Source organism: Malus sylvestris, chromosome 5 (assembly GCF_916048215.2).
Source record: "Malus sylvestris chromosome 5, drMalSylv7.2, whole genome shotgun sequence".
Classification (NCBI taxonomy): domain Eukaryota; kingdom Viridiplantae; phylum Streptophyta; class Magnoliopsida; order Rosales; family Rosaceae; genus Malus; species Malus sylvestris.
Genome location: NC_062264.1, coordinates 1,931,411 through 2,072,646, shown reverse-complemented (window position 1 = coordinate 2,072,646; position 141,236 = coordinate 1,931,411). Strand labels below are relative to the sequence as shown.

General features: G+C 36.8%; 14 protein-coding genes, 3 long non-coding RNA genes and 1 pseudogene across 64 annotated transcripts in view; 9 read left to right on the top strand and 9 right to left on the bottom strand.

Annotated features, from left to right (window-relative positions):
* LOC126621597 (uncharacterized) overlaps positions 1–1,264 on the bottom strand; it is a 1,416-nt gene extending 152 nt beyond the window's left edge. Inside the window, exons 1-3 of the mRNA XM_050290136.1 lie at positions 1,146–1,264; positions 406–1,030; positions 1–198 (exon numbers count right to left, since the gene is read on the bottom strand). The exon at positions 1–198 is cut by the window's left edge and continues 152 nt beyond it. Coding sequence (XP_050146093.1) covers positions 1–198; positions 406–1,030; positions 1,146–1,264 — 942 coding nt within the window. The remainder of the gene's footprint in view (positions 199–405; positions 1,031–1,145) is intronic.
* Positions 1,265–4,717: 3,453 nt separating this feature from the next.
* Positions 4,718–7,474, bottom strand: LOC126621276 (2-oxoglutarate-dependent dioxygenase 19-like). The gene is made up of 4 exons (XM_050289671.1): positions 7,174–7,474; positions 6,474–6,706; positions 5,788–6,115; positions 4,718–5,122 (listed from the first exon to the last, which is right to left on the bottom strand). The coding sequence occupies exons 1-4, from the start codon at positions 7,408–7,410 to the stop codon at positions 4,880–4,882; spliced, it is 1,041 nt and encodes a 346-aa protein (XP_050145628.1). The 5' UTR covers positions 7,411–7,474; the 3' UTR covers positions 4,718–4,879.
* A 3,493-nt stretch (positions 7,475–10,967) lies between these two features.
* LOC126620933 (TOM1-like protein 3) lies at positions 10,968–17,765 on the bottom strand. 6 transcript variants are annotated; one of them, XM_050289256.1, is made up of 11 exons: positions 17,563–17,764; positions 17,225–17,279; positions 16,908–17,067; positions 16,075–16,153; positions 15,692–15,790; positions 15,447–15,560; positions 14,128–14,273; positions 13,215–13,296; positions 12,378–12,463; positions 12,112–12,300; positions 10,968–11,932 (listed from the first exon to the last, which is right to left on the bottom strand). In XM_050289256.1, the coding sequence occupies exons 3-11, from the start codon at positions 17,015–17,017 to the stop codon at positions 11,266–11,268; spliced, it is 1,572 nt and encodes a 523-aa protein (XP_050145213.1). In that variant the 5' UTR covers positions 17,018–17,067; positions 17,225–17,279; positions 17,563–17,764; the 3' UTR covers positions 10,968–11,265. The 6 variants fall into 6 exon arrangements, with proteins under 6 accessions (XP_050145213.1, XP_050145214.1, XP_050145216.1 ...); XM_050289257.1 differs by having other exon boundaries at positions 17,229–17,279; XM_050289259.1 differs by lacking the exon at positions 16,075–16,153 and having other exon boundaries at positions 17,563–17,765.
* Positions 17,766–24,359: 6,594 nt separating this feature from the next.
* Positions 24,360–26,942, bottom strand: LOC126620934 (magnesium dechelatase SGRL, chloroplastic). The gene is made up of 5 exons (XM_050289262.1): positions 26,538–26,942; positions 25,749–25,922; positions 25,513–25,668; positions 24,967–25,113; positions 24,360–24,753 (listed from the first exon to the last, which is right to left on the bottom strand). Exons 1-5 carry the CDS (start codon positions 26,691–26,693, stop codon positions 24,637–24,639), a joined length of 750 nt encoding a protein of 249 aa, XP_050145219.1. The 5' UTR covers positions 26,694–26,942; the 3' UTR covers positions 24,360–24,636.
* Positions 26,943–40,113: 13,171 nt separating this feature from the next.
* Positions 40,114–50,561, top strand: LOC126620932 (probable methyltransferase PMT24). 3 transcript variants are annotated; one of them, XM_050289253.1, is made up of 9 exons: positions 40,114–40,429; positions 40,975–42,032; positions 42,115–42,264; positions 47,776–48,046; positions 48,167–48,277; positions 48,380–48,554; positions 49,100–49,369; positions 49,719–49,913; positions 50,035–50,561. In XM_050289253.1, exons 2-9 carry the CDS (start codon positions 41,016–41,018, stop codon positions 50,261–50,263), a joined length of 2,418 nt encoding a protein of 805 aa, XP_050145210.1. In that variant the 5' UTR covers positions 40,114–40,429; positions 40,975–41,015; the 3' UTR covers positions 50,264–50,561. The 3 variants fall into 3 exon arrangements, with proteins under 3 accessions (XP_050145210.1, XP_050145209.1, XP_050145211.1); XM_050289252.1 differs by lacking the exon at positions 40,114–40,429 and adding an exon at positions 40,519–40,626; XM_050289254.1 differs by lacking the exon at positions 40,114–40,429 and adding an exon at positions 40,565–40,585.
* On the top strand, positions 42,271–47,098 carry LOC126620935 (uncharacterized). Of its 4 annotated transcripts, XR_007622737.1 has the most exons (3): positions 42,271–44,111; positions 44,243–44,306; positions 44,403–47,098. XR_007622737.1 is itself a non-coding variant. In XM_050289263.1 (2 exons), the coding sequence occupies exon 2, from the start codon at positions 46,294–46,296 to the stop codon at positions 46,966–46,968; it is 675 nt and encodes a 224-aa protein (XP_050145220.1). In that variant the 5' UTR covers positions 42,271–44,111; positions 44,243–46,293; the 3' UTR covers positions 46,969–47,098. The 4 variants fall into 4 exon arrangements, 3 of the variants coding, with proteins under 3 accessions (XP_050145220.1, XP_050145221.1, XP_050145223.1); XM_050289263.1 differs by having other exon boundaries at positions 44,243–47,098; XM_050289264.1 differs by having other exon boundaries at positions 42,271–44,306.
* A 1,872-nt stretch (positions 50,562–52,433) lies between the features above and the next one.
* Positions 52,434–53,159, top strand: LOC126621233 (UDP-galactose/UDP-glucose transporter 5B-like). Its single transcript, XM_050289636.1, has 2 exons — positions 52,434–52,558; positions 52,651–53,159. Exons 1-2 carry the CDS (start codon positions 52,448–52,450, stop codon positions 52,801–52,803), a joined length of 264 nt encoding a protein of 87 aa, XP_050145593.1. The 5' UTR covers positions 52,434–52,447; the 3' UTR covers positions 52,804–53,159.
* A 10,404-nt stretch (positions 53,160–63,563) lies between these two features.
* Positions 63,564–66,430, bottom strand: LOC126621506 (disease resistance protein RPM1-like; annotated as a pseudogene).
* A 2,104-nt stretch (positions 66,431–68,534) lies between these two features.
* Positions 68,535–78,513, top strand: LOC126621525 (uncharacterized). Of its 30 annotated transcripts, none has more exons than XR_007623010.1 (11): positions 68,535–68,848; positions 68,940–69,468; positions 71,734–71,852; positions 73,175–73,211; positions 74,129–74,225; positions 74,323–74,450; positions 74,680–74,726; positions 75,150–75,238; positions 75,681–75,804; positions 77,202–77,309; positions 77,453–77,761. XR_007623010.1 is itself a non-coding variant. In XM_050290048.1 (10 exons), exons 3-9 carry the CDS (start codon positions 71,791–71,793, stop codon positions 75,797–75,799), a joined length of 633 nt encoding a protein of 210 aa, XP_050146005.1. In that variant the 5' UTR covers positions 68,535–68,848; positions 68,940–69,468; positions 71,734–71,790; the 3' UTR covers positions 75,800–75,804; positions 78,128–78,513. The 30 variants fall into 30 exon arrangements, 8 of the variants coding, with proteins under 8 accessions (XP_050146005.1, XP_050146003.1, XP_050146004.1 ...); XR_007623001.1 differs by having other exon boundaries at positions 74,064–74,225; positions 75,164–75,238; XR_007623003.1 differs by having other exon boundaries at positions 74,061–74,225; positions 75,164–75,238; positions 75,685–75,804.
* A 310-nt stretch (positions 78,514–78,823) lies between these two features.
* On the top strand, positions 78,824–82,166 carry LOC126621537 (uncharacterized). 6 transcript variants are annotated; one of them, XR_007623073.1, is made up of 4 exons: positions 78,824–78,968; positions 79,065–79,207; positions 79,779–79,847; positions 79,935–80,789. It is a non-coding gene; the product is annotated as an uncharacterized LOC126621537 (long non-coding RNA). The 6 variants fall into 6 exon arrangements; XR_007623069.1 differs by adding an exon at positions 79,321–79,568 and having other exon boundaries at positions 79,779–80,789; XR_007623071.1 differs by having other exon boundaries at positions 79,779–80,789.
* A 9,105-nt stretch (positions 82,167–91,271) lies between these two features.
* LOC126621513 (loganic acid O-methyltransferase-like) lies at positions 91,272–94,216 on the top strand. Its single transcript, XM_050290030.1, has 3 exons — positions 91,272–91,418; positions 92,953–93,606; positions 93,748–94,216. Exons 1-3 carry the CDS (start codon positions 91,323–91,325, stop codon positions 94,087–94,089), a joined length of 1,092 nt encoding a protein of 363 aa, XP_050145987.1. The 5' UTR covers positions 91,272–91,322; the 3' UTR covers positions 94,090–94,216.
* LOC126621544 (uncharacterized) lies at positions 94,098–95,688 on the bottom strand. The gene is made up of 3 exons (XR_007623083.1): positions 95,486–95,688; positions 94,632–94,702; positions 94,098–94,171 (listed from the first exon to the last, which is right to left on the bottom strand). It is a non-coding gene; the product is annotated as an uncharacterized LOC126621544 (long non-coding RNA).
* A 12,448-nt stretch (positions 95,689–108,136) lies between these two features.
* LOC126621530 (dolichyl-diphosphooligosaccharide--protein glycosyltransferase subunit DAD1) lies at positions 108,137–109,811 on the top strand. The gene is made up of 5 exons (XM_050290061.1): positions 108,137–108,307; positions 108,406–108,453; positions 109,206–109,293; positions 109,387–109,430; positions 109,625–109,811. The coding sequence occupies exons 1-5, from the start codon at positions 108,212–108,214 to the stop codon at positions 109,706–109,708; spliced, it is 360 nt and encodes a 119-aa protein (XP_050146018.1). The 5' UTR covers positions 108,137–108,211; the 3' UTR covers positions 109,709–109,811.
* Positions 109,812–109,957: 146 nt separating this feature from the next.
* On the top strand, positions 109,958–111,540 carry LOC126621527 (uncharacterized). Its single transcript, XM_050290054.1, has 2 exons — positions 109,958–110,372; positions 110,909–111,540. The coding sequence occupies exons 1-2, from the start codon at positions 110,237–110,239 to the stop codon at positions 111,355–111,357; spliced, it is 585 nt and encodes a 194-aa protein (XP_050146011.1). The 5' UTR covers positions 109,958–110,236; the 3' UTR covers positions 111,358–111,540.
* A 1,947-nt stretch (positions 111,541–113,487) lies between these two features.
* LOC126621536 (uncharacterized) lies at positions 113,488–116,456 on the bottom strand. 3 transcript variants are annotated; one of them, XR_007623067.1, is made up of 4 exons: positions 116,246–116,456; positions 115,923–116,161; positions 115,757–115,820; positions 113,488–113,755 (listed from the first exon to the last, which is right to left on the bottom strand). It is a non-coding gene; the product is annotated as an uncharacterized LOC126621536 (long non-coding RNA). The 3 variants fall into 3 exon arrangements; XR_007623064.1 differs by having other exon boundaries at positions 115,923–116,147; positions 116,246–116,455; XR_007623065.1 differs by having other exon boundaries at positions 115,923–116,120; positions 116,246–116,452.
* Positions 116,457–118,660: 2,204 nt separating this feature from the next.
* Positions 118,661–120,680, bottom strand: LOC126621511 (uncharacterized). 2 transcript variants are annotated; one of them, XM_050290027.1, is made up of 3 exons: positions 120,472–120,680; positions 120,305–120,380; positions 118,661–120,221 (listed from the first exon to the last, which is right to left on the bottom strand). In XM_050290027.1, the coding sequence occupies exons 2-3, from the start codon at positions 120,312–120,314 to the stop codon at positions 119,047–119,049; spliced, it is 1,185 nt and encodes a 394-aa protein (XP_050145984.1). In that variant the 5' UTR covers positions 120,315–120,380; positions 120,472–120,680; the 3' UTR covers positions 118,661–119,046. The 2 variants fall into 2 exon arrangements, with proteins under 2 accessions (XP_050145984.1, XP_050145985.1); XM_050290028.1 differs by lacking the exon at positions 120,472–120,680 and having other exon boundaries at positions 120,305–120,454.
* A 6,091-nt stretch (positions 120,681–126,771) lies between these two features.
* Positions 126,772–131,994, bottom strand: LOC126621579 (uncharacterized). Its single transcript, XM_050290119.1, has 5 exons — positions 131,651–131,994; positions 129,095–129,189; positions 128,295–128,724; positions 128,005–128,209; positions 126,772–126,946 (listed from the first exon to the last, which is right to left on the bottom strand). Exons 3-5 carry the CDS (start codon positions 128,464–128,466, stop codon positions 126,772–126,774), a joined length of 552 nt encoding a protein of 183 aa, XP_050146076.1. The 5' UTR covers positions 128,467–128,724; positions 129,095–129,189; positions 131,651–131,994.
* Positions 131,995–132,229: 235 nt separating this feature from the next.
* LOC126621520 (uncharacterized) lies at positions 132,230–134,911 on the top strand. Its single transcript, XM_050290039.1, has 3 exons — positions 132,230–132,467; positions 133,059–133,181; positions 134,204–134,911. Exons 1-3 carry the CDS (start codon positions 132,308–132,310, stop codon positions 134,644–134,646), a joined length of 726 nt encoding a protein of 241 aa, XP_050145996.1. The 5' UTR covers positions 132,230–132,307; the 3' UTR covers positions 134,647–134,911.
* The last annotated feature ends 6,325 nt before the right edge of the window (positions 134,912–141,236 follow it).

The following is a 141,236-nucleotide window of genomic DNA, read 5'->3' as shown; positions in this document are numbered from 1 at the left end:
TGATTTGGCATCCTCATCTTTAACATTGACCACCACCTGCGAATATACTACACTTATGTGCAAGGTGTTCATACTTGTCACTGCTCTGAAAAGAGAGACCACTGCAGGAACTATGTCATCATTCAAGCTCCTAAGATGCAAGCCCAAATTACAAATATCATGCAATGGTTCCGTCACAGAACCTTTCCCGAACAAAGCCTGCAATTTTTCGTAGGAAAGTTAAATAGATAGAGGTCAATAAACCGAACACTATAAGGAAAAGGAAAAACAAAATGTAGTAATAGATTTCAACTAAAGCAGTCTCCACTCTTCAGAAAATTGTATGTAACCTACAAAAAGATTTTAGTAATTCAAATATATCGTTTTAGCAAAAGAGAATGTGTTTAGAGGATAGTGTATCGTTACCTTAGTGGCCTGGTCGTTTAGAATAACAGTTTTAGCATTGCATACACTGCGAAGAACCTCAAAAATATTGCCGCACTCATTTGCCTTGGGCCACAATAAGATCTCGGCTTTCTCTAAGGTCGTATGCTTCCAAAACTTTAGCCTGTTCGTCAAATGACCCTCCAGTTTCAACTTTTTAAGATTTGGAGCAGATATCATCAAAGATGTGCTACTTGGTGATGAAGAAACGTTTTTCCAAGCTATATGTATCTCTTCGAGTTTCTCACCAGAGATGTTAAGATGGAAGAGGTCTCCATTATTTCCAGAAACCAGCTTGAATGATTCTAAAGACGAGCTTTCAATGCTGATATTTTGCATCCCTTTAACTTGAATAAGCTGTAATTCCTTAATGCTTCTGCAAGAGCTTGAGAGCCAGGTGCAAAACCTTCCATCTACAAATGTAACATCTCTCAACGTCAATTGACGGAGATTGCAGGAGAAATATAAGGAAGGAACTTGAAGAGTTGTCCCGCGCAAGTTCAGGGATAGAGACCCCAACGATGGACAGAGAAGTATGCATGACAAAAACGCAAAAATGGTCATACCAAACACAGTGAAATCAAGGTCAAGCTCTTCAACTTTACACCTTATTGCATTGTGAATCCAGGTGATCACTCGATAATGGTCATCAATTAACTCCCTCGGAGATTCAAAATCAACAAACAACCAACGAATGCGAAAACACTAAATCCTATTATCACCGCGATTGATCAAGAACGTGTCCAAAGAATTGTACAGCTCTCCTCGCCTCCAGTTGCAACTTGGTATAGAAATTGCGTCGAAACTCACTGTCGGATTTGATAGGTACAGTTGTCTGCATCTTTTGGACACAGCGCTCGCTCGAGTGAGGTCTTTGAAGGATAGGAAGGAAAGAATGTGATGAGCAACTTGGATCGGAAGATTACTAAATCTGTCTAGCGTACTACTCTCAGTACAAGCTCTAAGCATTACACAATTTTCAGTTCGTTGTAACTTATTGTGCCCCATGATTTTGTTTCTGTTTGTGACAGTAAGAGCACCCTTAATTATGAAATGTTCAGATAAGCTACAAGGATTATTCTCCTAAAATGTCAAGAAAAATAGAATGAGATTCTCATCATATTTCACAACTTAGGGCTGGTTTGGTATTGTTATGATTTGAAAAAAAACTACTTCTGTTGTGCTATGAGAATAAGCTCATTCTTGCTGCTTCACGTTTTCAGCTTTTTTTATCCAAAACTGTGAAAATAAGTTGTTTTTAAGTGTTTACCAATCATCTTTTTAAGCTCACCTTTCTTTTATACCCATTTTTTTATAAAAACACATTAGTATCAAACCAGTACATAGAGTTATCCAGTTAAGTGCTAGTATCTAAATTAATCAAACACGTAAACACACAAATATATATGTGTAAATAATAAGTAAATAAACCCAGATTTTTTGAATTGATAAAAAAAAAAAGCCCAGATGCAGAGAGAGAGGATGAAAGCATAACAGAAACCCTAAAACCAATAATATCTCATATTTCTTTTTAACTGGCGTGAAGTAAATAATTAACTAAAAGCCAAAGGCAGAGATATAAAATAAAAATACAAACAGAAAATTAAGGCAGAGGCAAAAACCAGGGAAAAGTACCTGATTTCAGTTTCAAAGTAGGAGAGCGGTAGAGACCTGAGAAGAAAGCAACCCAAAACGCAGTCTGTAATCATACAGAGAAATCAAATTTGGGAATTTGTAGAAAGAAGAAATGAGAAAAAAGGTAGCGTTTTGGGGCAGATGGGATTGTAGGATAACAAAGAGAAAAGAAGGCGGGAGTTTTTGGTGGGTTTTCGTTTTGGCGGTACACAAATCTCAACGGAAGAGGGAGAAGAAATCACAAACTGGACGCTAGATGACTATCTGACATATTATGTTTTTTTTTACACGAAAAATATCGATATTAAATTGTGAGAATTCAGGTTAAGAATTCCTTAGCATTTCTTATAAGAAAATTCAAAAAATTATTTTCTCTATTTCCTAATAATTTTTGTGCCATTAGCCCATGGTGTTTGTGAAACTTATAATTTTGTCTCAAACGTTTCAATTTAATCAATGTGGTTGTTCTTTTCGTTTTTCTTCTCACATCAATTTGATCTTATATATCATTCAAATTCATTAAAATCCTTGTTAGTGTGCTGACGATGATAAGATGATGGTGATGATGATAGTGAGGTCGGTGGCAGTAACGATGGTGGTGGGCATGTAAGAGTGTTGGTGATGATGGTCTAAATTTGGAATTTAAACTTTTTATTTATTATGGTTCTAGTATATGTCATTTAGTCATTTATGGAAATGACATCGATTTAGATGAAGTTTAGTATTGGAATTTGTGACATGCATCATTCTTTTTTAATTTACCCTATTATTATTAAATATACATCACCTAATGAATACAACCTACATTTACTTTTTCAAATAAAATTTATCTTAGTACACCTTACATACTTTTCCTGCTACCCTCACACTCCACACTTTCTACATACACCTCACACTCTCCACAGGCACTCCACCTCAACTTGCTTATTCTGTATTCATTTGTTAAAAAAGAAGCAGAGGAAGATGTTGTAAAATTTCAAAAAAGTAATTAATCAAATAATTCTTTGTGGCTAATTGGAAATGGTCATAACCCTTCAAACAGAACATGCATATTAGTGTTGGTTTGTAACTGGAATAAGGGAAAGGTTATCATCTTTCATTTTGAATGCATAATGGTTGTTTGTAAATCACACACTGGAATGATCGTATTGTTAGAGATATGCCCTGAAAGTCAATCTTGAGAAGAAACCTTTCAAGATAATGTCGAAATATTTGGTGATGACTAATGAAATACACAAGTAAAGCCCTATTTAGGACTATGTCAATTAAACAATATGTGTTCAAGTAGTGAATCCATGGACAATGGATTAATCGAAGAAGTAATGTTAAGAGGTTTGACTAATGAGGCATTTCCATAATCATAATCCTAAAAGGTTCTCTGTCCTTCTGACAATCCAAATCCAGATATATTAGTACATACTATATCTACTTCAATAGGAGGATGGCCCGTCTGAAACCACTCGTGTAGGGACACTAAGACTAGTATGTAGGTGCTTGTTAAGGGAATGAGCTCATTGAATACAATAAAAAAAAGTACTCACATGAAATTCCACATACATGTTAAGCAAGCAACCCAACAAGTTGGAATAATGCAAGTAATCCTTTGACCAAAGACATCATAGTTGTCATGAGGATACCTTGCTAATCAATGACAATGAGACATGACCAAATCTCATATTGGATATGTTCTATGCATTGTTGTGGTCACTAACTTATTCTCAGATAGATTTGAATGTTCAACAAGGAATTTCTAATCCTCAGTATGAGAAGAAGAATAATCTATGATATGATTCAGGAATCTTTGGCTGAAGTATCGAGCATAATAAAGGAAGACATTCCTATATGTCTCAATAGAATCATATAAGTTAGAATGATTCCAATAGTGATTTGACATAAAATTAACCGTACCCTAATAACATGATTGAGAGTAATAAATTAGAGAATGATTGGGTAGCCATGACACATGGCTAGATGCCATTTTTGGCTTGTGTGGTTCCTCTTGATGATTCATCACATAATTGTCGATGTAAGGGAGAACTAAAAGTAAGTTTTAATTCACTAAGTGATTATAAAAGTTCTAACCAATTGTATTGATACCAATCACCTTATTACCTCGCTAATTAGAACCTAAAACGATGAGATAAGTAAGGGATGATGGAATTAATTGATTATATTAATTAAGTAATCAGAAAGTATTAAATTAACACATAGAATCGATGAAACTTCTCCTTTGGGCTTAAAGGCAGTTTAGGTCCTTAGTTAATTGGGTAACAGACACAAAAGATTAAAGTCTCTTAGTTAGTGTTGAGTTACATTATTTAATATTAAGTGAAAAAAAAAACTAAAAAGGAAATTATTTAATATCAAAATGCACAAACCCGAGTTGTTAAACACCAAAACCAAATGATTAGGAACGAAATAATAATCACACATCAGCAATGGGAGAGGGCTTTTTCAATACACTTTATTACAAGCGATATCACTGTTCTAATATACACTAAAAGAGGGTAAGAATTTGAATCTGAAATGCAGTGAGTTCAAAAGAAATACCCTATCCACCAGTACGACTACTAAGGTACAACAACACGAAACAAACGTGATTTATGATGGCGTAGCTATTACTAGTAAAATTGCGACACACAAGCCAAAGTGTGGCAACTTCTGCAATACCTTATTCATTATTAATTAGCACCATAACAAAATATTGTTTTTAGGATCAATTACATTGATTACTTCATAAAAGAAACACACACATTATTTAAATATTTTAGCACACGACATCTCTGTGCCAGCTTTAAGCTTAAATACCTAGCTGCTTAATTCATATCCGAAGTTGTTGTAGGCATGATTTTCCATCAATCTCATGGTAACCATTGGCTTCCAAGGAGTCCTTGTATATCATCCCTCGGTATTTTGGCGGGTGAGACTCGTCCACAAACTCTGGAACTGGTTTCACGAATGTGTTGTGTGATGGTCCGTGTACTGTGGCCACAGAGACTCTTGTAACCTTGTTGTTTAGGATCACACGATGCATAGGACTCTTGTACTTCCCATTAGTTAAAACCTATTATAATACAAGCAATATTTGAATCAAAATTAGCTTAGTTATACATTAACAAACTTGGATACTTATCTTCTTTACTTTATTCTAAGTTTTGTACTAAAAATGTAATTGCACTTCAATTGTCCGGGTTATTGAGTAGTACGGAAAATGAACCGTCATAATTGCATTGAGGAAATACTATATGGAACCCCATATGTTCATACCTCTAGTAAGTCGAATCCATTAGTTCATAGGTTCGATCTTTGTGAAAGATAAGACTAATATAGTATGTGAGCAATAAATATGGCACATATAAGGTTTCCCTTCATACGGCGTGAGTCATTATCAATACAAAAATGCTAATCTTATCATATTTTTCATATCACATTTGTACTGCCTCTCTAATAAAGATGAGACCTATATGTGTAGGTGACCATACCTCTATTAGAGAGATGGTACAAGTATGATATAGAAAATACGGTAGCCTAGCACTACTCTTCTCAATGTCCAAGAGACATTATTTCCTTGTTTGTTGGGTTGGTTCGCGTATGCAAACGAGCACCGGCGGCCTCATCTCTATAAGATATGGGTCAGCAATGTAATTAACATGGTTGATTATGTTACCATATTATCGCATGTCCAAAAAGAAATTATGGGCTTAAGGTATACAACTAATGCATATTTACCTCAAGATGATCCCCAATATTAACAAAAATCGAATTAGAAGGCATTTGAACATTGATCCACTTTTGCTTATAGTGTAATTGGAGACCGCCGTTGACGTTTTGTACAAGGGAAACTAGGTAGCCAGGATCGTGATGCGCCGGCAGACCGATTGGAGTGTTTGATTTAAACCAGGGGGGATACACGTTCATTGCAGAAACATCGGCGCCAATTTCCAACCCTAGTTCCTTTTCTAAGTAATTTTCTTCGAATCCCAATGTTTTTGATACTGCCTTTGCCAAGTTTATCATCACCTCTCGGTCCCTTTGGTAATAATCTTCCAAAGACTTGCTGTAACACATAAAAGAAAATTTTGAAAGGCCAGTAGTTACGAAGCTAATTAGAATATACATCATAAAAGTGAATTTATATGCTTTACCCTCAAAATTTTCAACCCAAAGTTGCATTATATTGAATATAAGAACGAAAGTAATCATAAAAAAAAACACAATTATAGAATCTATGTGGACGATGTAAAAACACTATGAGGTTGCTCGCAGAACAAGTAAGGTCTTGTTTTTGCTTTTGTAGAATCTTTATAGAAAGGAAATAACTTTGGAAATTCTTGATTTTTTTTGTGCATTGGAAATTCTAGCAATGAAGCAGCGACGAATTTCTTATAAACTCAAACACAACTATTTTCTTATACCTGAAACCTGCTGGTTTGTCAGGCCCTTGAAACTTTGGATGTGGGAGAACTTTGAGATACTCCCGCTTGACAGCTTCATGATCCCCAGGTGAGAAACCTAGCCCCCATCTGATCCTATCTGCTGAATCCTTCTTCTCATACTCCAACTTTTCCTCCTCCGTCAGATTAAAGAATTCGGAAACTCCCTTCAGTGCTTTGTCAAGTACGCTATCCGGCAAACCATGATTTATCAGCTGGCAAATTGTTTAGTACATCCTCAGAAAACCTACTTTTTTATACAAAATAAAATAAAAACCTAGGACGGAATAAGGAAAACTTTATTGACATGAAAAAAAAAAAGAAATAGAAATAGAAACATGCATTTCTTTGTGCACAAGACAAAAAATGTCATAGAATAAAACGCAACACGTACCCTTCTTTGTTATATTCTCGTGGGTTTATAAAAACTGATCTGCTTAGTTCCATAATTAATTATAATTTTATTTTCTTTTAGTAAACTATGGGATATTTCCACCATGGCATCCCCGTGCCATAGAAGTTTTGGTAGAGTGGGTAATCAGTATCTCGTCTCTGTGAACATCTGAAACACACTTGAAGCTCTATGTGTGTGTTATATAATACACGTGTTTAAGAAACTTTAGTCGGTTAAATTAAATTGTGCATACAGGTGTAATGTGTGTAGATGAGAGGAATTCCATACATAAAAAAAGCCGTACTCCTCACAAACATAGGCAAGATATTGGAGGGCCTTGAGTCGTTGATCGACATCACCAGAGAAGATCATGCTGTAATCAATGGTGGGGATTTCATCATCAGTAGCTGAAATGGAGTGCATTTGGCAGTTGATGCTAGAGGAATCAGTTGAATGATTAAAGGAGGTGGCCCTTTGGGTATCAGAAATGTTTTGGGTCAAAACTACTGGAGCTGTTTTAGCCATTGAAAAACAAAGAGCTAGCAACGTACAACTGAACAAATTAGATTAAATGAGGAGAGAACGTTTTACTTGGATTGAACTTCGACCATTGCCTGTTTTTATAGTGCTATGAAAAGTTAAAAACATTGTATTTGGAGCAGTTCAGATGTGGACTTCCCAGAACTCCATCTACGTAATTTCTAAGAACATTTTGTCAAATTTTATTAGCCCTCTCCAATATTTTTTTTTTCTTGTTGAATATCTGTTTGTTCCTCATTTAGATAATATATAACATTACGATGGATATCCGCTCATAGAACTCAATTATTTTTGCAAGGGGCTTGTAGATCAGTTGGTTAAGAGTATTCACCTTTATAACTCCTCAGGTCTCAAAAGTCTATTCCTTCACTAGCGTTTGTATTAAGAACAAAATAAATTTCTCCATGCTGTCGAGGTTTAAAAAGAAGAACAAAACAAAATAAAAAAGCTCAATTATTTTTCTAAATCGATTGGGGTGTGTAATCTAGCATAATAGCACGTATTTTACATGTTCCTAGTGCCTAGTTACAGTTAAGTTCACTATACATATTGAGCCATTGCACAACTTTGTAACAAGATTCTCAAATCAGTAAGAAATCGAGATTTTTTTCTCCGCATCTCTTTCACTCATGTTAACAATGTTTGCAGAAATTCTAAAATAACTATATTGTTTATCAAATGAAATTAAGGGATGTAAACTCAAAATAAGTCTCAAATGTAATGGTTAATATTATTGACAAGGTTGTATTTGTGAGTCTACTAGTTTTGTGAAATACATATTTTTTTTTTGCCAAATTAATTTCCACACTATAAAAGGTAGATTTGAGAGCGAGACATGTCAGAGAATAAAAGGAACACATTCAAATCTTAAATCATTAATTCACATCCAAACTTATAAGACTAAAAAAAGGACTCCAAAACCAAATGAACTTATACCTAATAACAAGAAGGCATTTATTGACGAAAATACTAAAATCAAAAAACAAATCTGCGTCAAAATCCATGAGAAACATGAAGGCTATGAGAATGGACCACCTTCCCCAAGACGGAACAAGGCTGTGGCCAATGAATTTTGGAAAATATTTTTAATCGGAACATGTGCCTAAACCATAAAATATGTAATTCATTGAGCATATAAAAATAATAATAAATGAAAACTTTTCTAGAAGTTGATCAACTACTAGGGAGATTGATTATTAGAAACTTTTGGACTGACTATTAGAAAAATAAATTTTCTCCTAATGAGTCCAAAAATGGAAATTGCTTATTAGAATAGTTTATAATCTTTTTATTTTTGTACTCTTTGAATTGACTATAAACAGTTATACAATGTAGCCAGTCCAAAATAATTATTTGCCCTTAATTTCTTAGAAGAAGAGATAATCCTTTTATTTTTCTAACGCTTGGTAAATTCCATTTCATTTTGTTATCAATTGACCATCCTTAGCAAAAACATCTATTTTAGAGGTCAAAAGTAGATTATCCTCTTGCTTTTAAAATAGAATAATTATTTGCCCTTAATTTCCTAGAAGAGATAATCCTTTTTATTTTTCAACGCTTGGTAAATTCCATTTCATTTCATTATCAATTTATCAATTTATCAATTGACCATCCTCAGCAAAAACATCTGTTTTAGAGGTCAAAAGTAGATTATCCTCTCGCTTTTAAAATAGAATAATTATTTGCCCTTAATTTCCTAGAAGAAGAGATAATCCTTTTATTTTTCAACGCTTGGTAAATTCCATTTCATTTTTTTATCAATTGACCATCCTTAGCAAAAACATATGTTTTAGAGGTCAAAAATAGATTATCCTCTCGTTTTTAAAATAGAATATTTGCATAAAAATTAACTAAATAAAATGATAAAATGTAAAGTTCTTCAACAGCAGTAGGTGGCAATAAATATAAAAGGTGCCTATGGCAAAATACTTGGCAGTCCAAACTCATTTGTTGACCGGGAACCATTATCCAAATTATATTAAATAAAAATCATAACAAGTGGTCCAATGATAAAAGTGTGAAGTGCGGCTCCTCAATAAATAAAAAATATGAAAGGTTTCGTATTCGATATTCCGAGCCAATGAGTCTACATGACTGAGGATAAAATAAAATTCCACATGGGCAAAAATAATTAATTTATTAATAAATTTGAAAAAAAATAAATAAGATCCTCCCTGTTTTTCTTGTGCACAGTACAAGTAAAAGTCAACTTGGAATTTGGGACTCTGAACATAAGGACAACTTGGACTTTAGCATCTGCTCTGCACACACGGCTACTTTTCTAGCCGTAGAAATAATTAATAAGTTTAGGATAATGCTATGGAAATCAAAATTTTAAACTAAATTTGTAAATTAAGTCATGTGTCACTAATAGCAATTAAACATATTAATCAACACTTAAATGATAATCCAATCATTAACAACTACATCATTTGGTTTACAAAATTTTGTTTAAAATTTTGATTTTCCTAGCATTATCTATAGCTGCAACGTTTTCTTTATCGGAATTTAAATTTTCTTAGATTAAAATGTTCATAAAATTAATTTACGATAGTCTACATATTTATTTAAAAAAATTAATTTAACAAACAAAATAGCCTAAGTTCATTCTTTAATAATGCTAAAATTTTAGGCTAGAACGGTTGGAGCAGAAAAACTGTTTCTAGGCTAAAAGTTAAATTTTACAGACTAAAATATTTGGCTTTTAGCCCAACCATTGGAGATGGTCTAAAATGGAAAATTTACTATAAAGTCTCGGCCAACTGCTTCTTTCCATCTGATGGTCGAAACGTGTTCCCTGCCTAAATAGGGGGTTTGAGTTTTTGTTTTTGGTATTCTATTTCCTTGCTCTTGGAACGTTAAGGTCATTTCACTAGTACTTCACAAAAGTCTCTGAAGTTTTGGACGTTGCACTAATACACCGTAACATTTCAAGTTTAAACACAAAAGAGCTTAGGGAAGAGGCGTGATTTCCTAAAATCCCTTCAAATCAATCAAAATTCTTCACGTTTTAAAGTACTTAAAAATCAAATCATAATTGAATACATGTGAAGTTTTATGGACTACTTTATTTGGAATGAGTTCACTCAAATTTATATGTAGTATTATAAACTCTTGAAATATCGATGATCCAAACCGATCATTTTGAAGCACTAACTTACTTTCTAGGTACTCGTTTGAGCACATTTAACAAGATTCTTGATGATCCAAACCAATCATTTTGAAGGGCACCGTTGAATAATGATTACTCTTGCAAAATCTCATTCAAATCGAAAAATCATTTAGTTATCCAACTACAACACCATGAACAAAAGAACTTGGTGACGTCAATAAACAATAAAATGTCACTACGAAAATCAAAGGGCTCAATCATGTCTAATTTAAGTAATCATCAAAGTCCACGGGAGGCCGAACAAGAAATCAAAGCAGCAGGCCGAACAAAGGACCACGGCGGCAGCCAGTACACACGTCTAATTATTAACAGAAGCCATCCGCCAACGATTTTTGGCAGGCAACTGGGCAAGAAGTCAAACCTACCAATATTAAATTTCAATCTCTTCCTACACACATACATACATACATACATACAAACAAACAAACAATTTGGCCGAGTGTTAAAAACAAGCTGAGATCAAAGAAATCAAACAATAAGGTACATCAATTATATGTAATGCGTGCTGGACATCTCGGAAACATACCAACTAAACATCATAGACAAACCAAAACCGAAAAAGTTCCTACCAATGTTTATTTAGCAACACGTAATCCCATGATCTCATGTATGTAAAGACGAGGAACAAGGTCCAGAGCCGGACTGACTGATACGCTGATGGGCACAATTCAAAATGACCTATTCGAGTTCGAAGGCGAGGATGACTTGGCTTTTGCAAAATCAACCAGGTCCTTGAAAAGAGCATCTTCCTTTTTCACTTGTTTTGTTGGGGTAGACGAATTAAGGGAGAGATTCTGAGTCTGTCCCACTAAGTTGTCATAAGATGCACCAGATGAACCAGATCCGCTGCCTGGAACGTTTTGTTGCTCAAAAAACTGTTGTCTCTGGTTATACCTGGAAGGTGGAGGAGGAAGGCTGACAGGAGAGTGATCATTGCCAGGAGACCGAGGATTCCCCAAAGACTGAGTATCCCAAGGAGCAGGAGGTAGCCCATCAATAGATTTGCTTCTAGGAGCCGGTTCATCATATACAGGCTTTCCCGTGAATATAGGTGATGGAGTTGTGTTTTGGGAAGAAGGGGGTGAGGGTGATAGTGGAGCCAATCGTGAGGTGGAGCTGGAATGAACTGGAACTGCAAAGGATGTGGATTCTGATGCTGCAGAGGATCCTTCAGATTTGTAGGCTTCGCCACTGAGGTAATCAATCAGGCCAGGACCTAGAGTGATTGGCCTTTGCGAAGACGGTGGAGGAGGAAGAAGTGGGCTGACTCGCACAGGTTCAGCCTTGGCATTGGCTGATCTCTGGCCCTGTCCTTGTGAATTATCTCTTGATGACCTGCAATGAATTTCACCGAATTTTTAAGAGGAACAAGAATATTAAAAATAGAAGATTAACGGAACTTACAATCTTCATATTCTTAATCGCACACATATAAGCAAAATTAGTAGAAACAAAAACAGGCAAAAATGAAACAATAATACAACAAAACTCAGAAGTGCTCCTCTAACAATCACCTATGCGCTAGTTGGGAAAATTCATCCTCAGACTCATCATCCTCATGGTTCACATTCACAAGTGGCACAACTGAAGATTCTGCTCCTCGTACTACAGTTGTAGTTCCTTTCACAATATCGTCATGCCGGGAAATTACACGCTGCAGATCATCGTTCAGTGCCAATCCCTGACATAGAAGATCCTCATCTCTGAAAGGAGAGCAGCACAACTGTCACTATTGCATCAAATCTATAAGTCAAACTCAACATTTCATTAAATCACTTACGCAGTCTCATTCACAAGAAGCATGACACGCTTTTGGTATGAACGGCACTGATCAACAAGGTCAACAATCACTTCTTCCTTCAAACCCTGCCACATTTTGATCATTTATGACCGTTCAATTTGCATATATTAAAAGCCCGTTGGTAATACTTAAGAATTTGGTTCATTTTTTATTATTTAGCAAAAGCCAAAGTGGAATTGTAGGGGGAAAAGAAGGAGAAAGAAAGGGCTCAGATGGGTGAGCTTTACAATGAATATGGAATGGTACTTATTATTTAAACAAAAACCAAAAACCGAAAACAATCTCAACTATTTTTCTCCTTCAAGTTTTTATTTCACCCATTCTCCTTCAATCGTCCAACCCTTCAACAAGCACAAGAAAAATGCAACCCTTAAAGGTAGTAAGTTCAAAGTACTTAACCGCCTAATTCCGACTTTGCTAAAAGTCCCAATTTCAAATTTTACAATCACAGTAATTGATACCCAATTACTAGCCTCCTTCACCTCTGGATAACTAGCCTTATAAATAAAGTTCTGTTATCAATATTTCTCTTTAAATAATTTAGATACAGTGCACATGTAAAGAAAAGTATCACAATGGGCCATAAATATGCTCCAATATTAACCATATACTATTTTCAGAATTTTTTAACTGTGGTAACAGTCGCATATGAAACTTTCACCACTAGATTGCTCCACACACAAAAACGACAAAATAGAATCATTGTCCTCTCAACAAAAATATTTCTAGAAAAACATAAATGAGAAACTATCTTCTAATAATACCTTTTTGGAAAGAAATTAATCAGAACTCAAAAATAGGTAGAAAATATATTACCTCAGGATGCTTAGGATCCAACACATTAAGCATTTCCATCAACACATCTGCAATTCCTCGAGCATTCTGAATCTCTGGCAAGCTGATTAAAGACAATTTCAATCAGGGATTCGGGATGGATCTATCATAGCTTCAATAATAATTCAAACAAGTCATAACAAAATAAAAAACAATCCCAAAGAATAAAAAAAGATAGCATCTGTTACAATATCACGCATTTATGTTTTAATTATGCGAATGATGGAATAACTATACAAAGGAAAGAAATGCTTTGAAGTCTATCGTTCAATTATCTTATTAGCACAAAATTCAACCAAGCAAAGATGAATTCTGTCATAAATTACAGTTATGGACATTCAACAAGCAGCAGCTGAAATAGTTGCATAAAAAATCGAAGCTGTCAGACATCTTTTATAAAAGATTTAAGACCTAGAACTAATGGGATTTATAATAATAAGGATGTAAGAGACATCCTCATGTCAAGGGGAGAATTTGATAAATACTTGACAAGGTTAAGGCCTTTCAGATATATGGTCAAATTTGTCTGCACTATTAAAGCACGCACAACACATTCAAAATTGATGATGAGAAAGGTATAAATTTTGTTTACAGAAAATGTGATTCTATTTATAAGAAAAAGAAAAGAATGTGAACAAGAAACAATCGAATCACCAGTTTATGCAAAACTGTACAATATATGTATAACATGTCATACTGAGGGGTTTAATCCTGGGACATTTTCCAATTGCCTACATCTATTTTTAACCTCTTTCATGCAACCAACTCGCAAGTTTATCATTATGATCAACATGCATGTAAAGGAAACAATAATTGTTTGAAAAGGGAATAAATATCATAATGAAAAGGCCCAAAAAATGTATGTTTCCTAGGAAACGATATTCTCAGCTAGTACCTAAGGCCAGATGCATCCGACTGGAGAGAAGCCTGAATGGCAGCATCATCATATGATGTAACAGGGGAAACGACTGGCTGGGTCTGGGGTGGAGTAAATATTGGTACACTGTTCTCTTCTCTTGGTGGAAATTCAACTCCAGCAGCCTGTCAGTTATCAAAGAAAAGAGTTAGGGGGAAGAAGAAGCTAAATAAAAAGAAAATAATTAAAATCCATAGTTTGTACCAATATTGAATAGCAAGTTTATATCTAATTAGTGCTGACCAAAATGATGGAAATGTTATTTTGGACCTATTAAACGTCATTAAAAGGTGTGAAGGTAATTGCTTTGAAATCCAATAGTGTGAAAGCTGAGGCATAGAGGCATTGTGTTTTTTTTTTTTTTTGTCAGACAAGGCGAGGGGTAAGCCTCTCGGACATGAAATCTTATAGGAAGTATATAAATAATGCAATACTAATAAGTTGAAGTACTAGTGAGTTATTAAAGTATAATAATCAATCCCTAAATGACCACATATAAGTAATAATAGTCATTCAAGTATAATAACCAATCCCAAAAATAAAAAACTCAATTGGTCATAAAATATTCAAACCCCAAAAGATAAACTCAGTTCACCCCAATACTCGTGGTGAATAGAACTCATACCAACATCACTATCATATTGGTCTAACCGATTAATGAGAGTATGGCAGTGGCTTGCACTAGAGGAGGGTTTGCAAGATCACTATTACTTCCATCATTCACAACATTTACTATCATTTGTCAAAACTGAAGGCAGTTGGGCTGAACATGTTTACCCTTTAATCTTAATTTGATTAGGTAATATAATTAAACAGAAATGTTTGAAAACATGGCCTATTAAGCAACTCAAAAGAAAAATAAAAGTGTAGAATGTCACTTATTGGACCAGCGGGCCAAGCAGGGTCAGACTGGTGATATCATAAAGATATAACAACATGAATCTATTCTCTATATACCCATTCTTAGCCAGATGAAAGAAATATCCTATAAGGCAGTTTTAAAAGGAAATACTTTTCAAAAAATGGGCTACTTTGATCAGTTTACCCAAAATTATTTAGATAGTTCCATGGGGACAGCTCAAGTACACATGCAATATACATAATACAGATTGAATTTTATAATGGCTTGAGTTTTAACCTTATAAAACTTACACGACTTCTACAAGATACTGACCGCATAAGTTAAACTTCATACAAACCATAAATGCTAATATCTCAAGGAAAGATAACCCTAGTTGTTTGCAGATCACAAACAAAGCTTAACATGAGTATAACACAGATGTGATAAAAACAATTACCCTCAATTCATTATATGCTGCATGGTACTGGGGAAATCTTCCCCTTGGTCCCCCAAAAGCTTCTTGCCATGTATCTATCAGAATTAGTATCTTTTCCCTAACATTCAAGTCCGGCTGCATAATGGAATTAGAATAACAAAGCAGAAAGAAACTTAGTATCCTATTCATGCACATACTGGAAAGGGAAAATGAAACAAGAAGTCAGTAACAACAGAAAACAAAAGGTTGGGAGAGAAATTCAGCACCTTCTTCTTTACTATTTTGACCATTTCATGCAAGATATCACGCTCAACGATCTGCTGAAAAACATTCTCACCACAGTTCTTGCTCACAGTCTCCAATGCCTGCATCGAATAATATATTAGGAAAAGGAAAAAGACATCATTGCTCAGAAATAGCTTGTTTTGTGCTGATGATAGGGTATAGCAAGGCAACCACGGAACCATGACTGGTCCATCATAAATCACAAATTTATTGACATTTTCACAGGTAAACATATTTTGGGATGGAAAGAGTACCAGAAACTTCACATCATGAATTTCAAATTTTAAAAGAAAGAGGCAAAATTTATGACAAGGAATAACACAAACAATATTGAAAGTCTCAAAAGAAAAGGAATAGTGCTAACAAAAAGAGCCAGGAGTTGTATTTTTGGATTTTTGCTGCCCAGGCGCTTCTTGAGTATCTTCAAGGCATCTTTTGCTTGCCTGAAATTTCAATCCAATTCATTGGCAAAATAAATTTACTTGCATTCTGAATATTTAAATTGGGAAAGAGGTTCTATCAAAAATAATAATAATAATCTACAACAATAGAAGATAAAAGAGGATAGTCTTCTGCGGAGTTTAAGAGCTAATAGATGTTCAAGATATCAAAAGAGCTGGATACACCAAGATGCTCATAGAATCTAGTGAAAAATAAACGACTACTTTTACAAAGTTTCCGGTTCATCCCAAATCAATGTCACGAAAACTTTCTACTACCCTGTCAATTTTTCAAGTGTTACTATTCAAGAGGACAGGAGTTCCTTATGAGATAGCCACATATTCATATCAGGAGGAGATCACCTCTTCTATCAGGAGCCAAGTAGTAACCTTCGTGTGTGCATGCATGTGTATATTTGAATACATGAATACACACACACATATAAAAAGAGAGAGAGAGAGAGAGGAACAGAGAACATAATTGGCAAATTTTATTCGACATCAGATGCTTTTACCATATCCTAGAATCCATTAGAAAATGTTTCCCTTGTTGGACATTAGGATGAATCTATCCATGCATTACCACGTAATAAACTATGAGCACTTTCAAGTTTAAACCAAGACTGCGCCATCAATATTTCAGAAAGATTCAACGTACTCTGCAATTTAAGTAATGTGACCTCTATATGGGTGGTTATACCTATACATTAAATTCAAATCTAACAAACAAAACTGAGGGAAAACAAAGTATTCATACCCAGGCTCCACATTGATGATATCGCATAATTCGATATTTATTGCCCAGTCTGGACCAATCAACATATCACTTGTTGCCCTCTCAGCACAAGCTGCAGCATTACCAGCCATGTTGAATGTCCTAATTCCCCTTTACTTAAGTCCTTTATCCTTAAAATTTCCTGAGAAAATAAGCCATAAGCAAGTTCAATTACGTACAGTCCCGTTAGTTGTGAATGTAAAAGAACTCAATAAACGCAAGAAAAGGAAGCTCATACACCTATCACTAATTAGCTGGATGTCAGTAATCTTGTTCAATTCCAAAAGTTATTTTCTTACCCACCAAGACAAAACTTATGAGAATCCCAATTCAACTATTCGCTCATCCCAATCACTACAAATCCCAAATCAAAAGAACAAACAGTCAGATCGTCAATAAAGTACAATTAACACCAATCAAAATTCAACGTCAACTCCGTACCCACAAAAATTTGAACGCAAAAAACATAGGGAAGCAAAACCCAATTGGATATTCGTATTAAATTGAAAATCAACAATCGAATTAGCAAGAAAATGGCCCCGCGCTTAAACCCAGTTGACAAAAAAGATCAGAGAATAAGACAAGGGAATGAGAAGATTTGAGTATTTTGGGTCAGGATCTCAGGGAAAAAGCGTACCTGTGAAAACCCAGTATCAAATAGAATCAGAACCCACCGAAATGCCAAGATTTGAGAATTTGAGAAGAGGAATTGGGATAATCACGGGAGTGGGTTTTCCTTCGCTTTTCCTTTTCTCTGGGTTGGGGGATTGTTTTTGCTTGTTTGGTGGTAGTTTCTTCTCGTCAGCTTTTGCTGTTTAGAAATTAGAACCAAAACTTGGGACTTACAACTTTTTCTACAAAATGAAAAAAATATAAAATAAAAGTCCCTTTGTTTTTTTGTTTTTTTTTAACAAATTTGATACTAATGTATCGCTCGTCATTTGATTTTTTGAGTGTTGTTTTATAGGAGGTATTGTATTGGCATATTATTTGTTCATAGTTAGACAAATTAAAGATGAAAGTTCAAATTATAAAACAACGTAATAGAATGGATTCAAGTGAGTAGTTATCGTTAATATCAAGTAGAAAACTTAGCTGAGGTTAATTTAATAAATTGACAAAACTAAAACATTAGGAAAAATACTTTCGACTTAAAACTTACAAACCAAAATGTACTTATCTAAAGATCATTACGGTTAATGTTCACTAGTCCTCATCAATTTATAAATATGGATTGCAAATATGTATTTAGTCAAGTTAGCTAGAGCTAACTGTTGTGTTTCACCCTTTGTATCCAAGTTCGAACATTTTCCCCTTTATTTAGATCAGGCTAGTGTAACTATCATGTCATTTGTGATGAAAAAGCTGAGGATGATAGTTGACAAATGTGCTAGCGATGGGGATGATTACGGGCGGTGGAAGTGGTGGCAGTAGTATTGGTGGAAGAGTAGTGGACCAACGATGATGGTGAGAGTGGTATGGAAATGGGGTAGTAAAAGTGGTGGTGATAGGAGTGTGGTGGCAGAGTGTTGGTGAAAGGGTGGTGAACCAAACAACGATGGTGAGAGTGGTACAGAAATGGGGCAGTAAAAGCGGTGGTGATAGGTGTGGGGGTGCTAGTAGTGGTGCTTATTGTGGTGATGGCCACTGGAAACAGGGTCGGTCTTGCGAATTTGGGGGTCCTAGAGTTCTCTGACTCACGACGTTTTGTATATTGACATGTGTAAAAAAAATTCATTAAATACATGAAAAATATATTTCTACATTAAATATCATTAAAAATTAATATTAAAAAAAGGATATACAAACATTACTCAAATTTTAATCATCTCGCGTTTTGAGATGCAAATGCATTTATTAAGTTTACATAATCTAATTTTTTCAACCAATTCAAACTGAAAGAGGAAGTCTGTACCCAATACGCCAAATTCCAATCATTTTTCTATTGTTACAATGCTACTTATTACATTCAATAAATGAAGGAATGGTTGGATTACACAACATCTTACAGCTAGGGAAAATACTAGAGTGAAGAGGATAGTAATTTTCGCATACGCGCCTAGGCGGACAAGGCGGATTTGAATAATTTATTATATATATTATATAAACTAATTAATTCGAACATTAAATAATGTCATTTTTCAAAAAGTGAGAGTTTTAACCTTTTAGGTATATAATAAAGATACATGTGATCTTAAAATAGGGTAATAAAAACTCATAAAATAAACATAACGGTGGTATTTAAGACAGAAGCAAAAAAGTAAAAATAAGATGGTGGGGACTATTTAAAAGGGAGAAGACATGCATCTATAAAAAACAGATGGTAGGACCATCTTAGTTAAGATCGTGCAATTAAAATGATGTTGGGAATATAATTGTCTTCTTCCTCGCACGAGGCCGACCCTGCAACAAAAGATTTCCATATTCCGGTGTTTACATATAAGCCCGCATAGCACCCGCCCATCTCCGTCTAGACCTGCCTAGCTCCACCTAAAAATTGGGGGCCCTTTCGAAGTGGGGGCCCTAGGCGGGCGCCTATTCCGACTACCCTCAAGGTTGGCTCTAACTGAAAAGTGGTAGTGGTAACGTTTTAATTGTCATATTTATGGTGGTTACTGTGATGCTCATGGGAAAGTGAAGTTGTAGCGGGCATGGTGATGGTAGTGAGTAGCGCCGGCAGTTGCAGTGGTAGCAATGTTGGTAGAGTGCTAGGGTGACAACAATAGCAGTGTTCATGATAAAAGCAAGGTGGTGATGGAGTTGTGGTAGCGATGAGGGTGGTCTTGATGATGTGTGATAACCGTGATAAATTTATGATTTTCAAATTCTAAATTTTCTCCAAGCGAAAATTTTGAAATCTTATACTATAACGATGAATTGATATGTTAGTCTAAAAGTTATAATTTTTGATGAATTAATTTTCTCAACCAAATGCTTTAAACATCTTACCATGGTCTTCAATTGAATATTCTCTTTAATCTTTCCTTCGTATGGAAATTGGAAGTTCTAATTTTCTGAGAGCTTCCTCTTTGACTTTTTTTTTATTGCGAAATGATCCGGACCGTGAACGCCTTTTAGAAGTGGCGACTGGGCCCACATGAATGTGGAATGGGAACGGCTGAGTCGGCATCTGCGTTGAATATTTTCATTTATGTTCTGTTTGGAAAACACGGTTTGGTAAACCAAATGTCATAATATAATTATTTGAATTTTTTTTAAGTTTCTCACAATTATATTACTATATCTTGTATAACATTTTGTATTTCTGACACGCTAAAAAATCTCTTCTTATCATAAAATAAAAGTCAAATGAACTATTTTCAACATACTCTTGCCGTGAAATTAAAGTCAAATGAACCCAAAATAGTACCACGGTTGACTGGGTCAGCGGTCAGCCTCACCCTCCAAGTTCATTTGTCTCTCACTTTGTTCACAAATAAGTTTATTTTTAGTTACGTTTCATAAAAAATTAACAAATTTAAGGTAATGTGAAATGAATTTTGAATTTTATGGAAATGATTTTCAAGTTTCAAGAAACAAAATAAAATCAAAATCGAGTTCAAGGAGCGTAGCTAAAAATAAGTCTCACAAATATTTAGTATCCTCATCAATACAAATATTTAATTGATTGATATACATCTTCATTTATAAGTAGTACATTTTAAGTTTGGGTCTTATCGATGACGATATTAATAAATTTAGTAACAAATTATTATGGTTGGTAAGTATATAGTTGTACCAAAATACTTACTTTAATTAATATATACGTGATACATGAGAAAGAAGTGTTGAAAGTAAATCTCCTGTGTTTTCATGCTTTAAAATAACTCGAGATTTGCCTAGAACTCAGAAATTGAGCGTTGAAATTGCATTTCCCTTGTTCGGCAACTAGAGGTTTATTTATTTATTTATTTATTTATTGTTAAAAGAAAGATTTTATTAAACTTGAATATAAACGTTTACATCTAAAGTTAAAGTGTTGAACAATCACTCTAGCTCAAACAAATCCCATGTATGAAATCCTCCCATACATAAGACAAAAGACGCCACTACATGTGTTGCCTGATTACAAACTCGAGGAGCAAAAATAAAATTTACTGACTTCAATTGCATTTGTATACACTTAATATCAAATAGAAACCTTCAATCGCAACGTTTGGTTAAGTAATTTCGCTGATCATATCCACAAGTTCCTTTGAATCCAATTTCACCTAGACAACATCAAACCCTTTATCCACGCATGCCACCAATCCTGCCCATATTGCCTTCGCCTCTGTTATAAGACTGGACTCACAAAAAATGTTACCCACACCTCCTGCCGCCTTGAAAAGTCCAGCAAAATCCCGTGACACCCAACCATATCCTCCTCGTCCCGTTTCTCTAACCCAAGCTCCATGACAATTAATTTTAATTGTACGAAACGAAGGCTGCTGCTGACATGAGGGCAATACACACGGAAAAACATGAAATATGGGAAAGCGAATTACCGACCTCAATTTCCACCAAATTAGTCGTCATTTCACAATTTCAATGACAGAAGCTTTGTTTCATATTGTCATTTCACGATGGCAATACACACGGTCATATCATGATTGCATTAAATACATATATTCACATGAATTATACCCAATTGCCAAATAATTATTGCATTAAATATGTAAATAGTGTAACCAATCTCAAATTTTACTACTACGAATCAAATATCATAACAAGTGGACAAATGACGTCATTTTTTTCTTTTCTAATTGAACTTTTAAAGTATTTTCATATAAAATTTATAGTTGGAGTATTTTTATTGTAAACACAAGTGGCGATCATGCAAAACTCAAGGCATAAGAATAACAAATGAAAAATATCAATAGCCAAAAGAGCCAAAGTGAAAATCTTAAACGTATAGTGGTAGCAAGGAACATTGTAGAAACGCTATCCAAGTCCCTTACTTGTGACCCTACTTTTGTATTTGGATGAGGAATTATCAAGTACCAAATTTCAGTTTAGTCTGCACTAGTAAGAAATGCATATACATGAATCTGGTGCAAAATAAAGGGAGCCTTGGTACTTGAAATATTAATAAGCATATACATATGAATCTAGTTTCATTTCTTACTAGTGCAGACTAAACGCACGAGAAAGATTTATAAGCATATACATGATAGTTTTAATACAAGCATTTGTATCTAATTAAACAAGGACCTTGAAGGCTTGAACCTTATTTTAATTAATTAGCACGAGAACTAAACCATGTGCCATACGGTTGGTCCAAGTTCACAGTATCAGTAATTAGTAAGAACGTGAATGTTGGGTTGCAAGCTTCAATGTCTTTAATACAAGGGCAAAAATCTTGCGCTTGATTCTCCCTCTAACTGGAGGCACGAGGCAGTATCCCTTGCTGCTCCTTCCTAATCCGACGACTCTCTCAACATTGCTTCCAACTCGACGGTCATAGCCTTGATGACCGTCTTCCTTCCCATCTCCGTGAGTAGGACTGCACACATTCGCGTGCCTAGGTATGTACATGTGTGCGTCTGTTTGTGTGTGAGAGAGAGAGAGTGAGAGAGGAATAAGAGAAAGTTGCATATGAGAAGTATAAATAGTCGAGCGGGAGCAGATATCTGTTTTAGAGGAGAGTAGGAGGGAGAGGAGGAACCTTCGTCCCGAATTCATGCACTTTCGTGCATGCCTGCCTTGCATGTTTTGTTGTGTGGAGGCACGACTGATAACTGTTTTGTTTTCTAGTTTTTACTTTTTATTTACTCTCATTAGACGTAGAGGGAAATTATATTGAGGAAAAGAGTGAGGAGGAAGGTTGTGAAAGATGAGAGAGAAATGAAAGAGAATGTAGGAAATGTATACAAACTTAAGAGTTTTAAATTTTTGGTTTTTATTTTTTAGCTTGTACATAATTAAGATGTAAATTAGGTACCTTTACATGAGTCATACCTTACTGTGGAACGAATTGGATGAGGCCAAGTTAGGAAGAAATGGATTACAAAATGTTAGATACAAGGATTGTAAATGCATTTAATAAGCATTTCAAAAGCTTTCGTGATAGATTATAAATATTAAAAGATTATTGGTGTTACTTTTTTTTCCTTTCTTATGTCATGTGCTCGGTTGGCATAATTAAGGGTTGGATTTTTTATTTTTTTTTATTTTTTTTCGGGGAAACCTTGATGGTAAGAGAGAAATTTTATATAAAGGGTTGGATTTAATATAGATAACCTTCTAAATGCAAGGCCTATTGAAGGTAGATTAAAATGAGTTTTCATTTTAAGGGGATTAGAAGAGGATTGTGCATGAAGAAAACTTCTCATTTCTCGTCCTCCCATTTTGGTAAGGATTGAAATGAATAAGTTTTCTTCTTAAGTAATCTGGCTACTACCTAAGTTAGTAATAAATTATTTAATTTTTTTCAACATATCTTACAAATAGTGCATTATCCATATTTCAATCTGATCTTGTATACCAACGAGGCTTGTGTAACTTAGAGACGGTTCAAGAATAGTCTCTGTTACTGTTTAGAGACCCTATTAAAAAGGAGAACTTTAACGAAAAGCACCCGGTACTGTTCACTTTAACGAAAAACCATATTTTTACACTAAAAAGTCAATCCTGGTACTATTCACTTTACCCTTTATTTTGTCCTTATCATTAAAACTCAAAGTTTTCAAACCCTTTTCATTAGTTTTCCTATTAAAAAGTGAGCCTCCAATATAAAACCACAATAGGAGGAACATAGAGATTTGTGATAACAGGATGATTCCCACTGAATACTTGGCGTGCAAGCAAACATACGCATAATTACAATAAGAGTGCGGTTTTTTCTGTTGAACCCACAATTTGATTAAACCACCCCACCATCCAATCCTACCCTTTTCTTTATGTTGAATTCACTCCCTCTAGGAATCAAATTCAAAAAGGCAAATTGCTAAATGATTCATTTTCACATTTGGTTGCTGAAATAATCGAAATCAAATATAGACAGCATTCGGCCAATATATCAAACGACATAACAATGATATAACTATAACATGATAAAACGGATCTTTTAAGCAACCAAGTGTCAAAAGTGAATCGTTTTAGCCGAAGATCAACAAAAAACCCTACAGCCACCCATTCCCATTACTATTAAACATAAACAACGAAGTGGATTCATAATCGGTGTTCGATAGTGGGGCGGTTACATCAAATTGTGGGATGCCAATAAAACCACCATTACAGTAATTACCATAGTAAATCAAGCAGAAGAAGTTTCGTGTTCTATTACTGTTTGGATCGCAGGATTGAACCCTGACATCATTCTTGAATTATCGATATATATCGTGGTCAGGGCAAAGCTTTCTTTTTAAATGTCGGACAGCTCTCAACAGTAATTAGTAGAAAAAAAAAAAGTAAAAATTAAATGGAATGCAAATACAGAAGAAGCAAAAGACATGTCAAGGAACAAAGACATTTGCCATTGAATTAACGCATGAACAAATTGGTCTTAGTCGCAGAAATTATTTTGAATCAGTTACATGTCCCCCCAAACAATCTGTGCGTTATAGCAACATGAGCATTTGGCCTTATGAGACTTCACAAACAATTCTTTGAACTTTACACACGAAAACCGAGTCCTTCTCTTCCTCTGGCATTGGCTGTTGAAGTCGCAGAGCCTTAAAGGTATTAAAACTTTCAAGGTTATGTTTTGTACGCAATTGACTTCAAAGAATCAAAGAAGGAATGCAAATAGAACTTGAAATATGGATTTTGGCGTTCCCCACTTGTCCCGAGGATGGGAAGAATCTGTACGTGCAGCTATTCGTTTGGTGTGATCCCCTTGTCTTCCCTGAAATATTGATTCACAAACGAAGAATAAAACCTCTACTTCAAATGCAAATTAAGACATATTGTATGCTCGATATATGTACTTAAATTATATTTTTAGGAACAGCCGATCGAAACAACTGAAGTTTATCATAACTGGTCTTTCACATAGTAAGCTATGGTGACATGACAATCGAAACGCATTCTTAAAAGAAGGGAACATGTGGAATTTTACCTCTACAGCATCCTTGAGAGGGCCCCAGCATTCAATTCTGTTGTACTTCTTCAAACTAGAATGAAAGTAAACCCGAACCAAAGCATTCGGTAGTTCGGGATGCTCTCTGAAAAGTAGCGAGTCTCCATGTAACACAGCTTTGAGTACCTGGTTTGAATGCAAACAAAAAGAAAGGAAACTTCATTCGTTTAACAATCAGAATATCCTTTAGCGTTTCAAACAAAAAAGTACGTGCAAAGAGAGGCGAAGTATGCATTTTGAAAACAATAATGATGATGAGGAGTTGCAGTACATATCAGAATGAAGGTAAGAAGACTCATAAAACTTGCTAAACTAAGATGATCAGTATGAAGTAAAACATTTTTCACCGGGTCTCAGGTATGCCAATGGCCCTCTATAGTGTGGTATTGTCCTTTTAAGTTAAATTTGGTATTGTCCTTTACATTAAATTTGGTATGAGAAGCGAAGCATTGTATCTGATATTAGGACTAAATTTAGGGAAGATTTCATAGCACGTCAGAGTAGTGTCTTAGGAGAGACGCTTACCAAAGGCATTTCTTTGGAAAAGATGTGATATCTGAACTCGGCAGCCAGGTTAAGCATATTGGGACCGCTCACATAGCAATGGATATGCAGGCACATTTCACCATTCACCTTTTTCCATTCTGCAACGACGTCATCCTTGCTGTACCATCCTTTTAGCTGCAATAAGGATCCAATAAAAAAATTTCTCTCATAACAAATTTTAGGAGCCTTGAGAAGAAATAAAGTATAAAGCATACCTGATCGAGGTTGATGACATTGGAGATCTTTAAGGTCAGGTTAGCTGTGAAGTCACAGTGAGATAGGATATATGTTCTCGGGGTGATTCCAACATAATTATTCATCTCTTCTCCCATAAATTCAACTTTTAGTTTGGAGGCTTCGAATCTCGCTGGACCCAAAAGACTAGCGGCCTACAAGCAAGAACATAATGTTTTCATTCGGCACTCCATGAACCCAACTTTAACAATCACATTGCAGAAAACAATTTGAGCTGCTTAAACCAGCAAGAGAACATCAACGATGCACTAAAAAAGTAATGAAACTAAAGGCTATAAAGGTTTCGTTTCCATCATCTCTGCAACAGAGAGGCATATTTTACAAATTGCAACCCAACGGAAAGGGGCATTCGAACTTGGGTGCACAGGGGGAAACACACTGCTGAAACCAATTTGGCTGTGCCGAGTCTTAAACCACATCATATCTTTTTGTAATGAAAACCAAGGAACAAATATGGACTTCTCATGGGGATGAATATATTGACAAATTAAAACATTATCCATTGGACATAATTAAGCATAAAAAATAACAAAATGTTGAACAATCCCATTAGCAAGCAATACTGGGAGGAAAGTTTGAACGCATGACCTCGCCTGCAAGGTAAACGCTCTTGACTATATGGGCTACAAGTCTCTAACTACAAATAGTCAAATACAAATTAAATGTTGCAATGCCTGTATGAATAAACAGTAGAAATTGCATAAAAAAAAAGATATTGAGAAAAAAGAGGAGAAAATGGATATATGTACCTCAGAAACAAAGGCATTGTAGGAGTCTGTGTTGTTGCTGATGGAAGAAAGCAAAACAGACTTATTGGGTTTTTTTGGGGAGACAAAAGTTGTGGTTTTGTTCAAGGTCCTCAGTGGCGATGGTGGAAATACATAATAAGCACAATGAGTGGCCATGGAAGATGCATAACCCTGTTTTGGTCATCTTCTTTCACCTGCAACCATTGTTTCTTCCCTTCTCTGAATTTGGTTGCTGAGTTAGAGAGAGAGAGAGAGAGAGAGAGAGATGAGAAATTAGAGAGAGAAAAGGAAAGAGGAAGGAAGAAGAATTTGTGGAGGATTGTAGTTCATAGCTGTGGTCGTGTGGTGGACTGCGAGGCACCTCCTTTGCACCAAAACTCCAAAATCTATGTTTTATGCCCCTTCACCACACATTTTTTTTCTCTTTATTTATTTATTTATTTCTTTCTTTCTGAGAAATGGTTTGATTTAAATTTTAAAGTGAGAGATTCAGTGTATGGTGATTGGTCCTGAAATCCAACTTTCTGACACGTCATCAGCAGCTTGATTTTTTGATAAACCAGTGTGGATAATATGATTACGTGGACTCAGATGGGTGCCACATGATGCATCCACACCTACTTTTTTACACTAGTCAAGCATTACATGGCCCATTAAGCTCACGAACCGAATGCGGAATGGGTGGCAGTCGCCTCACACAGCCCAAAACAAATATGATTCGTGAGTAATAATTGACACTGACCTATGGAGGCATTTGGACCATAATACAATGTCATGCAGAGAGAAAAGACTTACATAGCGGTGGTGTACTTATTAACACTTACTTAAGGAGATGTTATTTGTTTAGGATGTCACGATGACATTCCGAAAGGTAAATAGGTCCTTTAGTGAATCAAATGTGTATTTTATAAAAGAATTGGTGCAATTTTATCACAAGTTTTAGGGCTTGCATAACAGATGACCTTATAAGAACTTGTTTGTAAAACAAAAACAAGAAAAATTTTGCATTGTTATGTTTAGCGATGCATCTAATAGTTTAGTACGAGAATAATCTTTTGAAAACGAGCACATTGGAAGTGTGTTTGGTAAAAGTATCTAAAATGAAAAAATAAATAAATATGAAGTCATGTTTGGTAGTGAAGTCCTGTAATATAAATTATAAAGTGGTAGTGGTGGTGGCGGTTGCAATGATGTTGGTGATAGTGAAAATGGTAGCGCTAGTAGTGGATCTAGTAGTGGGTATGGGTGGTGGCAGGGGCAAATGTGGTGGGAATGATGGCTTAGTAGATGGTGATTTTAGTTATGATAGAGATATGGTATAGACGCTCAAGTTCGAAGATGCGACTACGGGACAGAGGTCCAGGGAGGAAGGGGTAGAGGAAGACCTAGGAAAACTTTGGAAGAGACTCTAAGAAAAGACTTAGAGTACTTGGATTTAACGAAGGATATGACACAAAACCGAGCGCAATGGCGTTCTAGGATTCATATAGTCGATCCCACTTAGTGGGAAAAGGCTTTGTTGTTGTTGTTGTTGTAGAGGTATGGTATAGACGGAGCTAGTGGCAGAAGCTGGTTGTGGTAAAAATGTTGATGAGGGTTGGTGGTGGTAGTGGTTGCGTGAAGATGGTGAAAATGGTGCTGGCTATGGTCGTGGGAGTGATTGCGGTGGAGGTAACATGGGTGACAACAATGATTTTAGGTGTGTTGGTGGTTGCATTGGTGATGGCAGTGGCAAAGATGAGTAGGGTGGTGGTGGCAACAATGATAGATGAGTGTCAGTTGTGATGATTATAGTAAAGTGGTGGTGACATATATAACTTTTTTCTTTCTTAAAAGTCTTTCTTTTATTTTTATTTGTATAAAATTTAGACTAAATATTATTATTTTTTTCCTACAAGAAAACTGTTCCACTAAAAACAGGTGGCTTTTTGCCAAATTTCACACATAATATCCTTACACACAAAGTAGAAAGAACGATTAAGTAGAGAAACGAAATATACTACCACAAAGTAGAAATAAGCAGAATATCGCGTAAGTCCAAGTACAACACAACTTGAATTCCAAGGGATCAACACTGCATCCAGTCATAGTTTCATGCATAAAGATCCTCCTCCAAACCACATGGCTCAAGCAGGTACTTACGCTCCAGTACTTCATTGGACATGCGAACCAACATCTTTAGTGGCATCTTCCCAAGAAGGATTTCTCTGTGAAGATCTTTGATCGAAGGGATCCACAAGAATTTGCATATTGCTCGATGCGGTAGACTCACTGGACGAGCACCCAGGTTCTCAAACAGCACAGACTCCACTTTAGCAGCAACTTCAACAGAGTCAAATTTCTTGACAGAATCCCTGCAACATTCATCAACTGTTAAAGGAAATAAAATAGTCAACAATCTGATATGATTTGGAGTGATTGTAGGATACAATAATCCATATTAGAGTGATTGTAGGATATAATAATCCATATTGGAGTGATTGTAGGAGAGGATTGTAATAGCATAGAATTAGTTTCAGTTTACCTAGAATAACTTCACAATTCTTGTATAAATTCATACCTTTGTACAGCTTAAGTTACGCAATACAAAATACATTCACATAACAATTCTATATGGCATCAAAGCACCGATCTTGGTGACTCTATAAGCCCATTCCACTTCCGCTACAAATGCAACCCAAATTCCTTCCATTAAACACAACCAACATGAGCGACGAAAAACCAACAGAGGTGATGCCATACGCATCCAATCCTCTCATCTTACATCACTCAAATTCACCAAGTCTTGTTTTTGGTCTCGCAGCTTCTTAACGAACACAACTATGGACAGTGGAGCCGCTTTATGCGTATTGCTCTCAATGCCAAGAACAAACTTGGGTTTATTGATGGATCAATCAAGAGCCTTGCAATCACTGATACCAACTATTCAATTTGGCAGAGATGTAACAACATGATCTTGTCATGGATTTGGCAGTCCATGCAAGGCAACATTGCTCACAGTATACTCTACTGCAAATTTGCATTTGTAGCATGGAAGGATCTTGAGGATCAATTCTCATAAGGAAACGATTTAAGGATCTATCAAATTCGACAAGAAATTGTCGAACATCGACAAGGACATCTATCTATTTTAGATTATTACACAAAGTTGAAGGCTCTTTGGGATGAATTGGCATCATACCATGAGCCAATTGCTTGTGAATGTGAGGGATCCAAGATACGTGCAAAACGGGAGGAAAAAGTGAAGGTCATGCAATTTTTAATGGGGTTGAACGAGAGTTACTCAACCATACGAGGCTCCAACTTGATGATGAGTCCACTCCCAGATACACGACGAGTCTATAGGCTGGTTCTACAACACAAACACCAAATAGATGTGGCAAATCGTCGTGAACCTGCTACTCACGCCATGCAAACAAGTTGTTCTACAATGCCAAAATGAGGCTCTGGTGCTAGCAGCTCTAATTCACGTAAGACATTCAAATGCAACTACTGTGAAGGAGGACATCCAGTAAAACGTTGCTTTTTCCTTATTGGATTTCCCGAAGGTCACATGTGGCATGGCAAGAATGTGTAGCCCAGGAATAAACGTACAAATCCAGCATCCCACAATGTTGAAGCATCTCAGTCACAAGCCACCAACATTGACATAACCAAGGCATCAACCTCCAACAACCCAACGTTCACAATCGAGGAGTACAATCAACTCATGGCTCTACTTCGCAATAAGAACAGTAAAGATTAGCCATTCGCACATGCAACATGTATATATACACCCACATGCAATATTGCACAACATGAACCACATTCAACATTATATTCGATTATGGATAGCAGGGCAATGGATCACATTTCTCATCTATCATTCAATCATAATAAAAATAAAACACAAAATGATTTTGTTGGTTTACCAAATGGAGGACAAGCTGTGATTGTTGTCTGTGAGTAAATTATCACCAAAGATATCTCTTGATGGAGTTTTACATGTACCAAAATTTTGTGTGAACTTGTTGTCTGTGAGTAAATTAACTCGAGCGTTAAGATGTGTTGTGATATTTTATCCGGATTTTTGTGTTGTGCAGGACATGGATACGAAGAGGACGATTAGCCTAGGCAAGTATTTTAATGGGCTCTACTACCTCACACCAAGCCAAAACCTTCACCTAGCTAATTATGTTAACCGCACCTTGGGACTTTGGCACCAACGTCTTCGACACCCATCATCATCCCTTCTTCATTCTTTATCCCAGACCATCCCAAAAATCATATTTGATTCTAAGCATGTTTGTATGTTTGTCCTTTAGCAAAGCAAACTTGCTTATCTTTTGTTTCAAGTTCAATAAAATCGGTTGCACCTTTTGATTTGATTCATTGTGATATTTGGGGACCACATAAAATTCATACACACTCTGGAGCACGTTACTTCCTAACTATTTTAGATGATTTTACTCACTTAACATGGGTTCATCTCATGCGTTTTAAATCCGATACACAAGCCTTGTTGAAATCAATTTTTTTTTGGGTCAAAACACAATTTAATCATGAAATTAAAGCTCTACGTGTCGACAATGGGGTTGAATTTGCATCTATGCATGCGTTTTTAAATGCTCATGGAACCATTTTCCAACATACTTGTGCTCACACTCCTCAACAAAACAGGGTGGTTGAGCGCAAACATCGGCATCTTTTGAATGTTGGTTGTGCATTACGTTTTCAAGCCAATTTACCTTTAAAGTTCTGGGGGGAAAGTATCCAAACTGCTTGTTATCTCATAAATCGCCTTCCTACACCCTTACTTTCACATAAATCTCCCTATGAACTATTGCACGCCACATCACCCGAATATTCTCATCTTTGGGTGTTTATGTTATGCCACCAATCTTACTCCCTCGCACAAGTTTGCCACACGTGCACGTCGCTGTTTTTTTCTTCTTCTGGGATATCCTCTTAGCCAAAAGGGCTATCGTGTCTATGACCTTGATGGCAAGCAAATCTTCACATCTCATGACGTCATTTTTCACGAGCACATTTTTCCTCTTGCTACCTCACCACCAGAAAATCAATTAGATTCTCCCGTATTATCCATTCATCATGATGACACAAATTCTCCTTTAGTCTCAGACCAAACACCTACACCATCAAAACCAAGCCCACATACAAACCCCATAAATTCAAACTCTAATACAGGCACCTCATCATTATCATCTTCCCATTCCTCATCCATAGACCCCACAAGTTCAAACTATCCCACAGACAACACAGAGAACCTTTCACCACCCGCACCAGACACCTCGTTGCCACCACCAGAACCCGCTCCTCCACCTAACCAGACACCTAGCGCCGCCTTTTCTTCCATGTCCAGTACGCGATATCTGCTTTAACGGTACGTCTCCTACTCTCGTTTATCTCATGCTCACTAATCATTTGCACACAACATATCTTACCTGGTTGAACCAGCTTATTATAAGCAAGCCTGTCATGACCCCAAATGGATTGCAGCCATAAATTCTGAGATTCAAGCTTTTGAAGACAACCACACCTGTACTATGGTTCCTTTGCCTCCTAGCCAACGACCCATTAGATGTAAATGGGTCTTCAAGATCAAGTACCATTATGACGGTACCATCGAACGGTACAAAGCCTGCCTTGTCATAAAGGGGTTCACTCAACGTAAGGGCATCGATTACAAAGAAACATTCACTTCGGTTGCTAAACTAATTATTGTCCATTGTCTCTTAACTGTTGCAGCTGTTCAGAATTGGCCTTTGCACCAGATGGATGTGCAAAATGCATTTTTTCATGGTGCACTACATGAGGAAGTATATATGATACCGCCTCCTGGTTATCATCGACAGGGGGAGACCATGGTTTATCGACTCCACAAGTCCTTATACGGACTCAAACATGCCTCACGCAGCTGGTTCCAACGATTCTCATTTGCCATTCAAGAAATTGGTTTCCAACAGTCACGTGTTGATTACTCGTTGTTTACTCGGGTTTGTGAAAATTCTATTACTATGGTGTTGCTTTACGTTGATGACATGATCATTGCAGGAAATGATGAGGAAGCAATTAGTAACCTCAAAAAGTTTCTTAGTGGTTGTTTCCAAATTAAAGATCTCGGACCATTAAAATACTTCCTCTGTGTAGAAGTTGCACGTTCCAAAGCTGGGATTTCCATTTGTTAACGTAAATATACTCTAGATATATTGGAGGAAGCCAGTTTACTTGGAGTAAAACCTGCCAAAGTACCTATGGAACCTAATTTGGTATTGATAATAACAGGAAGTGATGCTCTTAAGGACTCAACTCGATATCGACGTTTAATTGGGAAATTTATCTATCTTACAATCACAAGGCCAGAGATTATGTATGCAGTGAACACTTTCAGTTAGTTCATGCAAGAACCCAAGCTTCATCATCTTAAGGCAGCACACCGTCTTCTCCAATACTTGAATGAAGCACTAGGACAAAGTCTATTGTTTTCTTTAGGAAACCAACTCAATTTGATTGGCTATTGTGATGCGGATTGGGCTAGATGTCCGATCACATGCCGATCGGTGACAGACTTTTGCATTTTTCTTGGTAAGTCACTTGTATCATGGAAAAGTAAAAAGCAAGTCACGGTCGCAAGATCTTCGGCAGAAGCTGAATATCGCTCCATGGCTGCAACCACTTGTGAGCTTACTTGGCTAATGTACTTATTAAAAGATTTGTGTGTACATCACCCTGAGCCAGCAAGATTGTTTTGTAACAATCAAGCTGCCCTACATATTGCAGCAAATCCCGTGTATCATGAGCGGACCAAACACATAGAATTGGACTGTCACATGGTCCGTGAAAGGATTCAAATGGGAGAAGTCAAGACCATTCATGTGCAAACAGGGAATCAGATAGTTGACATATTTACGAAGCCGCTAAGATCATTTGTCTTCCACTCGCATCTTAGCAAGTTGGGTGTCATTGACATCCATACTCCAACTTGAGGGGGAATGTTAAAGGAAATAAAATAGTCAACTATCTGATATGATTTAGAGTGATAGTAGGATATAATATTCCATCTTTGAGTGATTGTAGGAGAGGATTGCAATAACATAGAATTAGTTTCAGTTTACCTAGAATAGCTTCTCAATTCTTGTATAAATTCATACCTCTGTACAGCTTCAGTTATGTAATACAAAATACACTCAGATGACAATTTTATATCAACTTCCTCGGACACCCAGGAGAAAGCTTCCAAGAACAGTTCCCTTTCAAGAGCCCGTTCTTTTTCTACATCAAAGGGACGCGTTTTCACTCTATGAGAATTGTCAATCTCTGGTTGTGGCAGTGGCCTCTGGCATTTGAGGGGGTATTCACGAGAATTGTCGATCTCGTGCCATGGCAGTGGCCTCAGGCGATCGCTGTGGAATTTGCATGCCTACTTCTATATATCCAGTGGTGGAAGCGTCGAGGCAGGTCTACGAAGGAAAGGATCAAATGGAGTCATGCACTTAGGCACGTCCTCGCTAGGACGGATGTAGCCGCTTGGAGGTACATAGAGAGGAAACTTCTTGCCTGGAACGTAGTAGGGAGTGCCTAAATGTGAGCGATCGAAGCCTGAATCTGAGCCTGATGCCATGGATCTCTGTCTCAATCGATTTCGATTGGGAATTTTAGGGTTAGGGTTTGAAGAGCTACATATTGTTAGGGAAATTTTATTTGAATCCATGTAACTTCTTTCTATACCCAATTTAAATTTAAATTGTTAATTGTCTATTTTACCCTATTGCATAATTACTATTAAGTACAAAATAAAATTAATAATAAAACTCAAATTTATTAATAAACCCTACCATCACTTTTGGTTTATCCTACGTTCATTTTGGTTAAAACCCTAATAGATCTTGTAGAGAAAAACAAGTTTTTTTTTTTATTATTGATAGATGGTGATTTTGAAGTTTTGAACCCTCCAACTAAGGTATGACTCAATTTATGAATATTTTGTTTGTTTGATTTCTATTGATGCACAAAACCAGAGGGTCTTGGAACAACGTAAATCCGACCGTGAATCTGCAAGAAAGTAAAGAACACAAGATGTATTGTGGTTCACCCCAATGTTTGGGCTACATCCACACTGATGTTGATATTGTTTCACTTTGAATGGTGAATATACAAAAAGGCTAGAGGCAGTGTGCTCTCTAACCTATTTTCTCTCTTCCCATGGCCTAAGCCTTCCCCCCCTCAATGAGGAGAGTGAGGAGTCCTTTTATAGAATTAGGGCTCCTCACTTATTACATATTTGCCCCTTCATTTATTACATAATTACATTTGAGTCCCCTGAGTATTTATACGAGGTCTAAATACGGAGGCCCTAAGTATGGTACAAACAATTTCAATTTTTTTAAAGTTTAGAAGAAAAGTATTTGGGTTTCAATTTTTTTCATCAATCCTGAATGGTTTGTTAAACTTTCTGCAATTGGAAAATTCCAAGGAAAATTTTCTTACTAATGTTCTTAGATTATAAACTTCCTTACTTGTTGATAAATATAAGGGGATGAATTGTTTGATTTGTTGCTAATGCACATTAGTAGAAAGAAAAAAGGCAAATGTCTGGGTTTGGTAGCAGAAAGAAAAAAAGTAGCCGTGGAAATGCTAGTGGAAAGAGGGGGTGGGGATTTTAGGTATTTTGGATTTAAAGAGAGATTAATTCTTTAATAAAAAAAATATGGATGAAGAGAGTAAGTTGGGCGTAGAAAGAATTACATGGGTTCAAATAAAATTTCCCATATTGTTATTATACTTTTTATTTTATGAGTTTGTTTTCAAGGAGTATTCTACCATATATCAAAACTGAAACTCAATCTCAGCTGTTGGTGGGCACAAGGCTGTGTCAGTCAGGCTTGTCACTGTTTTTAAACCGTTGAGATTGCATCAGGGTGAATTTCTATACGGTTGGAATAAGGTGGGGCCAAGGCCCACGTTCCCATCAATTGATCCATTGCCAAAAGTGACTTCCGTAATGACCCTCAATCCCTTGTTGCTTCTTTACCAAAAAAAGAAAAAGAAAAAGAAGAGGGATGTTTACGCGTTCGTTTGTCGATGCTACAGTGACTAAATGATGTTTGTACTTTTTTATACTATTAGAAGCGTTTTTAGTTATTTTAAATGTTTTCAAATAGATTTTTTTTTATTATATTAGAAGAACTTTTAGTTAGTGTAGATAATATCGTTTGGTCAAAATAAATAAATAAATTCATGTTATTAAATTATTTTTGATATTTAAGGATAGTAAATAATTGTAAATTACCGATCAAATTTTTTTTCCTATTTTTCTTCTTTCTTTTTACATCATGTGTAACATAATCTTTAAATATTGTGAAGATTCATGTGTCGATTGAGTAATTAATACAACATCAACAAAGTCTTTTCCTATTAAGTGGGGTGTTGTATAATATGAATCCTAGAACGTCATTGTGCTTGGTTCTGTGTCATGTCTTCTGTTAGATCCAAGTACTCCAAGTCTTTTCTTAGAGTCTCTTCCAAAGTCTTTATAGGTCTTCCTCTACCCCTTCGGCCCTAACCCTCTGTCTTGTAATCGCATCTTCTAACCGGAGCGTCTGTAGGCATTTGTTTCACATGCCCAAACCACCGTAACCAATTTTCTCTCATCTGTCCTTCAATTTCGGCTACTCCTACTTTACCTCAGATATCCTCATTCCTAATCTTATCATTTCTCGTGTGCCCACACATCCAATAAAGCATTCTCATCTCCACTACACTTATTTTATGCATGTGTTGATACCTCACCGTCCAACATTTTGTGCCATAACGCATTGCTGGCCTTATTGCCGTCTATAAAAACTTTCCTTGAGCTTTAGTGACATACGACGTTCACACAACACACCCGATGCACTCTTTCACTTCATCCATCCAGCTTATATTCTATGATTGAGGTTTCCATCCAACTCTCCGTTCTTTTGCAAGATAGATCCTAGGTAGGGAAAGCGGTCACTTTTTGGTACTTCCTGATCTCTAATTCTCACCCTTAACTCATTTGAGCCTCCATTCACACTAAAATTGCACTCCATATACTCTGTCTTTGACTGACTTAGGCGAAGACTTTTAGATTCCAACACTTCTATCAAAATGTTAAGCTTCGAATTTACTCATTTATGAGTTTCATCTATGAACACTATATTGTCTGCAAAAAGCATACACCAAAGAATATTATCTTGAATATGTCCCGTTAGCTCATCCATTACCAATGCAAGATGTAACCCTACAGTTATGGGGAAACTTTCAATTTGTCTTTCATGAGTTCTTACATCAGTCTTTGTTCCATCATACACATCCTTTATAGTTTGGATATATGCTACTCGTACTCCTTTCTTCTCTAAAATCCTCCAAAGAATGTCTCTTGGGACTCTATCATACGTTTTTTCCAAATCTATAAAGACCATGTGCAAATAATTTTTCATATCTTTATACCTTTGATTGAGTAATTAATATAAGAGACAATTATAGTAATTGTCCCTCAACTTTAACCCAATTCGAGCAATAGTCCCTCAATTAAAAATCCTTGACTATTGATCCTTTAACTCATCAAAAAGTGTAACTATGGTCTCTTTTGTCAATTTTGTCAGAATTTCATCAAAATAAGCCATGTTGTTTCATTGCTACAATTAGGTTAAAGTTGAGAGACCATCGCTCCAATTGAGTTAAATTAGACGGATTGAGGAATCATTGCTACAATTTACTCTTAGTATAAAGATAAGTATGAACTAAAAATATGGTAATGTCTACATGGCTCACTTTCCAAATTGGTTGGAATAAATGAAAACCATATAAGACTTATCAAAACCTAATGCCGCACATAGATATATGCCCACTGTATGTTCAAAACCATCGTTCAGTCCCTCACTCTTTACCAATAAATAGAATCTTAGACTTCTAACGTTCGTGCACAATTATAAACTTGATTTGAATTTCTTTAGATTTTGATTAATGTAGAGTGTTGATGCACAAAATCAGCGAGGACTTTGGTACAACAGAAAGTGTTAAGTTTGTGACCTTCGCTAAATTGATCCAGTCACTAGTGTGGATAAGTAAGTAAATGGATAGGGACAGGGAAGCAAACACAAGATGTACGTGGTTCACCCAGATTGACTACGTCCACGGAGTAAAGGAGTTCTCATTCATTGTGAAGGGTTTACACAAGTACATAGGTTCAAGCTCTCATTTAGTGAGTACTAGTGAATGATTTAGTACAAATGACATTAGGCAATATTGTGAGAGAATGATCTATATTTATAGAAGAGAGTTTCTAGTTTCATTATGACATTGACATGTGTCGTGTTGTGATTGGCTTCTGATGTTGACACGTGTCGCGCTATGATTGGCTTCTGATGTCGACACGTGTCGCGCTGTGATTGGCCTTCTCATTGGAGGGAAACTCTTTTGGGTCCTTGATGGTATAACGTTGACCGGTGCTCAGTAGTTTCGAGATTGGTCAAGTATGGTACAAACATAGAGAAATGATGCAAGGTACTGAGGCCTCTGAAAACTAAGATGAGGCGGAATATGAATCTATCTCTAAAGGGTTTGACGTGTGCATGATTCTCCAACATCGCATCCATGATTTACCAGAGGCATATCTTAATTATAATTTTATTTACAACATTGTGTGTGACTTTCTACTATTATTAGGTGAGGGGAAGAGTTCGAAACTAATACAATAATTTAGAGGAGGGAGGAGTTTCGAACCTAGGACGCATGTATAGAAACTCAACACCCTATCCACTAGATATTGTGCAATTAAATTTAGTGTTTTTTCTTTTTGAGAAAAAAAGTTTAGGGAAGGGTAAGTTACCCATCCCAAGGCCATGCCTTAGCCCATTTTTTGGTTTAGTCAAGAGAGATTGCTGGTACGGGACTCGAACCTTGGCCTTTGTCTTGCAAAGAGAATGATCCTTCCTAACTTAAACAATTTTTTTTTCTTTTTTAATACCCTTTTTCCTTCTCTAAATAAAAGAAAAGGAAGGGTGAATTGAACTTTTCCCTCTTATTTTTTTGGTGTTTCTAACAATATGGTTATCTTTTTTTGATCAAAAAAAAAAAAAAAACAATTTGGTTATCTTTTAAAATTGATTGAAGACAAGTTATACATGCATTCAGTTGTTCATTTATTTAATTTAATTTAATTCTTATTTTTGTTTCAAGGTAACGTTATTGGCACTCCATTTATGGGGTGAATAACTCAAGAGCCATGCATGCAAATGAGCCATCCATCTATAAGTTCCGCCTGAGAGGTCATGGCTCCTGATACTTCCTCTCTTGCGTGGCCAAAGTCAACCACCAACTTAGCGAGGCGCTAGTCCTTCAAGTACTTCTGATGGCTACTTCATATCAAAATCTCAACAAGTATTATCAACGAAGGTTCAAAGCATTGCTAATTACATACAAACAATGACATTTCCATCTGAATCTTTTCCGAGAGTTCAAGATAGAAGATGAACAGTCTTCTGTCAAATATTGTAACTTGATATTTAGTTACTTACTGCCTTATTATGTAATTAGCCATAATTGCAAGCAATAGAATATGATCACGATGTACAATTCTAGAATACAGCTGTAACCCGCGTGTTTTGTATGAATAATCAAGATGAATTTTTTTTTTGTCAAATGATTTGAAATTTTATTAAAGTTAAAGTCGAACATAAATGATTGCATCATTTGCTAGAATATTGACCAAAAATTCAGGAAAAAGCAAATTTCAGCCATGTTTGCCCTCATTTCTACTCGCAAACGAAGTCACAAAATGAGACGTCCTATTACATTGTCTAGGCTAGGCACATATGAGCCGCCCTTATTATGTGAATAAGAAGAAGATTGAATTTACCATATTCTTTTTCTATTGATGGTACTTGTGGGTCCATGATTTTCTAGGGTCAGATTAAAGCGGATCAAAGTATGCATACCTTAGAAATTCAGTTATGGACTCAACAACCTTCGATGTGGAGTTGACTCAATGTGGGATTGAATGCGTTTAATGTAGTGTTATGCTTGCCCCCAAGTTGGATGAATTCTCCCACTAATCATGGGAATAGCCATGTGTCGTGATTGCCACGTCTTGTGGCTCTTACTTGATGTGAGGTTAATTCTTGCGTTTTGACAAGTACTGAAGCGCAACCCTTCTAAAGATTGGATTAGAATTCTCTCACATCTTCTTTCTATCCTCTTCCAATCTCCTATTTTCACATTCTCTATTTTGCCTTTCTCTTTCTATAAAAAAATAATATAAGATGTTAACGTGGTTTAACCGTGACCGTTCGAATAGAAAAGGAGGAAAGGGAAAGGAAAAAATGAAAAAGAAAGAAAGAAGAGAATCCTACTTTCTAAAGATTATTGAGGCTTCCTGGTTGGCCGGTTGTCTAGTGATTTCAGGATTTGGGGCTCGATATAATATGGTACAAACAAATAATAATAAATTTCTTGTATTATTTATAAAGTTTTGGTATGAAGAGAATCCGGTAGATCACCGTCTTTGCGTAAATCTCGTGTGGTGATAAGTAGGCTGCACATTGGACTTTATTGACTCTCTCATGTAACATTAGCTGGAATTTCCAGATCCATAAAAAAGCGCCTCCTTCCTCTACCTCCTTTCCTCACTCGGGTATTTTATCCTTTAATTTAATAGTTAGTGGTGATGACTCTGATGAAAGACAATTGAAATGAAATAGTAGTAGAGAGGAGAGGACAGCTTCTATTATAAATCTGAGAGAGACCCCCCACTGAGTGACCGACCAGCTCTCTCTTCCTCTCTCTCTCTCTCTCTCTCTCTCTCTCTACAAATTAGTAATGGAGTGAGAAGCAGCAGGACCCTACACTTCTTCAATCACCCACTGGGCCAAGTAAGGAAATTCTCACTCTAAATCTTCTCGTGTATTATGTCGGTTGTCATTATTTGATCAGATCTTCGTTTTGGTTGTTTTGATGGTCCAAGTAGTCTTGTTTTTCTGACGAATTAATGCAAAGACATTCATGTTTGTAGCTTTTGAATATTCCCAGTATGTAGTTTGTATCACTTCGCTTTCTCACCAACCAAACAGTGCGTTCTTCTTATTGTTAACCCACCATTCTCGTTTCTGTTTGTTGGGTTTCTTTGTGCCGAGTAATGGGTTATAATCACCTTTTTTTAAGAGTTGATTTTGTTTCTTTTGGGAATATTCTTGTTCATGTCCAACAGAAAAAGTTATCTTTACTTCTCAGATTTCTGGGTTTTTTTTGTTAATTGATAGATCTGGTTTCTTTGGATGATTCAGTTTGCTATATCAGTAATTTACTTTTCAAAGTCCTAGAGCAAATTATATCACCTTGAAGAAACAATCTTTGAGAAGTGAGAACAGTAACAACATTCGATTGGTAGCTGAGTCTGTCTTGTTATTGCTCTTTTCAGGTGATTTAATAACTTGGGATATCGATCTTCACATCGTAAAGATGGCTGTGGGGAAGTATTCCCGAGTTGATGGAAGGAAGTCGTGGAATTGCTGTTCAACGACTAGTCTGGTTGTTTTTGTTGCGTTTTGTTTAATCGGGGTCTGGATGTTGATGTCAACAGTTGCTCCGATTCAGAATCAAGGGTCATCGTCTGAGGAGACTGTGGATGAGGTAAAACGGCAAACGATAATTGATAAAAATTCGAAGCAATTCGAAGACAGTTTGGGGGAACTCTCAGAAACTGTAACAAAAGAGGATGAAAATGGGAGTGATTTGCAGAGTGAAAGTCATTCGGATATTAAGAATGACCAAAATGTTGAGGATGGGTCTGTGAATACAACGGAAGAAAAACAGGAAGAATTGGTTTCAAAGGAGGGATCTGAGGAGAAGACTGAGCCAGAAAGTGACAATGGTGGTGAGGGAAATCAGCAAGAGAAGCTTGTGGAAGAGAGATCTGATGAGAAACCTGAGACCAAAGAGGAAACAAAGATGGAGGAAATAAATGATCAAGAAGCTGGTTCAGGAGATGGGGAGTCCAATTCCAAAGCTGGAAAAACAGAGGTGGAGGAGAGTTCAGGTACAAAGACATCTGGAGAGGAAACTTCTGATGAAGTAAAGCAGGAAGAGGAAGCTACTGGTCAGAATGAGAAGGAAGAGGTTGAGAAAGATCAGGAAGAAGGTGATACCAGTAGTAAAACAGAAAGCCAGGAAACTACAGCTGAAACTGAGCAAGGGTCGACTGAAGTCATAGAGTCGCAGAATGAAAAAGAAACACAACAATCTTTGTCAGATGAACATAAGAGTGGGCATGATGAACGGAAGTGGAAAGTCTGTGATGTCACGGCTGGGCCAGACTACATCCCTTGTCTTGACAATTGGGGATCTATCAAGAAGCTTCCAAACACAGGCCACTATGAACATCGAGAGAGACACTGCCCTGATGAAGCCTCTACCTGTCTTGTTCCCCTACCAGAAGGATATAAACGGCCCATTCAGTGGCCCACAAGCAGGGAAAAGGTATATCATCTGTCTAGTAGAACATTAACAGTTACCTCTTTAAATCCTTGAAATTGAAATATGTTCATGGTGCATGATGCAGATATGGTACCACAATGTCCCTCACACAAAGCTTGCAGCAGTTAAAGGGCACCAAAATTGGGTTAAAGTTACTGGTGAATACCTCACATTTCCTGGTGGCGGAACTCAGTTTAAGAATGGCGCTCTTCATTACATTGATTTTATTCAAAAAGTGAGTCCTCTTGATATATCATCTTATTTTGCCTCGTCCTGTCCTCACATTAGGTTGCATACGTTGTTTACTCTACATATCTTCTATAGTGTAGTATACATTCAGCCAACAGCTATTAAAAGAAGACACGTGATTTTTATTCCATTACCTGATAACGGGTTTGAATTGTATGGGATGCAGTTCCATCTGATTTCATATTTATCCATCTCATTGTCTTCATTTTTCCATGGATTGTGTAAGTTTGTTCTTTGGGAAGCCAAACTGATTATTTTTTGCACTTATATTGATTTAAAATAACCCAATTGTGCTTCATTTGATCTTATATATTTATCTTTCCTTTTGCTGTTCTTTTCCTTAGTCTAGTTTCAGCATTATTATCTTACTGCTCCAAAGTTTGAATACAACAACAACAACAACAACAACAACAACAAAGCCTTTTCCCACTAAGTGGGGTCGGCTATATGAATCCTAGAACGCCATTGCGCTCGGTTTTGTGTCATGTCCTCCGTTAGATCCAAGTACTCAAGTCTTTTCTTAGGGTCTCTTCCAAAGTTTTCTTAGGTCTTCCTCTACCCCTTCGGCCCTGAACCTCTGTCCCGTAGTCACATTTTCGAACCGGAGCGTCAGTAGGCCTTCTTTGCACATGTCCAAACCACCGGAACCGATTTTCTCTCATATTTCCTTCAATTTTGGCTACTCCTACTTTACCTCGGATAACCTCATTCCCAATCTTATCCTTTCTCGTGTGCCCATACATCCCACGAAGCATCCTCATCTCCGCTACACCCATGTTGTGTACGTTGATGCTTCACCGCCCAACATTCTGTGCCATACAACATCGCTGGCCTTATTGCCGTCCTATAAAATTTTCCCTTGAGCTTCAGTGGCCTACGACGGTCACACAACACGCCGGATGCACTCTTACACTTCATCCATCCAGCTTGTATTCTATGGTTGAGATCTCCATCTAATTCTCCGTTCTCTTGCAAGATAGATCCTAGGTAGCGAAAACGGTCACTTTTTGTGATCTTCGCTAGATTGCTCCGGTCATTAGTGTGGATAAGTATATAAATGGATAGAGATAGGAAAGCAAACACAAGATGTATGTGGTTCACCCAGATTGGCTACGTCCACGGAATAGAGGAGTTCTCATTAATTGTGAAGGGTTTACACAAAAGCAAACACAAGATGTACGTGGTTCACCCAGATTGGCTACGTCCACGGAATAGAGGAGTTCTCATTAATTGTGAAGGGTTTACACAAGTACATAGGTTTAAGCTCTCCTTTAGTGAGTACAAGTGAATGATTTAGTACAAATGACATTAGGAAATATTGTGGGAGAATGATCTCGTAGCCACGAAACTTCTAAGTACCGGAGTGTGGTATCGTCTTGACTTGCCTTATCTGTCTCATAGGTAGATGTGGCATCTTCTCTGGAAGTACTCTTCCTCCATCCAGGGGTGATATCTGTAACTGGTGGAGATGCACAAGGTAATGTATCAATTTCACTTGAAGCTTACTTGTAGTTTCATGCTTGGTCAAGCGCGATACAAACCATGTAGTAGGAGTCCCCCAAGTCGCCAAGCTAGGGGATCTGCTGAAAGAGGTGACAGACAAGGTAAGCAATCAGAGCTCCGGCTGATTGTTCACATTCTCCCTATCTTGCAGGCAGCATGAAGGATAAAGAGAAGAAAAATGAGGAGAGATGATATGGGATACTTTTGCTTTTGAAGAAGTAACTTTCCACAGGCGTATTCTTGAACTGGGCTGGAGGGTTTTCTGGTTTCCTCCAAAGTATAAGGCCAACTGAAGAATTTGAGGGTCAAAACAAGTCCATCAAATCTAGAGTACGTTCGACCCTGCTGATATGGGATACTTTTGCTTTTGATAGAGTAGTGGATGTATCGGCACGTGTGCTGTTACGCTTGTCTCCACATGCTTCCTTGTATCCTTCTTACTTGCCCTATCTGTTCCTCAGGCAGATGCGGTATCTTCCCTGGAAGCATAAGATGTTGAAGATGAGTACTCGAGAGCAATGCCAGGTAAGTAATTAGGTAAGGGGTTCCAGGCAGTCAGTTCCTGGCTGGAAGCTTGATTCCAAGTGCTGACTGATTGCTCTCTTTCTCCTTGTCTTGCAGGTAAGAACAAGGCCAAAGGAAAAGACAGGGAAAAAGCATGATATGGGATACTCTTGCTTTTAACCCTGATGATATGAGATATTCTTGCTCTAGTATAGCTTGTTTACAGAGGTATTATCGGGGGGAAAGAAAGCTGAATATTTCGAAAGGCTTCGTTGGGAGTGCCCTCTCAGATAAGAGAAAGGGTTGAGCATTTTTGCAGGTCTGCCTGTCCGTTAGGGATGGAGGTCGACATATATAGGAGTCTCCCTAACATCAAGTAATAATGCTATTCCTTTACCCTGCTTGGTTATAGCACGGTAGTGGGAGCTGCCAGCTTCACATGCTTTAACTCTGTCAGAGCACTTTGAAAAAGTGGTCTGTGGTATCTGGAAAGCTGATGTTGCGTGTGAAGATTACAGACAAGCTTTATCCAAGGAGATCCAGCTCTTGAAGTTGGGAAAGTGGTGCCTCTTCGATTTTCGAACAAGCAATCCTGTTGGGGATCTGGCTCTCGAGATTCGGAGAACGATGCCTCTTTGATTTTTGAGAAAGCAATCCTGCTGGGGGTCTGGCTCTCGAGATTCGGAGAGCGGTGTCTCTTCGATTTTTGAGAAAGTAATCATGTTGGGAGTGGCTCTCGAGATTCGGAGGGCGGTGCCTCTTCGATTTTGGAGCAAGCAATCTTGTTGGGGGTGTTTTCTCGAATGTGAGTAAAGGTTGGGCGTGTTTGCTAGTCTACCTTGCCACGAAGCAGAGGTTGACACACAGGGACTTTCCAATTATCCAGCAGTGGTACTGTTCCTTTACCCTCTCTTCGATTTTTGAGAAAGTAATCATGTTGGGAGTCTGGCTCTCGAGATTCAGAGGGCGGTGCCTCTTCGATTTTGGAGCAAGCAATCTTGTTGGGAGTGTTTTCTCGAATGTGAGTAAAGGTTGGGCATGTTTGCTAGTCTACCTTGCCACGAAGCACAAAGGTTGACACACAGGGACTTTCCAATTATCCAGCAGTGGTACTGTTCCTTTACCCTCTCTTCGATTTTTGAGAAAGTAATCATGTTGGGAGCCTGGCTCTCGAGATTCGGAGGGCGGTGCCTCTTCGATTTTGGAGCAAGCAATCTTGTTGGGAGTGTTTTCTCGAATGTGAGTACAGGTTGGGCATGTTTGCTAGTCTACCTTGCCACGAAGCACAGAGGTTGACACACCGGGACTTTCCAATTATCCATAATAATATGGTAGCTAGACCTTCAAAATTTATGTGTTTAAACTTTGTTAGTGTTGTTTCTTTGCAATTCTTTTACCCTTCTTGGTCAGAGCGATGTAGTGGGAGCTGCAAGCTTCACGTGTCTCAACTTTGTCAGAGAACTTTGGCAAAGTTATCTGTGGTACCCATGAGCTACTGTTGCGTGTGGGAAGTGGGTGATTGAACAGTGCGATTCATGTGCTTTCTACTTCGTCAGAAATCTTCGACAGAATGCCCATAATTTCCGCAAAGCTGAGTGTGCGTGTGACAGGTGCTGACAAGGCTGGGAAAGTAGGTGCCTCTTCGATTTCTGAGATCGGCCCTCGTGGTCTCTGAGCAGCCCAGCTTTTGAGAAAGCAAGCCTCTTCGATTTCTGAGATCGGCCTTCGTGGTCTTTGAGCAGCCCAGCTTTTGAGAAAGCAAACGCCTCTTCGATTTCTGAGATCGACCCTCGTGGTCTCTGAGCAGCCCAGCTTTTGAGAAAGCAAACACCTCTTCGATTTCTGAGCAGGCGCCTCTTCGATTTCTGAAGCTTCGTCGAGTGCAGATTTTTATAGGGGCTGACATTAAGTTCCAAAGCACACTTGAATATCCACCAGTAGAAGCTCCATTCTTGCACTTCTAAGATCTTGATTTGTCCGACCTCTTCTCTCTTCAACACCTTTGATAATGTCTGGCCCCTCCGACCGTCGTTTTGACTTGAACCTTGTTGAAGAGGCAGCCCCGCCTTCTCCAGACAACATATGGCGCCCATCCTTCGTCTCCCCTACTGGTCCTCTTACCGTTGGGGATTCCGTGATGAAAAATGATATGACCGCTGCGGTAGTGGCCAGGAACCTTCTCACTCCCAAAGATAACAGACTACTTTCCAAACGGTCTGATGAGTTGGCTGTTAAGGATTCTCTGGCTCTCAGTGTTCAATGTGCAGGTTCTGTGTCTAATATGGCCCAACGCCTATTTGCTCGAACCCGCCAAGTTGAATCATTGGCGGCTGAAGTGATGAGTCTCAAACAGGAGATTAGAGGGCTCAAGCATGAGAATAAACAGTTGCACCGGCTCGCACATGACTATGCTACAAACATGAAGAGGAAGCTTGACCAGATGAAGGAATCTGATGGTCAGGTTTTACTTGATCATCAGAGATTTGTGGGTTTGTTCCAAAGGCATTTATTGCCTTCGTCTTCTGGGGCTGTACCGCGTAATGAAGCTTCAAATGATCAACCTCTGATGCCTCCTCCTTCTAGGGTTTTGTCCAGTACTGAGGCTCCGAATGATCCCCCTCCAGTGCCTTCTCTTTCTGGGGCTCTACCGACTGCTGAGACTTCTCCTAAGCAACCTTTGTGAAGGCTCCCTCTTGTTTGTTTAATTTGACTCCAGTATATGTACATATTTGTAACTTATCGGGGATATCAATAAATAAGCTTTCCTTCATTTCAACGTATTGTGTTAAATACACCAAAGCCTTCTTCGCTAAGTTCTTTGAATTTTCTTTTGTTGAAGCTTGTATGTTGAAGCTTTGTGAGTGGAGCATATAGGTTGAGGTAGTGTTCCCTTAATTTCCCGAGTGAGGAAAACTTCTCGTTTGGAGACTTGGAAAATCCAAGTCACTGAGTGGGATCGGCTATATGAATCTTAGAACGCCATTGTGTTCTGTCCTGTGTCATGTCCTCCGTTAGATCCAAGTACTCTAAGTCTTTTCTTAGGGTCTCTTCCAAAGTTTTTCTAGGTCTTCCTCTGCCCCTTCGGCCCTGAACCTCTGTCCCATAGTCGCATCTTCTAATCGGAGCGTCAGTAGGCCTTCTTTGCACATGTCCAAACCACCGTAACCGATTTTCTCTCATCTTTCCTTCAATTTCGGCTACTCCTACTTTACCCCGGATATCCTCATTCCTAATCTTATCCTTTCTCGTGTGCCCACACATCCAACGAAGCATCCTCATCTCCGCTACACTCATTTTGTGTACGTGTTGATGCTTCACCGCCCAACATTCTGTGCCATACAGCATCTTCGCTACACCCATTTTGTGTACGTGTTGATGCTACACCCATTTTGAATATTACAAGAAATAGTATTATTTGTTGGTGAAAGTTTTATTCTTTTTTTTTTAAATATTTCAATGCTTAAAGCGTATACTTTGTTTGGCTATGTAGTCTCTTCCTGATATTGCATGGGGTAAAAGAAGCCGTGTGATATTGGATGTTGGGTGTGGTGTAGCTAGCTTTGGAGGATTTCTATTTGAAAGAGATGTTCTTGCTATGTCATTTGCTCCCAAGGATGAGCACGAAGCCCAAGTACAATTTGCACTAGAACGGGGAATCCCTGCCATATCAGCTGTTATGGGTACCAAAAGACTACCCTATCCAAGTTCTGTGTTTGATCTTATTCACTGTGCACGGTGTAGAGTACCTTGGCATATTGAAGGTAATGTTTTCAATTATATATATATATATATATATATATAATATTGTTTTATATGTGTGTATATGTGTATTGTTTTAGTTCTTGTATATTTGTAGAAATGTAATTTGAGTTGCACTGCAGGTGGTAAACTGCTCCTGGAGCTTAATCGTGTCTTGCGACCTGGTGGTTACTTTGTCTGGTCTGCTACTCCGGTTTACCAAAAGCTTCCTGACGATGTTGCCATTTGGAAAGGTAGGTACTTCCTACTTCATGTTTTGCCTCCAAAGCTAGTTGTATTTTGGTTGCTTCTATCTAACATACTCTTTCCCCCTCGCTCATGGTAATTATTGGCAGCTATGTCGAAATTAACAAAGTCAATGTGCTGGGATCTAGTAGTGATTAAAAACGACACACTCAATGGAGTGGCTGCTGCGATATATAGAAAACCCTCTACCAATGAGTGCTACAATGAACGACCACACAATGACCCTCCTCTCTGCAGTGAATCTGATGATCCAAATGCTGGCTGGTATACCCTTTTTCCTAAATATTTAAGGATTGGCATTTCTTTATGTTTGTTATTTATTGGTGGCCTCTAGTACTAAAATTGGAAATGACATCAAAGACAGACTGAAAATAATTGGAAAAACTTTTAAGTTGACTAATGGAAGGATTTTGTAGTGCAGAAAATTCTTCATGTGTTGGGTACTTGAGATGCATAACTTTCCAAATCTTTAAGTTGTACTTGCAATTGGGAGATTGACAAACTGTGTTAAAACTGAAAGAACTTTACATGATAGCATCCCCCTTCTCATAATTTTTAAGTTGCTAAATAAATCTGAGGTGATAAGTTCCATTTGAACAAAAAATAATTGTAAATTGATGTCAATAGATTTTTCAAGTTCGTCTTTACTCTAAGTTGGTCTGCTAAGCACCATCAAATGTATGGTTCAGAAAATACTTTACATTGTTGAAGTACCTCCATGCAGTTAAGGGATCTCCTCTATAGTAGTCTCTCTATGAGTTAAATCTCCAACACTGTTTTAAGTATTCATTTTATTTCTGCATCATCAGGAATGTAACATTGGAGGCATGCATGCTCAAAGTCCCGGAGGGTGTATTAGACCGTGGATCTCAGTGGCCTCTGCAATGGCCATCAAGGTTGCAGAAACCACCATACTGGTTAAAGTCTCAGCTTGATGTTAATGGGAAATCCGCCCCAGAAGATTTCGTTTCTGACTACAAGCATTGGAAAAAAGTTGTTTCTGAGACCTATTTGAATGGGATGGGAATCAACTGGTCCACTGTAAGGAATGTCATGGACATGAGAGCTGTATATGGGGGGTAAGCAATTATAAATCTTTTAGTTTCCTTTTTCCCTTTGAAAGCATCACTGCCTTGTCTCTTAATCTGCCTTCTATTTCCCCCCTCCTTTTTTCTGTCGATTATACACTGTATTTCTAACATCTTAGTGGCTGAAGGTGAAAAATTCTGATGGGCATCCTCTTAGATTTAGATGCAAACACATGGTTTGAGAATTTCAGATCAGTGGGAGTTGCATGTCATTATTATCTCTCTTTCGGCTACTTTTTGTGTTTCTTATTCCCTTGTGCGAAATGCTTTTCTTTTCCAGTGCAGTGAAGAATGTTGAAATCTTTCACATAGCCTGACTTTTCTTTCGCAATGCTTCTAGGTTTGCTGCAGCACTAAAAGACTTGAAAGTATGGGTTATGAATGTAGTCCCAGTTGACTCTCGTGACACACTTCCAATAATCTATGAGCGGGGTTTAATTGGGATATATCATGATTGGTGTGAATCGTTCAGTACCTACCCCAGATCTTATGATCTTTTACACGCAGATCATCTATTCTCCGTCCTTAAGAAAAGGTATGTAATACAACATTTCATTTTTGTGACATGTATAAAAGACATCTACTGCAGTTTTATACGCAATAAATTCCTCCAACATTTCCTCTGATTCAATGTGGTTATTGTGTTCTGGCTACAGATGCAGCTTAGTGGCAGCGATTGCAGAAGTTGATAGGATACTGAGGCCAGAAGGGAAACTAATTGTATGGGACAATGCTGAAACCTTAAATGAGATTGAGAGTCTGGCTAAATCTCTGCAATGGAACATCCGATTTACTTACTCGAAAGACAATGAGGGTTTGCTGTGCATTCAGAAGACGTTTTGGCGTCCTGCAGAGAAGGAGAAAATTTTGTCAGCCATTGCTTAAATGCTTCAATCTGCGTCTTTGACGGCCTAAGGCTTAGTCAATACTGGTATTGTAGCCCGTTAAGTATTGTTTTGTTTGCTTAGCCATTAACGTACAAGGATCAAGCATCTTTAAACTAAAGCAATTCGTTAATGTGTAAATTTCTCATAATTTGTCATTCTTTCAGAATCCCCCAAAAGCTCTCTCTAAATATTCTTGCCAAGTGAACTTATCCCTGTCGAATAGAGGGATTATTTGGCTTTTGTGTCTTCATATTTCGAGGATAAATGGAAGTCAGATACTCGAACGCATTATTGTAGTCTTTGACATGTGACTGCTCTTTTCTTACTACTACTACTCCTACTACTACTACTGAAATTGGTATTTATTATGGATACGGTATATGTTCAAAATAACGTATATCATCTATTTTTAACGTCAGTTTAGTTAAAAGAAATGTTGTAATTCGGTATAGAAAATTAATTGGATTGGATTGGAATGAATCACTCTCTAAATTCAAGGCATGTTGAAAGTAGAGGAGAAACTCCTCATTCTCTTACCATTTTGGTAAGGACCGGTATTAATAAGTTTTGTTTTTAAGTAATTCAACTTCTAAACAGAATATGGAAGGGTTGCTGAAATTGTAAAACCAACTTAGTCAAACGATTAAGAAATGCATGATCACTCATTCCCTACCATCGAGTATTTGGAAGATATTAGCTTAAAGGCTTGTTGTGTACTCTAAGCTTAGCATATTAAGCAACGTTCTAAAAGACAGTAGGCGCTAAGGGTGGTTGGCAAACAAGTCTTGGACCCGTGGGTAGGGGTGGGTACTAGCAGTTCAAGGCAGGTCCATATTTTTTTATATCACAACGGGACGGGGTAGGGCGGTTCCTATTTCCTGAAGACATGGGCCCCGGCCTAAACCGTATCTAGTGCCTTTTGGTGGAGATTACATCTATGTCGTTCAAATCTCACACACGGATGTACGATATCAGTCTAGGGCGAATTTTCTATTGTTCACTTTTGCAAAGACCGACTCCCAGATTGAATGATAAATCTTCTCTCCTCAGTCTTCCCTCTAGTATCTCTATCGTCAATTCTCACTCTCCTCCCTCGCGATCTCTCTCTTCAAGAGTCCAGACTGACTCCCACTCAAATCGTGATAGTTGAGATCCCGCAGCTTCTCAGAAGTTGACTCCGAGTCTCCGGCCACCACCATCCTCTCCTCTCAACTTCAACCACCACCTCACGGTCTTGAGTCCCCTAACTCCTGAGTCCATCTCGAAGCCAAATATTCAAACAAAAGGTATTTAATTTTAGCCTTTAGGGATTTACGGAATTAGGTTTTTTCTTTCTAGATTTAGGGATTTTGAGTTATTGTGTTCCATTTTGGGGATTAATTTAATTTCGCACTATGGTTTGGGATCTGGGTTTTTATACTTGCAGGCTCAGCAGCAAACTGGGATGAATAATTACCAATTAATGTATAATGTGTGTTCGAATCTTCGATTAAGAACGACAGATGGATTACAACAATGCTCTATAAGTTTTGTAAGGCTTTTATAATAAAATATTTGGGTAAAGTACAAAAAACTACCTCAACTATTGGTGTCACATCACTTTCATACCTCATCTTTTAAAATTGACAATGTCATACCTCATCTTACAAATTTGTGCCAATGTCAGACCTCCGTCAGTTTTTCTATTAAATGCTGACGTGGCCAGAGAGGATCCACTCACTAATCCAACTAGATTAAAAAAAAAATATATATTTTTTTAATAATAAAATATTCAAAAATTAAAAAAAAAATTAAAAATTAAAAAATTAAAAAAAAAAAGGCCTAAGGGATCCAGCCTTCCTTTCCACCCGCAGCACCAACCCTTTCCTCCACCCGCACCAATCTTCTTCTTCTCTTCGACATCCACCAAAACCCAGAAACCTTCCTCCACCTGTCCCCCTAACCTTCCCTAACCCACTAACCTACCCCATCCCCCATCTATTCCTTTCCCCTACCTCTTCCCTTCCCCTACCTCTTCCCTTCCATTTTGAACCCAAACCTAACCCTAATTCCCAAATTTTAAATAGAAGCCCTTGACCCCATCGCTCTGATTCTTTCACATAACCTTAACCCTAACCCTCGGCACCGTATTGTCACAAGTTCCCAGGCGAGCTCCATCAGCTACACTCTTCGCGATCGTGCTATGGTCGAAACGACGCTGTTGTCGGGCGCTCCGCAGCCGAGCAAGCTGTGGAAATGGGTTTTTGCAGTGGCCGGAATCATGACCATGCTCGTCACCTACGGCGTTCTCCAGGTCACCTAATTCCCTCACAGTTATCTAATTCTTCGAATCGATGTTCGTTTTCGCGGCGGAAATGTTGAATATTTTGCTTTGATTTCTTGCAGGAGAAGATCATGAGAGTGCCGTACGACGACGACAAGGTGTTTTTCAAGTACTCGCTTTTCCTCGTCTTCTGCAACCGCATCACGACGTCGGCGGTCTTTACCAGAGTTTTGTGGGCCAGAAAGAAGGCTCTGGATTCTGTTGCTCCAGTTTAGGGTTTGGGTTCGAAAGGGATAGGAAGAGGTGAGGGATGGGGGTGGATTGGGGAAGGTTAGAGGGACGGGTGGAGGAAGTTTTCTGGGTTTTGATGGCTGTCGAAGAGAAGAAGAAGGTTGGTGCGGGTGGAGGAAATGGTTGGTGCTATGGGTGGAGGAAATGATTGATGCTACAGGTGGAAGGGAAGGCTAGATCCCTTAGGCCATTTTTTTATTTTTTTTAGTTTTTTAATTTTTTTTTTAAATTTTTGAATATTTAATTATTAAAATATATTTTTTATTATTTTTTAATCCAGTTGGATTAGTGAGTGGGTTCTCTCTCTGGCCAAGTCAGCATTTAACAGAAAAAGTAACAGAAAAACTGATGAATGTCTGACATTGGCACAAATTTGTAAAATAAGGTATGACATTGTCAATTTTAAAAGATGAGGTATGAAAGTGTCGTGACACCAATAGTTGAGGTAGTTTTTTGTACTTTACCCAATATTTTATTATTAAATTATCATTTTCCCTTCTAGAATCTCTCAATTTTGTGTCCGCCTATTACATCCTCTCATCTTTCCCTGCCATTTCATCTTCCTCTCATTTTTTTGTCCGCCTACTGCAACCTTCCCCTCTCTTCTTTCTCTGCCATTTCACCTCCCTCTCTCATTTTTTTTGTTCGCCCACTGCATCCCTCCCCTCTCATTTTTCTCTGCCATTTCATTTGTGCCACTGTCTCTTTCCCCTTTCTCTTGACTGGGTTCAATTTTTCTGGATTTTCTGGTTGTGGGAAGTAGGGAGGAAGGAGATGTGAGGGGCAAAACGGAGCAGATGTAGCAATGGAAGAGGTCAAGGAGGATGGAGTCTGAAGTCCTTGTCGTCGAAAATTGAGGTCTAGGAGGAAAGAGGCCAATCGGAGGGCACGACCGATGAGTTTGGTATGAGCAGGGCGCGACCGACGGAGCTCCTGAGTTCTCTGATTGAAGTTCGAATCAAGGTCTTTGTTCATGATTCAAGGTTGGGGATGAAAAAAGAAGGAGAGAACGCGAGCAGAGAGGAGAGTAGGGGACCCGAGCAGAGGGCGACGAAGGGATTAGCTAGTCCCATGGTTCTCGATGTCTCTCGCTAAGACCATCTAGCACGATTCTTAGTCGAGGCGAGTCCGGCTTACTCCCACTAAAGCTAGTCCCGTGAAGTAACAAACATGGGACTGGACTAACTATTACTCTAGTCCAGTCCAATAAGGGCTAGTGAAGGGAAACAAACACAGCCTTTGAGTATTGCTGGAAAAGTCCAGTCTTGTTTTAGCTGACTCATTTGATTCTCATTGTAAGTCAGGTGAGGTGGGTTTGTGATTAGTTTATTTTTGAAAACTTAATTAGACTATTATTATGCTTGAGATCGAACGAGAAATCGAGTTATTGTTGTTGTTGTGCTCGTCAAGGTTTTACAAAGAGGATGTTGCTTCTGTGCTAATTCCTGAATGTCTGAAGAAAAAAAATATTAATTAATTGGACCCGTTGACCCGACTCGAACCAACCCGTCCCGTTTCATTTTAAAACAGGTCCAGTTCGGTTCCTTCAAATTTGGGACCGACCCGTGCCCACCCCTAGTAGGCACTACTCGAGCGACGAGCTAGAGCCTAGCGCCTAGGTAACTAAGCGGGGTCTAGGTGGATTTAAGTAAATTGATTGTATATCGTATAAATAAATGTCTGCTTAAACTCAAAAAATACATAATTTCTTTGGGAAACAAACCTATAATGTGTGTTCATCTAAGTATTTCTCTTATAATTTATTAAAAAATAAAAATGCAAAAATGAAAAGTTATGTATTTTTTATCTAAATGAGAGTCACAATCTAGACAGGTGGTCTAGACGCCCTTTCTTAATTTCTAAATGCCTTGGGATTAATCGAGGCGGTGATCAACCTCCTAGTGCCTAAGCGGGACCTAGGCAGTGCTAGGCTGATATTATGTAATCTCGAGTCCCTAGACTTGGAGAGCAACTTGATTGCATGTGTCTCGTGTCAATAAAACAACGTCAATTGAAGAGAAACTTATTAATGTATTGTATCATTGACACAGTGAAAGTGTACCTATACGGGCCATACTAGGGGTGGGCACGGGCCGGGCTGGGCCCAAAATTGAAGGAATCGAACCGAACCCATTTGTAAATGACACGAGGTGGGGTGGGGCGGGGTGGGTTTTGGATTTTTCAAAATGAGATCCGAACCTAACCCGGCTCTTTTGAAATGAGCCAGTTCCTACGGGTCCCCACGAGTCCTACGGTACAGCAGCAACGATCATGATGTCCTCTCCTGCCTCAAGTTCTTCGATTGGATCGACCGCCAGCCCGGCTTCCACCACACCTGTGCCACCATTAATGCCATCTTCAAGATCCTTTCCAAGGCCAAACTCATGTCTCTCATGAGATAAAACCATCAGGAAACCCAAATCAAAACCAATTTGGGTTTTTTGAAAATTGGAAGCAAAATTAAAGATTCTGCACCAAACAATGAAAACAAAATTAAAGAACATACACATATATCAAATGAATACAATTCCATCCCCACAACCTTCCTTGTGACCGCTACAAAACTTGTATTCCCTAACCAGAAATTTAGAACCCAGAATAAAATCTATACCATTCCTGATTCACAAACCCTAAATCCCTAAACCAAAAATTCACATAAATAACAAATGCCTAATTCAAAATTACCAAAATTATAGCAGGCGACGACGGTGGTGGGGTGATGATGATCGCGAAGACAATGTTGTCGTCTAGGAATCGAGATGGGTGGTGTCGACGAGGAGGAGAGAATTGGGATGGGTTGTGCCTTCGTGGTTCTAGGACCTGAGTGCTTTGGGATATCATCAAGGAGGAGAGAAGGGTGGTGTTGTGGTGGTGGTCGGGACGACGGTGAGAAGAGCGAATACGGAGTTGAAGAGAGGATGGAGTTAACAGGAGTCCAGAATACAGAGTATGAACTTTGGAGAGAGGATGGAGTCCAGAATCCACATAACCTAAGAAATAAACGGTCGAGATTTATTCTCCCTATAATGAACGGTTCGGGTCAGGGGCTCGTTTCCTTTGAAATTTGTACCCACCCTACCCTGCCCCGTTTTGAATTTACAATATATGTACCCGCCCTGTACCCGTCCCGAATTGTAACTACCCGCCCCAACCCGCAGGTTCAGAACCCGTTTGCCCAACCCTGGGCCATACCATGCAAATCCATCTCCAATACTTGGGCTGCAAGCCAATATGGCTGCCAAGTGCCAACTTTGTATATGTTTTAGTTTCAATGAATTAGAAATCATCACTTCCAGCATTTCAGTTTAATTCTTACAAAAGTAAACATGGGGTAGCCAAAATGACGAGACCAGCTGTTTCTCTTCTGCACTCAATTAGACATAGTTCAGTATTTTTTTGAGTGGGACTGACTGTAAAAAAGTACAAACGTGGGAGAGAGTGAGAGAGAGAGTTTAACAGGTAGAGAAATAGTTGGAATTTGCTTGCTTTCATTCATGAACGTATACCAGTTTTATAGTACATGATCAACAAGAGTCCTATACGTGGTAAATTACAAAGAGAATAGTCTAGGATAATCACTAATTACGTTGTACCATTGACTCTTGTCTAACACTGACCCTACCACTTTGAGATAGAGTGCAGTCTCCATCTCCTTCCAACTCCTCTTGTCCCAAATGAGCCTGCATAAATTTAAAGATAATCTTTCACCCGACATTCTTCCACCTTTTACGATCTTATAATTCTCAGACACACATGCGCTGAAAATTTCTTTTATATCGGCAATACCTTCTCTTCTCTGTGCCGGACCTAGCTATATCGAATGCTCAGAAAGTTTGTTAGAATATCACTAGGACAATGTTATTCGATCCTAATCATAGACTGCAGAATGACAGACTAGCACTGTGGATAATTGTTGACGGCTGCCATTTACAAGTGTATGTTTTGAAATATCTATTCATTGCAAATATTGAATTGTTATGTTAGGAGAAACCTTTAAGTGAAGGGATCCTCATATTTTTATAAAAATGGACATTAGTTGTGGGGTCCACACCACATCAAACTTTAACAATCCGAATTGTTTATTTTTCAAGTTGCATCTCATAGATCATCCTTGTAAAATATTAGCCAAATCGGAAATGTTTTAGACATCTAATTAAGTTCAAAGAAATTAACGAATACTTTGTTGTATAAGAAACAATGAAATTTTATTCTGATCATTAAATAGGAAAATAGTTTCGGATTGAATTAAATTTTTGTAAGGATGATCTATGAATCGAGACTTAAAAAATAGACTGTTCGGATCGTTGAAATTCAATGTGGAGTGGGCTCCACACCTAATCCCTATTTTTTGAAAAAAAATTGGGAATCCTTTTGCATAAAGGGTCTGGTTATGTTATATTCTCGATTGCATCGTTGTAACATGAACCGATGAGCTAATCTAGTATAATTCATAATTTAATAAAAGTATAATCTAATAATATCGAGATGGAAGTTTGTAATGCTTTGTAACAAAATCAGGACTTATTTTTCTTCTTGATAATAATGTGATATCGAACCCGTCATTCATATAATCGAATTAAAAACTTTCACTTACAAATAATGAAGAACACTACTAAATTGTATTCCTAATCAGCCACAACTTATAGCTTTTGACTCAAGTTTGATCAACTTTTAAGTTTTCTGTTGCTTGTCGAAATGAATTCACTTTTCGACTAAGGGATGCACCTCTAACTAGGAAATTGTGGTGCTCTAATCACAACTCTTATCATAAAAATATACTAAAATCTCACTGACACCACTGATAGCCATTACCTTTTTGTTGTAAAACTATTTCTTTTGTTGGCAAAATAGCATACAAAAAGCGTCAAGATGCTTCCTTTGAGCTCCTTTAGAAATCTTCTCGTCAACTTTTAAATAGCTAGGCTTGTTTGTTTTGCTGTGAGTAATCTCAAACAATGGAAAAGGAAACTCTCCCCTCATGTTTGCATGATTGAAATTCAATCCTAACAATAATAGTAATAGTGCTATAATTTCAGGTTGGGTTTTCTCAACCATATGTTTTTTTATTTTTTTATTTTTCATGAATGATGCATACCTCATTGAATTTAATTGGTTTGATGATACATTAACTGTCAATACATATTTCACAACAACAACAAAATTAATGGAAATCTACAAAGTTTGGTGAAATTGTTTTATAGTTAGGTCACAACTTGTACAAGTGGCATTACTAATTATACCACTATGAACAACCCTGAAAACAAGAATTTGTTACCAGGCATGGAAAAATTAAATTTTATACCCAACAAAGGAGGGTCCAATGATATTATAAAAAACAGCCCTAAACCCTACTTTTTTCACTCGAACAGATTCTGCACAAAGAGAGCAACAACATGAGCTGCTTCACGCAGATTTTAGAATAATCAAATACTCCATTGTCTGCCATTGCCACACTTTCCTCAAGCAACACAAGTTGGCGGTCTCCATACATTACTCAACATGTCTGCTGCCACCAGTACTTCTAAAGCTGCAGCTGCCATCTTTGCAAGTTAAAGCAGCAGGCCTGTCAGTTTTCATGTTACTGTTCGAACTTCTCAACAAAATGTCAACTTCTTGGAGGCACAAGTGCTTGCTCTTCACTCTTGTTGTTTCCTTCATTGTTCTCTCGGAAGCATCAAGGTTGCCTAATTGGAATCAGATGCTGCCGAAGAAGCTACCAACTCCTTCGTCGTCTCCCTCCAAAGGCACGAACTCGGCAAAGAACTCTTCTTCCAATGCTTTGGAAGCTCATAGAAACGTCCCTTCATCTGATGGAAAGGTCTAGCCACTGGCTACTACAGTAATATATGAACTACTTTAGTTTTGATTCTATCTCTAATCTTCGACAAATATGCAATCCACGGCAAAGAAATCTTCTTCCAATGCTTTGGAAGCTCGTAGAAACGTCCCTTCATCAGATGGAACGGTCTAGCCACTGGTCACTACAGTAATATTTGAACTACTTTAGTTTTGATTCTATCTCTAATCTTCGACAAATATGCAATCCACGGCAATGCACTAATCGGAGGGAAGCATGCAGAGCTTTGAAATTAGTTACATGCTGGTTCGATGAGCTGCTTAACTATGAACAAAATTATATATCCTTGTAGATTTGTTTTTGACGTAATTAGTCTGCGCTGATACAGTCCATTGTAAAGTAAAGATCACAGAGTAGATTTATTATTGGATAGGATGCATTAGCAATCAGAAGTTTTGGGACAGTAAGATCTATATATAGAGCTTCTTTTATTTCAAATTTGGCATTCCTTAATGCCCAATATATGTATCACTTCAAATAATTTTGATCTTTCTACTTCTTTCGTGTAACACTTGAGTAATCTCAAATTACTGTCCTCTTAAAAGGACTTATTAGTACTCACTTAAACTTACCGTGCATGGTGCTGCCATGATTTTCTCCAGTAAATACATCTTTATGAGTTAAACATTATTAACTTGTTTATAATTTTCATTTACTGAATTTGGAAAACAGATGGTTCTTTACTGGCTTGTAATATTCATATCTCATGTAAAACTGAGAAATAACATATACAATATTGACCAGTAAAACAGAAAACAAAAGAGAATTAACATTTAGATCATTTTTGTAGCTGGTTAGATATGTTCAGTAACTCCGCCAGTGTAAGTTTATCTTACATTGCTGGCCCCAAGCCCGGATCAAGGATATGGGGGAGGGCGTCAAGTAGTCGACAGCTGGCACTCCTAGGTTATGTTGAATCCTTGTGAAAATGAATCCAAAACGAAATCGCGTTAAAGCTAGGGCGCCACTCGTAAGTGGTGCGCTGTGCGGCCCAAGCACAGTGATAAGTGAGCAAGGATCACTGTATGTCCATCGGCGCCCGAATGTAGTGTTAAATGAGCAAGGGGGCCATAGAAACTTCTTTTTGAACAACTCCACTCAAAGTTATTTGGAAGCATATGCTCCTATCAACTTTACACAGGACACACAAAAGAAGTACTTTGATCTTATTAGACGGGGGAGGGTGAAGAAGCTAGGACATGAGGGTAGAGTTCAAGAGAGTAGAATGTGTTTAGGAACGTGGAATATTGGAACCTTAACGGGAAAATCTATGGAAGTAGTGGAAGTTATGGTGAGGAGAAGGATAAGTATTATGTGCCTACAACAAACTAAGTGGGTTGCTCTTAAGGTAAAGGATCTAGAAAACTCAGGTTTTAAACTTTGGTATTCGAGCACAAATAGAATGAGAAACGGTGTTGGCATCATTGTGGACAAGACCTTGACACAAGATGTTGTAGATGTCAAGAGGCTAGGAGATAGAATTATGGCAATCAAGATTGTGATAGGACAAGAACTCATCAATGTGATTAGTGCGTATTCACCTCAAGTAGGGTTGGATACGAGTTTGAAGGAGAAATTTTGGGAAGATCTTGGAGACTTGGTGCAAGGAATTGCTCAGATGGAGATGGTATTTATATGAGGAGATTTAAATGGACACGTGGGCAAGGAGATAGGCAACTATGGAGGTTTTCATGGTGGCCATGGTTTTGGGGAGAGAAATGAGGATGGGGAAGCCATCTTGGATTTTGCAATGGCATATGATCTCTTCTTAGCCAACACCTTCTTTAAGAAGAGAGAAGAACATGTGATCACCTACAAGAGTGGGTCATAAAAAATACAAATAGATTTTCTTCTAATGAGGAAGGGGGGATCGTATAACTTGTAAGGATTTCAAAGTTATACTGGGAGAGAGCTTGGCTAATCAACATTGCTTATTGGTGATGGATGTATATATCAAAAGAGAGAGAAAAAAAGAACAAGACCTTGAAGTGCCCAAGGACTAGATGGTGGAATCTAAAAGGAGAAAAAACAGGTCATTTTCAAAGAGAAAGTAATCACCCAATGTGTGTGGGATAGAGAGGGGGAAGCTAGCCAAATGTGGGATTCCATAGCTAGTTGTATCAGAAAAGTAGCAAAAGAGGTATTAGGAGAGTCCAAGGGCTTTGCTCCACACCAAAAGGAATCTTGGTGGTGGAATGAGGTGGTACAAACAAAGGTTAAGGCTAAGAAGGAATGTTGTAAAGTCTTATACAAGGATAGGACCGATGAAAGCGATGAAAGGTATGGAATAGCGAAGCAGGAGGCGAAGAAAGCTGTGAAAGAAGCTAAACTAGCGGCTTGTGACGATATGTATAAGCGACTAGATACCAAAGAAAGAGAATTGGATATCTATAAACTAACTAGAGCAAGGGGAAAGAAGACAAGGGACCTAAACCAAGTGAGGTGCATCAAGAACAAGAATGGAAAGGTTCTTGCTACAAAGAACACGGTCAAAGACAGATGGAGAGGTTATTTTCATAATCTTTTCAATGAATGACATGAAATGAGTACTTCTTTGGGGGAGTTGAGTAACTCAGAAGAGTATAGAAACTACTCCTTTTACTAATGAATTAGGAAGAAAGAAGTGGTTGTAGCTTTAAAAAAGATGAAGCATAGAAAAGCAATGGGCCTAGATGATATACCGATCGAAGTGTGGAAAGTCTTAGAGAGACGGGTATAGCATGGTTCACAGACATTTTCAATAGGATTTTGAAAATGAAGAAGATGCCAAATGAATGCGAAATAGCACTTTGGTGCCTATCTACAAGAATAAGGGTAACGTACAAAATTGTAAGAACTATATGGGTATTAAGTTAATGAGTCATACAATGAATCTCTATGAGAGAGTTATTGAGCATAGATTGAGGCAAGAGACACGAGTCTCGGACAACCAATTCGGGTTCATGCCAGGGCGCTCAACCATGGAGGCAATCTATCTCTTACGAAGATTGATGGAAATATATAGAGATATGAAAGAGGATTTACACATGGTCTTAATAGATTTGGAAAAAGCATATGATAAGGTCCCAAGAGACATTCTTTGAAGGATTGTAGCGAAGAAAGGAGTACGAGTAGCATATATCCAAGTTATAAAGGATATGTATGATGGAGCAAAGATTGCCGTAAAAACTCATGAAGGACAAACCGAAAGCTTCCCCATAACTGTAGGGTTACATCAAGACTCATCTTAAAGTCCTTACCTTTTTGCATTGGTAATGGATGAGTTAACAGGACATATTCAAGATCATATTCCTTGGTGTATAGATGAAACTCAGGAAGGGGTAAATGTGAAGCTTAACTTTTGGAGCGAAGTGTTGGAATCTAAAGGTCTTTGCCTAAGTCGATCAAAGATAGAATATATGGAATGCAAGTTCAGTGCAAATGGAGGCTCAAATGAGTTAGGGGTGAGGATTGGAGACCAGGAAGTACCAAAGATTGACCGCTTTCGCTACCTAGGATCTATCTTGCAAAGGAACGGAGAATTAGATGGAGACCTCAACCATAGAATACAAGCTTAAGATGAAGTGGAAGAGTGCATTCGGCGTGTTGTGTGATCGTCGTATGCCACTGAAGCTCAAGGGAAAATTTTATAGGACGGCAATAAGGTCTGCGATGCTGCATGGCATGGAATGTTGGGCGGTGAAGCATCAACACGTACATAAAATGGGTGTAGCGGAGCTGATGATGCTTTGTTAGATGTGTGGGCACACGAGAAAGCATAAGATTATGAATGAGGATATCCGAGGTAAAGTATGAGTGGCCGAAATTGAAGGAAAGATGAGAGAAAACCAGTTACTGTGGTTTAGACATGTGCAATGAAGGCCTATTGATGCTTCGGTTAGAAGATGCGACTACGGGACAGAGGTCTATGACTTAAGGGGTAGAGGAAGACCTAGGAAGACTTTGGAAGAGACTCTAAGAAAAGACTTAGAGTACTTGGATCTAACGGAGGACATGACACATAACTGAGTGCAATGGAGTTCGCGGATTCATATAGCCGACCCCACTTAGTGGGAAAAGGCTTTGTTATTGTTGTTGTTAGCTATGTTCAGTATAACCAGGTAAAAGAAATAAGGCAACATGATATCGCCCTCAATCAAACGAGAAATCGCTTAAGTAGTGAGCCCCATGTCAACGACCATCCTCAAAACACCACGGGGTGGCCGAGTGGTTGGGACGCATTATAGACGCGTATTCCACATGGCACGTTCTGGGTTTGATTCCTGACACTGGTGAATCACACAATGGTGGCCAGAACAAAACTCACTACAAAGTGGACAATGATAACCAACCCAATTTCATGAGATCCTGAGATATATATTTTTTTGTAATTGAAGCCACCTTATACTAAGTATGTCTTGCTTTCTTACGCTATCGGGCAAGAAAGAGGTACCGATTAGCGATCATGTTGCATCTTTCATCTGTTATAATTACTAGAACAGAGTCAAGTTAATTAGAAAGGGTGGTTTTACAAAATTATGAAGCAAATTCATATTCATGGTCTGCATCCATTTTCTTAACAAATGAATGTTGTCGTCTAAAGTAGTGTTTAGTAGTCTCTCGAGGCAGTTTAAAACAAAATATAAATTTATGTAATCTGAAGTTCGTCGACTTGAACAAATACAGATTGAAATGTTTTGGGATTCGAAAGAGTTTATGTGGGCAAAAAACTTAGGTGAAATCTAACAAAACTATCCATAGTGATGACTGATGAGACAATAGTTCCCCCTTATACTAAAAATGTCCAAGTACGTACATATATTTTTTTGCAATAAAATTACAAATATTCTGCAATTAAGGTTGAAGAGTCTTCCATACCAGCAGAAGATGAACAGCATTGTACAAGGACAGCAGTGGCTGAAGCAATTTGATACACAACCAAATGAAAATAGTACTTGGGAAATTAAATAAAATTCCATGGTCCACACAGAACTCACTAATGATAAGTGATAACAATGCCTTCATATAAAACTTGTGATAGCGGTGGAAAACAATTAAGATTACGAAGCCTCACACAAGAAAGTGTTCGTCCTGGTGCAACTGGGTAAAAGCGTTTCCTTCCCAGATAGACTCTGCAAGGTAAAAGACATGAAAAAACCAAAATGCCAATCAAATAAAGTTTCAGTACAAATATTTCTCGATTGGAACTAACTACTAAGGACTTCAAACTTAGTTCATGGACAAAACCACATGGCCCTTCCAAACTTGTGAATGAGAACAATAATATGGAACTTGAGAAACAAAAGGGGAAAAGAAATAAAAATGGAGAGAAGAAAAAAAACCTTATGTACCTCCTCGACAAAGAACTATGAGTAGCTTTCATGAAACGTCTGGAATAATGATCTCAGGGATGTGTTGTACCTTTCCATGATCCACCCCTCCTTTTCATATAGAATCTACAAGTTGCTCTGGTACAAGCTCCAGTCTCAATGTTTCTAGTTTAGTAAGGTATTGAAGACCTTCTGGCAATGTGTTTAATTCTGTGCAGTCATCAAGGGACAAGGATTGGAGATTTGGCATCACCCCTTTTGCTATTGTTATCATATTCAACAAGGGGAAGATAAACAATTGCAAATGAGTAAGCTTTTCAAAGCCGCTTCTGAAACACAACTCTTTGCCAACATATGCATTCATAAGTGTAAGCTTTCCGAGATTGGGCAATTCTTCAATGTAAGGTAGTAAATCTTCCTCAGGTCTAGACCAATGTAGATACATATATGTGACGCTCTGAAGTGAGAAAAACCACTGTGGTACCTTTTTTAGTCTGCCGACCAAAATAACCATTCGAAGGTAGGGAGGAGGTGACCGTAGGGCATTTACTTGAAGAGCTTCTTCTTTATCACTTGCCATTAAAAACAAGTAGTGAAGGAGCTTCATCTTTTGAATTGAGGCACACAGGTCCTTCTCGTCTCTTTCTTTTACATTGGTAATCCCAATCCTGGTAAGTTGAGTCATATTTCCCACGAGTCTAACAATGTTTCCTTCTAATTCAACACATGTTAAGACTTGCAATTTCTTGAACGTACATATGTTTGCTGGTGCTCTTGTCCCATTGACGTATCTGAAGCCCTTATGCTCTCTAGTGTAACGGTACATGATTAGATGGCACAAGTTTTTCAACTTTGAAATTCCACTTGGAAGTGCCTCTATCTTTGTGTTCCGGATATCCAAAGTTTGAAGGTTGTGGAGCTTTCCTATGGATTCTGGGAGCTTTTTAATTGGAGTTGCCCTTAAATTCAAATATCTTAGGTTGAACAAGTACACAACTTCTTTTGGCAGTATATCAATTGGGACATATTCCAAATCTAGAACCCTCAACAATTTGAATCCAGAAGGCAATGTATTTGAGAATGACAATGAGGCCGTGTCAGTAACAAACACAAGAAAAGAACGAAGTTGTGACATACCAGTGCAAAATTTAATTTTTCCTTCAGTGGTTTGAGTTGACAAGCGGCGTGCTCGAACTTCCTCCATTACTTCTATTCCATCATATACAACACAAAATTTTTCTCTTTCTGATATAGAAAGAGCAAGCTCCCGCATAAGGTCATGCATCTTACATGCCTTTGGCCTTCCAGTTTCATTCCTCCAAACGACATGCAGCATGCCACGGAAAATGAGCTCCATAAGATAGCCCTCTGCAACTTCTTCTAGTGTGATCCCTTTGACATGTTCAACAACCCTTCTGCTATCCACAACCTAATGAGCCTTTTTCTTCGGATCAAATAATCTTCTGGGAAAAGGGAACAGTATAGAAAACAATGTTTCAACCGGTATGGTAAATCATCAAAACTAAGCAACAAAATGCTCTTCACTGGCTCTAGTAATGGATGGTTAGTTAGATGCCAGTTTAAGCTGTTGTAAACTTTGATCCATTCCGATGAATTCTTGGAAGACATCAGATCACCTAAAGCCACGAGCGCAAGCGGTAGGCCTTCACACTTCTCTACAAGATCCCAAGCCAATGACTCAAGCTGTGATGGACAACATTTATTCTGGAAAGGTGAGAATGCTTTGCTGCTGAATAGCTCCCAAGCCTTTTAGGGGTTTAATGCGGTGAATATGACTTTGTACTCCATAAGAATAGGATGCAACGTCTTCGTTTCGAGTAGTAAGAATAATTCGACTTCCAAGCCGTCTATTTTGAAGAGATGTCTTTATTTCTTCCCAAAGTTTTTTATCCCACACATCATCCAACACAACTACAAATCTTTTAGACTCCAAGTAGTTGATTAGAACTTGTAGCAATTCTCTATAGGTCATGGAATTGATGTCTGCAGGTACCTCTTCCATCCTTCCTTGGTGGAATTCCTTGATCAAGCTTCTAAACAAGTCTTCAATCACATATGTTTTCGAAACAGTAATCCACGCACAACAATTGAAATGTCTCTTCACTCTTTCATCGTTGAAGGCCTTAGCAACTAGAGTTGTCTTCCCTGATCCGCCCATCCCGACTACAGAGACAACCATGTGCTCTTGATCTCCATTCACCAACCAATCCATCAGTTCTTGCTTCTTGCTGTCAATCCCTAAGAGCTCATCTTCCATAATAAAAAGTGAAGACTCTGCTCGATTCTGCACCCATCTGCAAGCATCATCACAAGTGCTACTACTAGTCCCTTGTAATCCACCAACACCAAATCTCTAATTCCTCTCCGGAATGGCTTTAATCAGTCTTGAGATGTTCTTTAACTTGCTGCTTATTTTGCGTCTAAACCACATTCTTCGGAATGTAGATGGTTTGGTGGAACCACCTTGTAAATCGACCCTCACGACTTCCTTGCTCATACATGTGATACATGAACTCATCAATGATGTCTTCAACATCATAGGCCAAGTCTCTGACGCTTGCAACCCACGTCGCCTCTCCTTCGGCCTGCGCCTTCTTTCGGTCAGCATCATGTAGGAAGGCCCTCATGCTCACAAGCTCCTGTTTAATGTCATCAATTTCATCACGAACACTGGCTACGGATGATGCCTCGTTCTCAAAAATGGTCACAATTTTTCCAATCAAGAGGTCTGCTGTGGGTAAAGCCATATTTGCCTTTGATTCAAACTGCATAATCACTTACAAATTCATATATGAAAATTAAATGAATCAGTATTTACAGAAAGTTGGAAAAGCATATTCCTGGTGACTGATTTGAGTGGAAATCAAATAACAAAATAGAGAAGTTTGAACGATGAGCCAAAATATTCAAAAGTGAGGATTCCAACTGGTTGTGCGGGAATCCAGTGCAGTAGAACGTGATTAGAAATTGTTCCATTAGTCAATGTTGGTTAAGTAATTGTAAGGCTATCTTGGAAGAATAAGTCAATGTGGGAATGCACTATTTGTGCTGTCATGATATATATGTCAAAGTCTACTATCTGCGCTGTGATGATATACAAGTCAAAGTCCACTCTTCCATATTATATAAGGATTGTGCTTGCAATCCCCCTTTAGTAATGAGCTCATTCCTCTACTTGCAAATAACGTATCTTCACCATAGAAATTTAGTAATCAAAACCATTCAATTTCTTAAGTTTCATTTGAAGTTCAAACCTACAAAAACTAATTTGAATCGGAGTTCATTTAGTCATCCAAGTTCATCAAATAAATCAACGGTGTAGGTAGCAAGTAACATATTCATGATTAACTATCCATAATTCGGATGACAAAATGAACTTTGATTCAAATTAGTAATTGTAGGGATGATCTTAATGAATTTGAAGGAATTGAACGGTTTTGATTACTAAATTTCTATGCTTCAATTACTTATGCTTACTAGTGATTAGAAGACTTTCAATATTCTTTGTATCAACAACCCTAGTTTGTTTACTATCCAATTAGTTATACCAGAATATGACATTTACCAACAAAGTTGTATGATATGTTATACTAGACCAATAATTGGTAATAAATTAGGCACTCCGCATACACATAAAAATTTAATATTAAATTACTTATGTACTTATCCAAAATGAGTATTTAGGCCCCACATAAGATTCATTATTAAAAAAAACTTATATTCTTTTCTTCACACTATCAAAGCCACTCTCTTCAAGCTCTCATACCCACTCTCACCTTCCATTGTAATAAACGACACAATTCATTGCAAAATCATATTATCACAGATCACCGTATGTTTATAATATTTCAATTGATTGGCAAAAATTTATTCCGAAAATTTGAAAACCTCGAGAAAATTTGGCCAAATATTTCTTTCAATTACTCTGTTTATAAAATGGATCAACATACATTTTGTACGACAAATAAATAAGAATAGATGAATTCTTACTTCAGTGTGTAGGATGCTTTGTTTGAGAGACATTCGAGGCTGATAATCCAACAATATTGGGGCTCCTGAGCTGATCAAGCAGTTTCTTACCACGTCACAGCAAGTACTCAATGTAGAGGAAGTTTTTGTGGTCTTCTTCCTTCGTATTGGGGCGGAACTCATTTGATACAAGTGACTCAATCTGCTGCCAGTCTTGCGCAAATTTTGTGCGGGCTGCCCTCAGAAAACCTCTGTATAGACTTAGTACTTGCTTCTGCATCCCAGAAAGCCGCCTTGGTGCACTGGAGGCTCCCATTGCATCTTCTTTTGTTTGGCACCAGATTTCTTTTCAAAGAACTTGAAAAGATTATAGGAATCATTCACTTATGTTGCTTCTGCTGTATAGCAATACAAATTAGTATGTTTCTTAAGCTACAGAAGTAACACAAAATCTACCGCGCAAAAAGAAGAACGTTCCTATCAATGTGCAACAACGCATATTATTACTTTAGTCTAAAGAAAGCATTGGAATTGGCACTGTTCTTTACTGTTCATTGTACCTGATTTCAGTTTATTTACAAGATTGCCACCGCCTCTTCAGTTTCAGATTGAAAATTTCGATTTATTTACGAAATTACCACCCTTCATCGTGCACTTGTCGAGCATCGTAGAAAGCAAACCCGACTTTTGTTCTAGAGATCTCTTCGACGACAAACCCATGTTGCTCCAGAGCTCTTCAACGACAAAGTCGATTCGGCGCCTCACCGTCGCACACCTCGCCTTCCCCTCGTCGTCGCACACCTCGCCTTACCTCGCCGCCGCACACCTCGCCTTACCTCGCCGCCGCACTCCTTACCAGAACTTGAATCAATGGTAACGTGCCAATTGTATATATTTTTTGTCGATTTTTATCATTATTCTGGAAATTAGGGTTTGATCTAAATTTGGTATGGCTGTGCTTCAGCCAAAACTCACGGATTAGGCTGAGATTGAGATATATGGGAGGATTTGTCGACGGATTTCGGGGAGAGAGGCGTGGGATGGCAGGGAGGGGAAGGGAGAGGGAGGAGTGAGGCTGCCAAAAAGGGGTTAGGGTTGATTTTCTCTCCTCAAATCAATTGTTGGTGTCGGTGATTGAACGATCATTGGTTAGAGGGGAACTTTCATTAACTTTGTTTCGGAACCGGAATGGGGTCGATGGGACCATGCTCTGTTGCACGTTCAGATGAGTGATTTCAGGGATTTGGGGTAGGGAGAGTGATTTCAGGGATTGGTAATCCCATCCCGTGTTTTCCCCTCATCTCTGTCACACTCAACCTCTCTCTAATCCTTTCTCTTTCACTCTCTTTCAGACTCTTCCTTTCTCCCAACTCTCCATCTCTCAACTTTAGTGCTAACCCTAATTTGTTCTTTCATTCCTCAATTTTCTCCATCCGAGCAATGAAAAATCGAACTGGGTTTTCAGATTATTGATGCTTCACGGACAGAGAATGGTATCTTCCTTTGAGGATTTTGTATTTGGAGAATGTTGTTTCCTTTTTTTGGTGTGTTTTTGGCTGTGTTGCATAAGTTAGTCTCTTTTGTTCTAAGTTGTAAATGATTATGCTTGATTTGTGATAGGATTTTTACTGCTTTTGTGAATGCGATAAAAACCTCCTATTTTACTTGCAAGAATCACAAGGTTATTGTAGTATAAACGGATCTCGCAAGGTCATTCTCCACAGGGATTATTAAATAATTCGAAACAAATCAGATTCCAATTAATGATTGTAAAGTAGAAATTGAAGTGATTGATTTTAAAACCTAATTAAAAATAAAAACGAAATTAATGAATTAAAATAAACAATCTGTAATATTAGAGCTAGAGAGAAAAAAACAGTTTTGATAAAATCAAATTAAGAAAGCACTAGGGTTCTACCATCACCTAGCAATCCTATGAATTTTTACCAATTACTTATGATCTACACATGCCACTTTGAAGGTTAGATTTTCCTAATTCATATTCTACTTGGAACCTCCAACATAGAACGTATATCTAACATGCAACCCGTCCGGACGTTCGGATCAAATCTAAACATGAAAGACTCATTATGCTTTATGAAAATCCTTTGAAAAACCATGCAATCCTTAAGACGTGATATTCATCCTAAGAGAAATTACAATTATTAATCACAAGAAGCCAGCGTCAATTTCAGGGAACCTTCCGACCAAAATTGCATCAAATTACTTTTCTAAAGATCCTAATGGTGATCAGGCATTAAGACAATTAGATAGTTTTTATCCCGGTGATTAACAATTCAAAGTACGCATGCAATCAATCATAAGAAATTTAATAAAAATCACATATTCATGCTAAGGCTCAAGGCTTCGCCCTAGCAAAAGAAATTAGTTCCGCATATTCATAATTGAAATCATAGAAAATATCCTTAAGAAAAAGATTGAAAACACCTTCAAGTAGAAAATCTTCAAAACCCTAGCACTCCTCTCTGTCTCCAGTATTGCATAAAATAAAGCGTACCCTAAAACTGTAGACGGCCAAGCAATATATCTGCTAAGCCCCCACACAAACCCTAGCAAACAAAACCCTAAATTAAATAATAAAATTCGTCTAAAAACTGAACAGCCACGTTTTGGCCCATAAGCTGCTCCAAAACTGGCCCAATATAGCTGGATTTAATGTTTGGACTATTCTGAACACTTTTCCAGAAGGCCACGAACCCATCCGATGTCATCTTGGGCTCCAAAAACGCAATTTAAGCCCAAAAACGTCACTTTCCAGCACTGCGCACTGCTTCTTTATTTCATCGCCAGAAAACCACCGCTTGGTGAAAAAATCCCAAATTTTGATACGATCAAGCTAAGTGACTCACGAACGTCCTCCAATTGGAATTACTCCAAAATTCGTCCATTTGGTCCTGTTTTTCTCTAGAGGAAGTCGAAAGTCCTATATTGAAAATACAATTCAAAGTATCAAAATTCTTCCCAAAATATTAACCAAAATATACTAAGATTAGGGTAAAATATATAATATAAAATCTACTCATCAATTTGTATGCATTCTATGTTGGTACTGAGGTTTACAATTTTTTTATTTTTTCTCCCCAGTTGTTATTTTCCTTTTATTGTATATTGTATCTTCTGTTTGGGAATGCCTCTGTTTTTTTACTTGCTGAGAATGCCTCTGTCAGGGGTGGCTCAACAGGACCGCGAAATCTGGAGAGGGGCGAGGGGGTTAGCAGAGGGGGGATTGGGTATGTAGCATCAGGGCTAGGTTACCAAGATGGTGTTTGGGTGGGTTTGGCAGTGGGTCATATGGGGGAGGGTGGTGATGCACTCTGAACTCACGAAGGTGCACAAACATTACGAGTGCATCACCATAAAAAAAATTCATATTTATTTGTTATACCCTTCACAGCAAATAATTTACATGTGAAATCTAGGTAAAAACATGATATCTTTATAGACATTGAAATAAAGACAGCCACAGTCATACACTCCATAAGTATTCCTCATCACAGAGTTTTTTGAAACTTAGAAGACACCGGAAATGATTCACATAGCAGATTAAGCTTATAGATGATATAATAGTCAGATAACAAAGTTCTCAACTGAGGGTTCGGAGAGACTTATTTCTATGTCCAATTATGAAGCATCTTTTGATTTTTATTGATATAAAGACCTTTTCTTTCTCCAATTATGCCTCTGTCAACACTTTTTGGTTTAAATGCACTCATTTAGTACTCACATTTATCTGATAGACCAGATGAAAAAAGAGGGAAACATGGATTATATATGCACGAAGGGCACCACAACAAATGTGTGAATCTTCCTGCACCACCAGTCTCCGCAACGTTTTCCAAAACCCGCTTGACCGAAGGTAAGCGAATTTGGTGTTCTGGATTATATTGGAATTGAAATAGGTTTGGTTTCATTAACTTTTTGGGTTATTAAGTTTGTATGCTCTGATTGTTTTGGAATTTGAGTTTGGATTGAAATTTAATTTTGATATACAAAAGCACTCACCTTAAACACAGAGGAATCAGATGCTTGAGTTAAACAATTGGCTGATCACAAATTGGTATTTTTTTGGTATTCTTTCTTCTGATTTTTTGGGTTTTCATCTGGGTTATTTTCTGAACATGTTGCATTTATTTTACGCTTGGTTTCGTATACCCTCCATCAGTCAAATAAATAACTTCATAGAACCAGAAGCCACTGAAATGGCCAGTGGCATATATGTTTATTTCTATGTTTTCAAATCTAGGTTTTAGATATTTTTCTTTGTTTTGGCTAAATATGAAATTTTGGTTCCCAATTTCTTAAAACTTTAGAATTTTTTTTGCTATTTAGTGTGACAATATGGGTCCAAGATTGGATTCTTCCAATTTCTGGGCAGTGAAGACAGGGTGGTGACAAGAATTCCAACTTCTTTGTGGTGGAAATCATAGTTTCATTTTAGATTTTCTTTTGGGTTTATGAAATGAGTTGGAGTGATGTCTCATGATTATGTGAATGTTTTCAAATTGGTGAGAGAGCTTTTGGGAAAAAGGGTCAGAAAGGATTTGGAGGTGGAATTTGCAGAGCTAAGACGACTAAATTTATTAATATTCACATAATCATGAGACACGATTAGATTATTCGGTTCACAACTAAATTAAAAATCAAATTAGAAAACAAATTCAGGACAAGAAAAATTGTGATGATCCCCAAGAACATAGGAAGTAAAAAATTTTGATGATTAGATTTTGAAATTTCTTTTTTCCCAAATCCATATTGACATGGGTTTTTGGTTGTTTTAAAGAAGTGGAAGAAGACAATGGTATCTGCTTAACTCAAAGATTTTCTTTCAATGGTTAATCAGTAATAACAAGCGTATACGATATAAATTTCAGATTGAGTAAAGTTTGATGCTTTATGTGTTTAAATAGGCGTGTGAATTTTTTTCAAGTCATATCTTAAGCGATTAGTTTTTGTACACGGTATGAGTTAGTAAACATAATGACAGGAAGAAGACTATGGATGTTGCTCTTCTATTTAACACACTATATTTTGTATTTATATTTTGCATGTGATCATGTCCTGGAAAGATATCCGTTTAACACATCCTTTAACAGGACAAGGATGTTGCTCTTCTATTTTCATTCAGTCAACAGGGGGTTTCTGATTTTATATTTTGTTGTTTATATGCTGGAATTACAGGACAAGGAGTTGGACCCTGGATCTAACGACTTTCTGGGTTAGTAACTTTTATAATATGCTGAGTTTTTATTCTAATGATTGTTTATTTTTTATCGTACTCTCTCTCTCAATCTAATTTAACCCATATGTGCACACACAATCACAATAAGTTTGGGTTCTGGTTTAGATATTTATATTTTTGGATATTGGAAATTGTATTTTCTTTAGATTAATCCCAGAACGTGTACCATGTGGGTTTTTTTTTAAATTTATTTACTAATTTTAACTTTGGCTTTTAAGTTTGAGTTCTGGTTTTTAATATTTATATTTCTGTACAATTTGATGCTATGAAAGGGTTTGATAATTTCTGATGATTTCAATGACAACTGTTTCTTTTCCAAAAGATGATTGGGAAGCAGTTGCTAAGTGACGATTCTCCGTATCCTTTTAGAAGCCTTCTTCACCTGCTATGTTTTGGTTTGTTATGAAATGAATTCCCTTTTACGTAAAAAAAAAAAAAAAAAAAAGGTACAATGTTATCAAATTTGATTTTTATAATCATTCGAATGCTGGGAATGTTGGGGTTTCTTACGGTTAAATCTTTGCATGTATTTTTTTTCTTTCTAATTTTCTGATTTTCAGTTTTATCTTTTTTTCTTTCTCAATTATACCAAGATATTGCTTAATGCATAGACACATAAATGATTCAAAAAATGGGTGTACCAAGAGAAAAAAAAATGTTGGATTCTCTGCAAAGCGCCGAACCAAAGAGAGGAATATATTGTGTAAATATTATTGGTTATTCAAATACGAACTTCTTTTTTTGATCGCTAGAATTTCAGTATAAATAAGATATTAGTTAGATGTTATAGATGATCAAACTAAAACAAGTCAATTTGCCATACAGAAGCTCTACAAATCAATCTTCCTTTATTTTCTAACCCAGCGTCCTTTCATTTCATCTTCGTTCTGGAGCCCTCCCTGTTTTCCACATCTCCTCTCACACTACCTAAAGCCGAAACCAAACCCAGCTATGCAGGAATCAAATCACAAGTCTCCGACACCCACAAAGGTAAAACGCTGAAAAAAAAATCCCCCTCTGTCCTGTCATTCTCATTTTCAGAAGTTATGCAGACGGTTCCATGTCTAATGTCTTTGTGGGTTTTCAGTGGTGCATATCTCGATTGACAAGGATGAACAGAAGCGGATATAACAACAGTGAGACCAATATGAGATCCAACAGAAAAAAAAAAAATAGCGGCGGAGAAGCCGAGGGCTACGGATTCAAAAGGAAAAGGTATGAGCCCTGGCTCTGTACTAATATTGACTTGGATTAGATGAATTTTTGAGTTCTTTGCATCCGTGAATGAAGTTTGTGATCTCTGTGTGATCTCATTCACTGATCCCTGGATCTTGAATTTGTCTAATATGCTCATGGATGTGCTCTGTTTGTTGTCATGTACAAATTGGTGAATGTTGAACAAAATGCTTGCATGTTGGATCTGTGATTTGGGCTTGAACAAAAGTACCTCTGTGCTGCCTGGATCCTCCACTCCCAAACTTAGAATGAAAGGTTAGTAATAGCCTTTTCTTCACTTACTTTCAAAATTATTTTGTAAGTAATTTTTGTATCTGTGAGTCGTTTGATTCATTGTTGTAATTTTATATATTTCATGATTGCAAGACTCTTGGTATCATTAATTGTTGGTTTTGGTACTTAACATTTTAGGTTTAAGAAATATTAATGCCTGAAGTCCTGTTATCAGTTTTTTCCATTAAAAATTTTCAATTCGTTCAGATCTTTTCAAATATGTATAATTTCTTTGTGCAATGTCTCTTTTAGTTTCTTGGTCAAGCATTTTAAATCATTACGAACTATTTAGTAAAAGTAGTTTTATAGAAATGCTTGAGCTTCTTGGAATAACTTTTGTTTGCAAACGTTTTCCAACTTATTTGTTATCAATATTGTTCCTATTTTTGAAAACCTTTTTTCAAGTCTGCTTGAATCAGGACTTATCGAATCAAGGCAGCTGCAAGGAAATTTGAGCTTTGGCATGTATAGATACGATTTTGCAACGAAGCTAGGTACCTTCTAGACTTATTGGATGTGAAGATTTGTATGATCGAATTTGTGATTAATATACTTGAATTTTATTAAATTTTTCATGATTTGATAGAGTTTTTCGTTTAAATTTGTGGGTTTTAGTTTAAATTGTGGGTTTTGGAGATTGAATATGTAAAGGCTGCTTGAGAAACTAACAATATACAAAATTTGAATGATGCTATTTGTTTCTATCTTTTTTTCTGAATTTGTCTGCTATTGGCTATTCTGATTTTCTCTGGCTAATGGACTCTCTGAAAATGTGTTTTGGCTTTTTTAATTCAAAAACTAAAACTCATTTCGTTTGTCGACGATGATTTGTTATGAGGTATTGCTATAAAATGGAGAAATTAACACTGATTCTATTACTATATGTACATCAGTTTGTAATATCTAATCTTAAAATATATATATATTTTTTGGTAGTCAGAAAGAAGGCACTCAAATTACTTCTGCTCCAACCCATTTCAACAATTTATCAAGCTTTAGTTGAAGCTCCTGGGAAGCATATCCATTATATTGCCAACCTTGAAAAGCCTTGGTAAATAATGTCAGTTGTTGCTTCTCCAACTCTTTTCCCTAATTTAAGTTTTTTAAGCTTCATTTCCTTTTTCCTATATGTAGTTTTGATTGTGTTGGGAGTTAGCAGCTTTGGTTTCGACATTGTTTTGTTTGTGATAGATCTCAAAAATTTTGCAAATGTTTTGCAAGTTGAGGTGCTAAAGAATTTGCATTAACTTATTTTTTCATTTGCCCGTGTTCTAATCCAAAAGGTTTAAAGTTGGTTGAATATTACAAACTGGTATAGGTTTGGTTATAATAAAAGAAGTAATATAAATTATTACTATGACACAGTAACATTGAGAGAGGTCTTTTATTAATCTCTCTATCTATAACAGTACCAAATATATCATAGATGAGACAAATATTTATAACCATGTTTATTAGGGTGTTGGTATCCGCCAGGAGGGGTAGTTTACCTTGGGGGTTGCAACGAATGTGGAGATTCGTTAGACCAATGATCAATTGATAGAAATTATCATTAAGCCAAGCAAAAATGAATATTAAATCTTAACATTGGGAGAATACTAGGAGTCTTTTTTTATTTTTTTATTTGCCAATTCTAGGAGTCTCAAAACCAAGTAGTGTTATATTTTAATAAATTTTTATTGATCGACTGGAAGTAAAAATCATATTTTTTTGGCAAATACACACACGAACTTACACGCCTAAATACTCATAGCACAAACGAATGATGGACTCAGATAAACACCCACAAATACATATACTACACACATATACTAGAATGGTTTCTTCTCAGAATGCTTATCAAGACCTTTAGTAATAACCCTTCTGAAATGGTGGACGTGTTGTCGATATTATTCATCAATTGAGTATGCATGAGAACTTCAAGTAATCGTTGCCATAAAAAGTAGAAGTGATAACTCACACCAGGAATCAGTTATCTCATCAGCAGCTTTATTTTTATCTAAGATCGAATTTGATACCTGTAGGTGTATATAGGTTAAATCGATTGTTAAGAAGGCAATTTAATCACTTTTCAACGTCCGATATCTCCATCTCCCTGTTCTAAATTTTTACTTACTTGAAATGAATAGATTCTAGGCGTTTCATTTAGCAAAATGATTTGTGGATAGTGCTAACTCATTTTTCTTACGTTCATAGTAATATGGGCACTTTTCTTGGCAATATAGTGCGTAGCGTAAAATTAGAATGTGATTCAGTTGTATTGAATTTGTTCGATTAACCACTGGTCCATTTATAGTTCATTTAATCTTTTGTATTAGTAAGCTACTGTGTTGTGTCCTTTACATTTCTTGGTATACTATTGATATGGAAAACATCATCTATCTATTCTATTTATCGCATGATATAAGAATCAAAGTAGACTTGGCATCACTTCCGTGGTCTTTTTTGTGTTAGCAGATGCCATCAAATAGGCAAAATCATATCGGCTACAAAGTGCAATGAATGTTATAGGTTACTAAGTTTCGCCATATGCCTTCATTGTGGCATTGCCCTATCTGTCGACAAGTACGCATTATAAGTTCACTTTGTAGAATGATATTAAGTTGACTTATGGAATAATATAAGTTTGTGTCATACATGAAAACTATGAATCCATTTCATCTTAAACTACTATGTTTTTGTTCAATTGACTGCAACTTATGCCGCAGTTTGCTTCACAAACCTCAACGGTTAGCTTCCATACAATATGATGCAAGTTTGAGGATATCTCTACATCTTAATTTATGCTCTCTGGTTGCTTCAAGTTTGTAATTTTAAGTGCTACACTGCCACTTGATTTGATTATAAAAATGTAAAACAAAATCCATCAATGATTTACAAATTTGTATTCGATTTTTGATGTTTTTCCAGTGTAAGGCATATGTTGCACAAGCATGTAAAATGGTACAAATTATTTGGTTTTGGACAGGAAGCTTTGAGTATTACAAGAAAAATCAAGAAAATGTGTCACTCCTCTATTCCTCTGTTCTTTCAGGATTATGTTTAATTTATTCAGGTTAAGTGTGTCTTATTATGCAGTTAAGGCTGGTGCATTCCTGGTCCCGCAGCAAAGCGCGGGCATATTTTCTAGTCTATTCTAAAATTGAGGAAGGATTTGACTGTAGCTTAGCTACAGTCAAAAGTTTGCCCTTTGATTTTGCTTTATTTACGCCACTGCTATCATATCTGTGGCTGAGTTGAAGGGTAATTATATAAAATTAGGAGGGTAATATTGTCTCTGAACAGCTTTCAATATATTTACAATTTTGCCAGTTTGTTGTGAGATGGGCCCTTGATTTTACATTATTTACATATCTGCCATTTTCGAAAGGCATGGGCTGCAGAGACGGAGAGGGAAATAGGCGTGGGATGGCAGGGAGGCAAAGGGACAGGGAGGAGTAAAGGCTGCCATGAAAGGGGGTTAGGGTTGAATTTTTCTCCTCAAATCAAGGGTTGGTGTCGGTGATTGAGAGATTGAGAGATTGAGAGGGATGGGAGAGAGACAGAAACACACCCATTTGGACTTCATTTCCCCTTTCTCAGACCCTAGCAGCCACAACACCAACTCCCTGATCTCTGCAATAGCGTCGCCGTTGGCTCCTGCTTCCGAAAACCAAAACCGCACAAACCTGGATTAAAGATGGCTCTCAGAGGTCTTCAAAGCTCGATGGGTACATGAAGAGATTGGAAGATGAACTCAGATTTCTTCCCATTTTCTCCTTCCCCAAAACCCGCCACTGTGCTTCCCTCTCCAACGCATTCAGATCGAACGCTCCGATCACGTTCTCTCCTCGGTCGATTCACCTCCGGGTAAGCGAGATCTGTAGATATAACTGTTTGTGTATGTATAGGTTACAGTGGGAGAGAGATATATATATATATATATATATATATATATTTGTTTGTGTATTTGTGTGATTTTTAATGGATTTGAATTTGTGTGTGTATATATTTGTATAGGTTGTGGAGATCGGAGAGGAGAGACGGCGGCATGGCGAGTAGAGTAGACCACGAAAACGACTACCTGTTCAAGATCGTGTTGATCATGACTCTGGTGTGGGCAAATCTAACATTCTCTCTAGATTTACCAGGAATGAGTTCTGCTTGGAGTCCAAATCCATCATCGGAGTCGAGTTCGCCACCCGAACTCTCCAGGCAAGTTCGCTTGCTGAGTTTAATCTTGATGTGAGAGTTGATTTGTATGTTGATTTGTATTTCAATTGTTTGATTTTGTTCGCAGTGTATGCGGTATTTGTTAGTGATGGATTGGATTCTATGCAGTTTAAATTTCAGGGGGTTTCAGAATTTGAATGATTTTGGTTGAAGTTTTGTTTGGTGGCCTGGAGATTGTGATGATTGTTTGGATTTTGTTTCGGGATTTACGTTGTTTAGAGTACATCGAAAAATTTGTTACTAATAGACTGGTAAGCGGGATCGAATTCTCTTTTTAGTACTTTGTTTTTAGATGGTTATCAATGGTTAAATAAGCATGATGAACCATTGGGATAAACATCCATCTTTTTGTTTGACGGAACAGGAGATTTACTTTACACTAGAACTGGTTGGTAGATTCTGTCTCCAGGAGTTTGATCATTTTGCTGTTATTGATCTTTAAGTTTATACAACACACTAAGGATGGATTGCAGAGTTCAAGAAAGAGGAGTTGATTAATGAGCACTTACATGTTGACGCTTAAGTTTGATTCTTAATTAAACACAACTTCATATCGTGGAAGTTTATGTGGAAATACAGCTTGGTGTCTGCATCCTTTAGCATAATAAACGAGTATGATACACTAACTGCCCAATATTATTGTTTTTAAAGACTGTTGGTTAGTTAGATTTCCAATAACTGGCATTTGGTTTTTTAAATGTTTACCCATATTTTCACTTTTTATTTTAATTTATGGATTTTTGGCGTCTGATTTTGGTTTTTGCTGTTTTCCCAGTGATTGACTTCTTTGGCATTTAATTTTGGTTTTTGATGTTTTCTCAGGGATGAATCTCTTCATTTTGCGCCCTTAGTTCTCAATTGGATTCACGGTAAACACCCAGAAATTTAGAGGTACGAAAATTTCATTTTTTTTGTGTTTTTTATTTATTTTCAGTGTTAATTTCTGATTAAATTATTATGAGTTTGCTTGGATTCCAGAGTAAAAACCTTGAAACTTAAAGGTATGAAAATTTCAAATTTTTTATTTTTATTTATTTATAGTGTTAATTTCTGATTAATATTATTCTTCATAAACCCACTTAGAATCTTGATCTGAGTTTTGCTTAAACTCAACTTGGGGTTTTATAATTTTCTGGTGCACCTGTGGTTAAATACAACTGAATTTGATTTTATCCATAAGTGCAGATCTTACCCCGTAGTGCTCAATCCAGAGAATTGGTACTCATAATCAATAAGATTCATACGGGTTATTGGTATCAATTTTGGTTGCAGCAATGCTATTCTTGCTGAACACCTGCCATGTAAGTGATTCAGATTGTAGTAATTTCCGTACAATTTAACACTTTTGTGTGGAATTGGTGCAACTTTTGGGGTTTGTGCGATGTTATTTCCGACTCAATATCATGTTCTTCAGTAACTCGGCTGGTAATTTTTGGCATAATCCATTTGAAAATTTTAATTGTTTTTGTTGTTGGTTATGTTTATTTGTCGAAGTAATGATTTTGGTTTCATGGTCAGGGCTTTATGAGTATGATCATGATGCGTCAAAAGCTAGGGAGCTTGAAGTGGCAATTAGAATGAAAGTGATAATACATAATAAGTGTTTGGTTTTTGTTTTTGTTTTTGTTTTTTTTTTTTTTATAATTTCTGCAGCAAATTTTTTGAATTTCTTATTTTTCAGACACCAAATTCCATTTGAAAAGAGTAGGCTGGTTAAGTAGCTTTGATTTATTTGTTGGATGTCAGCATGTGGGACACTTGAGTTTGAGTACCATTGTCTGTTCGTCTGTTCCAATATGATAATGCAATGTTAATTTAGGTTATAATGATGAATCTTTGTGTTTAAGATTTTTTTTTTATTTTTATTTTTTTATGACAGATGTGTGAGGCATTAGCCATGATTTCATCTGGGCAATTACGAAATATCAAAAAGTATCCTCTTTGCTAAGGATAACACACTCCTGCAGGAACTAGACATCCCAATATTTTGCAATCTGATTACAGATTATCTACCAAAAGTACATACCTCTATCAATTATATGATATTTTTAGTGGCTTTGTTCTATGTTAGATATTGACATACAACATTAAAATCTCGATCATGGTCCACTAAAAAAGTATTAAACGTGTTATAAATAGAAACACATTCTAACATGGATTTCTTTTTACAATGGAGACCAATATTCAGAACACAGTGAACAAGTTTTTACAAGTTAATCCTGCTGGTAATAGAAACCACATCCTTTGTCTCTCTGCTTACTTGCTTTTTAACATGGAGAGAAATTTAATCTGTATTTCAGAATTAGTGGTCTTCTTGATGTCCAACTGTAGGGGTCTTGAAATTGTATTTTGGAATTAGTGATCTTGATTCAGAACAAAAGGACTCTGAACAGTTCAAAGGTTTTGGGAAAGAAGTGCTTTTTAATCAGGCCAATTGGGTCCTCCTAGCAGTACAACCTCGAAAAAGTTTTAAGTTCAAGTCCGATAGTTTTGGCAAGATGCAAATGGGTTTTGATTGGGAAGGTAACATCATCCTATATATGTTTTGAAGCAATTTACTTATTTGCATTTTTCAGTTTTATGTGTCCCAAGAGTTTTCAAGTGTTAATAAGGACCTCGAAAAGGTTAATCAGTAGTGCTTTAGTGGTACAAAATGTGAACATCACTTTGAGTGATTAATATAAATCTCTACGTTTTCATTTTGAATGTTGAAGTTGAAAATTGCTTTGGTTAGGATACTAATGATCAGAAAATAACTTTGACTAAATTTCTTTTTTGTTGTTTTCATATGCTTCTTCTGTGGTGGGTTTTGAAATTTCAGTTGTGGAAGTGAAATTCACTTCTCAAAATAGTTACGATAATGCCTATTTTTCTCTCAAAACTCTTTCAGCCGAGTTGCCACAATCAGTGATTGAAGCTCTCCATAACGAGTCAGACATCAGCCTGATACACTACTCTCACTCTTTCCTGCTTTTAATTTTGATTGTTTATGAACTGTGTACTGTTTGCTTTTTATTTGCAATTTGTTGCTGAATTTTATTTTGATAATTTGTGAATTTTGTTTTATTTTTTGTTCGACATCTTTTAAGGGTTATTGCCCACAAATTCTCTTTAGGCCAAACAATAACGTTAGAAGAGCTACGGATTTCCTTTCAACTGGTTCCCTCTATTGAGTGCAAACGTGCTCCTAATATACTTGAATTGATTCTATGTTAGTATCTTTTCTGGGATTGTTTGTGGTTTTGTGAGCATTACTTAGGTAAAACGTGCATTATCTAAATTGCTACATTTAAGAATTCGATTGTATTGCTACAACAATTTCAATTAATTTTTTTGTGGATATTATTGATGTAGGTTGTCGATTATAGTTTGAAAACCCGCAGCAAAGCGCGGGCATTCCTGCTAGTAATAAACTAATTTCCAGATACAAATACTGATACAATACAAGCATTGGGAAATTCCTACAAGTTGTGAATTAAACAAACAAAAGCATGTTCTACATCAAAACACGAACAACAAATCCAAATCCAACTAACGTCTCAAACACTAATGTATAAGACTAGCAAGACTGATCAAAGATATATTATAGTTCATATCGATACGGAAATGATGCGGATGAACCCAGATTCAATACTTGATCCTAAATCCAACTCACAAAATCAACAGAAGACAAACAAAGTCAAAGAATTGTATTCATTGTTCAAACTTGTTATCAAGTTATCTGTATTAAACTAAAACAGTTGAATATAGTATTCAACTGATTAATAAGACACTGACTCTTTTATTTATCATTTATTATTTATTTTGTTCTGACTCCACGATAGTTTTCAATAATGCACTCCTTAGAGGACTTTCATCATACAGGTGGTGACCATGGAACAAAGCCCCCTGAATCAATAATCTGACACCATTTTAGGAATACCAAGAAGCTAATTTGTTCAAATTTGTTACTAATTCCATGTTTTATGCGATAAATTAAATTCAGCAAAATAACAGCATATAAGAAATTGAAAATAAAGAACACACCTAGATCTTGTAGAAGCAGAAATGCCAGAGAGAAAAAGAAAGAGAGTATATGTGTGTGTATACGGGCCTTCATCCAAAGGATCTCCATTCTGGGTAAAAATAGAAGGGCTAGCAATCTCTCCTCTTCTTTCCATCCCTTCCATTTCCACTGCTTACATTCTTTATTTTGTCTTTCTCTTTCTATAAAAAAAAAATATAAAATGTTAACGTGATTTGACCGTGACCGTTCAAATAGAAAAATAGGGAAAAAAAAGGTAGAGAAACCTTCTCCAAAATAAAGACTAGTTTAAGGCCCACCTTACGTGAAATTTCAACGATTTGAAACCATTTGCCTATTTAATTATCATGATGAAATTTCATTGTTTCTAATAGAACAAAAAGTTCGTTAATTTCTTAAAACTCAATTATCTCAAATATTTTCAATTTGACTAATATTCAGCATTGTAACTAGTAAAATTAACTTGTGTTGCGCATTTTATTATTGGTAGTGCGCATATAAAGCTGGATATTCGTGCAGGTACGTTTGATTAGTGTAGGATTTTTAATAGGGAACTTTAACGAAAAATTTCTGATACTGTTCACTCTAACGAAAAATCACATTTTCACACTAATAAGTCAATCCTAGTACTATTCACTTTACTTTTTATTCTATTCTTATCGTTAAAATTCAAAATTTTCTAATTATTTTCATTAGTTTTTTTTTTTAATAACTAATTGCTAGCAACTACAAAGCTTTGGCTAGATTAATTGAGTCTGATTAGGGTTTTATAGTACTTGAGTTCGAGCACGGGCAGCATGACATTAGTCTCTTTGCCAATTGCTAACAGCTACACAGGCTAGCAATCCATTATCATCAATGCTTTTGGATTCTCAATGTCCTTTGAAAGTGTTGTCCCTTCAAAAATTAGTCTCTATAAGGAAACAAATTGCTGAAATAAACATTTTTTTCATTTCTAGATGTGCACTAATGCTTTATTTTCTCTCCATTTTACATGATTCAAGTGATACCATAATTGGATACAATGAAGAGACCTTTGTATTTGAAGAGACCGACGATGAGAATGCAACAAACCCAGATCAAACCCCCAGCGAATAAAGTATGGATCCCAACACTCACAAATAAATTTTCTTAACAATTTTTTTTTTTTTTGGGTCTGAAGAGGTAAACGCATTAATCCATAGTAGGTTACAAACCAACTCAAATGAAGGCAAAATAACCCAAATACATTGGGGAAATAGATACATAAAACCCTAGCCCAATTAAATAAACTAAAACGGGAACCCAAATCCCTAATTTTCGACTGCAGAAAGCAATGTCCGTCGCCGTCATCGCCACGAAAATCTTGCCAACAGTTACCGAAGTAGCAACACTAGAGAAAACAACCGAGTGGTGAAAACGAGCAAGACATCATAGCACAAACATACCAAACCCGCAATAAGAAGCACACCACATCTAGATTTCTTCACCAAAGATGCAGAACCAAAAGATTGTCACCAGATCCAAATCCCATTCACGAATCTCAGCAAATATATACAAACACAGTAACACATTAATAGAAGGTGAGGCTAAAGGGGTATATAAAATACCCTTACTTTAGCCGAAATTGCAGTTACACTTGTTCTCAATGAAAATCCAGCAAGCCTTGGGGGGGGGGGGGAGGGAATAATGAGGGAGGGAAATAAAGTTGGCAACCATATTTGGCCTAGAGTCTATAGATCACAGCAAGGGATAGAGTGGGGATAGTTTATGGGGAAGGGAGGCAGAGGAGAAAAGTGAGGGGAAATGGAGTTTTGGGTGGAGAAAAGAACGGCCAGAGGAGAGGGAGGGGTGGAGAGGAGGGACATGAAGTCTAAAAGTGAGACAGACAAACTCACGGGAAAATTTGAGACAAAGCTCAAGAAAACTAAGAAAAATCTCAAGGAAAAATTGAAAAAAAAGAGATAAGAGGATCAAGAGAAAGAGGGAAAGAGGAGAACAAGGAACTTGGACAAGGATAGCCACGAACACCCAAGCCAAAGGCTAGGACAGGCGGCAAAAGAGTTTGCAAGGTTGAAAAACCAGAAAGTCTCACACGTATTAGTTTTTTAACTTAAACATTTTTTTTCCATCTTCTTGAATGAGTTATATATCCCTATAATAGGGAACTATGTCCTATAAACATTGCGTAATATAGATATGATTATTTCATTTGGGTTGTCCGTGAAAATGATTTGCATAATATGGACTTATAACTATTTGCAATTTGATGAAATCCATGGTCATTCCAATTCCTGTTGCAAAGTACTAGCTTATTAATCTGATTTGATTTTGCACAACCAACTAACCCAGTGCATGACTAAGTTGGTATAGGCTTATCTAACAAGAAATAGATTGATGATAAAGTCTAAACTTGGATTAAGCCGGGGGATCAAACTTGTTTATACCATATTTAGGGCCTCGTATTTAGACCTCGTATAAATACTCAGGGGACTTAAATGTAATTATATGATAAAGGAATGGGCAAATATGTAATAAGTGAGGAGTCCTTATTCTATAAAATGACCCCTCATCCTCACAATCCCTAGGCCCTCTCACCCTCAAAAACTCTCTCATCCTCAATACTCTCATAAATACATAATCAGTGTGGACGTAGCCCAAACCTTGGGGTGAACCACGATACATCTTGTGTTATTTACATTACTTGCAGATTCATGGTCGGATTTACGTTGTTCCAAGACCTCCGATTTTGTGCATCAACATTTGGCACCGTCTGTGGGAAACGACACGAAAAGTTATGTAGTGAAACCTTCACAACCTCACCACCGTCCACCGTGGATCTGCAAAACCCACCCAGAGACACAATCTTTCTTTCCTTCCTTCACACTCTCTCTCTCTCTAATTCACAATTAATCTCTCTGCAACTACTACTTCCTAGATCTGAAAACTAGAGGTGGAGAAAACAAACAGCCCTTGTTAAATTGGTAACTTGTCAGAGAGGTTCTGAAAAGCTTCATTACAAAAGATTGAAAGAGAAAGAGCAAATGGAAAAAGAAAATAAGGGAGATAACGTAATTGTTGGCAGGTATCTTTGGTGGTCGTGATTTGCGTCCTCTTTCCTGAAAGTCCACGTGATTTGCAGGCCATAGCTCGAGCCCCAAACGCAACATTTTACACTGTCAGAAGCCGCTCTATTGACAATTCTACACGTGTCGCCAAGGCTAACCATTTCGCTCCGACCGCTAAGATCTACGGCTCTTATGACGCTGTTCTAGACAATCCCAACTCGACGCCTTCTCTGTCCCGCTCCCCACTAGCCTCCACATCAAGTGGGCAGTCTTCGCCGCCCAGAAGGAGAAGACGATGACCTCCATTGTTCTGAGGAAAAAAAGGCTTTTGAATCCTACCCATCCACCGTTTCGTTCACTTCCAGATTCAACCTAGGCCGTTGATTTGGATGACCGAGTCAACTCGGTTCATGAGTCAGAGGATCCGATTCCTGTGATGGATCTCTAGAGCCTGAAACTTGGAGAGGCTTGACTTGAAACAGCGATGAAGAAGAAGACAACTTCCAAGGACGACGGACTCGAAGGCAAATACAATGATGAGGAAGAAGACAACAATAACCACGCCCATAACCTGGACCACTTCCAAGATACTGGACTTCCCTTTAAAGGCTTTAGCGTTCCCATCTAGGTTGCAGTTGACCGTAATCTGCTCGGCCTCGTCCTTATTCTTTGTCGTTCCGACAACGGTGATGTCCAGGTGGGGTATTGGTGAAGAAGACGGAAGCTACGGGTTGCAGTTGCAGCTACTAGTGTCTCACGATGTGAAGGGTTTTTTCAATGGAGGTAAAGTAGAAGCAAGCCCAGGTGATCGAGCACTTCATGAAGCAAGCCTCTAGTCTCTAGGAGTCCTCTCTTGTTAGCCTCATAGTCCAACTCACCTCTCATTCTTCTCTCTTCGTTTTCTCCGAGATTTTGGTTGTCCCCAATGTGCTCGAGCTTCAAGGAACGGGATGGCACAACCCAGATCTCATGGTGGAGCTGGATCACCGCCTGCATCTGAAAGGTGGCATGATGGCCGCACATTTGCACATGAAGCATGACGGGGTAGCAAATGGTCGTTGAGGTGGGGTCCTAAAGACAAAGAAATGGAATGGGAAGCCACGTTATGTTATTTACATTTTTACAGCTTGAGTGCACCAGCTTGTGTTCAAACAAACCTACGTGGGTGGTTTTAATCCACCATCCCACTATCAGCAAAAGCATTAAAGGAAGAAAGAGATGGAAAAGCAGATGGAGAAAGGGGAGGAGATGATTAAGGGCTCCATGGAGAATGTTGTCCTGCCAGAGACAGTGGATGTAATAATTTCGGAGTGGATGGGGTATTTCCTACTGCATGAATCGATTTTGGATTCTGAGATATGTGCACGTGACTGATGGTTAAAGCCAACTGGAGTCATAAAAGCCATTCATACCAAGCAGCTGTCATTTTAGAGAAAAGCAAGAAAAGCAATGGCAATTAAAAGGTTAAAGTCAGATAGTCTCCAAGGCCATAGAACATGGGTGGACAGAGAAGGAGCGGAGCGGAAAGAGAAAGCAAAAGCAAAAGATTATTCCCTTGTCTATCATTTGCCAAAAGAAAGAAAAATAAAGAGAAAGCAAAAGGGAAGCACATGGGGACACTGCAAAAGCAAGGAATAAACACCCCACCAGAATGATGTAATTTATTTTTTATCTTTCGGAGACATCTATATAAACCCCATCAGAGGCTAATATGTATAAACCCCATCAGAGGGTAATAATAATAAAAAAAAAGGCAAAACCCAAAATTAATGGGCTAGCATGTCGTTGAGAGCGAAGGCCCATAAACCCAAAATAGCACCAACCAGGTCATCAAAAGTACGCCCAGTACTCCACAATTATTCGGCAACCCGCCACTATTACCACTAAACAGGTGACCAAAAGTACGCCAAGTACTCCAAAATTATTCGACAACCCACCGCTATCACCACCAACCAGGCGATGAAATGTACAACCCGTACTCTAATATCATTTGGCAACTAGCCATTCATGCCACCAACCAGGTGATCAAAAGTACGACCAGTACTTCATATTATACATGAGCATTACTCATATCAATCATACATAAACATTCATGAGCATCACTCATGACAACATCCATGAGCATCACTTATGTCAATCAACATAAACATTCATGAGCATCACTCATGTCAATCAGCTTCAAAAACTTCATTTACAGAGCTCTAGCTTCAAAAGCTTCATTTACAAAGCTCTAGCTTCAAAGCTTCACTTACAAAGCTTCAGTGCATGGTATACAAATACCGCATCCGAACAACCGCCACTTCGGCCCATACATGGATTTAATTTGAAGTCTCCAGCCAACATACTCTATTGACCGAAGACTTGGGGGCTACATTATGTACCATATATTGGGCCTCAACTGGGCCTCATGAAAATACTTGAGGGACTTAGCCCATTATCTATGTACTGAGGAGCGAGCCCTTATTCTATAAAAGGGACTCCCTCACTTTCCTTAGAGAGCACTCATGAAAAATACTTGGGGGACTTAGCCCACCACTTATGTATTGAGGAGCGAGCCCTTATTCTATAAAAGAGACTCTCTCACCACCATTAGAGAGCATCGCCGCCTACTGAGCAGTCGCTTCGCCGCGAACATCAACGTTAGCTCATCATTTATGTATTGAGAAGTGAGCCCTTATTCTATAAAAGGGACCCCCTCACCTTCAAGCGCCACAAGCCAAGCCAACCAAGGCAATATAAGCCACAAGCCGAGTAGCCTCGCAACATGTGCTACTTCTAGTTGAGCATCATTTCAGATTGGGCACCGCCTCATGTCGAGTGTCAGCACCAGACGCCATCTAGTTACTTCGGCCCACACATTGACTGAATTTCAAGTCTCCAGCCAAAAGACTCTCTTGACTGAAGACTTGGGGGACTACTGTTTATACCATATTTAGGGCCTTGTATTTAGACCTCGTATAAATACTCAGGGGGACTTAAATGTAATTATATGATAAAGGAAGGGGCAAATATGTAATAAATGAGGAGTTCTTATTCTATAAAATGACCCCTCACCCTCACAATAAGAGGAGGTCAATCCCTAGGCCCTCTCACCCCTCAGAAACTCTCTCATCCTCAATACTCTCAGAAATACATAATCAGTGTGGACGTAGCCCAAACCTTGGGGTGAACCACGATACATCTTGTGTTATTTACATTACTTGCAGATTCATGGTCGGATTTACGTTATTCCAAGACTTCCGGTTTTGTGCATCAACAAAACTTAATAGATACTACTAAAGAACATGACGTAATTTGAGCTTTATTAGAGGCTTACTATCTGGGGAGAAACTTTTATATTCACAATTGTAGTTGTACTTTTGTTTATATCATGTGTGTTGGGCGTCACTAGTGTCACTAATGAAAGTAAAATATATAAATAAATTTAGAGTTACGTACGTAAACAAATCAAATGATTGAGGTGACCAATTATTTTTTGCTAATGGTCTTCTTAGGAGTGTACTAAATTGGATGTTGGGTTAGTTATTTTGGAGCTTTCAACATGACCTTCAATATTAATACAAAATGTGAAGAACCCAAGTTCAAATTTGTCAATTTTTTTGTGTGGCCACAAATGAAATTTAACATACTTAAATATGGCACAAAGTTGCCTTCATCTTGGTATCATTTGTAATCCAATTTATTCATGTGCAATTTAGGGTCATTCAATTCATAAGCGATTGAATTTTTTTTTTAATAGTTTTGTTTTTATTTTCAGCTCCTTATTGTCATACAGGACAAAGGAGATACCATTAGCGGAGTTACGCATATGGGTGTTTTTGGTGGAACAAACCTTACTTTTTGAGTTTTGTACAGTTTTAGACATAAAAGATTCTCTGGGATATGACATAAATGTAAATAGAACTCCCTAACTATGGCATACTACTATCCTGATTTTTGTCATGTAATATAAGAAAGTAAATAGAATTCCTTGACTAGGGCATATCATCATCCTCAATTTTCTCATGTAATATATTATATAGACACTACTCTTTGGCACATATTCAAACTTCTTACACATTTAACATAGTTTTGAAACCCATGGCATCGCACAGGCTCAGCTGCTTGTTAATATCAATTACTTGTAAAAAATCTTTACCTATTGTAATATTGTAGACATCGAAATTTCGGTGAAATAAATGTTTACCAACTCATTAAAGTTTTGATATGTCAGGGCATATGTGCCATGTGCCATGTGTCTCATAAATTGTACACATGGCAATTGACTTAACAAAATCGAACGACTCATCAAGAAGGACACGTGTCAACACTTGGCGGAAATGAATTATTTGATTTTAAGTTAATTAAATCAAATGTTAATTGATGGAGTCAAATCAAGAACCGGCCCACAAATCAAGTACTGGCTTTTTCGTCAATTAATCAAGCCCACAATCAAGGCCAAATCCATGCATAGTCAAGGCTTGGTAAGTCTATAAATAGGAGGCTCCAAGATAAAGAAAGGGGTCCAGAAAATCATTCACGTCCAGACGCTGAAGCTTTGAAACTCTGAAGCTCTCAAGCACTCAAACCCCAAACACTCAAACACTCAAGAAGACTTGGGAAACCTTCCGTGTTCTTCGTCCAACCCGTGAAAAATCACCAAGCACCCCTACACGTGCCGGTTCCTCCATTGCCAAGAGTCAAAACCTTGCGGCATTCGTACATCCAAGATTAAGTCATCGCAACCCTTGGATCAACAACACTACACATCTACACATTTCGGAGATCAAATTAGGGGATCAAGTTGTAAAGAGATTGTAACCCTACTAATTCATTAATACAAACATTTACTTTGTACACGTATTATCTTGTCATTTGTCGCAGGATTTTTGTGTTTACAGATATATTTCTTACCATAGTCAATAGACAATAGGATTTGTTTCCATTATAACTAATTTTCCTTCTTTTTCTACAATCTTTCTGCACTATATATTGGCCTCCAAAGAAACAAAGAACATATGTAAAAAATTCCTACAGACACGTAACTTTTGCAGGCGCATACAAGGTCGATACAAGCGTCCACTACCATATAACTTTTTGTTCTTGGGTTTTTGTTGATCAAATTCATTTATCATATGACACGTACACTGCGTGCAGATTCTTGACGACACATTATACGCATGCAGTTGGGGATGCAAACAAAATAGCAGCTGGCACATAATCCAGAACAAGAACTGATCATTTTTATTTCTCTAAACGCATACATACAACTTATAATATTCGGGGGGAGAGAGAGAGAGAGAGAGAGAGAGAGAGATGGCAGCAACAGAGGAAAACAGCAAAGTCTGTGAAGCTTATCCAATGAAAGGTGGAAATGGAGCCAACAGCTATGCCAACATCTCCATTTACCAGGTATCTTCAGTTCTCTATGAATCTCTAATCAATTAATTTTAGGGTCCAGAAATAATTACCTCTGCGCAACGAAAATGTCATTTGACTGAAAGGTCATCGATTCGAGTTGTGAAAATAACTTTGTTAGTTTGAGATCACCTCTTTTGCAAATTAATAATTATTTATCATCTGTCTTTCGCTAGGGTTTGGCTCCTTCCTTCTGAGCTACTGTCGTTCTAGTAGCTTATTGCCGTCGTTTTTTTTCTTTCCTTTTTTTCCTTTCTGTGGTGGTCTAGTGCTACTTGCTTGTTTGTATCGTTTTGTCTTTTTCTCTATGCATTTCGACCGAGCGGTCTGTTTCTGGGCATGACTTGTGTAACGTCCCTTTTCTCTTGTTAATTTGACCAAAGAACATTAATTATAATGCAATTGTTGCATGTAGCTTTATATATGGGCATGTATATATAAGATACCCAAACCTTAGTTGATTCATCCATGTCGAACGGGCCTTATCTTGGAATTTCAAACATAAAATGTAAAATATGTTTTAGTACGTGGTACTTAAATCGAAACTAATTGCATGCTATTAAGAATCCATTTGATAACCATTTTAATTGTTTGTAACTGAAAATTGTTTCGTAATTCTTTCCAATTCTAGTTTTCAGTTTTTTTATATTTTTACATTTTTATTTTTTTTGAACAAAAATTATTATTTACACTAAAAGGGAGGAGATGGGCTTAGCCTCATTATGGACTAGCGATGTGGTTCAAATTTGTCTTTTGCGAGAATCGAATCTAACACCTTTTAGATCCAAGTGAAAAGGAATACCACTAGACTAGACCATAGTACTAAGTGGTCATTTTTTAATATTTAAAACTAATTTTGAAAGCTATCAAATTTTTTAATATTTAGATTCAAGTGCAAAGGAATACCACTAAACTAAACCGTAGTACTAAGTGGTAATTTTTTAATATTTAAAACTAATTTTGAAAGCTATCAATTTTTTTGGCTTTATTTTATGAAAACTAAAAGTAGCCACCGAACAAGTTTTTTTTTTTTTTTTGGAACAGTCACCGAACAAGTTTTATAAAACTAAAACTACAACTAAAACCGATCGAGATGGTTCTCAAATGGGCGTTATAACTTAATTATGTGAATTTAGTCCTAACCTCCCGAACAGTCACCGAACAGTCCCCTTCGTTGAGGGATCATTCAAATAATTTAGTTGTGGGATTTCTCAAATAATTTTAGTTGAAGGATTTCTCAAATAATTTATTTGGACACCTTGCGGTGAACATTCCGTAACTTATTTCGACAATCTAAACCATATATATTATCATACACCATTCATAAATAATCTTTACCAAAAATTAGACAACAAATTCAAAACTAATAAAACATCAAATTGTAGTGAAGAAAATAGAAGAATACGCTTTTTGAAAGAAACATTGTTATAAACATATATGTAATTATTGCTTTTCAGCATTAGAAGTTATAAGTACTTGCTGAAACCAAAAACACAAGCTATATATTAGAACATTTCTCCTTGTGCAGAGAGGAGGTGCGGAGGCTTCCAAGGAATTTGTAAACAAGGCAATCGCAGAACTTGGCCTGGAAACCTTGTTATCTTCCAAGACCTTTAGAATTGCAGATTTAGGTTGCTCCGTTGGGCCCAGTACATTTTTTTCAGTTGAAAACATAATTCAAGCTCTGCAGTTGAAATATAAAACCCTAGCGTTGAGCTCCCAATTACCTGAGTTTCAGGTTTTCTTTAATGATCTTAACTCAAATGATTTTAATCTGCTCTTCAACTCCCTCTCACACAACAGGCAATACTATGCCGCTGGGGTGCCAGGCTCCTTCTATGGTCGGCTATTTCCTAATAATTCCATCCACCTTTTTTACTCTTCCTTTTCCATTCCATGGATTTCTCGAGTCCCAAAAGAGGTAGTGAATAAAAACAGTCCTGCCTGGAATAAAGGTCGAATCTTTTACTCAGATGCCCCAGATGAAGTAGTAAGGGCTTATGAAGCACAACATGTTGAGGACATGGATTGCTTCCTGAATGCGAGGGCACAAGAAATTGTGAATGGAGGACTCATGGTACTTAATGTTCCAGGTCGCCAAGACGGTACCCCTCATTCTCAAACTCTGCCAAATGTGATCTTTCAAATTTTGGGATCTTGCCTCATGGATATGGCTAGGAAGGTAAGCAATTACTGATAATTTGTTCTTACTGTTATATTAAACCATGTACAAATATAATCCAAATAACATCTCATTAGTTTTGAATATTTACAATGCCAAAGCTGCTATACATACATGTGTGTTTTCAATTTATGCATGCAGGGAATTGTTGATGAAGAGAAAGTAGATTCATTTAACCTACCCAATTACTTAATGTCTTCCAAAGAACTAGAAGCTTCTATAGAACGAAATGGATGCTTTAGCTTAGAGAGAAGGGAAAATTTGCTTCACTTCGTTGCACATGACATTGTCTATAAAAATCCCCTACTACTTGCATCTCACATCAGAGGTAGCCTGGAGGGACTCATCAAGCAGCATTTTGGAGACGAAATCTTGGACGAGCTCTTTGACTTGTATGGAAAAAGACTTGCAGAGCAACAATCCATTGTTGTGGCAGGGAAGGCAATTGTCTATTCGGTTGTGCTTAGACGCAAGGCAAATTGACTTAAGCACGGTGCTGTGTCGCTATTTATTTCGAGTCTATAGTCGCTTTCTTCTTTGTGTTTATGTCTTTTACTTTAAGGACCTGTGATAAGTTTCCATATTATTGACGAGTTTAATTTGCTTCCTACTGTGCATGCCACTCCTCATCATATATAATATTCAGGTATTGACAGCATACATGTTATATGTTAGAAACCATGTCCGTGTATTGCTTTGGCTACAACTACAGGTGTCTTTTGCCCGTTTGGTAATGTTTTTAAAAGCAATTTTTTGTTTTTCAAATAAAAACGAAGTGTAAAATGTGTTTGATAGCATGTTTTGACACATCCCAACCCGGAATGTCCACTGGGACTCCGAATCGAGCTATGATGGCCGACACCTGGAAGGTGACCGAAGCCATAAAGTATAATGATGTGAAAATGTGAATAAATTTAAATCTAAAAGTACCTAAATACCAGAATGCGCTGTGAGCGGGAATGAACCAATTTCACATGCAAGATTAGAGCATAAGTAAAGTACAGTAGTGTGGGTAAGGATCATACCCTCGGAGGTAGCCACATATATTGGGATTCGCCACGAATCCTGATCGATACGAACTTTCAGCAGCTAAAACCTGGAATGGCGCAAAACAAGGGTGAGTGGGCCTGAAAATAAAGTTTTTAATAAAAACCTTTTGAAAATGTTATAACCCCTCGCCGTAAAACCCGTATAATTTCCCAGAAAATAGTAATACATATGAATATAGAAATCATGCTCGAGAGTAATGAAAACTAAATATATGCCATGTCAAGTATCTCAACAATGAAATAAGTAAGCCAGGTGAAATAAATCAATGTAAAATGATATGCCAGCCGGAGTCACCTAACGGGACCTATACAGCTGAACTTATAGCTCATTAACCAATTCCTGCACACAAGTCGGAACACCTAATGTGGTCTGTATAACAGGCTGGGTGTAAATAGATACGCTCAGGTGCTACGATCACGTGAAGGTTATGCAAAGTATCGCAAGTCACGTACGAGTCGGAACCATCTAATGTGGTATGTACGACAGGCTGACACCTGCCTTTGAGCCAAGGTGAGCGTGTGGTGCAGGAGGTGAACGATCACGTGAAGACTGGCCTTGGCCCGGGGCGGAGCACTAACACTGGGATGCAGGATAATAAGTACTAAATGCATCTAAACATAACCATACACACTGCAATCAATATCATCAATATGTATTCACCTGAAGCTTACCTGGGCATTCGCAGTGTTATGCAATAATACGCAACTCTATACTAATGCATATAATAAATGTAATGCAATTAACATGGCATTTAGAAAACGTAAATTCATTTAAAACAATTTCTGAGAAAATGGAAAACATATATATAGAAAACCAAAAGCCCACTCACCTGAAGTCCACGCTACAACTCCCTCGTATAAATATCAAGGCGTCACAAACGATCGACGTCTGTGACTAAGGCCAATTTGGCCGGGAAAGGCTCCAATTTAACTCAAACCTGCTGGAAACCCTAGAAAGGGTGAGCTTCAATTCTCCTTCATCGATGTTCCACCTCCCCTAAAACTAATTAGGCTTTGTTTCTGGGTTCATGGATAGTCTATTGGTGTTGTTAATTGAATCAAAATGTTTCAGGTTTGATGGATCTCAGTCGAGGGTCCTCACGGCCCCCATGGTTCCCGTCGAGATGTTTTCCCCAAAATACAACCAAATCCATTATAATTTTAGGTGGAAAAGAAAGAGGGAGGGTAGTGGAATGTTTTCCAGGTGATGGATGGCAGCAATTCGTCGAAAAAATCGCCTGAAAAGGCATCAGAAGGTGTGGAAAAGCCGGGTTGGGTACGGGTCAAGGGGAACCCGGTGGGTTCCTCTCCTTCTCCCTTTCTCTCCTTTTTCCTCCTTTCCTCTTTCCTGATTGGCCACCTTAGTTCTCTTTCCTCTTCCGATTGGCCTCACATCCCCCTCCTTCCTCTCCTTTATCCTTCATCTCCATCGCCTATCTTTCATTTCCTTCAATCTCAGCCACACACGTGGCTTCACCAGATTTTGCTCCAAAAATCTGGAGCTTTCTAGATATTAACTAATTTATTAAAATGCCCCCAACTTTAAACGTTAATATCCCCTTCATTATAACTCCAAATTGCATTCCATTTGCATCCATGCGTTCGCAGCGACGAGTACTACAAGGATACACCAAGAAAATGAATCTTACGTGACACGACATGGCAATCAACAAAAGTCAATACTTTGGCTCGAAGGACATTTTCGTAAATTCACTTTTTAGAATTACAAAAATCATAATAATTGGGGACAGGTCGTTACATGTTTTAAAAGAATTAAATTTGAAAATGACTAACACTCCATACAAGTCAAATTAATGTTTCTTGTGTTTCCTAAATATACATTTCAAATTATAGAAAACACAAGATAGAGATAAAATAAAGTTAAGGATTTTAAGAAGAATGAAAAATTATGTACGTCACCTTACCGTGGTCATTATCACCATTAACACAGGGTTCTTTTTCAGTGACTCATTATTATAAAACGTATAGAAGTCAAATTAATATTTCTAAGAGGTGTTGTAGGAAAAATTTGCATCAGTTTGCAGTAGATGACACATGCATTCTTTAGAAACAGCCACATAGTTAAGTACATTCCACTGGAGCGAATGTGTGGAGGGACTCATCAAGCAGCATTTTGGAGATGAAATGTTAGACAAGCTCTTCGACTTGTATCGCAAGAAATTTGAAGAGCAACACTCCGCCCTTGAATCAGACAAGGCAAATTCTGCCCCTTTTCTGCTTAGATGCAAGTCAAATTAATCGGTTGCGCTCGTTGTGCTTATTCAAACCCTAATTTGGCTTGCAAGGGTTTATCAACCTTGTCCATACAATAGATCCAGTGATTGAAAATACCAAAACAGCTCCACGTTCAAATCAAGTGGCATTGCCTAAGAACAAAAATACCTCCATGTTTAATTAAATGTTACCTTCCTAGCCATGTCCATGAGGCAAACATCTCCAACCAATCCGGCCAGAGGGTCATAGGTCCAAAAATAGCCCGAAATGACACGAAAACCGTCTCCAACAGAGGGTTAGGCCAAAGGGCCACTACTACAATATTAGCTTTAGGTGGCGGATGATGGTGGCGGATATTAGAAAAATCTTGTCGGTTATATCCGACATAAAGTCCTAGCGGATATCAAAAAAATATTGTCGGTTATAACCGACAGTATTTTTTAATCCTTTTTTAAAAATATTTTTGAAGATTCTGGTGGTTTTTAAGTTAATGGTGCCAGTTATAACCGACATAAATTGATTATTTTATTATTTTACTTTCTGACAATTATTATTTTAGTATTCTGGCAGTTATAACCGACATAAATGAAAATTTTATTATTTTAATATGTTATATTGATTAAAAATAAATAAATAAACACATTTTTTAAATATTTTTTTTTTCACTCATGACCCTAAAGTCTAATGAACCCAATTCCCACGATTTCACATTCCCATCCCGGGGTCAACCACATCCCGGGCCCACTTTACTGCCGTAGCACGATATTGTCCGCTTTGAGCCCCGACCACACCCTCACGATTTTGTTTCTAGGAATTCACACGAGAACTTCCCAGTGGGTCACCCATCATGGGAGTACTCTCGTGCGCTACTCGCTTAACTTCGAAGTTCCGATGGAACCCGAAGCCAGTGAGCTCCCAAAAGGCTTTGTGCTAGGTACAGATGAGAATATACATATAAGGATCACTCCCCTGGGCAATGTGGGATCTTACAATCCACCCCTTTTAAGGGTCCGACGTCCGTCAGCACACCACAGCTAGGGTTAGGCTCTAATACCAAATTGTACATCCCGACCCGGGCCCGGGGTCCACCATATCCTGGGTCGGGGTGTGTCAAACGAGCCATAAATTTTCTGAGAGAATAATAACAACAGACTACAATCTGAAGCTCTATCATTTTTGTAATAAGGATTATGCTCCCTTATAGGCAAGCAACAAGATACAAAGAAATTCAAGCAATTTTTTTCAATGTGTCACAAAACACATTGTCTGGCACATAAACACACATGAACATATGGTGTACTCTATCATGTTTGATTTTATTATTTTAAAATGTTGTATTGATTAAAAATAAATAAATAAACACATGTTTTAAATATTTTTTTTCGTTTATAATTGGAGCTGTAAAAAATCATTAAAATTTTTAAAATTGTGATTTTTCGTTAAAATCGTTAAATTGTGATTTTTCGTTAAAATTGGGTCGAGGAGTGTAGTTGTAAAAAAATCATTAAAATTGGAGCTAAAACAACCGTTAAATTGTGATTTTTCGTTTATAACCGTAAAAAACTTTTGTTCCGTTACGTAATCTCTGAATGTTTGTTTTTTATAATTTTTTACATATGCAATCTTGAAGTGTGTACAAATAAGTTTTACGGTTGGATCGTTGAAAAACGTTTCGTATAATGCATATTGCGTCAAAACGGTAGATTAAACAAATGTCACAGCCCGTACCGAGAATATATATCGGGAACGTGAAATGACGGGATTACCCTTAGCGGGTACTAAGGTATGTGTGTGTGACATATAATTGGTTTAAAACATACATTCCTAAATTCTTGGAAATGAATTAAGTTTGATTTAATAACGTGATATGTATGTTTGTGTGGCTAGGGTTGTGAGTTGGACTTGTTTTTTTTTTTATGGATCACACCCACACACACGGGACACTTCTCATTCCTTCCCCCGTGTCTTCTCTCTCTCTTCCCTCACGACACACTCTCTCTCTCTCTTCCTCTCGAAACGTACAGACCAACGTCAAAAACCCCTGAAACTTCATGGATCGAAGTGGAGATTATCACCATCGTGTTTGTGAGTGTCCTATGAACTCAAAGATACCATTTTTAGGTAAGAAATCCTTCGTTTTCACATTGAAAACTCGAGGTCCGAGTTTGGCACTATTCATGAACTTTGTGTTGGTTGATTTTTAGGACAATCCAACCTCACAGTGAGCTTAGTGAGGTTCTAAGGAAGCTCGGGGACGTTCGTTTGGAAGTTTTGGACATCGGGATCACCATGTTCAAAGTTGGCCGGTTTTCGTGGGATTTCTTCGGTGAGATTTCGTGATTTTTAGAGCCTTAAAGTAGTATAGCGTGAAACTACATGTTTAGGGCTTCATTTTGATAAAAAAAATTCGAAGAAAACGGTTGAGAAATGAAGGAGAACAAGCGATTGCAAAATTTGCCCGGAATCCGGCCGCTTGAAAAACCAGTCCGGCGAGCCCAGGGTAGGAGACGACACGCGCGGCGCGTGGCCTGCGCGTAACCGCGCGTCTGGCCGTGCCTTGGTCGACGCGTGGCGGTGCGTGGGGCTTCCAAAAATTGTTCTAAAAATTTCTCGACGTCCGTGACGTTGAGTAGGTCGATGTGGTATATTTATATACCCAAATTGAGCACCATATGAGAAGTTATTTCGAATTATTGGTTATGTGTTTTAATTAACGTTTTTATAGTTGTTTCGCATATAGGTGACACCTATCCCGAGGACGAGAACATCCAGGGACGTCACGGGGGTTACGACCCATCGACTTACCAGTGAGTGGGCAGTTTTGTTTTCGTATTACCTATATACTACTGTTTTTCCCAGAAAATGCATTTATATGAAAATATGTTTTAAAATGCCATGCATGCAATCGATGAGCTATTTGAATTGATAATTGATGCATATATATATGAATTGACGATGTGGACGCACATGTGAGTTTTACATTATTCATACGATTTATTTTATGTGAATTGCATTGAAAGCTCATAACATGCACCCTAGGTGTTAGTGCTTATATTATTCACCACACCGCATGCTCGCCTTGGATCCAAGTAGGTGAATGTCGTACAAGCCATGTGAGGGTTACGACATGCTAGTCGTATAGATCGCTAGATGTGATTCCGACTAGTGGGTGACCTTAGTTATGCGCACCGATGATTGATGAGAGAAGCACTAGAGCGTATTCTTACACATTTCATCGTACAGACTACCTTACGTAGTTCCGAGTGACGTGCAGAGTAGGGCCGTATAGGTCACTGTGGTGACTCCGGCTGAGTGGGATATTGAGCTATAGAATCAGCCGTACAGGACCACTGTAGGGTCTCTGGTTGATTTATTATTTCACCTGATTTATATTGATGCATTCATATTATATTTTGGCATGGCATGACATATTTTTTCTGAAAAGCGTTGAAAGATTGTGAGCTGAGTTTTGATGATATATATATTTGTGTTTTTATAATAAATTTCTGGGAAAGTATACAGGTTTTACGGTGAGGGGTTAGAAATGTTTTAAATGAAATGTTTTTGGAAAATCTTTGGTTTTACTAACCCACTCATCTTTGTTTTGCGCCCCTCCATGTTTTAGTTAGCAATTGGTGGCTCACGAGGTTCTTTTCGGCGTTCTGACAGACGTTCTGCATGTAGGACTCACCTGCGGGTGTTGTACTTTTAATTATAGTCCTACTTGACTGCACTTGATACCTACGCTCTGAATTCGTGTGTTTTACCTTATAACTCACTCTTTTATGCTAGTAGGTTGTTACTGCTAGTGGTTGGTTTAAATTCTTTCATATTTCTATTATATCTTGCTTCCGTGTCGCACTTTTGGCTACATCACGCTCACATGACGGCCAGCACGCCTTGATTTTAGGATCAGGGTGTGTCAACAAACACTTAAGAGTTAATATTATACTTCCATCAAGTATAAAGTAAGATTTGTGGTATCTACTAGTGTAAATATTTTAAATTGAAGATCAAATTTGTTCATTGTATTCTTATAGGGTCGAGGAGTGTAGCTATAAAAAATCATCAAAATAGGAGCTAAAACAACAGTTAAATTGTGATTTTCATTTATAATCATTGAAAACTTTTGTTCCGTTACCTAATCTCTGAATGTTCGTTTTTTGCGACTTTTTAGGTATGCGATCTCGGAGTGTGTATAAATAAGTTTGACGGTTGGATCGTTGAAAAACGTTTCGTAGAATGCGTATCGCATCAAAACAGTAGATTAACCAAACACTTAAAGTTAATGTTATACTTCCCCATCAACTATAAAATCTATCCACTAGTGTAAATATTTTAAATTGAAGATCGAATTCGTTCAATGCATTCTTATAGGGTCGACGAGGGTAGTTGTAAAAAATCATCAAAATCGGAGCTAAAATAACCATTAAATTGTTATTTTTCATTTATAACCGTTGAAAATTTTTGTTCCATTACGTAATCTCTGAATGTTTGTTTTTTTACAATTTTTTACATGCAATCTCGAAGTGTGTACAAATAAGTTTACGGTTGAATCGTTGAAAAAAGTTTCGTAGAATGCATATCGCGTCAAAACGGTATATTAAACAAACACTTAAGAGTTAATATTATACTTCCATCAAGTATAAAGTAAGAATCCACTAGTGTAAATATTTTAAATTGAAGATCAAATTTATTCATTGCATTCTTATAGAGTCGAGGAGTGTAGCTATAAAAAATCATTAAAATCGGAGCTAAAATAACCTTTAAATTGTGATTTTTTTTTTTTATAACCGTCGAAAACTTTGTTCCGTTATATAATCTCTGAATGTTTGTTTTTTACGATTTTTTACGCATGCAATCTCGGAGTGTGTACAAATAAGTTTGACGGCTGGATCGTTGAAAAAAGTTTCGTATAATGTATATCGCGTCAAAATGGTAGATTAAACAAACACTTAGAGTTAATATTATACTTCCATTAAGCATCCACTAGTGTAAATATTTTAAATTGAAGATTGAATTCGTTCATTGCATTCTTATAGGGTCGAGGAGTGTAGCTGTAAAAAATCATCAAAATCGGAGCTAATATAACCGTTAAATTGTGATTTTTCGTTTATAACCGTATAAAACTTTTGTTTCATTACCTAATCTTTGGATTTTTTTTTTTTTTGCGATTTTTTACATATGTGATCTTGTAGTATCTACAAACAAGTTTGACGGTTAGATCATGGGAACTAGTTTTGTAGAATGCATATCTCTGTTAAATTTGCCTAAATTTTGAAGTGGGAAAAGTAATTTGTGCTAAATTTTTATTTATGTTTTTCAAGTATTGATTAGACAATCATTGTACAATTATCTTTTTTATTAGACAATATTTAGTTTGTGTGATGACATTTTCATTGCACAGTTATCTTTTTTATTAGACAATATTTAGTTTGTGTGATGATATTTTTATTGTACAATTATCTTTTTGTTTCTTTATCGCATATTTTACATGGGTTATTATCTATTAAACCAAACAATTATTTATTTAATTTTTAAAAACGTATTTAATTTAAATACATATTATTTATTTATTAAACGAAACAATTATTATTTTATTTTTTTAAATCGAAACAAAATTTTGGGGGGAAATTTAAAATTTTGGAAGGGAATTTAAAATTTTGGGCGGGAATTTTGGGGGGATTTTTGCCTCCATTTTGTTTCTATCGGTTATAGCCGACAGTAATGAAAATGTTTCTATCGGTTTTTATTTAAAAAAAATGTTTCTGTCTGTTTTAACCGACAGTAATGAAAAGATTCCAAAATAAAACCCTTCCCCCTTCCCCCTTCCCCCTTCCCCCTTCCTTCATTTCCCATTTCTGCCGTTTAGCTCTTATCCCCTCTTCTCTCTAGCCTCAAGCCCAAAGCCATGAGAGCTCTCTTCCTCTCTCTTCATTTCTCTCTATAATCTTCAGCCTCATATGTCATCCCTCATCTCTAATCTTCTCGGCCTGTAACCCAAAACCAAAACAACCCACACCCCCATTTCTTAGACATCTCTGTTTCCAGTTTCCTTTTTTTATTAGAAAATAGACGAAACCCTCGTGCATGTGTGCTTTCAGTGCAGGTTCAACAATCAGCGGAGAGATCAAGAACACGAATAGAGTGACTGCAGAATTTCAAATCCGCCTGATACAAGCGGAAAAATCAAGGTTCTAGATCTGCAAGAAAACGTATAAGGTCTCCTTCCCCAAACTCGAGCTTGATCTTGTGCATACCATATCTCAAGTTATATCTATGGAATAATGGCAATATCTTGGTTTGTGCATGCATGCATAAATCAAATATGTTGTTCAATATGCTCATGAATCTGTTCTTGTTTGCTTGCTTGTACCCACCAATACCTTCTCGAGCCAAGCGTGTGCATAATTGAATCAGTATTCTGCCTTGATGAGCCGTGACCTCTGTGCTACTTAGATCCCCAAAAAGTAGAATGCGTGTATTAGGAATTTGATGAATGGATCTAAGTGGCATAAAAGCTTCTCAGTAACCCCCTCTGTGAGTATTTCTGAACTATGTCTTTTTTTTTCCGCATCGGCATTGCCAAATCCCATTAATGTTGAGGAATGGATGATGAATGTGCTGGGGTGAATAAATGTTAATTGCACGCCCATAGTTGAGATTAGGTTGAATCAACTCCGAATTGAATACAAAACTCTGTGTTGATATGGAAAATGAAGCTTGAAATTATTACACAAATGGTGGAAAAAAAAAGTTCGAGTGTGAAGTTTCACTTACTGGTAGATGGCTTTTGAAACAGGGTTGTCCAGATTGCAGAAGAAATCCATGACTTTTGAAAGATGGGCTGTTCCGAATCTATTGTCTCTCTCCCTCTCCAATGTTCTTTGAGGCTGATGCAGTAACCAAGGCTCTCATGCATGTATTGGAATCTAACAAGAGTCACATGCATATTGGAACCATCAAATATATTTAATTGAGTTTTAGAGCAACACAAATAGTTAAGTAGTCATTTAAGAACATTTTAAATATTTTTGGGGTAGAGCAAAAGTCCAATTCGGACTAGAGTTTCATGGGGTTGTATTCCTTATAAATATATGTACTAAACCCTTGAGAAGGGGACTTGGATGAATTAAAATATATTTTGCTTTGTGCAATTGAAGTGAGTGATTTCTCTTCTAAAATCAAGCATTTGGCTAGGTCGTGTGAGCGAATCCACAATTAGCGACGTGAGTGAGCTCCGTTGCCCCTGGTTGAGTGATTCCCAGGTTATCTATCCCCCGTCTCCTTGAGACATTTGGTTCTGTCCTACATCAAGTGGCATCAGAGCAAGTTTTCCGCTGCAGTTAGAAGATTATGGCTGATATTTTTCATCTGCTTGAACATCAAATGGTTGAAGAGATTAGCTTGGTTGATTGGAATTCTCCACCAGTTTATGACAAGTATGTTGATGATGACATGGAAGAGATTAAGAGGATGCATCGACATCTCACCAATCAAATTTCTCGCATCAAAAATCGACGACGAGGCGTTGTGGTTTCCGAAGGGGAGGGAGGCATTTGTTTGCAATGTGTTGACCATTTTCATGATTATGCTCCGTGGTTTGAGTCAACTGAAGAAGGAGATTGTTGTTCAACAGTTTACAATGAATTGGCCCAAGATACGGTTAGTTTGAATTATTTTAGTTCAAATTATGGGTGTGAAAATATTGAGGCTTCGTCTTTGATTCATTTGAGTATGCCTCCCTTATTTGATCATTGCTTGAGTAATTGTGAAATTTGTGATGGTTTTAGCTTGAGTAATAACAAAAGTTTCGGTGGGAGAGAAGAAGGGTTTTCATCTCACAAATCTTTGAAGGAATTCAGTGATGTTGCTGAAGTGGGAGATATCAAATTTCAAGATATTGTTGATGTGAAAGAAGATACCACTTATGAATACATTGATTTTATTGGTTTTGATATTTTTAATTGGAAGGCTTCTCAAGTTTTAGTTGATTTAGTCAATCAAATGAAGATTGATATCAGTTGGATTGCAAGATTTTTCATGGAGCATGAATGTAGCACTTCAAGAATAAGAAAATATTCCAAGTACTTATTCACATGGAAAGCCAAAAATCAATGTCAAGATTATAACGGAGTCAACAAAGATTTAAACTCGTGGACGAGTTTCTTCAGAGAAGAGGAGAATGATGCAGTAACCAAGGCTCTCATGCATGTATTGGAATCTAACAAGAGTCTCATGCATATTGGAACCATCAAATATATTTAATTGAGTTTTAGAGCAACACAAATAGTTTAAGTAGTCATTTAAGAACATTTTAAATATTTTTGGGGTAGAGCAAAAGTCCAATTCGGACTAGAGTTTCATGGTGTTGTATTCCTTATAAATATATGTACTAAACCCTTGAGAAGGGGACTTGAATGAATTAAAATATATTTTGCTTTGTGCAATTGAAGTGAGTGATTTCTCCTTCTAAAATCAAGCATTTGGCTTGGTCGTGTGAGCGAATCCACGATTAGCGACGTGAGTGAGCTCCGTTACCCCTGGTTGAGTGATTCCCAGGTTATCTATCCCCCGTCTCCTTGAGACCTTTGGTTCTGCCCTGCATCAGAGGCGTTCTTGTGATGCAGAAAGTGGTTTATATATTTTTATTATTAATATATTTTCTGTCAATTTTATCCAACATAAAATGCTTTTATTTATTTTTATTAATAAATTCTTTGTCGGTTATAGCCGACACAAGTTCTGTCGGTTTTAACCAACAAAAATGCTCTTATTTATTTATTATTAATATATTCTTTGTCGGTTATATCTGACATAATTTATGTCGGTTTTAGAATATTTTCTGTCGGAAATTTCATTTCCTAACGCTGGCAATTCTGTCGCTTATTATATCTGCCACTGCATCTATTTTCTGTTGGATTTTGCTTAAAATCCGAAAGTAATATACGTCTTTTGTCGGTTTTTGGACCGCCAGTTATAGATAATTTTGTAGTAGTGGACTTATTGCCATAATAACTGTCAAATTTTAAAAATCATACAATGCAAAAGGCACGAATCAAGTAAACACTAATGCTTATGTTTTCCCTTTGCTTTTCCCGTATACTGCATATACACCTTACAAACACATCATCACATTTTCTAATTATCGCATAGAGATAAATTCTGTCTTTAGATTGTTGGAGCAATATTACAAAATATGAAAAATAACAATATAATTCCAATGATAATAATCATAAAGAAATTCACAACATCAATTATATATGATATTAATATAAACAACTAGAGAGAAAGTTAAAAAAATTGACAAACTTGGAGATTGAGGCTTGCATATGCAATGTCCTAAAGACAGAATTTTGCCCCTATTCTTGTGTTTGTAGTTCGGTAGGCGTCCATCTATCAGGATTCAACAATCTATAATCCGAAGTCGAAGCACTTTAATATTCGAACTCTGGGGAACTTTATATATTTTGTACTCTTAAGACATGACTTGTAATTTAACAAACGAATAATGAGAGAAATAGAGTGGGGAAACCATATTTCTCAATAGTAAAAATTAACTCTAATTATGTATATCTAATGATAATGGTTTTATGGGTTAATATAGAACCCATTGTGTTGTTTGGTGTAAAGATGCAACTTTGCATCTATGTAACCTACACTACGATCATCAAACTACACATCCCAAATTACAAATAATGTGATGCAATTCTTTGCATCAGACGTAACACTTAAGAATAAACAAGATTAATTTTTTCATTCAATATTTGAAATTAAATACAATAGTATCCAATAAATATTATAATATAAATCAGTGTTCTAAAAATCTCCTTAGACGGCGCCTAGGCATTAGGCGGTGGAGCCCTGATGTGTTTTAAGGCAAATCGTTACAGAAATCAGTAGGGAGTTGGGCGACCGCTTAGGCACTCCCTAGGCGCTCTAGGTGGTCCAAACGGCCTTGAATGTTGTCTTCTTCTATCGCAGGCTCTGCAACTTCCGTCTTGAACTCTCTTCTGCTCTGTGCATAGTTCTCGTCATCGTCTTCTCTTCTGCCCTAAATCATGCTATCTCATCTTAAGCAGACTCACATTTTTAACTCCAACTCTTGTGATGCCAGACTTGAAAAAGAAGGGAATTTACAGAAGAAAATGGAAGAAGATTAGCGAGAGGAAGAAGAGGAAACATAAAAGAAAAAAAAAACGAAATGAGAACGAAGATGTGAGAGAGGAGGAAGAGAAAACGGAAGAAAACCCAAAATAAAGAGCTTTCCGGTTTTCAAGGGGTCAAAAGGTGTTGAAGAGTGTACCACTCTACTATATTTACTATCATGTCCACCACTAGCCCTATTATTAAATAGACAATTGATTTCTTTAATATGTTTTTTACACTATTATACCTTTGATATGAGATTGAAACCTTGGGTAATGTGATAGAGGTATGGCTCCACCAATTGGGAGTGATATGGAACAAGTGGAGTGCAAGGGTCATTATGTGGGTTTTGTTTTAATACTTTATTGTTTTTTCTAAGACCAAACTATATTTATATACTTGAAATCTTACATTACATAGATATTATTCTTTTTACAAAATTACATATTATTTCATATTTATTTATATATTACATAGTAAATCTAATTAATTTATGTAATATATAATAAATTCATTAAATCCGCCTAGGCCTTGCCTAGCCGCTTAAGCACTAGGCCCTAGTTCACCGTCCGACTAACGCCTAGTGTTTTTTTGAACCTTGATATAAATTTCCAACAACTAATTTATTATGGTTGACTCATTGTTTGACTTAACTGAATTTCATACTTTCTTAAAGTAAATATATAATTGTATTTTAAATAAAAATTTAAACAAAATAAAAACTTCAAGAACCAATATTGGTATTTCTTCTTTTACTTTTTGTTTTACTTGAAAAAACGATATTTTACTTTAAACTACAAGAAATGAGCTTCTAACTCGGTTGCATATGCCAATATTCTCCTTAAAAGTAGAATGCAACAAAAAAGAAACTCAAGTGGGTTGTATTTTACTTTTCTTTTCTTTTTTTTTTTTAATGAACAAGGGTTGTATTTTAGTATTTAGATTGAAGGAAACAAATAATCCACTTAAGCCTATATCGGCCCAACTATAATAAAAAGGAAGATAACTTGAAGAAGCCCACCCAACTCTTACCCAAATCTTTACAATTATTTAAAATGACGATAATATCCCCGAATTGGATCTAGTTAATTCCGTCTGTAAGCAGCAGAGAGAGAGAAATACAAAGACTGAAGAACAACTGAACAAGAAGAAGAAGAAGAAGAGAGAGAAAAATGGGGAAAGCATCACACTCGTCAACGGCCCAGGATGCGGTTGCTCTCTTCGATTCTCTTCGCTCAGCTTACTCCGCCACTCCCACCACTCTCAAGGTCTCCTTCTCTCTCTCTCTCTAATAATTCACAAACTGAAAGCAGAGAAAAGCTTAACCCAAATTTTCATTTTCTTTTTGTATGTGTTCAATTTCCAGATCATTGATCTCTATATTGGGTTCGCCGTATCCACAGCTCTTATCCAGGTAATTTCATCATCTCAATTTCAGTTTTGGGTGCTTAGAAAATTCGGAAAATTATCATTTTGCAGAGATCGCGATGCCCCATTTCGATGCGATCTCGAGGAAATAGAGCTTTGCTTGTATAGATCTGAAACTAGTCAAATGAGAAAAATGACTTACACCAGTGACTTGAAAATTGATTTAGTTATTTCCTCTCTGGCTGTTCACAAGACATGGAGTTACTACAGAACTTTGACTCTTTCACCGGCATGGCATGTAGATACATCTAAAAGGTTTTACTTTGTGTAATCATTTGTGTTATGGTAGGTGTAATTTTGCCAACAATAGTCTATTTCTATAGTTATGGTAGGCCTAAATTTATATTTTTTAATCATAAGTTTTTTCACAAGAGAAAATTACTGTCTGCAAGCATGTTTGGGAGTACAACCGTACAAGTGCCATGTTATTTTCTAGATGTTAAGTAAGACGTTATTGTAGACGAACATAGGTTTGAGGTTCTAGTGACAGTTCTTGTTTGGATAAATAACATGGATTCATGCGACCACCCTGTTTCTAGAATTACAGTTCTGGACTGTCTACTGCCGTATTTCGTCAATGTTAGATTCACCATGTCCACTCTTTGTCTCTATCACCTTAACATATGTTTATTTGAATTCCTAGAAAACTAGAGCTTGAATGGTTGAAGTGAACGTCTGCATTGGAACTCTATATCGTTCGTTTAATCTTCATTTGGTTTTCTACTTTGTTTTGAACAGGTAGTCTACATGGCTATTGTCGGGTCATTCCCATTCAACTCTTTCCTTTCAGGAGTACTTTCTTGCATCGGGACGGCAGTCCTTGCTGGTAAGGAGGAATATGTAGTTTATTTCTTTTTCAGGTGTAAATCCATATTAGATGTGAGGATTTTAACTCTCAACCTGATTATTTCTTTTGCAGTTTGTCTCCGTATTCAAGTGAACAAAGAAAATAAAGAATTTAAGGTAAAGTGTGATTCTTGTCCTTGTGTCCGATTCACAAATTGGTAGTTGTGACATGTTTGCATATTCTAGACCAGTTTTCTTTCTCGTGTCAATTCTTCATCATATATTGAGATATTACAACATAGCTAACATTGTCTTACCACAACTTTCTCATCATATTCCGTCATCCTGATCTATGCGTGTAAAAACTGCAGGATTTAGCACCGGAACGGGCTTTTGCAGATTTTGTTCTCTGCAACTTGGTGCTGCATATGGTGATCATGAATTTCCTTGGATAAGATTACCATATTTTAGTCGTCTTGGATATTGTTTCCTTCAAAGTCACGATTAGATATGATAACAAACTAGTTTATAAATTTGATGTGACGACTCTTTTTGGTATTTTTTTGCGTAAACTTCATACTATAAGCTATGCAGCGACGAAAAAATTAGTAAAATTTGTACTTAAATCGTTTAGCGAAAGTAAAAGTGCAAACAATACATGAGCCTCCCAAATGTAGGCATTCAATCTTCAGTGGACTCCTCCTGATCCAAACAAATTGGTAGCCGTAGCCCTTCTCCACGTAAGGTTCCACATACACCTCCGCGCCCCGATGTCGATGGGCACCGGCTTGGACGGGCGTTGCGGCGATTTTTATTTTGCAAAATATGGGTCACCCGTTTTCATAGGAAGAATATAAATATCTTGCTCGAGAACCTCTCAAAAGATGGGTCGCCTGTCAGGCCCAAAAGAAAATAAATATCTGTCATTGTCCAAAAATGAGCAATAGCAGAGGTTTCAGGGTCTCTCTCACTCGCAAAGAGCCATGATCTGCCGGACTTTGAGATCCGCTCCCGTGGTCGGCCGCGTACAGGAATGCGTTGCCATGTTCCGCCGCGCAATCGGTGGAGAAGTAGAAGCCCACGCGAAAGCCAAGTCAGAATCGGTTCAGGGGCATAATCGTAAGTTTCCGTTTATCTTTTAGGGTTTATTATGCAATGCGCCTATTTGGATTCTTTTAGGGAGTTTATGTAGATAAATTGTAAAGTGCTACATTTATTTATTTAGGGAAAGTTTAATGTAAATAAAATATCCATCTGCGTCCTATCCTTGAAGTTCAATTCCGTTCCCACCCTGGAGTATGTATTTCAGTTGTAACTATTTGTTGTTGTAATAGAGATTAAATTATTATTAAATGATTGATAACTTTGTTATAAAATCCTCCCAATCCTATAATATTTATGAAACTTTAACGAAAAGCTTTTAGTACTGTTCACTTTTACGAAAAACTACATTTTACACTAAAAAGTCAATCATGATATTATTACTCTACTTTTTATTTTGTCCTTATAGTTAAAACTTAAAGTTTTCAAACTATTTTCATTAGTTTTCCTTAATATTTAATGTCATGTTGTAGTGACTTATCTTGTGTGTTGGGAACAATATGGGCGTTGATGTGATTTTTGTTCTTTTTGTTTTTGGTATTTAATAATGGCAGGAAAGAAGAAAGGGCACAAGGACTTGGAAGCAGAATTAGCAGCAGCAAAACTTAGATATGGTCCTTGTGGAGTTTGTGGAAAGGACAAAGACCACACGAGTGCTGGTTGCCCTTACGTGATAAATATCCCAAACCCTCTGGAGGTAACTCTTGTTGACGGTAGGTATGGAATAGTTTGTGATTGTTGTGCTCAGCCGGGGGGCCACCCTACTCGCCGGGGCTGGACAGGACGTGCTACTCTCAAGTTGTGTACCTATTGTATGGTATTGGGTGAGCACTGGACTACAGATTGCCCGTGCGTTGAGCCCCAACAACGTGAGAAATGGAGAAAAGAAATGAGAGAGGATGATATTTTGGGAGAGGAGCCCAAGAAAGAAGAATTTCTGGACTTAGAGGCATATTTGAGGGACTTGCGAATGATGGCTGAGTTAAAACCATATGACGGTTGAGGAAAGGAATGGGGAACTTGATGTTGAACGCATGTAAGTGTCATCTCAAAGTACAGGTCTTGTTTGAAGTGCAGTTAGTTTTCTGTTAGGTATGGATGATATATGGGAGTTGACCATTTTACCATTCATGAGGTTCGTGAATTGGTTGTTGGAGTGATTCAAAGAGATTTTCCATTTATATCTCTCTTTGATATCATATCATATTACCCTCTCTATACCCTAAAATTATTTTCGGTTTTCGGATTAAGGAGCGCCTCAAAAGATGATGAGTGAATTTCCAGAATGCATTAATTAGTCGTTCCAAGTGAAAAAGAAGTTGCACATCGTCTGAAAACATCAGAAGTGATCACACATCGATGGCTTCAGTTCCATCAAGTTCATGGTTCCTCAATCAGTCGCTTCTGACGTTTAATTTCTAAACCACCACCTCAGGAGTACTCCCTCGAACCAACCAAACCAATGGACAAATTGGAATTTTGTACGTAGCGTTCGGAGGAGCAACGCCAAAAATATAAGGCCAATTAAGAGAGCAATTTCGTTATCTTGCATATGATGAAGCGATTTTTATTTTCTTCTCTTGGGAACATGCAGCAAGCCCACTGTTAACACAGGGTCCTTTTCGGCCCCTAGAAACAATGCAGGCTCAAGAGAAGGCCCGACTAAGGCCCAGGGAAAGAGGAGAAATCAAGGCTCATGGGAAGAAGGGAGCACCAAGACCTCAGGGGTCGAGAGAAGAGAACTCGTTGGCACACGACACACTCTCTCTCAAGTGCTAAGCATGCAGTGGTTGTTGACGGTAGGTATGGAATATTACTTTTGGAATAGTAAGTTTGTTCATTTGCTCATCTATGTTCCAACCACCAATAAGGATCAGACGAATTCTAATAATACTTTTGATCCCTTATTTGGATCCTTTTTTTGGCCGCGACTTTTCGGTTATTTAAAATTTGCGTTAATATTTCACTCAAATCATAACTTTGTCGTTCACGATATATGAAATGATAAACCACTTAAGAGATTATCCTAGAAGGATGGTTGAAAGACGGCGAAAGTCCTAACGAAATGACATAAGTGGTGGAAGAACCCACCAGACCTATAAGTAGAAGGAAGTTCCAGCAAAATTAACAACGCACAATGTCCATAAATTACCATGCAAATAGAAACCAAAAGCACAAGGATAAATAATAGAAGATCAAAATTCACAAGGAAGATTCACATCTACAAAATCATTCATTCATAGATGGGATCACAATTCTACAAGTTACAAAAGTCGGAAGAGTAAATTGTAACAATAGTTCCTCAACTAAAAATCTATTATCATTGGTCCCTCCAAGTCATCAAAACGTGTAGTTATGGTCATTTTCGTTATTAATGGTAATAAATTTTTAATTGAGGGACCATAGTTGCATGTTTTGATGAGTTGGAAGATTAATGGTAATGAATTTTTAGTTGAAGAACCATTACTCAAATTGAGTTAAAGTTAAGAGACTGTTGCTACAATTTACTCAAGTCGGATACTGAAGAGAACCATCACGAAGTCTACTAAAGAGGTATGACAATTCACATCGCCATCTGAAATGCTGGGCATAATTCCAAATAAATATTATACTTTCAAGCGATTAACTTTGTTTCCCAAAACTCAAACAGTGACTACAGTCAAATTACAAGGTCATTAGAGGCAAGTACGGCTTCATGTTCGCCAAATTGGATTTCGTTGAAGGCATGATGTATACTTTCTTGCCTTCAACATCCAAAAACTTAATACCAGCTAAATTCACTAGTAGAAAAAACACTTTGCGCGACGTATGTACCTTCGTTGCTCAAAGTCAAAAATCATTGCCTAAGGGTTTGCGCGACGCAACCTTCATCGCGCACAGACACTGACACTAAGGTTTGGGCGACGAACAAGTAACATGCGTTGCGCAAAGCCGTTTTGCACAACATAGTCATGCATCGTGCAAACCCCTTTTTGGGTTTTGGTCAAAATTTTTTTTTTTTAATTTTTGATAAATATTGCGCAACGTAGGACATGCGTCGTGCAAACTCTTTTTTTTTTTTTGTTTTGGTCAAAAATATATATATTTTTTAATTTTTGATAAATATTGTAATTAAATTCTAAACAATAATTAATTAACCTAGCAAAAGTATTTAATTATAAAATATATGAAAATATACATACAAGATGTCCGAACAAAAAAGAAAAAACAAGTAATCTTCTAAAGTAAACAATAAAACGATGAGATATACAAAGAAATATCAAACTATCCTGAGACCTCCAACAAACAAGGACATTGTCACTTGAAGCCTTCACATTTTTTTAACACCTCCAAACAAAGGACCTTGAGAGCAAACTACTGCCCCTAATGCTTGAGCCTCAGCAATTGTTGCTTCTCTCTATCTGCACAGACATAAGCATATGGATCAAGAAAAAAATTTGTACTTGTATAAGTAGAACTCTTGAAAAATTATATTAAGGGGGATCCTTTGAGAAAAGATAAACACATGATAGATTATGAAATTGCTAAACAGCCATGGATTCAATTCTACCAACCCCGAATACCAAAGAACATATATTACTATAGGTTCCCCGGTATGTATGGATTGCACGAAAACAAATGCAAGGCTTGAAATTTCATATTGAGACATTAAATAGTAGTATTGTAAGCAATAAGAAAGAAAAACAAGCACATTTAAGAAATTTTCATGCTTAATATTTGTTTAGTAGAACGTCTCTCATTGTAGAATCTTTAAAGCAAGTAAATCATATAATTACCGTACTGCAGGGATGGAGTTATGTTGGTGATAGGCTACTATCAGCAGTTATACCTTACAAAGAGAGTGGCTAGTATGACAGACAAATGTGGGTAAAGCCACCTAAGGTTAGCACCCTTCACCTTATCATTTCTCAGTTAATAAGGATCAAGGATGAAGTCCCTCTGGAATATGTCAACCTTCAAAGTTTAATCCACATATCTTATTCAAGTATTCAACTAAAGAAGGCTTAGAATAATCAAGATATGATGAAATTCAAAGAAATTAACTGATCACATAAGCCTCAACATTCAAACATATTAACTGATCACATAAGCCTTAACGTTCAATGATAGTAACTGATCACATAAGCCTTAACATTGATGCATATATTGCCTCTAAATCAAAACCTCGAAAATTTGATTATGCTATGGAAACTGTATCCTGTGGCTTATCACTAGAGCTTAATACTCGAACAAAGTTTTTGAGAGTCGGACTATGTCCCTCTGTATGGTGTATATGTGCATATGTATGTCAAATATTAACTGAGAAGGGTCGTTGGAGACAGTGCAAATTTGAAGATATCTAAAAGTGGTCATTAGGCAACAAAACTACATGATTCTTGACCTTTAACTTGTTAAAACCAGCAATTGGAAGCCCAAATTTTTGTTCTGTTCTAATATTAATAACTGAGATGCAAAACCGTAGAAAATTTATGCTAAAACATTATTTCTTACGATACTGTGAAGCATCCAGCTTCAGCCACAATCCTCTTTTCATAAACTTCATATAAAAAAGAAAAACCATGTGCTATTCTTATAAGCATGATTACAGCAAGCCATGGTGCAAGACCCAAACAAAGTGCATGTGCCATACCAAATCTTGGACTGCATAACATGAGAAAGATCATAAGTACTACTAGCCGATAACTCCAAACATGTTTAATTAAACAAATGAGCACGTTGTTTGTTTGCATTAATGCTTTCCAGAAGAGATTAGAGTACGTTCCTTGTTAGAGATTAAAGGGAGACTAACACTTTCATGGTAATCAATTACCATGTGAATGCCATGAAAAACAAAAGTTCCACAGACGGATGTTTCTCACTACAATTCAAATTAAGGAAAAATAAAATGCGTTGCGCAAGTTTTACACAAATTATTTTCCATCCACAGAAAAGAATACAAACATAATTCTTCCACAAAGAAAATGCAAGGTAAGTCATGTTATGCGAAAAGAAATTCCTTTCACAGAGGCAAAGATACTTAATATAAATACAAAAATTGGTTTCAGAAACAAAAGACTAACATATTGAAATATACAAACCATGCATCCTAATTTTCTGCTCGAAGCAAATAATCAAAAAGCCAAACAAATTTCAAGTTTTCTTTGTCAGTTGCAACAACATTTGAGTTTTTATTGTTCTGTTATGTCATATCTTCTAAAGCAAATTAAGAGCCGAGTTCACAGCTGATTTCGAAATCTCAAGTAAACCCAAATATTACAAATTTCCCAACAAAAAATTAAAAAAAAAAAAGAAAAACAACTTTCCTTTCATTTCTTATAATTTCTCAATGACCAAATAGATAAAAAATTCACAATAATTCAACACATACAACAAATTAAAGACAGCAAGATAAAAAAAATCACCAGTTCTTGGCCCAAAGCGGCTTGAAATGCACTGTCAAGCAGATCTTCTCCCCTCTATATACATCTGAACCAATCCAAAATTACCCAGAAATTAACGGACTTAAATTACAATCAGAAAACAAAAATGAGGGAAGAGGGAAAATCGTAAAATCAAAATAAGGCCGACCTTTTGGGTCTTGCCGTCTAGCTGAGGGAGCTCGATTTCCGATGCAGTGGCAGGGTAGGTGATGGGGATATTGAACTGGAGATCGAACTCGTACTTGAGGAGGTTGTAGACGTACCAGCACTTGCCAGTCCACCGATGGCGGCGGATATTCGGAACCAATCGTTGTCGTTGGACTTGTTCATCTGGGTGTATTCGAACCTTGAAATATCCAAGAGCGTGAACTAGCTGAAAACAATTCCCTTTGCAGACCCATCCTTTTCAACCATGGATTTGACCACAATCATTAAATTAAATATGCAAATAATGAGATTGAATGTGCGAACCTGAAGAGGACATCGAAATTGACGGCGGCGTGAGCTTGGCCGAGGTGGAGGCATGTGAATTTTTTTTGGATGAAGGCAGAAATAGAGAGAAATCGAGAGATGGTGTTGGGAATGAGAGATAGAGAGTTTGAGAGAGTGATTGAAGACCGACAGACCTAGGAGGCTCAAGGCTGCTGCGCGAGATGTGAAAGACCGAGTGAGACCAAATTTGGGAAAATTAAAAAACAGCGCCTAATTTTTACAAAACAACCGCCAAATTTTTAACACATTGCGCGACGCAAGTATACATTACGATGTCGCGCAAAGTGGTATAAAATTCTACAAAACTAATTTCAATGATCCAACTATCAAACTTGTTTGTATATGTTTCAAGATTGCATACACTAAAAATCGCAAAAAAAAAAAAAAACATTCAGAGCTCAAGTAACGGGACAAAACATTTCGACAGTTATAAATAAAAAATCACGATTTAACGTTTATTTTAACTCCGAATTTGATGATTTTTTACAGTTACACTCCTTGACACTATGTGAATACAATGAATGAACTCGATCATCAATTTAAAATATTTACACTAGTGGATACCACAAAATCTTATGTTATACTTAATAAAAGTATAAATAAACTCTTAAGTGTTAGTGAATATATTGTTTTGATGGGGTACGCATTCTACAAAACTAATTTCAACAATCCAACCGTCAAACTTGTTTGTATATACTTCGAGATCGCATACGTCAAAAATCACAAAAAACAAACATTCAGATATGAAGTAACGAGACAAACATTTTCGATGGCTATAAACGAAAAATCAAGATTTAACGGTTATTTTAACTCCGATATTGATGATTTTTTACAGCTACACTCCTTGATCCTATATGAATACAATAAACTCATTCGATCGTCAATTTAAAATATTTACACAAGTTGATACTACAAAATCTTATGTTTTAGTTGATGAAAGTATTAATAAATTTCAAATGTTAGTGAATCTATCGTTTTGATGGGAAATGCATTGTACGAAACTAGTTTGAACGATCCAACCGTCAAACTTGTTTGTATATGCTTCGAGATCGCATACGCCAAAAATCGTAAAAAACAAACATTTAGATATCAAGTAACAATCAAAACTTTTCGACGGTTATAAACAAAAAATCACGATTTAACGGTTATTTTAACTCTGATTTTGATGATTTTTTACAGCTACACTCGTTAACCCTATATGAATACAATAAACTAATTCGATCATCAATTTAAAACATTTACACAAGTGGATACCACAAGAGAAAAAGGCAATGCAAGAACCCACCAAAAAAAAAAAAGACTTCGCGCGACGTAGGTGCCACTGCGTCGCGCAAAACAGCTTTGTGTGACGAGTTGTACCAACGTGGCGCAAAGTCCTTTTTTTTTGTTTTTTTTACCATTTTGCTTATGAGTACAAAATAAATAAATGAAAATGTACTTAGTAAATACATATACCATTGATTTTGATGGGATACGCATTGTACAAAACTAGTTTCAACGATCCAGCTGTCGAACTTGTTTGTATATGCTTCGAGATCGCATACGCCAAAAATCGTAAAAAACAAACATTCATTGATAAAGTATGGGACAAAACTTTTCGACGGTTATGAATGAAAAATCACTATTTAACGGCTATTTTAACTCTGATTTTGATGATTTTTTACAGTTACACTCGTTAACCCTATACAATAAACTAATTCGATCAACAATTTAAAACATTTACACAAGTGGATACCACAAGAGAAAAAGGCAATGCAAGAACACCCAAAAAAAAAAAGAATTTGTGCAACGTAGGTGCCACTGCATCGCTCAAAACAGCTTTGTGTGACGTAGTTGTACCAATGTCGCGCAAAGTCCTTTTTTTTTTTTTTGCTGTTTTGCTTATGAGTACAAAATAAATAAATGAAAATGTAGTAAATACATATACCATTGATTTTGATGGGATATGCATTGTACAAAACTAGTTTTAACAATCCAACTGTCGAACTTGTTTGTATATGTTTCGAGATCGCATACGCCAAAAATCGTAGAAAACAAACATTCAAAGATCAAGTACGGGACAAAACTTTTCGACGGTTATGAACGAAAAATCACTATTTAACAGTTATTTTAACTCTGATTTTGATGATTTTTTACAACTATACTCTTTGACCCTATATGAATAAAATGAACTAATTCAATCATCAATTTAAACATTTACACAAGTGGATACCACAAGAGAAAAAGGCAATGCAAGAACCCAAAAAAAAAAAAAAAAAAAACTTTGCGCGACGTAGTTGTACCTACGTCACACAAGGTCTTTTTTTTTTTTTTTTATACCCTTTTGCTTATGAGTACAAAATAAATAAATGAAAATGTACTTAGTAAATACATATATCATTGATTTTGATGGGAAACGCATTGTATGAAATTAGTTTCAACCAAGGTATTAAATATCGGTAATATCGGAAATATCGGTAATCCGAAAACACGGAAATATCGATGGAAATATCGGTAAAATATCGATATCGATAAAAATTACATGGAAACCACGGAAATTGTAAGAAAAACTTGGAAATTTTTATTGAAACTTTGTAGGATGTTTATTTAGTCAATTATCTATTAGTTTATCACAAAAAATTGGAAGGAAATGCATTGCATGATGGATTTAACATTATCAAGTTGATTATATAGCGATCTGACAAACATTATGAGTGTAGAAAATATGTAGTAATTAATGAAAGAAGTCTAAACACACCATAATCATTTATATATAATGAATTAGTACAATATTTTACACTTTAGTACCACATAGAGTTCCTATGAGGTTCAAAATTTTCACTATCTTCATCATCTCTATGTGTAGAATGAGTGTATTGTGAAGAGTAGTTATCAAATGATAAATCCCCAAAATAGTTTTGCATGTAATTGTTAACATGCCACCCATATGGATCCGAGATTGGTTGAGGTTGTCCATAAGAAAAATCATTTGAAGATTGAGTCTGGGATTGTTTCCATGAGTCGCTCGATTCCATCCCAACAGGAATGGGATATGAAGGGTAGAGATATGAAGGGTAGGGAAATGGTTGGTTATGAGTATAACCATAGTTACTACTTCCCAATCCAACAGAGTCTGAAGTTCTAGATAACGAGTCATCTTCTTGACTTGACAAAATCCCCTTACCTCTTTCTCTGCGAGTATAGTCCTTCCCTATGGCACCAATTCCTGGTCTTGCCTGCCTACTGCCATGGTCATCATCCTGTGTTGCATGCGTGAAGTTTGCCTCACCAGTGAAGGGGCTCATATATCCGGGAGGTGGTGGTCCATAATAGTTTCCATATCCACCACCACTACCTCCAGCTCCACTACCTCCAGCTCCACTATGTCCTTCATCATTCCCACCTCCGATGGTAGGTGAGTCTCCTGATCTTGTACTAGAGCTATCATTAGTATCAGCACGATGTTGTGGTTGTGTAGGATTGGAAGAAGGTGGAATTCCAGTGTTTCTTGGTCTTGGGAGGAAAAGTTCATCCAAAGAGTCAGCGCTGCTAGATCCCACCTCCTCCTCTAATACTCTTTCTACATTTATCCCTTCATTACGTGCTTCTTCAGCAACTCTGGGAGCTGGGTTGCCTTCATCATCATCTAAATGAAGAGGTCTAATCCATTGAAAAAGTTGGTTACCCTCCGTATCATCATCTTCACCAACAATATCAAACACATCTAGTGGGTCACCACGGTCGACATGATCTATTTCTGCTTCCTTATCTCGAATTTGAAGCTTCATGTTGTAGTAGCAATAAACTAATTTTTCCAACCTACTATGCGCCAACCTATTTCTTTGCTTTGTGTGTATCAGTGCAAATGTGCTCCAATTTCTTTCACAAGCAGATGAGGAAGCTGTTTGTGATAATACTTTGATTGCTAACTTTCTCACAGTTGGTGCATCGGTCCCATACATGATCCACCATTCAGCTACAATGAAAAACAATGTTGATAAGCCTAATAACTCGAACAAATTCTATTATAAACTTATAGTGAAATATGTTTACACTCACTAGGAGACATTGTTGTTCGAGCAGCAATTGATGTTGGTTCTCCAAAAGTTCTTCTTGCATCTTTAAACCATGTTAGCTGAATTCAATAAATCGTGTTAGTTTAATCCAACAAAGTAATTATTAATATTATAATTTAAGTAATTATTATAATTTAAGTAATTGTGTACCTCATTTCCAAATTGGCCAACTGCTGGTGATGCAGGGTTTAATTTAGAGTATACATTATGTACAGCACGTATAAGGGTACCATCATCTCCAACACCGGGTCTGTATTGGTATCGAGGATTCAAATAATATGTTGTTCAAAGAAACACATACTCTAATAAGAGAAATAAAACTTATGCAACTAAAGAAATGAATTGCAAATTATGACATAATTTATACCTGCTGCATGCAAATCGTGGTACAATATACCATCGATCTTCAATTATCTTGATGACCCACCTTGCACCATGTTTTCTTTCCAATTCATCCTTCACTACACGCATCAACTCATATACTGCCCCCATAGTAGGATACACTTCTGTGTCAACGATCCGTAAAACTTTGTAAAGAGGTTCAAACAGTTGGCACACATGTTCTGATTGAGTCCAGAAAGCATGATCAAGCACTATACTTTCCACCATACGACCTGTATTTGAGCGGCTGAAATTGTGGTTGGCCCAATCGTCACTAGTGAATAGTTGCTTCAACCCTGCTTTCTTTTTCAGTAGGCTGTCTAATGCAATATAGTTGGTGGCGAATCGAGTGGTAGCTGGACGAATGATTTCTCCTTTGCAAAATTCACGCATCTTTGCCAACAACCAACCGTGATTGTAAATATAATTTGTGATCGTTCTAGCTCTTTTGACCACAGTAGCAACATTCTCTCTCTTCCCCATTGCCTCAAACATGAGATCAATACAATGTGCTGCACATGATGTCCAAAACACATTATGATGCTTCATTAACTTTTTTCCAGCTTTGACAAATGCAGAACCGTTGTCGGTCACGACTTGGACAACAGTATGCTCTCCCACCTCCATGATTACATCCCTCAATAATTTGTAAATATACTTGTAGTTTTTTATATGGTCTGAAACATCAACAGACTTCAAAAAAATTGTCTTTCCCTTGGAGTATACCATGAAGTTTATGATAGACAATCTGGTCGGCCCAGTCCATCCGTCACACATGATTGTGCAACCATTAGTTTCCCACTTTGACCTCAACTTGTTAACATACTCGCCAATGTCTTTATACTCCATATCCAAACATTTGTTTCTTATCTCATAGGGAGTGGGAGGTTGTACTCCAACAACGGCCTGTTGACATCCCACTACCATATTTTTGAAATGATGTGATGATGCTTTCTCAGCAGGAACATTTTCATAGATAAAGAACTTGCTAATTAGACGCCCCATTCCCTCCTTCACATTACCTCCTTTGAAATAACTCCAAACACTCTTTTGACGTGCGTTGGATGACTTATATAAACTTGGGGCTATTGGTGGTGTTGGTTGTGATTCTCTAAGACTGCCTCCCCGTCTCATTTGTGCACCACCACTTGTCCCGAAACCTTGTCCCCTATTAGGAATTTTATGAAGGTGTTCTCTTTCCCATGCTGACTGTTTGGAGGCACGTAATGCTTGTTTCAAACTGCATCGTTCTTCAGGTCCCATGTCATCATCACATTCGTCCTCATCGTCATCATCATCACTGTCAACCGCTTGGCCAATGACTTCTCCTCGTAGCCTAGCTCGAATATTTTCCATTCCATGTGTTATCTTTTCCTTCTGCTGTTTTTTATTTTTTAATAATGTGCTGATGAATGCCTTCACTTATGGGGGGACATTATCGCATCGTTGGACATTTTTTGCTGAATCTAATCCACTAAGATGGTACTTAAGTCGTGTCACTCCGCCACTCTTCATTACCCGACCACAATATTTGCAAATTGTGCCATGTTTGTTTCCGTCTATTGGGTCTCCATGTTCCCAAGCTGGATCACGTTTAGTAACTCCACTTGACATCTTAAATGTACCTATATTTATTTTTCATGAAAATTAGACAATTATTTTTTGATAAAATAAGAGAACCTAAATAATAAAGTTATTCTACAGAAGAATTAAATACGAAGTAATGAAAATGAAAATGATTGTAAAAATTTAATGAATAATCCAATTTGATAATAATCCAATTTAATGAATAATCCAATTTAATGAAGAATAATCCAATTTGATAATAAAACCCAATATTAATGAATAATAATCCAATTTGATAATTAAAAAAACCTAATATTAATGAATAATATTCCAATTTGATAAAAAAATAATCCTAATATAAAACATGGTGATGAATAATAATCCAATTTGATAATAATCCAATTTAATGAAGAATAATCAAATTTGATAATAAAACCTAATATTAATGAAGAATAATCCAATTTGATAATTAAAAAAAAACCTAATATTAATGAATAATAATCCAATTTGATAAAAAAAATAATCCTAATATAAAACATGGTGATGAATAATAATCCAATTTGATAATAATCCAATTTAATGAAGAATAATCAAATTTGATAATAAAACCTAATATTAATGAAGAATAATCCAATTTGATAATTAAAAAAATAATCCTAATATAAAACATGGTGATGAATAATAATCCAATTTGATAATAATCCAATTTAATGAATAATCCAATTTAATGAAGAATAATCAAATTCGATAATAAAACCTAATATTAATGAATAATAATCCAATTTGATAATAAAAAATAATCCTAATATAAAACATGGTGATGAATAATAATACAATTTGATAATAATCCAATTTAATGAATAATCCAATTTAATGAAGAATAATCAAATTTGATAATAAAACCTAATATTAATGAATAATAATTCAATTTGATAATAAAAAAAACCTATTATTAATGAATAATAATCCAATTTGATAATAAAACCTAATATTAATAAAATAATAAATAACATTAAACATATTAAAATTATCCTAGGGAATAATTATACAACATTACTTAATTACTTAACAAAATTAACATGTAATTGTTAACATTATTTAATTACTTAAAAAAATTAACATGCAAGTATTAATTACTTAAAAAAATTAACATACGAGTCCACACAAATTTATTTGTTGTTGTATAAATTACAATAATATAAATTTAAGTTTGTAAAATTACCTTAAATATGGAACCGTTTGTGTTCAAGCTTTGGAATGGATCTGGAATAGCTTTGAAAATGGCAAGGGAAATAAAATAATAAATAACATTAAACATATTAAAATTATCCTAGGGAATAATTATACAACATTACTTAATTACTTAAAAAAATTAACATGTAATTGTTAACATTACTTAATTACTTACAAAATTTAACGTGCAAGTATTAATTACTTAAAAAAATTAACATACGAGTCCATACAAATTTATTTGTTGTTGTATAAATTACAATAATATAAATTTAAGTTTGTAAACTTACCTTAAATATGGAACCGTTTGTGTTCAAGCTTTGGAATGGATCTGGAATAGCTTTGAAAATGGTAAGGGAAATAAAATAATAAATAACATTAAACATATTAAAATTATCCTAGGGAATAATTATACAACATTACTTAATTACTTAAAAAAATTAACATGTAATTGTTAACATTACTTAATTACTTACAAAATTTAACATGCAAGTATTAATTACTTAAAAAAATTAACATACGAGTCCATACAAATTTATTTGTTGTTGTATAAATTACAATAATATAAATTTAAGTTTGTAAACTTACCTTAAATATGGAACCGTTTGTTTTCAAGCTTTGGAATGGATCTGGAATAGCTTTGAAAATGGTAAGGGAAGAAGAAGAAATGAAAATGCTGAATGCCTCTGATACTATCACTCCACCTCTGATAAGGCGTGCCGCGTGAAAGAATATAATAGACAATGATACACTGTTCTGCATGTGAAAGAATATCACGGACTCACGCACACGGACACGGTTTCATTATAAAAGCAGTATTATTTGATGTCCATCGTCTGAAACTGCAAAAAGTTATGGACATTTTGTAAAATCAGTCAGGCATCTCAGATGAGATGACCCAACCACATCAAAGGGCCACATAAATTTTTTGCAAGTATTGCTAGAATCTAAAACCAAAAAGTAAGAATATTATTGGTGTTACAGCTTTACAGGTTACGAATGCATTATATAATATTTATATGTCTATATACACAGGTCAACAGTCACCTCACACGACACCACACACACACACCGACATGACACCACACACGCACACATCCCACGCACACTCACCTCTCACACGCATACGGTATTCTCTCAGACTCTCTTGAACCTTCTCCCTTCTCTCTTCTCTGAGTCCCTTCTCCCCCTTCTCCGTTCTCCCACGTCAATTTCCCCCGTCAAGAACAAACACAGATCTCCCAATCCCACCCACGTACGTCTCTCGATCCTTCTCCCCCACACACACACTCACGCACAAAGACCCAAGGTCTCTCGATCCTTCTCCCACTCCCACACACACGCACAGAGACCCACATCGTCGTCGCCGCCGTCGTCTTTCGTTCTAGCTCTCTGCGCCGATGGTCCAAGACCTACATACACACATGCACGACCTTCATCATCAGCATCGTCTTTCTCCCACTCCCACACACACGCACAGAGACCCACATCGGCAGATCGGCTTCTGCTTCTCCCTCGTCGCCGCCGTCGTCGTCTCTCTCCTTTCTCTCTGCGCCGATGGTCCAAGACCCACATACACACATGCACACCCATCATCATCAGCATCGTCTTTCTCCCTCTCCTTCTCATCTCTGCAACTTGGCGAACTCCGGCGAGGCCGTGCGTGTCGACTCAATTTCCGAACACCTCCAATGATTTCAAGGCAAATTTCATATATACAAATGTTCATCTCGTCTCCTTTTTCATTTTCATACCTAGATCGGAGTCTAGGGTCATGTTTTACAGTCGGCCGGAGCTTCTACAACTCCGGCGTTCTTCTCCGAGCGGTCAGCCACCGATATTATCGATAAATTCGGTAATATCGCGATATTATCACGAAAACTAGTTGGATATAGAAAAAAAAAATCGGAACTTCTCAAAACCGATAATATCGGCGATATATCGGCGATATTATCGGCATTTCGGACCATGGTTTCAACAAGCCAACCGTCAAACTTGTTTGTATATACTTCGAGATTGTATACACCAAAAATCGCAAAAAAACAGAAATTCAGAGATCAAGTAACGGGACAAAACTTTTTGACGATTATAAACGAAAAATCACGATTTAACGGTTATATTAATTCTGATTTTGATGATTTTTTACAGCTACACTCATTGACCCTATATGAATACAACGAACTGATTCGATCGTCAATTTAAAATATTTACACAAGTGGATACCACAAAATCTTATGTTATAGTTGATGAAAGTATTAATAAATTTCAAATGTTAGTGAATCTATCGTTTTGATGGGATACGCATTGTACCAAACTAGTTTGAACGATCCAACCGTCAAACTTTTTTGTATATGCTTCGAGATCGCATACGCCAAAATCGTAAAACGAGACAACTTTTCGACGGTTATAAACGAAAAATCACTATTTAACGGTTATTTTAACTCTGATTTTGATGATTTTTTATAGCTACACTCGTTAACCCTATATGATTACAATAAACTAATTCGATCATCAATTTAAAACATTTACACAAGTGGATACAACAAGAGAAAAAGACTATGCAAGAACCCAAAAAAAAAAGAGACTTGGCGCGATGTAGGTGCCAATGCGTCACTCAAAACAGCTTTGCGCGACATAGTTGTACCAACGTTGTGCAAAGTCCTTTTTTTTTTTACCGGTTTGCTTATGAGTACAAAATAAATAAATGAAAATGTACTTAGTAAATACATATACCATTGATTTTGATGGGATACGCATTATACAAAACTAGTTTTAACGATCCAGCTGTCAAACTTGTTTGTATATGCTTAGAGATCGCATACGCCAAAAATTGTAAAAAACAAACATTCAAAGATTAAGTACGGGACAAAACTTTTCGACGGTTATGAACGAAAAATCACGATTTAACGGTTATTTGAACTCTGATTTTGATAATTTTTTACAACTACGCTCTTTGACCCTATATGAATAAAATGAACTAATTCGATCATCAATTTAAAACATTTACACAAGTAGATACCACAAGAGAAAAAGGCAATGCAAGAACCCAAAAAAAGAAAAAGAAAAAGACTTTGCGCGACGCAAGTGCACGTACGTCGCGCAAAGTTGGCGAAAAACTGGTACATCATTTTTTGTTTGGCGCCAAGATCTTGCGCGACGCAAAAAACAATGCCAGTCTTCGTCGCGCAAAGGCCTTTGCGCGACGTTTTGTGTTTGCATCGCGCAAACGTACTTTGAGAGACAAAATTTGCTCTCTCGCGCAAACATGTTTTTCTACAAGTGATTTGAAGCGAATGGAAGAGAGTTCACCGAAACATCCAATGCTTTCTTCATTGCTGAGGCCACAGACTTCGATTTCTCAAATAGTACCATCTGGAGGTAGTAACTATCCTCCAACGCAAACATTGGATATCCCATATAAATCACTCCTCTCTCTCCATTTTTTCCCCTGCAAAAATTTAAAAACAGTAAAACACATATATTGATAAATTAGTTATGTTTGCTCCCTAAATCCGCCATGGGCCTTGCGGGCATGCCAGAGATTTGCTCACATACGAGATTGGTGGGGTGCGGGCGTGCCACTACTAGATGCCGCTAGTAGACGGTATTTGAATGATTGAGGTTGCGCCTTTTGACTTCAAATCAAGAGATTGTGCCATTTGAGTGGGAGTTGCTCAAATTAAGGTTCTTTGTTTGCCTTAAAAATAAGGACTTTACTTATATGGAGAGATATAACAATATGTAAATAACAAGGTTGCTTGGAAATATAAATGACAGAGGAAATTGACTAAAATTGCAGATTGCTTGTAATTTATATGACTGGAAATGAGTACATAAAAGCTATAAATGAGATCGATACCGCAAGTGAGCAGCAGAGCTAATAAACTAGATAAAAGAAGGCTTTTGGCAAATCTAGTTTGAGCAGAGTTTGTGCCTCTGTTTGTTTGTTTGAGTGTCCCTACTCCTTGTGTTTGGGCTCCTTTAAATAGAGATTTCGAGGAAACCCTCCTGCTGAAGGCACTGCATCTGCCCGAAAGAAACTTGGGCAGTTTGTATTTCACTTGCCAACTTGCATGGAGAAATAATATTAAAAGGGGAACTTGCATTTCCACCACATGCTTTCATCACATGTTTTCCCACTTGTAATAAACTAACATTAAAAATAAGCAAGTTGGCTAGTTGGCTTCTTTCATCACACATTCTTGCCCGAAAGCATGCATGGTGTCTTTCTACCCACTTGCATGAAAAAGCATGCACTTATCTTGATTAAACAATTCTCTTGGCAAACCTCCACCACCCAAACAAATGGGAGAAACAATATTATAATGTCAAATCCCTCCACTTGCATCTAAATATCTTTCTAAGTTAGCTTTCTTGCATATTAATCCTCCAAATGCCATGTTTTACCCAAATTGCCCAAATAAGTAAAAATAGGTATATTTTGAGTGCAAACAAGTTATATAAACAATAAAATCAACGTACAAGCAAAATTATAATAGAACATACAAAATCAACATCCTTAATGCGTCCAAGTTGACATCCGGCTCAATGTATCTGAATTTGCCAAACGGATCGAACACCTTCTTCTTTTTATATACGATGAATATACATATTTTAAAAAGTGGTTCAAGTCTATCATAGTATTTCAGAAGCAAAGCAAGTACATTATTTAGGGATAGTACTTTAACACCATTTTCCGTAACAAGTTGAACTGTGAGACAAATAGATAAAAGATTAGACCACATATTAAATATGATGTGAGATAATGAACAAAATAGCATTCAAGTAGCACTCACCCATTATGTACCCTCCGGTAGCAGGATCCATCAAGGATGCAATTAAGTGTCCAAATTCTGCTATCGCTGATGCCGTCTTCTCATTGATACTGAGGACTTGTTTAATTGAAATCTCAAGATACTCACATATATGGATAGACCTCCAACTTTCTCCTCGGATACTCATTGTCATTCTTTGAGTAAGAAAGATACCATATTCGTCTCAATTGATTCTCTACATCAAGAATCAAGTAACCTAATGTTGTACTATGAGTCAATTTATAAATATAACTGATTCCTTTATTTATTACTTGCTTAAGATGACTTTCGCCTTTCTTGAAAGTAGTATTTTTCATCTCATACACTCCCATTGTCAAGTCTCGCATGTTTCCAACCCTAGCGACAACAATGTTTCCATTCAAAACATGGACTTTGTTCACATTATCATGGACTGAAAACAACAAAAAAATACAAATGAATACACAATGTTGACAGATTGTATATAACAATATTATCACAAAATATGTCATGGATAAGAAACCCTAATTCAAAATCCAAAACCTCGGAGTTGTGTGATTAACTCTGTTCGAGTTCAGCATATATAAACATAGACTGAGCCTGGCTAGATTCATGCAAGCAACTTTGTAATTTTCAATTACATACATACAATAACTGACTAAACAATAATTGTCACCATTAACTTAAGATTGAAACAAAGAAAGTTAGCAGCACTTTGTTTAATTTCAAACGACTTGACTTACGGATTGATAATGAATGATTAGGTAAATTGGATAAAGCAAAACACATATTGAAAATTTTACCTACTTTACAGACGAGATCAACTTTTTTGGTTCTCCTTGAATCTGATCTCCACTTTCGAGCTTTATCACAGTAATAGTCGATTCTTTGTATTCTCCTTTAAAAGAACATTAAGACAAAGGATAAGCCAGAAGAACATATTATTAAGGTAGACAAACCAACTGATCATATAGTAGCATAAGTCATTCATTTCACAAATTTAATTAAAGGACCGTTAGCTCATACACCAGCACGTTCAACTTGCAACTCTTGCTTATATAGCACCGAAGCAGAAGCAAGATGGGAATTCGAGAACGTGGTTGTGTTCAGAGGGGGGGGGGTGTTATTGTGAATGAATTTCCTATCTAACAAACTTTACTTTAAAACGCATATTTTTAGTATATATAAAATAAAATCCTCAATGCATATTGGGTAGAAATTGTAGAAGGAGGTATCTACAAAATCTCATGAAATAATGATCACACCCTGAAAATTGACATTCGGAATTGTAAGCAATAGAAAAATAGGATACACAAGGAAATTATGCATGTACAATATAGTCACACTATGAAACCAATTACACAAATTCTCAGCCAACGAATTGCATCGCAATGTCAATAGGTAGCCTACGTAAACTAGACATACTGAGCAACTAAATATTCTACATCTCATTCAAATACCGTAAGCATAAACAGCAACAAAGTTATCAATCATTTATCTACAAGAAGAAACTTAATTCAACAATTTAAAAATAGTTTAATAGGTACAAGGAGCATCTCAAGACCCAACATTTAATAGGAACAGCTGAAATTTTATTGCTACACTCATATACGTTATATACGATATATATGATATAGTCATCAACTAAAACGCGAATTGCGTAATGTCAACGGGAAGTTAGGCCATACCTACTCACTATACGCTAAGTAAGCAACATTAAAGTAATTTACTTTAGGGTGCTTTAGATTTTGACCCTTACAACTTATTATTTATAGATTAAAACTCATATATCTTTAAAGATTCAGTTTAAGCCCAAATTTAAAATTTGTAAACATATGGGAACACTATTGACCTATTAATACAACTTATTTACACTCATGCCACTCATACTTTATGGTCTCTTTTTCAAATCCCTAAATTTATGCCAAATGAAAAGTAGTAGAAAAAGTGAAATAATATGTAAAAAGTGTTTGCATTAACCGTATCAATGTCAAACTAGAAAAGTAGTTTTTTTTTCTGGGTGATATATTCTGTAGCAATTTATCCATATTAATTGGTAGGTAAATAAGTTTGTTCCAATTATTTAAAAAAAAATGCTACACCTATGTTATATATTTTGAATCAAATAACATTCCTCTAACTTGTAGGTAAATTATTTTCTATGTATTGTTATATATGTTAGACACATTTTGTTGTTGTATAAACATGAGTGGAACATAATATTGTTGATTTTATACATCAAACTGCATTTTTTTTGTTATAGGTAAATTATTTTCCATGTACAAGTACTTATGTTAGGCACATTTTGTTGTTGGTACATACAATATTTTGTATCATTGCAAAGAAAGATATTACATTACACCCATGGTATCATTGTTGTAGGTAAATTATTGGAAATTAATTTGTAGTTAGGTAATGAACATTTTTCATCATTGGAAATGAACATTTCAAATAGTAGGTTGGTAAATTAATTTGTTCTAATTACATAAAAAAAATTACACTACACCTAGTTATATTTAATTTTTCCAATTATTAAAAAAATTATACTACACCCAACCAAATAACATTTCTCTAACTTGTAGGTAAATTATTTTCCATGTATTGTTAGATATGTTAGGCACGTTTTATTGTTGTATAAACATGGGTGTAACATAGTATTTTTAATACTATGTATCGAACTACATTTCTTCTTAATATAGGTAAATTATTCTCCATGTATTAGTACATATGTTAGGCACGTTTTGTTGGTGGTATAAACATTATTTTGCATCATTGTAAAAAAGAGATATTATATTACACCCATGGTATAATTGTTGTAGGTAAATTAATGTGCATGTAGATAATGAAATACAATGTTCTAATATATTAATAAAAAATTGATAAATTCAAAAGTATTCAAGAGTAGGGTGAAAAAAACTTAATCGAATAGTTTTATGAAAATTCAAAGCCTTTCTAAAAAATTAATATGCAATAAATTTTTAACATTAATGTCTTTTTTTTTCTTGTTGCAAAATTATTTACTCTCTCCTTACAATTAATTTTAATTGTCTACATCAAATATGTAATAGGGGTATTTTAGGCATGTGAAAAATGTAAAATGTGTGAAGTAATATGAAATTAATGAATTTGCTTATGTGGATCCTAGTCATTGGGTTTTTTTTTAGTAAAAAGGTTATGTAGGGTTTTATATGAAGAAAATTGAGTTTGAAGGACTAAAGTCATATTATCGATCACATTCGAATGCTACAATGCAGACGACATCAACTTCTGAATCATTTTTGTATGTTTCTACAAACAATTCAGTTCAGTTCAATTCAATTATGTGCAAATTTAAGATTGCAAAAATGGATATATATTACCGTTAACGGCCACATTTTGTCCGCTATTCTGCCCCTGGACGGATTTCGCTTGGGCTTCTGCTTCTCCTTGGATTGCGCGGCGGAACATGGCAACGGATTCCTGGACGCGGCCGATCACGGGAGCGGATCTGTATGCGCGGCGGATCATGGCTTTCTGCGAGTAAGAGAAACCTTTGCTATTGCTCTTTTTCTGACAGGGAGAGAGAGGAGCACGCCAGAGAAAAAGTATTATGAGGGTGTGTTCTTTCCCTTACGCAATACTTGTTCCTAAAGAATAGGAATTATTATCAACTACGTAATGCAAATCCTAAAACCAAAATAGTCTAACCCTAGTGGCTAGGAAAATCCTGTTAACTTTAACAATCCATCAGTCAATATCCGAAAATGAGCAATACCAAAGAGAAAATTTTTATTGTAACGGGAACACGATACCACGTGTTTTTATGTAAGTAATAGGAAATTTTATTTTTAAGTTAATAACTTTTTAACACACATATCTCACTATTTATATAATGACACATATTTTTTGATACACATATCCCACAATTTATATAATGATACATAATATACCACCGATGGTCACATTGAAAAATCTCTCCGATACAAAAAAATCTCTCCAATACAAGTTTTCTGGGTCTCTATCACTCGCAGAGAGCCATGATCCACCGCACTTTCAGATCCGCTCCCGTGATCGGCCGAGTACAGAAATGCGTTGCCATGTTCCACCGTGCAATCGGCGGACAAGCAGAAGCCCACGCGAAAGCCAAGTCAGAATCGGTCCAGGAGCAGAAGAGAGGGACTCGTAATCGTCGTATTCGTAAGTTTTTGTTTTCTTTTAGGGTTTATTATGCACTTAATTGGCTTCTTTTAGAGAGTTCATGTAAATAAATTGTAAAGTGCTACATTTATTTATTTAGGGGTGGTTAATTCAGTATAATTTTCAAATTACTTTTTCGTTTGCTGCTAAACGAACAATGTTTAAATTTGTTTTTGGCTGAAGCTTGTATTTCATGCCAATCTAGCTCTACATCTGTCATATATATCCATTTTTGCAATCTTAGATTAGCATATAATTAAATTGAACTAAACTGAATTGAACAAATTGAATTGTTGTAGAAACATAAAAAATGATTCAGAAGTTGATGTCATTTGTATTTGCAAGCATTCGAATGAGATTGATAATAAAGTAAATTACTTTAATGTTGTATGATACTTTAGTAGGTATGGTCTAGACATTACGTAATTCGTGTTTTAGTTGATTACTATATTATCATTTATAACATGTAAGAGTAGCAATAAAATTGCAGATGTTCCTATTACACGAGCCTTGAGATGCTCCTCGGTCATTCCCCCTCCCCCTTCTTTTATTTATATTTGACTCTAAGATGGAATTGCAAAATTCAAACAGATCACAAGGCAATAGAACCAAAAATTCGTGGAGATGTAACCAAAAAACCAGAGAGTCGTGGTGAAGTGATTCGTATGGGACGTGCCAGTCTTGTGGATGATCCTGTTTGCGGTGTGGCCCAAGGTATGCTTTTCATTTTACCCTTTGCCTTTACTTTCAGCGCCTGTGCATGGCTTCTATTTGGTTAGCAGTTTAATTGAGCCTGTAGTTTGGTAAATAAAATATCCATCTGCGTACTATCCTTGAAGTTCAATTCGGTTGCTACCAGATAAAATGTACCCCCACCCTAGAGTATGTATTTCAGTTGTAACTCTATGGGGTTTGTTGTCGGAACAGAGATTAAACTATTATTAAATGATTGATAACTTTGTTATAAAATCCTCTCCCCCTCCCCCAACAACAACCCTAGAGTATGTATTTCAGTTGTAAACATATGGGTATTATGTCGTTACAGAGATTAAACTATTATTAAATTGTTGAATTCAGTTTTATTTCTTGTAGATATTTGTTGTTGGCTGAGTATGTCTAGTCTACATAGGCTACCCGTTAACATTGCGATGACATTGAGTTGGCTGAGAGTTTGTGTACTTGGTTCAATAGTGTGACTATTTTTGTTGCTTATGAATGTCAATTTCCGAGTGTGATAATTATTTCATGAGATTTTGTAGATACCTCCGTCTACAATTTCTACCCCATATATATTGAGTTTTTTTCTGTCAGCAAAATCTCCATTTCGTCTTTGCTTTTTGTTACCATGCAAGATTTTATTTTCTCAGCAAACTTTCTGCTTGTGGTACTTTTTTAAAATTGAAAATATGCGCTTTAAAGTTTCATAGCGGAAATTCATTGTTTGTAATTTTCTTTCTTAGTTTTGGTAGACCGTCTTTACAGTTGTGTTGCCGCTAAACAGTTTTTTAGTGGAATATATTAAGCAGGTGGCATGGCTTTGCTAAGCTTACTTATTTAAGCTTGAGAAAGCAAACGGTCCTTTAAATTAAATTTGTGAAATGAATGACTTATGTTACTCTACGATCAGCTGGTGTGTGTACCTTAATATCATGTTGTTCTGCCTTATCTTGTGTGTTGGGAATATGGGCCTTGATGTGATTTTTATTCTTTTTGTTTTTGGTTGTTAATAATGGCAGGAAAGAAGGACTTCGAAGCAGAATTAGCAGCAGCAAAACTTAAATATGGTCCTTGTGGAGTTTGCGGAAAGGAGAAAGACCACAGGCTTGCTGATTGCCCTTACAAAAAACATATCCCAAACCCTCTGGAGGTAACTGTTCTTGATGGTAGGTATGGAATAGTTTGTAAGTGTTGTGGTCAACCTGGTGGGCACCCTGGTCGCCGGGGCTGGACTGGACGTGCTATTCTCAAGTTTTGTAGCCATTGTATAGTATGGGGTGAGCACTGGACTGCAGATTGCCCGTGTGTTGAGCCCGATGAAGTTGAGAAATGGAGAAAGGACATTAAAGAGGTTGAATGTTATTGTTTGAGAGAGGAACCCGAGAAAGAAGAATTTCTGGACTTAGAACCATATTTTAGGGCCGTGCAAAGGAAGGATGAGGAAAATGAATATGATGCTTGAGGAAAGGAATGAGGGACGTGGAGCCTGGGGAACTTGAGGAATCATAAACCGATGCTGCCGCTGCTATTGAAATTTGGAGGGCGCGAAGCTTTCCTTTTTCAGGCTTTTAATTATTATGACTTAAATTAACGTTGAACGCATGTTAGTGTCGTGTTAAATTACTGGTCTTGTTTGAAGTGCCATTACTTATCTGTTAAGTATGAATGATATATGGGAGTCCATTTTACTATCTAAGAGGTTGGTTGGTTGTGGGAGAGCCCCAAAAGATACTGATATCGTTTTACCCTCTCCAAACCTCTTAAGGGGTGTATGTTTTCCTTCACCAAATTTCACTGGAATGGACTAAGGGTTTGTCCAAAGTCCTGTGTTTGTACCCCGTAAGGTCTAGATTTAATGGGACTAACTCTCAGTCGCCTCGACTAAAACTGAAGGGATATGTATACTAAGACTGAACAAGAAGAGGAGGAGAGAAAATGGGGGGAATCATCAACGTCGTCAACGGGTCAGGATGCGCTTGCTCACTTCGCTTTAGCTTAACCCGATTTTTCTTTTTTGTTTTTGTATGTGTTAAATTTCCAGATCATTGATCTCTATGCTGGGTTCGTCCTATCCACATCTCTCATCCAGGTAACTCTATCATCCCAATTTTAGTTTGGGTGTCTAGAAAATTCCGAAAATTATCATTTTGTAGAGATCGCGATGCCCCATTTTGATGCAATCTCGAGGAAATGAGTTTTGTTTGTATTGATCTGAAACTAGTTAAGTTCAAAGTGAAATGACGCAAGCTATATCAAATGAGAAAAATGACTCTCACCAGTGACTTAAAAATTGATTTAGTTATCCAAATGTTATCATACAAAAAGCAAATGCCAGTCCAATAAGTGAAAATGTGCAACATAATTATATATTCGCCAAAGTAATGATTAATCACGTGATTTAGGATATGTATGGGCTGGAAATTCATCATCACACCGAGTGTGAACTTGTTAATGCATGATGATGGGACGGTGAAAATCAACTTTACAGGACATTTTGCCCTCCTTGGCCCACAAATTCCTTGAATCCAAGAATCAGCCAACTCCTCAGCATATATCCTTGCATAGAGGAAAGACTCTGGGTTACCCCTGACTTCTAGCAATGTATATCATTTCTTACAGAGAAAGATTCCAAAGCCTTTCAGTGTTTGTTCATCAATGAATTTCTAAATTCATCTAAACGGACAACAAACAAAATCAGGTGGTTTAATGAGTACTTAGCTTAACATTAAGCATTCGTATGTTCACAAATATCAAACATGAGCTTAATTTCAACACAAATGCATAATTTCAAATTGAGATATACTTCCCCACATCTCCCAGTGTATATGATGAATATAAGAATTTTAGACTATTAAACAAAAATGCAATGTTGGTTGATTGTGTGAGTTACGAGAAGACTTAAATACTAAAAACGGAAAAGAAAAAGGAAACAAAAGATCAAACCAAAATCAATAATAAGATTTATATTCTGGTTGAACATGGGTCTCTATATAAGCATATTTGATGATTTGAAAGTCAAAGCAAAAACCTTTGGCTTTCTATGCCATATTAGATACCTCTACGTCTTTTGCTCATTAGACATTCAATATTTATCCCACCATGTTATAAACTAGATCACACTCATATGATGAATCGTCAGAAAGAAAGATATCCCAAATTCATGGGTTTTGGATGCAAGACTATTAATTAAAACCACGAAACGCACTTGGGTGGATCAACTAATTAACGAAATGGTTGACATTCTTGTTCTTTTCAGTTAATTGGAATTATATGTACTACAGAAACAAGAATATGCAATTAGATATCATCAAATATAAAACTCTTGAAAGAAATTTACAAGTATAAAAACAGATATTACTAGATCAAGCGGTCCTGAATTTACCTTTTTGTCAGAAGTGAATTCATGACCGAGACCAGTCATAGTAATAACTTACAATAATAGAGTCAGCTGTATTTGGAATAACATGATTCCCATGTACATGCTGCACAAACTTTTCCATGTCTGCCACAACTCCTTTCTCTTTTCGGAGTTCTCTCCATCTAGAGAAGCCAACACCCCCACAACAATGAAAAATTAAAAAGTAAATTATGGCCGTCAAAGTGAAACTATAGAATGACAATGGTTTAAGAAGCCTCTCCATAAATGGGGGTAAGGTTAGCCGACATTCACCTCTTCCAGACCCTACGTAAAACGGGAGCCTTGTGCACTGGGTACGACCTTTTACTACCAGCCTCTACGAAGCAATGGATGACTTTATTTTTGTAAATTAAATATAAAAAATACAATGGAAAAGGTTGAAATTGGAAAAGAATAACAAAGAGAAAAACTTATAAAACATATGTAGATATCGTAATTGGACTGTAGAAAGGAGCAACTTCCACTGCTAAAGGATACACGTTGGTCGATTATCAACTCAAAAACATTTCATTAACGATGCGTATGAATTAAGACCACCACCACTCCAAGGTCTACTTCAGAATATGCAAAGCATTTGATTAAATCATGTTCCATTGAAAGCTTTTTAACTTAAGCCTCACTCAAAAGCATTGTCTGTGAGCCAGTAATTCCCATAACATGCAAATCAATGTTAAACTCTTCCTTGAGGCTAGCTATATGCATAGATTTGAAAAATTAAATTTTAATGAATTGCCCAGCCAAATAAAAGAAATTCAAAGTACCTGGTTTTCATCAAAGTATGGTTAATAAGCAAGCAGCAATGTACAACTTATGACGAACATAATGAAAGTCAGAGAGGATAACTCAATTGGGGGCCGTAAAACCAAATTTTGAATTGCATGTGGCTGTAAATGAACAACATGCATGGCCTCAAAATGTTTTTGACCATTCATTTGGCCGTGTTTTCTTTGCACAAACTAGATGTTGATATCCCACCACATAAACAGGAGAAGAATGAATCAGTACATCTTGCTGCTTTCAAAAATCTTAAATCAGACTAGGATGGGAACTCATTTGCAATAACCAAAAAAGGCCACCAACAAAGCACGCAAAACAACAAAATCTAACAAAACTGAGCACCTCGAAATTCTAAACTCCAAAGTGTCATAAATATTTTCAATGACAGATGATCTTACATATATTATACAAAAGCCTTATAATAACAGAAGAAAAAGTGAAATTAAGTACCTGATCCCTTAATTGATCTAATAATGTGACACCAATCAGAGCAGGTCGGATATTGCCCACTGCTATTACGGTTCTTGAAAGATATAATCTAAAATGGACAGCTCTCGGAGCCCTAATACAATCCTCCCGCTTTATCACTACAGTAATTTTGTACTCAGTACAACCATGAGCAATTGCACACAAATTAATGTTTTGCCTGCATTTCGTAAAACAGATTAGATCCCTTCGTATTGTAAATAATGGATTATGAGAAACGCGTAGAATCAAAGTCTACAGTAGCCCGTATTGTAAACCAGTGTACAAAACATGAAATGTTAAATCAAATAAAATAATCCAACTTGTTGCCAAAATTAACAAAATGATAAAAAAATCCCTAATCTTTGCCAGTGCATTGAAAAGAGTTGCACTAACTCTTGGAGTACAGGCAATGTTTTGGCCAACTCGTGCCGAAATACTACAGTTTGGAATGACTTGAACCTGAAAGAGAAGAGGTGCCAGAAATTCGTATTAAAAAATGAACACAAAGACACATTCAAACATATGTAAAATAAAATAAAAAATAGCGCGCAGTAAAAATTTCAATGTGGGAATCGGTTAAGAATGGAATAAACTAATCAGTATTCACATGGAATAAAACATATCTGAACATAAACCAACACATATTTTAGGACCGTGCAAGGGAAGGATGAGGAAAATGAATATGATGCTTGAGGAAAGGAATGAGGGACATGGAGCCTGGGGAACTTGAGGAATCATAAACCGAAGCTGCCGCTGCTATTGAAATTTGTTTGAAATGGTACCAGGCATGATGTTTAGGTTGATAATGTTTGATAAAGCGTGAAACTTTCAATAATGGTTTCAAGAGGTTTCTGTGATTTCGAGAGAGAGAGAGTGTAAGAGTCTGTGTATATTTCATATGAAGAAAAAAAAGAAATTAGAAGGACTATATTCCCCATAGCTGGTCAAAAACTAGATCCTACATTTTAGGGACCTAGTACTCATCTTCGGCCATTAAGGTCATCGGAGGATATCTACCATCCACCTGGAGGAAGATGGGAAGACCTAGTACAAACATATAAGATAAGAACACCAGCTGTAATCTTTCTAAAACTAGAAAATGAAACAAGCCGTTGTATTTTGAATTCTAACGGCTCCTTCTAATTTTAGCAAGTTCTTCATTTCTCCAAACTTCTCAGCTTCCATTCGATTTCAACTACAGGATTAACTTCTGCATATTAACTCCAAAGCTAGTAGGCAGCTTAATTCTCAACTGCCTCTCCTAAGCTGCTTACTGGCTTCACTCCTAACTTCATCCTCAAGTAATTGAATTGCTTTTTAGGCAAAGCTTTTGTAAATATATCTACTAGCTATTCTTCACTTCTGCAATATTTCACATCAATGGATCCTTGCTGTAATGCTTCCCGAATAAAGTGATATTTCCTATTTATATGTCTGGTTCTTGAAAAACTGGATTTTTGGCCATCGATATTGTTGACATGTTGTCACAAAACAATGGTGTTGCTTCAGTTTGCATTTCACCAAAATCATCCAACACAAACCTTAGCCAGATAGCTTGAGTTGTTGCCTCAGCTGCTGAGATGTACTCAACTTTTGCAGTTGACAATGCAACTGTGTTTTGCTTGACTGAGGCCCATGAAAATGTACCACTACCAAAACTGAATGCATACCCAGGTGTGCTTCTACTGTCATCTTCACTGCCAGCCCAATCTGAGTCACAAAATCCAATCAAAACAGCATCCTTGTCCCTTGTGAATTCAATGCCATAGCGGAGAGTACCTTGAATATATCTAAGAACTCTTTTAGCTATTCCTATGTGCTTCTTCGTGGGACCATGCATGAATCTTGATAACAAGTTGGTTGCATACATTATATCAGGCCTGATTGCAGTTAAATCAAACTGCCAACAATTTTCCTAAACAAACCTTCATCAGCCAGCTCACTTCCATCAACTTTCTTCAGTTTCTCACCAGTGGGTAGGGGAATTGTCACTGACTTACAATCCTCAAGGCCAAACTTTACAAGTAAGGACTTTGCATACTTGCTTTGATGAATGAATACCCCTTTATCAGTTTGTAGAACTCCCATGCCCAAGAAATGATGTAAGAGTCCTAAATCAGTCATCTCATACTTCTGCATCATGTCTCTTTTAAACTCACTGAGCAATGCATTACTACTTCCAGTATAAACTATATCATCAACATATATAGAGACAATGATCAGTTTTCCTTTTTCATCAGTTCTGGTATATAAGGTGGCCTCACTGGTGCTTCTTTTAAAGTTGCAACTAGTGAGATAAGTGTTAATCTCACTGTACCAGGCTCTAGGAGCCTGCTTCAAACCATAGAGAGCCTTCTTTAACTTATAGACCTTATAACTTGCATTTTCCACATCAAAACCTTCTGGTTGCTCAGTGTAAACCTCATCCTCAAGTACTCTATTCAAGAAAGCTGACTTAACATCTAATTGGAACAACTTCCAACCCTTTTATGCTGCAAGTGCAATCAAGGTTCTAATTGTATCTAACCTTGCCACTGGGGCAAAGGTTTTATTATAGTCAATACCAGGTTTCTGGGCATACCCTTTTGCCACAAGCCTAGCCTTGTGTTTTTGAACTGTTCCATCCAGATTCAGCTTGGTTTTTAACACCCATTTGACTCATATGACTAGTTTGTCCGCAGGCCTTTCCACCAGCTCCCAAGTTCCATTCTTCTTAATGGTTTCAATCTCAGAATTCATTACTTCCTTCCATGCTTTGTCTTTAATGGCTTCATGATAGGTTTCAGGTTTAATAAAGGTCATATGACATCTTGCATAGATGTCTTCCAAGCTTCTCAGTTTTACTGGTGTATTGCTTGGTGTTAAACCTTGACTGGTATTGCCAATGTTGCCTCCAGAGACTTGTTCATCATTTGAGACTAATTGAGTGAGATTTGGAGAGTCAATGCTTTGAGTTTCATGAAAGGATTCTTCTGTTTCAGTTATCCTAGAATTTTCATTTCCAAGGGTGAGAGGCATGTAGACTATTTCAACTTGCTTGCTTTCCTAATTCCAGGATTTGTTCTCATCGAATACAACACTTCTTGAGAGTATAACCTTCTCAGTTTAAAGATTATAGACCCTGTAGCCTTTCTCATAGCTGCTATAGCCCATACATATTCCCTTGCTTGCTTTGTCATCAAATTTCTGTCTAAGATTTGATGGAATGTGACTGTAACAGATGCTTCCAAACATTCTCAGGTGTTTTACACCTGGTTTTTTTCCTGTGAAGGCTTCAAATGGAGTCTTGCCCTTCATTGAGGTTGTAAGACATCTATTCTGTAAGTATACTGTAGTTCTAACAGCTTTAGCCCAAAAAACCGCAGGGATGTTCTTCTCAGCCATCATTG

Bases quoted from the DNA above. Each gene is read 5' to 3' on its own strand.
- LOC126621525 (XM_050290048.1), top strand. From the start codon at position 71,791: ATGTGTGAATCTTCCTGCACCACCAGTCTCCGCAACGTTTTCCAAAAC. The intron at 71,853-73,174 runs GTAAGCGAATTT...CTGGAATTACAG, and splicing joins CAAAACCCGCTTGACCGAAG to GACAAGGAGTTGGACCCTGG. The intron at 75,239-75,680 runs GTACCTTCTAGA...ATTTTTTGGTAG, and splicing joins CGATTTTGCAACGAAGCTAG to TCAGAAAGAAGGCACTCAAA.
- LOC126621276 (XM_050289671.1), bottom strand. From the start codon at position 7,410: ATGGCTAAAACAGCTCCAGTAGTTTTGACCCAAAACATTTCTGATACC. The intron at 6,707-7,173 runs GTATGGAATTCC...ACAATTTGCCAG, and splicing joins AGGAGTACGGCTTTTTTTAT to CTGATAAATCATGGTTTGCC. The intron at 6,116-6,473 runs GTATAAGAAAAT...TATGTGTTACAG, and splicing joins GACAAACCAGCAGGTTTCAG to CAAGTCTTTGGAAGATTATT.
- LOC126620933 (XM_050289256.1), bottom strand. From the start codon at position 17,017: ATGGCTGGTAATGCTGCAGCTTGTGCTGAGAGGGCAACAAGTGATATG. The intron at 16,154-16,907 runs GTATGAATACTT...TTGAAATTTCAG, and splicing joins ATCATCAATGTGGAGCCTGG to GCAAGCAAAAGATGCCTTGA. The intron at 15,561-15,691 runs GTGCTGAATTTC...TCCATTATGCAG, and splicing joins TCAAAATAGTAAAGAAGAAG to CCGGACTTGAATGTTAGGGA.
- LOC126620934 (XM_050289262.1), bottom strand. From the start codon at position 26,693: ATGGCCACTCATTGTGCTTATTATGTATTTCCACCATCGCCACTGAGG. The intron at 25,669-25,748 runs GTATGCTTTATA...TCCTTATTGCAG, and splicing joins ATGTCATCAACCTCGATCAG to CTAAAAGGATGGTACAGCAA. The intron at 25,114-25,512 runs GTAAGCGTCTCT...CATTCAAACCAG, and splicing joins TTTCCAAAGAAATGCCTTTG to GTACTCAAAGCTGTGTTACA.
- LOC126621520 (XM_050290039.1), top strand. From the start codon at position 132,308: ATGATCCACCGCACTTTCAGATCCGCTCCCGTGATCGGCCGAGTACAG. The intron at 132,468-133,058 runs GTAAGTTTTTGT...AAATTCAAACAG, and splicing joins GACTCGTAATCGTCGTATTC to ATCACAAGGCAATAGAACCA. The intron at 133,182-134,203 runs GTATGCTTTTCA...TAATAATGGCAG, and splicing joins TGTTTGCGGTGTGGCCCAAG to GAAAGAAGGACTTCGAAGCA.
- LOC126621530 (XM_050290061.1), top strand. From the start codon at position 108,212: ATGGGGAAAGCATCACACTCGTCAACGGCCCAGGATGCGGTTGCTCTC. The intron at 108,454-109,205 runs GTAATTTCATCA...TGTTTTGAACAG, and splicing joins TATCCACAGCTCTTATCCAG to GTAGTCTACATGGCTATTGT. The intron at 109,431-109,624 runs GTAAAGTGTGAT...TAAAAACTGCAG, and splicing joins AAGAAAATAAAGAATTTAAG to GATTTAGCACCGGAACGGGC.
- LOC126621513 (XM_050290030.1), top strand. From the start codon at position 91,323: ATGGCAGCAACAGAGGAAAACAGCAAAGTCTGTGAAGCTTATCCAATG. The intron at 91,419-92,952 runs GTATCTTCAGTT...CTCCTTGTGCAG, and splicing joins CCAACATCTCCATTTACCAG to AGAGGAGGTGCGGAGGCTTC. The intron at 93,607-93,747 runs GTAAGCAATTAC...TTATGCATGCAG, and splicing joins TCATGGATATGGCTAGGAAG to GGAATTGTTGATGAAGAGAA.
- LOC126621579 (XM_050290119.1), bottom strand. From the start codon at position 128,466: ATGACAATGAGTATCCGAGGAGAAAGTTGGAGGTCTATCCATATATGT. The intron at 128,210-128,294 runs GTGAGTGCTACT...TTTGTCTCACAG, and splicing joins TACCGGAGGGTACATAATGG to TTCAACTTGTTACGGAAAAT. The intron at 126,947-128,004 runs GTATGTTCTATT...AAATTTTTGCAG, and splicing joins GCATTAAGGATGTTGATTTT to GGGAAAAAATGGAGAGAGAG.
- LOC126621233 (XM_050289636.1), top strand. From the start codon at position 52,448: ATGGTCGAAACGACGCTGTTGTCGGGCGCTCCGCAGCCGAGCAAGCTG. The intron at 52,559-52,650 runs GTCACCTAATTC...GATTTCTTGCAG, and splicing joins TCACCTACGGCGTTCTCCAG to GAGAAGATCATGAGAGTGCC.
- LOC126620932 (XM_050289252.1), top strand. From the start codon at position 40,560: ATGTTTGTAGCTTTTGAATATTCCCAGTATGTAGTTTGTATCACTTCG. The intron at 42,265-47,775 runs GTGAGTCCTCTT...TTGGCTATGTAG, and splicing joins ACATTGATTTTATTCAAAAA to TCTCTTCCTGATATTGCATG. The intron at 48,047-48,166 runs GTAATGTTTTCA...GTTGCACTGCAG, and splicing joins AGTACCTTGGCATATTGAAG to GTGGTAAACTGCTCCTGGAG.
- LOC126621527 (XM_050290054.1), top strand. From the start codon at position 110,237: ATGATCTGCCGGACTTTGAGATCCGCTCCCGTGGTCGGCCGCGTACAG. The intron at 110,373-110,908 runs GTAAGTTTCCGT...TAATAATGGCAG, and splicing joins ATCGGTTCAGGGGCATAATC to GAAAGAAGAAAGGGCACAAG.
- LOC126620935 (XM_050289263.1), top strand. From the start codon at position 46,294: ATGTCTGGCCCCTCCGACCGTCGTTTTGACTTGAACCTTGTTGAAGAG.